The sequence below is a fragment of the Diadema antillarum genome, unplaced genomic scaffold (assembly GCF_040938485.1).
Source record: "Diadema antillarum isolate AM-2024a unplaced genomic scaffold, OU_Dant_1.0 seq00000821_RagTag, whole genome shotgun sequence".
Taxonomy (NCBI): Eukaryota; Metazoa; Echinodermata; class Echinoidea; order Diadematoida; family Diadematidae; genus Diadema; species Diadema antillarum.
The window spans coordinates 1477385-1611224 of NW_027271698.1; the positions used below are offsets into that span (position 1 = coordinate 1477385).

General features: G+C 39.0%; 3 protein-coding genes and 1 pseudogene across 3 annotated transcripts; 2 read left to right on the forward strand and 2 right to left on the reverse strand.

The window, feature by feature from the left end:
• Window positions 1-23895: 23895 nt before the first annotated feature.
• LOC139739924 (cilia- and flagella-associated protein 58-like) lies at window positions 23896-37809 on the reverse strand (the record flags this gene model as incomplete). The annotated part of the gene is made up of 16 exons (XM_071650524.1): window positions 23896-24019; window positions 25071-25204; window positions 25978-26097; window positions 26811-27027; window positions 27790-28013; window positions 28636-28804; window positions 29590-29708; window positions 30795-30956; window positions 32009-32188; window positions 32805-32899; window positions 33410-33569; window positions 34213-34350; window positions 35012-35206; window positions 35566-35722; window positions 36179-36327; window positions 37501-37809. Coding segments are annotated over 16 exons (2652 nt in total), but the record flags the coding sequence as incomplete, so codon positions are not given.
• A 1653-nt stretch (window positions 37810-39462) lies between these two features.
• Window positions 39463-45071, forward strand: LOC139739864 (grpE protein homolog 1, mitochondrial-like). Its single transcript, XM_071650468.1, has 4 exons — window positions 39463-39579; window positions 42203-42341; window positions 43070-43309; window positions 44004-45071. The coding sequence occupies exons 1-4, from the start codon at window positions 39479-39481 to the stop codon at window positions 44199-44201; spliced, it is 678 nt and encodes a 225-aa protein (XP_071506569.1). The 5' UTR covers window positions 39463-39478; the 3' UTR covers window positions 44202-45071.
• Window positions 45072-49771: 4700 nt separating this feature from the next.
• Window positions 49772-76094, reverse strand: LOC139739848 (eukaryotic translation initiation factor 3 subunit A-like). The gene is made up of 20 exons (XM_071650443.1): window positions 75948-76094; window positions 74253-74443; window positions 73650-73786; window positions 70412-70575; window positions 70127-70185; window positions 69427-69567; window positions 67890-68098; window positions 67186-67357; window positions 66588-66785; window positions 65630-65746; window positions 64467-64655; window positions 63677-63814; window positions 59901-60110; window positions 58966-59070; window positions 58422-58535; window positions 57318-57440; window positions 56666-56819; window positions 55952-56039; window positions 55154-55237; window positions 49772-52787 (listed from the first exon to the last, which is right to left on the reverse strand). Exons 1-20 carry the CDS (start codon window positions 75994-75996, stop codon window positions 51440-51442), a joined length of 3990 nt encoding a protein of 1329 aa, XP_071506544.1. The 5' UTR covers window positions 75997-76094; the 3' UTR covers window positions 49772-51439.
• A 14058-nt stretch (window positions 76095-90152) lies between these two features.
• On the forward strand, window positions 90153-124264 carry LOC139739925 (uncharacterized; annotated as a pseudogene).
• Window positions 124265-133840: the final 9576 nt, after the last annotated feature.

The following is a 133840-nucleotide window of genomic DNA, read 5'->3' on the forward strand; positions in this document are numbered from 1 at the left end:
GCAGCATGTCTAACTGAAATATAATAAACTAACAACTAGAAATTCAAACAAGTAGTTTAGGTCCAATGTACGACGTGATGATTTTACTATTTTCTTGTAGGTTTTCAACACAAACTAATTACTCCTTTATCTGGTAAGGCATTACTTGATGGGTTTTTTTTTCATTTCAGCTCGTGATGTCTCAGTGTGTACTTGTTCATTTGACTGGACAACGTATCACGAATACAACACTCTTACCCGTTTTGCTGTCGTGCCAATAGAAAAAATGAATAAATTCTTTTTACAGTTATCATTTATAAAAAGGTTGTTTATATACAGCTTATGGTTATAGCGTTCATCCTAAATACTCAGACACAACATTTACTGATACACACAATATTGTCATTATATGATTATCACAATTGTATATTCATGTTTGATATCACATAATACATATATATAAATACGTGTTTGTTTGTATAAATAAACAGATAAACATATATCATTTATATAAATATACATATAGGCCTATATATATATATATATGAATACCATAGATAGATATGATATCTAATATATATATATATATATATATATATACATACATATATATGTATCACAATACAAACATGAATATATATATATATATATATATATATATACATACATATATATGTATCACAATACAAACATGAATATATATATATATATATATATATATATATATATATATATACATACATACATACGTATATACAAACCGTCCTTCCATCCATTCACTGTTTGTATGATTTGCACGAGTGATGTCCCATGATAGTAGTAATGCACTTGTATATTGTAATATCGAGGTTAATCAATTCTTTCTTTGTCTAGTTGTCCTTTGCTGATATGAACATTTACGCAGCAAATGTGATTATCTCGTGCCAGTACAAAGGCAGGTTTACGGCACCGGGTGGATTAATGGGCACTTTTCGGCATTATTTACTGGAGGCGATGCTTGGTAATGAAATACGCTGGGCGGATCACCGGAATGTAATCTTCGCAGGTAGAGTGGATAAACCCGTCATTCACATTATGCGCGATTACACCCGAGTTGGAGAATTGCCGTCGCATGTAACTGGCTCTCGGGGTCTATGGTACAATTCTGAACGTCCCTGACCACTCCGCACACACATACATACATACACACACACACACACACACACACACACACACACAAACAAACAAACAAACAAACATGAATATAGATATGTGAATACCAATATCCTGCACTCTTAAAACATCCGAGTCAGAACTGACCCGGAACTGGGTCCGTTGGGGTCATACACCGTTCCGGGTCAGAAATGACAAGGAATGGAGTCAGATATGACCCATTCAGAGTCATGAAATGGGTCAGGGTGACCCCATTCGGGATCTTCATGACTAAATTCCAAGTCATTTTTGACCCGGAACGGTGTATGACCCCAACGGACCCAGTTCCGTGTCAGTTCTGACTCGGGTTTTTTTAGAGTGTGTGAAAACAAGACTAACAAAGAATGAATAAAAAATCATGAATAATCGTTGTGTTTAATTAACATCTAAAGAGAGAGAGAGAGAGAAAAGAAAAGAAGGGCTTCAAACCAATAATTAAAAGAATGAGCGAATACATCACCTCAGCATGTGATTTTTAAGTCCATCTTATTTAATAAATTAAAAAAAATAGGCCAAAAGAGTTTATTGAAAATCTACTCTAAGGGAAGGGGTTTAACTTAACTTTACAATTTGCAATTTATATCAAAGTAGTAGCCCAATATTAGTAGCAGTCATGGTGCAAAATAAATCATGTGATAATGTCGTGGCCTCGCAAGTATCCAACTAACCTATGAGCAAATCTTTATCTACTTTTCCCTTTTTAACCTGAAATAAAAAAAAAAAACGTCAAAGTTTTGTTGTGTGCCCATAACCTTGCAATGGACGTTGCTCTAGGAAAGGGATTACAAGTGGTATATAGCCGAGAAAGACAGAAATCATTATACGAATAATATATTTGTGCATAAACCGTTGATAGAATTGTGAATTTATGACGTCATAATCTAATCTGCATATATGTGGTTGCAACCACTACTATAAAGTCAATGAAGACACATTGCTGCTACTAAAATTAGTCATGTAAACAGAGAAGTTAGTGGCGAATCCAGCGAGGGGCGCGCTGGGCGCGCTCCTCATCCTCTATTTTTTTTTTTCATTTCATTTCATTTCATTTATTTCCACATTAAAAACAACAATCATTACATTTCAAAATCATAGTACAAACATATTCATTGTGGGGGACCAATTAAAGCCTTTCAGGCTTGTTGGGAATAGGCCCCAAAGTAAATACAAGACTTTCTCAACTTACAATAATATTATATAGGTACAAAATATATAGAACACAAATGGTGCACAATCAGAGCAGGATGAAGAAGGAAAAAAGAAAAGAGTAATATACTGGCAGAATATACAAAACCATGTTGCTATTACATACGGAAAGTGCGTCTAAAATTGTTTCTGAACTGCTGTAATGATTTGCAGTTTTTCAGTTCTTTTGGTAAAGTATTCCACAAAGTGGGACCTTGATAAAAAATTGTTGACTTGGCTAATTCGGTTCGGTAGAGGGGCGGATGAAAATTTTGTTGGTTTCTTGTATTATAAGAATGAATACTGCTGTTGAGATGAAAACATAGTTTTAAGGGGGCTGGCAATGCACCAAATAAATACTGTTTCATAAAAATTCCTGTTTGGAAGCAGATTATATCTTGAATTGGTAATATATTCATTTTTTGGAATAATGCAGAAGTTTGTGACAAATAATGTGAGTGAGTTAGAATACGAATAGCTTTCTTTTGCGACAAATGAATACGTTTCACATTCTTTTTAGTTGAATGGCCCCAGACGAGAGTACAATAACTCAAATGAGATGAAATGAAAGAATGATATAACAATTTCAACACATGCTTAGGCAAAATTTCAGTTTTCGCAATATACCAATATTTCTCGACAGTGTGTTGCAGAGCATATTAACATGACTATTCCAAGACAGTTTATCATCCAACATAACACCCAAAAACTTTATGATTGTTACACGTTTGATCATATCACTATTATAATATAAAACGAAATTATCAGTACACTCACGAGTCCCAAATATTATAAAATTAGTTTTTCCTGCATTCAAAATTAACTCATTTGCCTGCATCCATGCATCTCATTTCTTCAATTCTATATTCATATTGTCAAATAATAATGATAGATCATTGTTACGCATAGAAATATTTGTATCATCAGCAAACAATATATAATTTGACAATTGGGAACAGTTTGGTAAATTATTTATGTAAATCAAAAAGAGAAGAGGGCCAAGAATGGAACCTTGAGGGACTCCACATTTTACAACCTTATAATCCGATTTGAAACCATCTATTACAGTATATTGCTGTCGATTATGTAAATAACTTTCAAACCACTTTAAAGCCACACCCCGTATACCATAATGACTAAACTTATGCAATAGAATATCATGATCAATAGAGTCAAAGGCTTTTGACAGGTCAGTAAAGACAGATAAAGTAAATTCTGTGTTTTCAATCCCTTGGATGATATTTTGCATAAATTCTAATACTGCGGAAGAAGTGGAGTGCCCGTTTCTGAAACCATACTGAGTTGGAATGAGTGTATTGGAATCCTGAAGAAATGCGGTAACTCTATTGTAAATACATCTTTCAAATATCTTAGCAAATGTATTAAGAATAGATATGGGACGATAATTACTCATAATAATTCTATCACCTTTTTTATATATTGGGATTACACGTGCAATTTTCATATCATTTGGGACTATACCAGTTGATAAACTTATATTGAAAATGTCACACAATGTTCTCACAATAAATGGTATAACTTATACTTATGAAATCAGATCCTGCACTAGTGTTATTTTTCATCTCAGAAACAATAGACAAAATTTCACCACATGTGATAGGCTTAAAGAATATTGATGAATACACAGGGGTTCTTAAGAAGGATATAAACTCACCATCATCTTTAAGACCTTGATTCATTGACAAATTATGACCAATGGTTGAAAAATAATCATTGAACACATTTGAGATTTCAGCTTTATCTGTGACCAACTCATTGTCTATTTTTATTCCGTGTGAACTTAAATTTCTATTCTCATTATTTTTTATGAGCCCATTTACGCATTGCCATATTTTCCGAATATCATTCTTCACAATACCAAATTTTCCAGAATAATATTTACATTTTGCATTTTTCAACTCATTCGTAACATAATTTCTGAATCAAATAAAAGAAATGAAATGAAAAAAAAAAGTGGGATGTTGATGTTTTTTAAAGAAAAGTATGTATGACTGATGACCAATATGAATATAAAGAAATCTCCCTACCGTGGGAGGGACAACTCCCTTGCCAGCCGACAGATTGTGTCATTTGTTGTTGAAGTGTTTGCTGTTGTTGTTTTTATTTTGTTTTGTTTTGTTTTGTTTTTTGCTTCTCTAGTTCTCAGCCAATTAACCCCGGAAGTGGTTTATCTATTTATTTTTTTATCTATTTTTTTTTTTTTTTTTTTTGCTTGTCAACTGATTTAACCCGGAATTGACACCAGAAATATAAACTGCTTTGTTCCCTCCCCCCTTACAAAATTCCTGGATTCGCTCCTGGGAAAGGGTCTTGTGAGAAGATCAATACACAGAGATAGACAGAGAGAGAGAGATGCAGGTCACGTGATAAAAGCCATGCTAGGTGTACACTAATTCACTGTCCATCAATACTAGTATGCCATGCACTCAGGTCTTGTAATGCTAACGAGACATATGGAACACAATAGCTCAGTTTGATACGTTTTGAATTCTTGCATATTATTTCTGAGTATTTCCCTCAATAGATAATCGGCGACAATCCAATATGACGTGGCTATAGAGGTCCGGCGCCAAGGAAACCATTATTACCAGTGGATGTGCATTCACTAGTAACTTGGACTATTGAACGGAAAAGGTGGACCACAAAGCTATAAGCACCTGGTATTTTGGAAGGAAATATCCATGAATTCATGTGATTACGTCATAAAACCGGTGTATCATTGTTTGATGTTAGAGGCACACGTTTGGACGGTAGTGAACGCAGACAATGGATGTTCAAGAGCTGGAGAACCACCTAGTTATTATTATTCAAACAGCTGTCAGTTTTCTAGATACGCAAAAAAAAAAAAAACCACACAGCTGTATTTGTGGCATAGATTATCAGGATTTGATGCCACCATCTTTCTGATAAATATGGGAATTCATTTTGAACTCTCGAAGATGCAGGGTATATTAGAGTTGTCTATTCATTAAATGAAGTCCAATTTCACCCAATGATAAAACATATAAACAAAAGCCACTCCCTTCCAAAAATTTGTGCGAAAGTATTATTCAGAGCTGTAATCCTGGATAACGTATAAGTTATGTGCACAAACATACGACCTTACGTTTGCATATGTATTTACGACCATTTTCATTCTTTCTTGAAAAGAAAACGAAGTTTTCCCAGTTCGGGGAATATGACTTACGAACTTTTTTCGATTCACCTAGCTTTCCGTTAACTATAATTCATCACCATAATGTTATTTCGCCGTCTCGAAAGTATCATAGAAATGCACCAGCGGGAACAAAATTAGATCTTACAGAATAATGAAAGGGATGTCAATGAATTTTGTGCTTCTCTCTCTTCCTTACCAGTAATTTTGATATCAAGAGAGAACAATTGTCAATGCAAGGAGAGTTTGAAATCAAAGATAACAGTGGTACATTTTCGACAGTTTCTTCTGTTTTTTCTTTCTGATCGAACGACATACTTGACGGGACAAAGCGTGTGATTTATCTTTTGATTTAGTCAGACTGTCTTTTTTTTACTACTCGAGGAAATACTTAACATTCTGCTATTACGTAATTGCTTGTCATTTTCACCCATATGTACTCCCCTCTTTCCATACATTCCGCTGCCACGTCTGTGTGCACGTGTAATGTGTAAATAGACACCTGAAGTAGACACCTGAAGACGCAGGAAAGACTCGGTAGGTTCGTTTGTACAGTGTTTAACCCCCGGGTTGACCCGTATGTATACTGTCCAAGCTGTACTTACTAGTAAAACGGTGTTTCTATAATTATGTTGCTTTAGAGCTCTTCTTCGTGTTAGTTGTGGTTGTGAACTTACTAATTCAGAATGCAAAGCGCCTGTTGAAACAAACAACGAAAAACGGCTGGCAAGACCAATACGTATTACCTATTGCTGACGAAAGAAGGAATTTTTGCCTGTCGGGTAACTCAAATTTTGTGACCTCTGCCTCTGGCACTGGCCTTAGAGCGTCTCCTTCAGCAGACATTTTGTAAGTAAAATAAGTAATTTTAATCCGATTTTCTTATCCGGTGTGATTATAGTTTGAATTATGAAGTTCATAATCCGAAAAAAAAAAGTGTCTACATATTAATTTTGGAAATGTATCGATACAGGTTAATGAATAATGTTAGCATGCAGTCGCAGGATTTCTACAATCCGCGGCTTCGGATCAGAATGACTATTGTTCTAGTAAACTCTAGACCTACACTAGATACGTCTTTCTTTGGTTACATGCAAGGAGAAATTGGTTAGAACCCTGCTCGTAAGATAGTTGATAGACTGCTGTAATACTCCCTGATTTAGTTAGACTAGACTAGACTATGTGATTATAAAGCAAAAAGTTGGTACTTTTTCTCTTTTTCTTCGTAGATGAACAAACAATCACTTTTTTTTAATGTAAGGACGAACGTTACCTTTTTACAACGATACGAGAACCGCAGTTCCTTGGTTCAAATAATAAACACCATAATCTGCATTGTTTGAGACACAAGGACTTCGAACAGATGTCGCCATGTTGCTAAAGCGTTGTCTTGTGATTTAAATACTCAAAAGATGTTGAGACGGCCTAAATAACCACTCTTGAGTCTAATCTACACAGGAATGCTTTCCCTCTGAAAAAAAAAGTTTTATATTTGTTTTTTTTTTATTATTTGTAACACAAATATTTAAAGAGAGGGAAAGAAAAGAAAATGATTTGGACGCTTGAGAGGATACAAGTTGGAGCTTCCGACTCTCGGCGAATTTCTTGAAACAGAATAGCGAAAGGTAGATTAGTTTGTTTGTGAATGTAAATTCCCACGTATCATATGACACAAACTTCCTGAAACGTTTTAACTTGATTATCAAATATTTTAACAAACAGTAATTGTCGTACCGTGGACTATTCTTGTATTTGATGCAGGATATTTTGAAAGCGAGTTCTTAATTTACTCGTTCATTGTACGTAGCTATACACTCGAGGCTAGTCTTGCCGCTCAGTCGCCTTTAATGTCACGATGTCCGAGCACCGGAAGCTGTTGGATGCTGCCCGGTCAGCTGTGGACCTCCTCAACACAGTGTTGGGTCAAGCGGTGGATGACCTGGACGTCACCAGCTCATCTTCTGCAGGTAAATTTGATTTTACTATCCGGCTGGGTTAATTTGTCCCCTTTGTTTATCATTTTCGTTTGTTTGACAACTGCACTGATTTTACCTTTAATATGAAATTGTTCTAATGATTTATGTAAGCATACATGTTCCCCTAGCGTTACATTAATTTGTTTGATGGCGTATTATATTTCAAAAAATTTCAAAATCCGTGTACTTAACCCTATACATCGTTTAATGCGTGGACGAATAGACATGCATTTCTTTCGACAGGTCCAACAAGTAAAGTGCCCAATGAATGTTTATTGCAACTGATTGACAAATCGCCCTTCATGGACGTAAACAAGTACCGATATTTTACTGTTTTTTTATATAGTAGCCATGCATGATTTAAAAAGAAAAGAAAAATCACGGGCAACATACTTGACGCAAAAATTCATTACTTCGAACAGCAAGTGTTTGCTTGTTTATTTGTTTGTAACGATGCAATACATATAAAGATGTCAGACGTCAATATGCTTTATGGAAAATAAAAGAGCCATGAATATCAAACGAGTTGTAATACCGACCACCAATAACTTTGCTGCACTTTTTTGATACACATTCTTGTCATTACCAGTTGACATTTTCACATCATTTTACATGTTTAGGAAAGAGTTCCTTATGTCCCCCCCCCCCCCCAACTAAATTACTATTTTTTTTTACTAATAATAAACTAAATAAAGGTTATGCCATTTATGGGAAGACTTGGGGGGGGGGGGGGACATAAGGAACTCTTTCCGATATCCGCATTTTTCCTTCATTCCTCCCACAATTTTACATTTTGATGTTTTGCTGCCGTCGTGTTAGATATCAATACTTGCATGTGGACAGGTGAATGCATACGCACGTATGATTATGCAATAGGCAAACACACATTCACACTTAAGAAGGAAGCGGAACGGTTTTTTTTTTTTTTTTTTTTGGGGGGGGGGGGGAGGGTTTAGTGTGCGTGTGTGTGGGGGGGGAGGGGGGCGGGCTGCGGGCCGATGGTGTTGTCAAGGGTCAATGGTACCCCCCCCCCCCCCCCGCCTCCTTCGTCGGGAAGAACCCTCGAGGGGTCATGGGTTTTGTTGCCATTTTTTATTTTTCTTTTATATTCTTTTTATTATTTTAAGAAACAAAACCTTACAGATAGGCCGAGCTGATAGAATTAGATAGCAGGAAGCCACATGCGTATTCGCACATATAGCCAAAATGTCAATTGATGAATAATCATGTTGTTATTTTGGGGTTTTTTTCAGAAATCAGTTGTTTTGGGGGGTTTTGTCAACATCTTTAGTGTATTAAACCTTCTGGCGGCTCTGCATGTTTTCATTTACAATAGTCATTGCTTTTTCTCATTCGTCATGTGCTATGTCTACTTAGTGTCTCAGAGTGATCTGATCTCATCGGCAACTGAGGAATTCACCCCAGCCAGAAGTACCCAGTTGTCGTCTGCTAGGCGGGAACCTGCCGCCACGGAATCAGTGCTCCGTTGTCATGGTAACCATCCCATCCATCAGCAGACAGAGGAAGGGTCAGCTATATCAACGAAGAGGTATACTTTTAACCAGATAGACGTTCATCTCGTACCTCGCCACCATCAACTATTATTAAAGCTCGAGTGCACTATGGTTAGAAGGTATAAACAATGTTGTCTTTGATGTTCTTTACAAGCGCCAAACATTCTCGTTTACCCAGTTTAAAAGTGTTGTAAACAGAATAAATACCTGTTTGCCACTTCAATTCGTTGACGGCCACTAGTAGAACGACTAAATCGAAACAAAGCCGTTTATTTTTTTGTATGTATATCATTTTATGAACCTTTTTTCTTCTAGAACGCGAAAACGTTCATAACTGTAAAAAGATGGTCATATTGATATGGCCGGGCTCGTGTTTGTTATGCAATTGAAATTAAAATCTATTGTCGTTATACGTTGGCGGAACATGCGTCCTTTTAGCCATTCTGTCGAACCGGCACGGTGTTCACGACTAGGCATGGAAATGTCGGAGGCTAATCGTCACATCCTTGGAAACAATCCTCTAAATTGGCGTATTCATTGTCATGTCTTCTATATCTCAGTAATCCATGAACGTAAGGTCGGTGGTCTGTCAGATGTCGCTGTATACAAGATTAACTTACGGTGTGTTTGACGTGCATGAATAGAGTGCTGTTGCTTAGTGTTGATTAGGCTTTGCATCGGGCTGAATACACATGACGGTCCCTGAATGCACTGCTTTTAACTTAACTAAATTAACTTAGTTTTAGGGGGATGCGCAACGTGCTGTGATTGGTCCTAGAGAAACTGTGCGACGAGAGCTAGCTCCAGAGGACTAGTTGACGGAAACCGGCAATTTGACTCGTGTAGGACGAAAAGATATAACCTCATGTTTAATTTCGTCACGTTTCTTTTAATCAAGGACAGCAGATTACATTCGGAATGACATTCAAGAGTCACTCGATCGATTTCTCAGAGAAAGTCAAATGTTAGAATTGGTGGCAGTTCACCTTTCGTATAGTTTGTGCGCCCAAATTAATCTTCATGGATTTCTCCTACTTAAGGGCTTAAACATGTTAAATGCTAGTACGAATTAGATGCCGCTTTTATATTTCAGTTGACCTTGTCAGAATTGACTGCACGTAGGCCATACGTCATGATTTTGTTACATAAATATCTCGATGACCTTAGTATTCCTTAGTATTGAATAAAGCAGCAATGGAACCTTCGATTTGACACGACGTGTAGCGGCTACTGCATCCAAACACACCCTCAAACAGCACAAACACGCATGTACAACACGTTATTCTTGTGCGTTTGAATAATACGCTCACTGATATAACGCCACTAAAGACAAAATGTATATATTATCATCGCTCGATCATTTTTCTTATTTCCGCCAGCCGTAGATATTTGTGTCTTCCGCATGGAAGCGCGAGTCATCTAGAATATGACTCGACCTCGTGGAAGCAGGAGGTACAATCAATCAAAACTGCTCTGGGAGGACATTACTGGTAACGATTTGGTGAATCACAGCCTCCTGGCTTCCTCAATTGGATGTCTTTTTACCGTATAATACATTCGTTGCATAGGAGTCAAAAGATATCATACAGTTATATAGGAAATGTAGATGACAAGCTCTATTTTATAAGGCAATTTCACACCTTTCCGGGCAAGTCTTGCGTGTGACTTGCGGGGAAAAATTGTTGCTACCCGGAGGTCCCCGCAAATTGAACGCACATGACAGAATACATAGCATCTATCTCTCCCGTAGATACAAAATAAATACCTCCATATAGGACCACAAGCTATTTTAGTGTTAAAAAAAAAAACCCGTTGAAATGTTTTTGATCACGATATCTATGAAATCGTCAAAGAAAGAAACACACATGGAGCGATCGACCTCTTGCTACTGACTGTCATAGAACATTTGGTGAACGTATATGAGTACATTTCTCTTTCACGTTTGCCGTGTTAGAATGTTTAATTTCAAGTGAGTGAAAAACATAAAATAAACCAAAAAGACTTGATTTGTAATCCAGACTCGTTCGTATGACATTATTATCTCACTTCATGGCAGAGTAAATTCTTGCAGGAAAGGAGAACGTCATTTCCCATCGTATCAAAGCCGGCTTGGTGAAAGTGTCAATAATGAATGCTCACCGGAGCTGAATCTTCATGTCCGGCAGCTGATCACCGCGGCTGATCACCGACGCTCTGGGGAGGCGCTGCCTTCGAGAGCTCCGTCACAAGGTATGTTGACGCTTTATGGTTAGCGGTGACGGGCCTAGGAAAAAAAAAATGCAGGAAGAGATGGGGGAGGGCTTCAAAGCCACACCCATGCCCATTTTTAAGGGGACATTCCATGAAAAAAAAAAAACCCATACGGCCCACGAGTTCGACACCAGGCAAAAAAAGGCCCATGAGACCAAAATTACATCACAGGGATAATGTGTCGGTCTCATGGGTCTTTTTTGCTAACAGTGTTGGGTTCGTGGACGTTGTTTGCCTGGCGTCGGACTCATAGGCCTTATTTGCGTATAGGGTGAAGCTCGCGGGCTGTATGACTCGTGGGCTATATGACTCGTTAGATGTATGACTCGTGGGTTATATGACTCGTGGGCTATGTGACTTGTGGGTGTCGAATTCGTGACGTACACCCATTTTAATCACGTCTTGATAAAAAAATGCACTGTGCTTAACCATGCATCGTCCTCGCATAATGTCGATGTGTACAGTAGGTCTGCTACTCATGAACCCCCCCTTTTTTTTTCAAACCGACCACCTTCACGCACAAAGGATTTCTTGCATACAAATAAGCACACAAGCCGACAACAGGAGAAATGAGAAGGGCACAGTTGAGAAGGTAGCAGAATCTAAGAAAATCTTCATTAGTTCATACACGTCGATGTTAATACCATTTTGACATTCTTTTCACTGGTCGTGCTGGTAGACGTGTTTCATTAATAGAAGGCAGGCAGTGGGTTTAAATAAAGGGCTTCCACAGTCGCAAAATTAAAAACGTCACTTGCGATTGTCGCTGAGATTTCTGTTCGTAAAACTGTACAAGTCAACAAACTGGCTGAGATGGGAATCTGCCGCACTTTCTGCCCAAGTGAGGAGAAATTAAAGGGACATTTCAGACGATTTTTTTTGGAATAAATTCACATTATGTAGTATTCCTATACATAAATCGATGGTGCCATGTATAAATTTAGAGGATTTATTGTGGTCCTTATAGAGCTGATAAACCAATACTCTGACAGAAAAACATCCCAAAATACCTGAACAAGGATGATGACATCGAGGTTCACATTTTGTTTTCCAATCATGTAACCAGGTAAATCCATTTCAATATCACTTGCTTAACAGCTTCACATGTGTAGAAATAATGCATGCTTTCTTCTTTTATTCTACTTCCTTGAGCGCCCAGTTATGCCTTCGAAGCTACTATGCCATCATCCTCGTCCATTGTGATTTGTAATAAATTTTGAATACAGTCGCATTCCTCATTCTAATCACTGTAAACTCTTAATTTCTGTACTCCGTAGAACCAATTTATAGATGTTCAAGTCTAAAAACCGTCCGAAATTCTCCTTTAAAGAAAAGCTAATGAATATTTTCTGAGATGCGATGTAATTAATCAAAAGGCTGTCGACGAGTAGCCATAGGTACCAACTACACTGTCGAACAAAGCGAAAAATATGAATACATAAATGTACATGAATATTGTATACGCGTATACAAACACATGCAAACACACAAGCATTTGTAATTACAATATACACAAAGCTCTGTATAGCAAGATGGTAGATCCACCATAACGTCGTAGTGTGGTTTCTTATGGTAACATGAATACCCAGTGCAAACCTCACTTCTATGTCTATTAGGAGGAAAAATATTATTGTTTTGTCGGTGTAAACTTTTTGTTTGCCCGCAGTTCTGTGTTAGAATATGACGCAATGGCTCTTAGTAACCTTTTACAGTTATGATATAAAATCAGTAAGTGCAATGCATCATCATTATGCGCGATGCTTTAATTATCTTATTTCCCTGTTTGTATGTTCGTTAGTGTGCGTCCGTGTGTGTTATGAAGGCTGTGGGGTTATTAATACATTGTAATTTGAGCGGGATTTTCGTGTAGTTTTGTTCATTCTTTTGTAAATCATTAGTATCGCAAATTAAGGACCGAGGTCGTGGTTGGTGCTATTGTAAAGTGGAAGCATCCCACGAAATTTATTTGATAAATAGATGAGTTTACACATAGATATATTGAATTAATCCTGCTCCTCACTAAGTAGATTGAGAAATAATAGATTATTCCTCACTTCTTTGGTCGATAGCCATCTCATATAAATGACATTAATTTCCATCGATGTGGTTGGGTTGGATGGGATTAAATGAATTTAAATCTTGTCACATATAACTGACAACCAGTTGAAATACAAAACGTCATAGAGCTAAGTGATTAGGCCTCGAAGAGAGTGAGAGAGTGATGTTTGTTGTTGTTGTTGGTGGTGGTGGTGGTCCTGTGATGCTATCCAGAGAACCTCAAAAAGTCTGATGACGATACTACGCGATGTTTCTCCAATAAATTTCTCTTCAAAATGGTTCCTTTAAAGACACCGTCTCCATCGCTTGAAGACACAGCTGTTTAATTCACGTTGTGGTGGCATATCTTTATGAATACTGAATGAACTTACTGTCTAAGGTGTCATATTCAAATACATGAAAAAAGAAGGGAATGTTCATTATTCCTAAAGTTCGTTTTTCCGAAACACACAAATTTCCAAAACCTAGATGTTTGTCAATCTTAAAATTAACAGGGTTCATTAGTGCGAAGGACCGTTGATCCGAAAATGAAATAGGGTTCATTAGTTTTGTTGTTGTTGTTGTTGTTTTTTTTTTATCCGAAAATGGAGAGAATACGACTCCGGCCCCTTTCTTTTCCATTTTCGGATCAACGAACCTTCGGAACAAGGAACCTCGTATCATTTTCAGATTAACGAACCTTCTCAATAACGAATCTAATTTCATTTTCTGATCAACAAAACTTCGGAATAACGAACTAAAAACAAAACAAAACAAAACAAAACAAAATGAAAATCCCCCAACACACAAAATGTTTTGAGAATTATGCTATCATTTTCAAGATATTTATGAACAAGAGATTTACGTACGAAAGTCATCATGTTAAAGGAGACCTCCGGATGATTTTCAAATTTTTACATTGGAACATACATAAATTAGTTATACTGAGTACAGCGTTTCAGGATTTATAATGATTGGGATGAAAAATAAGAATGTTTTCGAAATTTCTAACAAGTTGCAATGAACAAGGATGATGACATGGCAGCCTCACCATAAGAATGCATGAGATGTGGCTCAAAGAAGCAGAACAAAAGAAGGAGGCATGCATAGATTATACGCAGGTGAGCTTGCAAGCACGCGGTATTGTAATGGAATGACACTGCTACATTTCTGAGATATGTGAGGCTTCTATGTCATCATCTTTGTTCAGTGTAATTTGTTTAAGGTTTTTGAAAGTACTGTTTCTCTGCTTAAAAACCACAATAAATTCTACAAATCTATACATGAAGCTGTTGATTTATGTACTACATGATGTGAAATTATGAAAATCGTCCGGAATGCCCCTTTAATAAACCATTGACTAAATGACTCATTGTAACACAATTAGGATATATCGTGTGTGGTAAATCTGGTCTCTCATGAAAGTTTACCTTTTGAAACAGTTGTTTTCTGTAAATTCTTTATAGGTATATGATAGCTTCATATTTACTCTGTTTCTGAGACTATCATAGAATCGTCTATAAATGTATAGTTCAGGTTTTGTTTTTCTTTTCAGATTGGAAACATATCTAAACAGTGCCCTTTTGATATACCTGCTCAATACCACTTTTTTAATTATCTATATGTTTTATTGATTTACTCCAGTAGCGAAAGTTTCGCCACAGCGCTCCGTTGCCGCGGAGCATAGCAATGATGACGTCATGGACCGTATCATTGCTCAGACGGGGCGAAGAGAGGAATGTGAACATGCGCTGTATGGCAACATTGCGATGGAGCAGGCGCTGGCAAGTAGCGTCCTCGTCCTAGAAAATGCCAAGGTCAGACTTTATTTCATTAATTTCATCTATGGTGTCATGTCCGAAAGAAAGGGAAAAAAAATCTCTAAAGATTCGGCGTCATTACGCAAATTTGCAGCTTCATGCAAAATATGCGATTAGAAGAATGCCGTCAAGCCAATTATATCATTGAAAAGTTGATGATTCAACTGTCCAATACGGCAAGCATATTAATGAATTCGCTGTCCGAAAGGACTAAACGAACGTCACACTCTGAACAACATGTAGCTCCATTTGGTCGATGGCTAAGCTCAGGATATTAATGGCTCTAGGTTTTCTAATTGGGATTTAGGAGACAAAGTGTATATCCGAGTCTACTCTTTAATATGCAATTTTTAAAATGAAGTAACAGCGGCAAGAGTTACATCAACAAATGTCACTGTTTATGACGCGAAATTGCAAAATGGGGGAAACGCTGAAATGTCGGGTCCTCAACTAGTGAGAGAGGATCACAGTGATGGATGAACAAATTTGGACACTTCTAAATATTTATTGGGCAGATGAAGCTTGAAAGGCACATAATATACGTGATGTCAATATATTATTCTCGCAAAAATCATCAAGTATTCATTGTGTGCGCATGGACATAAAACGATAGCGAGCATGTCCTTTATCCATCCAGGATTTTAGAATACCGAAATATATAAGATAAGAATAGTTTATGAACCATCGCTACTGGTGTTCTGAATGTTTGTATATTAGTCAATTAATTCTTTTTCATGTTCTCTGATGTAAATCTGAGATGCAAGTTGTGCAAGGTGTTGGTAGACCGTGACATAGTTATATGCATAATTACTCTTCAGAACTATGTTGTATAAGTTGTATTGAAGCTCTCATTTGTCATCGACTTGACTTTATTCAAAAATGTAATCTAGCTATAGAGCGAGCATTAGATTTGAGACTACAGGCCTATACGATACGTATACGGTATGCCCTAGCTACTTCGATACACGGCATGTCTTCTTTTTTTTTGTTTTTACGTAACAGCTGAGAGACGAGCTTTCCGATGCAAGAGCTGAGATCGCCACGCTTCACGTTGAGGTGGCACTGTTGGTAAGACATTTTAATATCAGACCATTAATTTTTTAGTATCATGTTCTTTCTCTGTTCTCTCATATTTTCAACCATTAAGCCCATGGCATGTGGATCGTTTCATGAAATAACAACTTTCTAATCAGACACCATCTTGGCTTTCTAAAGTAGGATTAAGGATCAAATAATTTTCGTCCTGTTATCTTCTTAAATACATTGCATATTGCCCCCATATAAGCATCGGATTATCTCTTCCTCTGTATGCCCCCTAAAAAAAAGAGAGAAAAAAATTGTTAGTATATGCCCTTTCAGATCTTAAAATCTCTACGCAAAACGACATGTTCGATTCTCTTTTCTTTGATGAGAATCTAAAAAATGACATGGCCATTCGCCCCGAATCACAGATGTGTAACAGACTGATAGCGTCACGCACATCGGGTTCGGAGCTCAAAACATTTATTTCCGGATACATCGGATCACCTAATTTGTCAAAATGGACAAATTTCCAAATCTAGTTTTTTAATATCATGTTCTTTCCCTATTCCTTCACCTCATATAGACCATGATGAGGGACCTAAACAAACGTAATGCAATCTCAAACCGTCACGACCAGGGAGATGCACATTCACCTCCCTGGTTATAATTTGATATGGCAAAATTAATCTAGGTTTTGTTTATTTCGTTTGTTTGCTATTTCCACATCACGCCGATTGTGTGACTAAACCTATTATCTCTATGACTTCATTTCGCCCTTGTCCGTGCGCCTAGCTGAGGAACGGTGCATTTTGATTGGTCAGAGGAAATTGTCTTTGCATATGGACAATGATAGTCACGTGGACAGGGAAATAACATACTACTCAGTAGTACATTACAATAATGAAATAGGACGCACAGTTGTATTGCGCGGATTATATTGAAGCTCCGATGACACGACGGAAAACTTGGTCAAGCAAGGCCTGCGATCAGTAATATTTCCTCCCCCATCCCCATAATAATGGTTCAGTTAACGTATCGAATGTGATGATTAATTCTCATGTTCCCGAGTTTGTTTACGGCTGCATAGCATGGGCAGCATGCATTTATTATGGATGTCAAAGAAGTTTCCTGCACTATGATTTCGGCATAGCCGACGGATTTTCATAATTATGAAAACAAAATTAATAATTGATAATTTACTATCATATAGGTCTCTGTAGAGTTTTTACTCAGTCGTTTTCACGACTCTCCTCTTCCTCTTTTCCCCCATATTGTGCATAGTCCAACTTCTCTTCGACTTCTATACCTCCTTTTTTTCTATTTTGTACTTTCCTCATAACCGAACGGTTTTGTTTTCAAAAAAATTTGACCACTTTACGCCACTTTACAAAAGTTGTTTTTACATGGACTAATTTCTCAGTTCTTCTCTTCCTTTCATGACTATTTTTCTTTTACTTTGTACATTCCTTGCTCCACGGAAGTGGACTTTTATTCATTATCATTGTTTCTCCCCCATAGCTCTTTCCCACAGGCCAAACCCCCTTATTTCCACTACTTTTCGTAGTTATTAATTCCGCGTTCTATATGCAATGTATAGTCCGTGTTCTCAATCGCTTACCGACCACTATATAGTACGTTTTTTTTTTCCTCGCTTCGTTCTGTAATACATGTAGGATTGCACATCTTCATCACTTCTCTCTCTCTTGTCTCCATGATTATCTAAACATCTCCTTTTCCCTCTCCTTCAGCCCTCCTTTCTGATTCATCTTTCTCTTCCCACCGACTTCCGAACCTAATTCTCCCTCTCATTCTTAAAAGCTTAAAAAAGTATACCTGTGTCTCCTATTCTTCCGTCTCCATTAGTGCAACCTCAACTTCCAGCTCAGCGCTCATTACCCTTCAATTGTTACCGTTTACCTCCCTTACACTCTCCCGCCCTCGCTTCATTCCTTCGCTCTCCTCTTTCTAAGGTCTTCTTTCGCCAAACAGCAGTCCTCTCAGGGACTACAATAGGGAGCTTTAGATTCGCAGCGCGGACGCTTAACTTAAGACGACGCTTGAGCTGGACGTTCTCCTCTCCCCTACGTCGTGCTGAAAAATAGCTTTAGATTACGCTGGGATGCAACGTGTTAACAATAAAATGGCGCCCCATAACTATGATCGGTGCATGAAGTACTAGTATTTCGCTACGTCGCAAATTGTGCGGACGTAAAATTAGCCCAGAACGCAAAGTGAAAAACTCAGACGACGCAAGCTAAAAATAGATCGACTTGACGCGCGCTTCTGCGCATGCTCAGAACATTTTTTTTTTCCTCTGAACGTCCCCGTCGCAAAAATCTAAAGCTCCCTAATGGTGTTACCGCAAACCTCTTTTCCTCATTTATGTCAGGACACAAACAGCACACAAAATTACTAATGTATACGTGTACAGTCTTCGCTTGAGTGAGAGGGAATGTATGGTTTATTCTCGTATATTCCACCTGTTTGAGATTTTTTTTTTTCCCTTTGCATTCGATATAAATTTATCTGTTTGTTATTTCACACACACACACTTGTAAACAGAAAAAGCTGCGAGCACCAACGCGGGAAGCCGCAGCGCAGACGTGCGCCCGACGGTTGGGAGATTACATCTATCAGCAAGAGATATCATCCGGGGACGATTCAACAGACTACCTGTAAGCACAGATGACACTCATGCACATCATGTCCTCAACCAATTAAGATGTCCAATGTACTGCCTTGATGACGATCAATCAAAAAAAAAATAAAATTCTTACAATAAAGATAAAGTTATCTTATAAGCCTAATAAATGTTTGTATCTTTCATGATAATAATCATGGATGTTCTCTGTCTCTTGTGATAAAATACATGTATTAATTTCATCCCACTCTTGTCGATCATATCTCTTCAACTGTACGTTATTTGTGTGACTTAGATCAGTTTTGACTTTGCTACGTCTGGCAAACCACTAAATCACTACCAACAACTCTGGGCCCTGTGGTGAAGATTGCCAGTCAATGGCAAGTAGGACTTACAATTTATGTACATTTTCAATTGGAGAATTCGAGCCAAATCATACTCACGTACTGAAAATCGAACAAACACACACACACATACACAAAAACAAACAATAAAAACAAACCACACAAACAAACAAACAAAAAACAAACGAATGCCTTTGATCGAGAAATTTTGTGAAACACATTCTACAGAACCACGTACAGCAACTCCTCTCCCGAGAGACGGCCCTTCGTGCCCCGGCGGCAAGGCACGGAAGAGCATTCCACGGACGCACATCACCGTAAGAGCGATATCTACTTCTACACCCCTGCCTCAACTATTTCCACCCCCGGCACGCTCGGCCGAAACTCAACCGTATCGTCCTCTGGCGGACCCGCTAGGAGGAAACTGGAGCTGCCGAAATCTCTCAAGAACGGTAAGATTTCACGTCACGGGGATTGGTATATAGTTTCGCGCACAACTTCCCTTGAATTTTAACAAATACATTGTAGTCGTCATCCACTGGAAGTGCACCACCTTTTATCATTCCAATCAAACCCTCTTTCGCCCACATTTTCCACAGCTTTTCAAAGTGGAATATACCCCAATTATATATTATGTGGAGTCGGTGAATCCAGAAATATTAGTAAAAGACACACAAAATCGGACGATCCGTTTGGTTATAAATCATGTGTAAGTTATTACTGGATAAAAAGGCTACATCTGTTTATACCTCAGAATAGTAAAATATGGTATAAAGAAAATGAAAAAAAGAATTCCTCATATTTTCATTTTTCTAGCATAATGAAAGAGCACTGGACTTATCTCCTTCAGAAGCCAGAAGAATATGTTTTATCCTGGATGGATATAACATGAATTGATGTGAATTCTGTTGAGGGATTTTTGTGGTCCCTTTGCATATATACGTATCAGGGCAATTATCGGCCCCCGAGGACAATTACTCCTGGCTGAATACTGGTTAGTGATACCGTTAGAGTGAAGATTAGGGTTAGGGTAAGCTAGGGTTAGAGTTTGGTTTAGGGATAGGATTAGGTTCAGGATAAGGATTAGGGTTAGGGTCAGGGGAAGGGTCGGGGGTAATTGTCCAGGGAGTAATTGCCCTAGACCTTGATATATCACCGAGGTGAGGTTGACTTTATGTATAATTGCTTTCAACACAGAATGAAATGAGATGTGTTCTCATTCACCTATATCCCGCACCCACTCTCACCCTCCCCCTCTCCCTCCATGTATATCTCCCCCTCTCTCTCTCCCCATCTCTCTCCATCTCTCCCTCCCTCCATGACCTCTCACCCTCTCCCTCTTTTATCATCTCTTCCCCTCCCAAACTCTGCCTCCCTCCGCCTCGATCTATCTCTCCATTTCTTGGTAATCCACTGTAGGAGCTGCGTACCTCAGCATCACCACCTACGAAGATTCCGACGAAGTGTCCACATCTTCCCCCTCGTGTGGATGCTGTCCCTTCACCTGCCCGAAATTCAAACTGCGTTCCCCGAAGGCTTCTCGTCCCTGAGGCACAATCCAGAGTTTCTACAATCCATATTTGTTTTTCCTCTCATTACTATTGTATTCAGGTTCAGCGAGGCATAGTACAGTGACTGATGTAGATGACATACGAGCATTCTGAATGGTATTGAGAGAGAAAAAAATATTGTTCCTCAAGAGCCACTCCAATGAACATAATGGTTTGATGGATAATTTGTTACATGTATTACACAATCGATCAAATATCAAAATCTCTGGTTTTGTAATCATAACTGGATGAAATGATTGGATGACGCTAGGTACCACTCAACTGTAAAACTTGTCTTATAGAATTGACTGTATGATTTCACAAAGCAGTTTTATTTTACAATTTAATCATTGTGTATCTAAAACGGTATTGTAGGCGTTGATGGCCATGTACCTTGTAATATTCATACCTTGTAATGCCATTGTTTTCTGAATATACAAAAGAAAGAGTAGCTACTTGTTGCTGTACTGGCGGTAGAAGTACTTTGTAGGTGTATCTTTGCTTCTTTTTAATCTTAAATCTGGTATGCTCACTTCTACCACAGTCCATGAATTTGGAAAATAAAAATCCCATAACTTGATTTCTCTTTAACTTCTTAAGTATTGAAAAGCAATGAGTTTCTACAGGTAGATGTAATAACTCGTTACTAGATCATGAATTTGAAAATAATAGTAACCAAGCCTATGTGTTGTAAGATATGGTGTAAACAGACCAATCATCTTTGAATAGGGATGCACTTGAGGATCTCAATATTAGTGATATGCCACCTTAGTTACATCTGCATTTCTTTGGATATTTTTACCTCAACAAGTTATTCAATGTGGCTAGACTCGTTAATCACAGTTTAACCCATGGAATTTAGTGTGTTTGTCTCAGTTGGTTGCTGCTATTTTTTGGCAAGCTTCAAATTGGTTTTCTGGCTGTTAGGAACATCTCATGAGCACTATTTGTTGTTAATTACAGTCAGACCGCAGCACCCGATAATTCGCTCGTATTTATTCAACTCGTATGCAAGCCCGCTCGAGGCTTGCATACTAATGAGCTGAGTAAGGGGATTTTGTCCTTTGGCTTTCGGCAACAAAAATACACCTTATATTCACAAATTTGGTATCAAATTCAAGGAAAATATGTAAACTATCGTCACATGTTACTCAAATTATTGTAAATGAAAAATATCATAGCGTAATTTGAGCTTGAAAAATGATGAAAAAAGTAATTCCTGCAGTACACGTTCAAGACGTCAAAAGAATACCAAATTCACTTTGCATCTCAATGAAAATGCATTATTTGGTAGTCTATCTCTCAATCTTTCTATCCATGTAAATATCTTGACAATTTGTTGCTTAAACCGGTCAGGAACCAGTAAAATATACATCGATGTCAGTGCTGATCAGCTTGAAACCGTGCAATCTCAAGAGTAAGCTCTCTCATTGGACAGCGCTTGCATTCAGCGCTTGCATTACGTCATTACGCTGCTACATAACGGTTTGATGCCACTTGCGGTTTCTTGGCACGCGTGTAGTTCAAGCCAAGTTCAAGTGCTGGATGCAAGCACTGTCCAATGAGAGAGCTCTTTCGCGCCACTGTACACTTTGTGTGGAGCATACTTCCGGCTTAGGAGTGAATTTTGCAGACATTTCAAAACAGAAAAACTAGTAAAAATCATGTTTGCATCTCCTTGACTCCAATATATGATGGGTATCTAAGTTTCCTCTCTATGAAAAAGCCAAAATCAGAAACAACAGTTTCTTAAACCGGTCAGGAACCAAAAACGAACTTGAGACGACAAAATCTTCTGTGAAAAGCAGGTAAAATTTATGCAAATTCAACTGATTATATCGTCATGATAAGATCCGATATTATACGCAAATTTAGTATCAGAATAAAGATCAAAGTCTGGAAAACAATTTACCGTGACTTGTAGCTATGACGAATGTATGTACAAGTCGGTACACTGTGAAAACCATAGCCCTGTCAAACTCTCGCAAAATCTCACACGACGAGACACCTTTCGAACGCAAAGATCGTCAATGAGAGTGCTGAATAAATCTTGCCGGATCGGCTCATTAGCATACGTGCTGTGGTCTGACTGATTGATATTCTATGAATGCACTAAGTGTTGAATACAAGTAAACACCTGAATATAAGAAAGACTCAAGTCCATTAGAGAAAAGAAAAAAAGAATGTCCAAATAGTTGTGATTGTTCAGTTATGGGAATGTTCTGTAATTGAAATGTAAAACAGTCATTTCAATGACCATCTATTTGCATTACTTTGCAAGGGGTTTTCAAAGACGGTACCCAAACTTGGACTTGGGCCATTCTTGCATTCATGCATTCAATTGCAAACCAAACTATTCCAGCTATTTGATGGAAATAGTGTATTTGGGGATTATAGCAAATCTTGAATTAGCAAATAATGGTTACGATAGCCAACAGTGCTTCCAATAAATAAGTGCACGACTAAACAGTATCAAAGTTTGATGACAGTAAATATTTTATTTGAATTCTGATGTCAAAATTTTGAATACAAAGACAAGGTGAGACATATTTGTAAATGGATGGCACATAGGTGTATACTGCAAAGTTTGTAGTATTAGTATAGGTACAAGATACCAAACAGAATACATGGGTTGCAGTAGTTTTAGATAATCCGTGTTTCACCACTGCTTTGGTGCCTGGTAATGAATGATTAAAGAGAACGTTACCATGAACAAATATAAAGTAAAACAGAATGGGGCCAACAGCAACATGTTGTCTGGTAATTGTTTTAGCTATCCGATATTGGATGGTGTATAAATCCTTTTCATTCAGTATTCATTAAATGAATGATATCAACTGTCTGCAGAACACTGGTGTATTCTACACTTGTATATCACATGAATTTACTAGAGACTTATCTGATTTTGAATGAGCATATCAACTTGTCGATACCCCCCCCCCCCCCCCCCAAATCTCACTTGGCTGTTTCAATCTTCTCCACAATTAAATGAAACCCCAGCACAGGTTCTGCTGAATGTAAGCAAAACCACAAAGTCTGCTGAATGTCTGATCTTTTCATTATGTTCGCACAAATATACAGTGATATCCATTTATGTAATCACTAGGTAAAATCCACTGAAAAATATTTTTGAGAAGACAAGCACAAAGGAGTATAACAAGTATGGATGATGGCATGGTCAACTTTGGTAGAATGTATCGTCTGGGGTTTTCAGCTAGCGCCCACTTTCCCGGTCTGCTTCAGGTTGAACCCCCCGCCCGTAAAACGAGGCCCGTCGGTCCGTTGTGGTTGGATAGGGGGCGCTCCAGCTTGTGCCAGGGCTCTCTCTCTTTCTCTGCAAATAGATAATGGGTGCAAATTTATGTTAAACATAAAATATTTGTTTTGCAGATCAGAACAATCAGGGTGCTACATAAGCACTTGCCCAATTGCCCGGGGCAAGTGTTTTTGAACAATGAGAACAAATGCTTGCCCGAATTGGGCAAGCAAAAAGATTTGAAGCCACCTTTTTTTCACTTTTTGATATCCCCCCAACAAACCCATAGGCCCTAATGTCAACCATACAGAAGCCCAAAGATAATGGCTGTATGTAACACTCTTTATATTTCATTTCAGCAACTTTCCAACACTTATATTGTGCATGAAGAAGTCCCAATGTAATGCAATGGCAACACTTGATCAGACCGAGTTTAACTCCATTGTGTTTAGGTGTGTGAATCAGTGTGTGGAGTTTTATTTGCCCGACCAGGCAAGTGATAAATCAAAGTTATGTAGCACCCTGACAATGGCAAATTGTAATCTATTTCCTCAGTATCTTTCATTCAAGTCCACTAATTTTGAAAATGTTACACCTGGGCCCCATTTCCTAAAGTTGCTATGACGGCAACTCTTGCTGGAATGACAATTGTCATGGGAACAAGAATCCAGCTTCCTGACTGGCTATTGCCATGGGAAGTTATTATTCTAGCAAGAGTTGCTATGCTAATATCTACGTGAAACGGGGGCCCAGATGCTGATTTGAAGTGTTAGAGAAGGGCAAATACCACATGCGTTTGCAGATACAAAAAGGGCATTTGTAAATATTTATGTAATCAATCTACTGGGAAAAAGTTTGTTTGTTTTTTTTTTTGTTTTTTTTTTTTTACAGCTTAGTTGTATAAATGGACAATGATGCATGCACCAAAACAACATATAAAATATAAGAGTTTTGTACAATCACCTTCATTAGTCCAGATATGATGAATGATAACAGATGAATTAGCAAGCTAGACTATAAACTTACAAAGGATTACAGAGTACATGAGTGAACGCAACCCTTCACCTCTTAACATCTTGAAAGTAGGATCACGACCAAGTTTATACTGATCAAGTCTCCTGTATCTCACCTTGCTTGCTGCTCCTTGCGTTTCTGTGCATAGTATTTCTTCTTAGCATCCTGCAGCTCCTTAGCCAGTCTTTCGATTTCATACTTGTACTCCTGCACTTGAGATTCGTACATGTTCAGCTCTGATGCCATGCCCTGCACAAAAGAAAACAAAAATACATATACACTTTATAAGTCATCAGATTACCATACATGAAAACATGGCTATCTAATATCAAGAACTAAATTCTTGTATTGTGATATCATCATCTGGCTTACCAGCATGTTTTGATTATGCACATTACAGCACTTGTAATTGCTACTGAAGAATCACAAATGGACGTGTACATACACTGGATGACACACATTGCTCCCAAGTGAAAGGTTGTATGCAAATCTGTATACTAAGGCTCATATATGTTCGAATACTCAAACTATGCAGTGAGACTTGAAAATCTTGACCTACATCAACTTCTTCCGGCAATATCGTCTCCAACTATAAGGCCAAAACTTTTTTTGTCTTCTTGATATTTCTATGTAACTTACATAATGAGGTGGAAATGCAGGATGTCCTCCAACAGTATGAGAGTGAAATTGCTTGAGAGTGCTCTAGGAAGAAATTCACTCCGTGACTTGTTTTACTACAAAAGCGGATAATTTTTCTTGCTGAGGTGGGTAGGATGAATTTTGAGATTTTTTAATTCTGCGGAATCAAGGCATGTAAAAGTGGCACATATAACAGACAAAAAAATATTTGTGTGCATTTATTTTCTCGCTAGTTTCTGGTCTTGCAAAATGCGGGAAAATTTCAACATGACAATAAATTGCACTTTTATAGTACTCAAAAACTGGTACCAGAATACAGCAAAGGAGAATGAGACTGGGGAGAGGGGAAAAGAAGGAAGGCGATTATTCTATGGATCCCCTACCTTGAGCTGCTTGGTTTTGTCCTTCAGGGTCTGCTGGTAGATCTGGAGCTGTTCGGCCACCTCAGGCCCCGGCTGTCTGGCCAGGATGTGCTTCAGCTCCACATAGAGCTTCTCCTTCTCCTGCATGACGGAGAAATAAAGAAAGAAAGAGATACTGGTTACACACATGGCTGTGGATTGTCATCACAATGAAAATCCATTTTAAATATAATGAAATGAGTGCTCATCAACATCCATGCAAATGAGGAGTCATTGATAATAATAATAAGTTCTTATACAGCATATTTCAGACTTTAAAAGAATTTGTATGTGCTCACATCACAATTGCTCATATCAAATTAAATACAGCTGTACAACCAAACTTGAGGAGACATTTATACAAAGAGCAATCACGAAATGTTCAGATACTAAATCATCACAGTGTGCTAATGAGACCTGAACAGACGAACACATCGAGACATTAATCTCACATGCAAAGCATGATGACACCAACAGATATAAATAAAGCTCAATGAATTGAGGTAGATCTACAACCTAAAAAAGCATTGCGCCAGAAATGAAATGCAAAATCTACAAAGTACAATACTAATTCCACACAAGTTCCACATAAAGAATAAAGAGTTTTGGGATGGAAATGTAAAGACATTAGAGCATCATGTCCATGGTAAGAACAGAAATAAACATATCATACATGTATTTGTAAAAAAATCAGTAGCATTTGTAAATGCATCTCACCATCATTATAAAATATGATAGATAACATAGACAATCTCCTAAGACCATATGTATAAAAGCTACAAATGATTAATTCTTTCAAATTCTGAGATGCGTACCTGAATGAGGAGCTCCTTTTCCACCACTTCTTCAGTCTTCTGGATGAGCCTTTTCTGCAGCGTCTGAATCTTCTGGATCATCTCGTAGGTGCTGGGGTCAGAGCCCTCCAGCTTGCGCCAGCGGTGGATGTTCATGGGGTTCTCCAGCTCCTCCTCCAGGGCCTTGCATCGGGTGCGCTCCCGGAGCAGCTCACGCTGGAGATGGTAGACCTCACGCCTGCCAGGAGGAAGGATGGCCAAAAAATAATAATTTCAAGTGGAAAGTTACTGTAAAAGTGAAAATTTTCGCGCAATTTTCACAACATGAAACTAGCAAAAAAATAACAGCCTTGAATCTTTTGCTTGTCGTATGCGGCACATTAATATTCTGATTCTGCAGAATTAAATACATGCAAAATTTATCCTACCACACCTAGCCTGAAACATTACTCATGTAAAACTTTCCACTTTTGCAGTAACAGAGGAACCAATGAAGATTGTTTTTATCTAGTTTAATATCACATCTAGACTGAAGGAACTGTACCTAAAATAGTGTTAAAATTTTTAGTTGTTTTATCTGTTTTCTGATTTTATCTGAGCTATTCATTCATTCATTCATTTACTTTTTCATCCAGTCCAGCACAAACAGTAACATGAATATATCAAAAGTCAAAATACAAGAAATATGTAAAATAACATACATATTATAAGAAAACAAGTTTGAAACAAAAATTATACAAAGGTTTGATTTCACATCACCCCATAATTTGATGCTAGTCATGATAGGACATATGTATCACCGTCTTCACTGGACACAAAAGGCTCTGTTTTATAAACTTGAAGTTCTTCACAACCCTTCAAACTCACAACAAATACAGGTACTGAGGCAGCAGCAATGTTTGCATTGAATTTGTTGCATGGCAACTGAACTTTGAGTAACTAACAAATACATAACTTTTCTACAAAGGCATTATGAGTCATCAGTTAATAATGTTCTTACCTAAGGTCATCGACATTGGCGACATTCTTGTTGAGGATATTCTTCTCCCGGCGTAGTTTCTTGATCTCCAGCTTGAGGAGGCGGATGTCCTCCAAGCGTTGGCGGTACTGCAGCTCTCCCTTGCCCAGGGTGGAGTGCTGGATCTTGATCTTCTCGTAGAGCAGCGCCAGCTCGTCATTACGTCGCACCAGCTGCGTGCCCAGGATGTCACGCTCGCTGATCACCTGTTTGCGCAGACGAGCAAATTTGTAAAAAGTTTGAGGAGACTGGTATGGCTGATGCCTATGCATGCTTACATCGTGGGTGGGTGTGGTTCAAATGCATGCCACACCTGACCCTGGCTGGCATCTCAAGATTGACCTTACAGTGATGGCATCTGTGACAGCCACGTGGATGCCTGGTTAGAAGTTTGTGTGGCTAATGTAATATCCCCATAAGTAAACCTAGAAAGGTATTCATTTCATTGATAAATACTTTCCTGATGAATCATAAACACAGGACATTGGAAAAAAGAAAAGATGTACCTTTCCATCATGCATTAAATACAGTACAATAAAGTAAATATTGACTTCAGCCCGGCAGGGTGATGGACTAATCCCATTTTATGAAGTAATTTTGCAAATCATATAGAGTTGACAACACAGCATTTGTAGTGCATCCAGATTCATGCAACAAGATGACCAGTTTTGTTTATTATTGTAGTTATTATTTACTTATTAATCTATCTATCTATCTATCTATCTATCTATCTATCTATCTATCTATCTATCTATCTATCTATCTATCTATCTATCTATCTATTTGTTTATCTATTTATTTTGGGGGCATGGTGAACACATTCCCTACCTGATCCAGTTCCTTCTTCTGCCTGAGGCGCTCAGCATCGGCCTCAGAGATGATCTTGAGGAGCTTCCTCTCCTCAGCCTCCTGGGCCTCAATGTAGGCCTTGCTCTCTGCTGCCTGCTGCTTCATGCGCTGCAACTCAGCCTTGAGGGCCTCCTTCTCCTTCTCAACTCTGACATTGGGAGAGGAAGGTAGGTTAAAGATTACCGATGATGGGATGCAGTCTAAGTGTTTCAATTTTAAAGCTACACAAACACACAACAGAAAAGACAATTTCCCATTCAAGAAAAGGCACAATCATAGCAAGAATTGTATTTACCATGGTGATAACTATTAAAATGCTTATAGTGAATAAATAGCTGCCTATTGCTGGCATTGCAGCAAATGCTGTGATTGAAAGTTGTATGCAAGTGTTGTGCTCTCTGATATTATACTAGGCTAGAACACTGCAATGTCAGTTTTCTTAATTCAATTTATATCATGAGAAAAAAAAAACCACATAAATTGAAAGTTTTGTTTGACAAAGTTCCACATAACAAACTAATCAAAGTTTGCCGAAATAAATGCTTTTAGTCAGATAGTAAATAGCATAAGCAAAGTGACATCAGCCTTAGAGTTAATAGGCAAGAGGCAATTTCCAGAATTACTCATATTTGCATTTATCTTAGTTTTAAAGCTACATGAAAACTTTCATTATATTTCATTTCATTTGTTTTCCAATTCCAACAAAAGATTATGCACAACCAGAAACACTATGTAATTGTCTGAATACAAAATACTTCCTTTGAAAATGGAAGAGGAAGTTTAGCTGAGGAAAAAGTGTAAGATAATCTGACTGCAGCTTTCTTTATCATCACACAAGATATGTCTTAGAAGAATGCATTACGTGTCAATCTGCAATCAAGTGCCACAAATGACCCTAGTAGTACATAGTCACAATATGTCCAGTGTTCATACCTCTGGTGGTCAAGATGTTCCTTGACCAGTGCAGCCTCCTTGGCCGTAATCTCCTCCTTCAGCTGGTCAATCTGGTGGTTCATGATCTTCAGCTTGCGCTTCATCTCAGTGATCTCATCCTAGAGAAGACCACACAAAACTTCATCTTTAGGAAAGTGCTTCAACACCAACACAAGGTCTTCCCTCCAATGGGAGCAGTGTGACAACTCTAAAGTCAAAGACATCACTATACTGTTTTACGGTCATTAGACAAGAAAGAGCTCCAAACTGGCCACTACAGTGAAAAATTAGTGTCAAGCCCTGACCCTGATATCCACATTGCTGTCTCCACATTAAATATGTTCAGGTGTGTTTGCTCTTTATTTATTAATGAAGGCAATAGTATCTACTGGTATGGTCCAATTAAAGATACAGCACACAATAAATGTCAAAATCAAGATTTCAGAGCTAATCCACTAATCAAAACTGTCATTATAAAGATGAAGCAACTGTGGATCACAATATTGTCTGACTACTGTATACGCTATAATTTTCGCGTACATAAATTTTCGCGTATTGCCGCTGTCACACATTTTCTCAAGTGGTTAAATTCACGATTGGGGGACCAGAGAAAATATGAAGTGGCAAAGAAAGTGTGAATTTTCAACTTACTAGCAAATAAGAATGATACTAGTTATACACTGCATGAAAAAGACTTGCCAAACTCTGTGAACTAGTAAGTTAGAATTCAACATTTTTGAAGCGGTTAAGTCCATCGCGCTAGATTTCTGACGAGTGGTCCCCTGGATTTCTGACGAGTGGTCCCGCCTTGCGATAATGGATTGGCTTTCTACAGTATTCATAAGTAGACGTGGACGTGCGTAAACAAGCTTAGCCAGTATGGTCTGTTTGGTAAGCCGTGACATGGTATACTAGTACTGAAATGTTCGTATCATCAAGGCAAGGGATTCATTTTGGAAGGTAATATTTTCGCGTGTTGTTAATTTCGCGAATAGCTCCCGACTCGCGAAATTCGCGAAAATAAAACCCCCGCTAAATATATAGCGTACACAGTATATGAGAACAGAAATGGGGACATTTTTGTTCCTTCTCTTGGACACATAAAATTGCAATTCCATGCACACTCAGGAAAGGTATCTAAACATCGTGAAATGGTTTTTACAGCTAACAAAAGCAAGCAGCAGAAGGTCAACACGAAAACCTACCTGAGACTCAATGAGGTTCTTGCTGTACAAGTTGCGGTCACTGCGGACAGCCTCGTACAGGTTCTGCTGCTGCTTCAGCTTGGTCTCAGCCTCAGCAATCTTCTTCTTGTAGTCAAAGATCTGCATCTCACGCACCTTCACATCCTCCATGTGTTGCAGAACCTGCCAGGGTCAAAGGTCAATATTCCACCATTATACATGTCACAGTCTATTGACAATATTCCACAAGCAGCAGTTGCTGTTATCTGGATGGTGACACTAATTCATCTTTCTGAATTGCAAAGATCATGTTCTTCTTCCTGCTTTTTAGCCATTGACATATGTGTGCTATAAAGATCAAAATGGAGTCAAAAGGGGCATGAGCTTTCAATCCTAGCAGAATCTTTGTCTGCCTCTGATGAAGATTCTGCTAGGATCGACAGCTCAGGCCACTTTTTACTCCATTTCACTACATTGGCTTGCCACTATTGGATACCCAGTTTTCAGCAGCTTTTACTTCTACTTTTAAGATTAAATTACATTTTTTGTACATTGAATATTCTGTGTTGTCAACAAAACCTATGTCTGCCACAGTTGGTAAGTAATGCACGGTACATTATTGTAATTGTGCTATGCATGCTTCATACAGAACTCCAGATATTAAAACAGAACATGCCATATCACCCAAAACAATATCATGATAGAGAAAGATCTTCATTTCTATCAAATACAGTTACATATTTTGAAATAAGCATCCACAAGTCAAACATAACATCTGACAGAGTTATTTTCACAAATCTAAGAGATCTCTCCTATTTTCAGTGATCTTAATTTATCATTATCTAACTTGATATTACTAAAATAATGACATGAAATATATCATCTGCTGGTCCAAGCAACTTGTTGTACAAACAGACGTGTAGATCAGTTCAAATTCCCATTTCCCATTGGTGCTTACATATCATTTCATGTATGAAGTCATCCAGTTACTAGAACTGGGGTTTCCCAACCTTACACATGACTTCTGACCAGTATTTCTTTTTAAATTCCCTTCCACTTGGACCCTATCACTTGGATATAAGTACCAGATACATTAAATGAAGATGACCCTCTCTGTCAAGCATAAACATGTCCACCACCACAGTCAAGGGATGCTCAACTGAGAAAGCTCAAACACTTATCATATTTTGTCAGTAGGAGCAGTCGGATGTTGGTGGAATCACACCGAGACATACCTTCTGGGTGAGGTCACTGGCCTCATTGATGTAGCGGTCCCGCTCCTTCTCCAGCTGGTAGATGATCTTGCGCTGCTTCTGGGCCTCCTCCTTGTAGTTGGCAATCTCCTGCTCCAGGTTCTTCTTGGACTGCTCGTGGAGCTTGACAAGGTTCAGCTGCTTCTGGGTGGCACTCGCAGCCTGCACGTTGGGGAAAAGGTTGGCAACGTCAGCATCATCATAATACATTGCATTATACATACTCACACAGACAGGGCATGGGCTGCAGTATTTGTATTGTGCAGAGAAACCCTGACACTTAGGTTGGAAAGTAAAGAGCACACATGAAAAGATACACAAATGGACTTGGGCAAAGTATGCATCATGTCATGCTGTGGTAATCCGTGTCCAACTACCAAACTGCTCTAGAGACTGATCATTTATGCATTTTCATAAAAGAATATAGTTTTCCCAGAGTGTGAGTTGGGATGTATTAGGCTACTATTTTCAAAGCCTTTCCATGAATACCACGGAAGTGGAAGTCTGTTGACAGAATGTCACAACCACAAGACAGAATGTACTCAGTAACTATCCAAAGCATTACAAGCAACAATATATGCCCACATATAGGACACATGTTTTTTACTCATCACGATACATAAGGTATTGGCATCATACCAAATAAATGTTCATTGCATTTGCTGTTTCAAATGCATGACGTTTCTAGGGAGAGTATATTACTTAACTGTTCTTCATGTTGGCAATTAGTTTGGAACAGAGTTTCGAAAAGACCTTCTCCAGGACACAACTATCATACCTTGAGCAAGTTCTTGTTGAGGATGTCTCTCTCTCGCACCAAGTCATCGATGGCCTTGCGATCCATTTCAGTCTGTCTCTTGTTGGCCTCAATTTCTGTGTTTCAGTTGAGTGAGGGGAGAAAATGCATTTGAGATTAAATCATTCAACTATTTACATTTCTGAAAAAAAAAAATGTTTTGCCCAGAAGCAACTATTCAATACAAATCAAATCAAAACAAAGTAATTAGGAAAGATACTACGTATTGTTGTAAGGAATGATATCTGAAGTGATAATGAGCCTTATATATATTGCTTCAGAACATAAGCAAAGAGCATGTAATACAAGATCAAATGAGTCTACTCTGCTAGATTAGAAATTTCTGGAAGACGAAACTGCAACAGAGACCTGACACTTCTTCTCACCAATATGATATGACGAAAATTAATTTGGGCTAAAGTAGGCTTGTTTGTCAGATGTGCCTGTCTCAATTTCAAAGGATTCAGTCAAGGTTGATGGCGGAATATCATACACTATGCTCTGAAAATATCAGCAGTTTGTGTGTCGCTGAAAGCAAGCCATGCAGAGACTGCTTGTGAGAGTCAAACAAATGCTGAGACATTCACCTCTCTCCAGGGCGACAATTTGGGACTTGAGTGTCTCCTTGGCCTGCTCAGTCTCTCCCTTCTGCTCCTCAACAGTGCGCAGCTTGCGTTGGATGGTCTCCCGCATCTTGCTCAGCCGGACGGTATCATTCTTCAGGGATCCAATCTCCTCCTCCTTTGCCTGATTGCCATAGTAACCAGCAGGGGAAAAAGATGTTACTCAGGCAACATTTCACAAGAAATGTACACACTTGTAGCTTTACACATAAAAAGTATTCTTGCTGTATTTCAATATATACTTTTTTAATGAAGGAATTTGTTGGTTTGAGTGTACAAATCAAGCATCAAGTGTGAAGCAATTAGACACACACAAGGTCGATCTTCCACATTATCCAAATTCATCCAATTTCACGATAGGATTGAGCCTTCAATAATAACAAATTACTTTTCCAACAGAAACTCTCTTTTCTCTAATATACACACCATGAGTGTCAGAACATTTCCTACCTAGAAATTCCAAAAATACGATGTGGCATAACAATACAATTATGTTGCCTGGAATCTAGCATATTAATTGCATAGTGTAAACACAGTAGATTCCATACAACATGCAAGCATCATTATCACACGTCAGATTCAGCTGACAAGCTCAAATACACAAAATGTACACAAAAGTTGTAGCTAGAGATATAACACATGTCTTTCCATGCAATGAGAAATCTGCTACTGTGGATCCTAGTTATACACCTTCACCCGAAAGCAATTTACATGTATGCCATTGTCAAGATCCAGGAATGTAGACAGAGATGCTAGCTTTATTGTACCTTCAGTTCATTGACCCTGTGTTGGTTTTCTTGAGCCAGGCCATCGCAGTTAAGCAGCTGGGTCTCGTAGTCCTGCTGGAGTTTGGTGAACCTGGCGTTCAGGATGTCAGTATCCTTTTGGGTGCGCTCAAAGAGAATCTATGGTGACAAAAAACAGTGTATAAAATGAGACATCCTAACCCACAAGCATTTGAGAGTGCAGTGAAGACGTGGAATATTTCACATGATTATTTCATGCAGTCCATGCTCTGCATGTGCGTTCATGTCACAGTTTCAAAGCTTTCTAGCAAGTTATTCTCTAGGAGGGGTTGTGTCTGAAGTTCAGCATTCATACCAACCATCTTTACAGACCAGCACAAAAAACAATTAAGACATTTACAGTCTTCTCATACTGGATGCCTTTCAAATTGTAAATGCAGTAAAATAGAAACGATTGTTAATCTGTGGCATCTCACAATTTCTAAAATTTGTATTTGCAGTAATTTACAAGCCTTCTTAAAAATGGAATCAGGTCTTATTCATTTCTGCCCTAACACACAACAATCATAGAACTGCCTGCAAGTTATCTCAAAATATCGGACTACATCCAAAGTATCTTTAGTTGAGAAATGAGCCGAACTGTGGCTCATAATGCTATCATTTGACATTAATTCATTCTCCAGTTTTATCTTCTTTAAGAATCCAAAGCATTTACCCCACAACATAATGTTCTCACGTATCCCTTCAAATGTGATATTCATTAGTACAACAGAGAATGCATCCCTTAATGTTGGTCAGACTGAAGCTGATAGGAACCAACCTTCTGCTCCTTCAGTTGTGTCTCCAGGCGACTGATGTCGTCACGGTAACGCTGGCCCTGCTGCTGCATGCCTTTGATCTCATTGGTCTTCTGCTCCAGTTCCACCTTGGACTGCTTCAGCTCACGGTCCAGCTTCTCTTTCCGGCGCTGCTCTCGCTGGGCCTCATTGCTGCGAACCTGGATGTCTTGGTTGAGCTGAAGGAAATACAAAAAACAAAAATTGATAATGATAAAGATAAAAGAAGGGACTTACAGCAAGGTCACTCATGCAGAATGGAAAAGATTTTATATATAAAAAAAAAAATGTTAGTTGCAAAGGCATTTAATCTATTACAGTATCTTACTCTGGTAAAGTAAGAATCTTTGTCAAAATACACATTAGACAGCTATGGAAGGTTCAGTTTCAGAAGTACTGTAAGGAAAAGAATTTTCTCGTGTTGGCAAATGTGACTCGTAAACATGATGCTAATGTTACTGAAATGTGGAAAAAAGAAATATGCAAGCTAATGTTGCATAACACAAAGATTTCAGACTAAGGTGGCTCGGGCACTTACCTCAGCAATCTTATTTTCTGCCTCAGTCCGGTCTGTCTCGGCCTTCTGCTGCTTTTTGCTGGCCTCTGCCAGTGAGTCTCGCAGCTTGACGATTTCCCCCAGCTGCTCGTCACGCTCCTTGGTGAGATCTTCCTTGACCTTCAGCAGCTCGTTCACACTGCAGAGAACAATCATCACAACGTGCTTGATACTTACATCAAATAATGCTGCTATGCTTGATTCAAGCACAAGGTTTACAAAGAGGAAATAACCACCAATGTGAGGATTCGAAAATGAACAAACTTTTTGCATTCTGATCATGATTGAATATCTGTTTCCTGTTTGAAATCTTTTCTTTGTCTGTGTCCAAAAACAGAGTTTAGGTTTCAACAGTGAGAATATGTTTGAATCAGAAAACAAAGTATATGTCCAAAATCTCTGCTTTATACATGAAGGTGGATGCTGAATCTACCAACACAGAGTGCTTGCTTCAAGATGGCAAAACTTTGTTTTTAAGTTGAGTGCGATTGTTGCTAAAAACTCATCAAATGCTATTCAATTCAAAATGCGTGGAATGTCTACTTGAAAACCCCTCCCCATACATCTCTGGGGCTGCCACTGCACCAGATCTCACCTGTGTTCCTGGCCCATGGTCAGTCCTGCTCCTTGCTCCACCAGCCGGCTGAGGTTGGTGATCTCCAGCTTGAGGGACTGAATGGTCTCCCTCGCTCTCTGCTCCTTCTCCTGGGAGGCATCCACCATCTTCCAGGCTTTCTCGATTTCCTGGCAATCAACAAATCATTGGAAACGTTTAATGTATGAAGCTAAAAGTGAGTGATTCTTACTTTACCGGCATACACAGATCTTCTACCATTACTTAAACCGTCACAAACACAATCACTAATTAAGTTTGGCAGTTTAATACAACAACCACAAGAGCGATAACCAGAACATATACTGTAAAACAAGGAATATTCGTGTGCATTCTAATTTCGTGAATTTCGCAAGAGCCAAGATTCACAAAACTAGAATGCTGGCAAAAGTTCTTGTCTACACTATTTCTATGCATTGAATGTTAGAGGTAACTCACAAAAATTTTATGCCACGAAAAAGGGTGTCGACTTCAATTCAAGAAAATTTCATGCTGCAAAAATATGTTTTACAGTAATGATACAATGTACATGTATCTTTTACTCAGTTGTGAGGAGATGAACAAACAACTCTATGTCAAAACTTCATTGCTTCTACATTGGTTTCTTTTCCTCACCTACTGGATTGTATGAATGTTGAGATTATATTTTAAGTAGTATATTTTTCACATTTTCTGTTCGGTGTATACAGTACTCTCCGCATAATTGGGTAGGCTCGGGCAGAGCGTTTCTTACCCGATTAAGCGGAGTACCCGATTAACAGAAGAACCCGGCTCAATCACAATGGACACACACAATGTGTATGTACATGTACATGCATTGTACACTGCACTAAACACCTGTCTGTCTATGCAATTGTGAGTGCCAGTTACAGTGTACATGTGTAATGTTCGTTTACGTGTGACAAGTCGGTACATGTACATGTGCTTTCATGTTTAATCACTCCCCAAATGATCGATCTGCTTTGCAAATTAAGCAGAGAATGCGATTAGCCGTGGAAAATTTGACGTTCGTGAATTCTTAAAGTGTTATATATATGCGATGAAATGTGGGTAGAAATGAGATAAGAATAAAATTATTTACCCATTTATGCGGAGAGGCAACCCGATTATCAGGTAATTTTAATGTGCATTGGAACTGATTCTGACATTACTACCCAATTAAACAGAGTACCCGTTTAAGCGATACCCGATTACACGGAGAGTACTGTACTAAAATTTACAGTGTACTCATTGATATTTAAAAACAACAAAATACCATTAATGCCCAAGTATCCCATTTTCAAATGTCACAATATCGTGCCTACTTTTTTCAGTTGTGCAATGGTTGTTTGGTCTTCTTGGGACAGCTTCAGGGCAGTGGCCACCTTGGCCGAGTTGGCCACAATCTCCGCATTCAGCTCCCGACATTTCTGCATCAAGCGCTTCTCGCTCTCGTGAGATTTCTTCAGGGCGCGGTGGAGCTTCTCGTACTCTGAGCGAAACTTCTCCAGGCTCCGGTCGCCCATCAACTCATTGAGAACCTCCTGGAAATCCTTCTCCAGTGCCTCAAAGGCACTGTCCTCAATTGCCGGTTTGTCCTTCCCCGCACTGTCATCTCGCTTCTTTTCCTGACAAATCAAGATTGAGAAGCAGTTATGTTTAAGAAGGAAGGAAACAAGTTCAAACAACCACAACAAAAATCAACAAATTTGTCTATTATGTAAATCCGCAAATGGTAGCAAGTGTTGCACTCTCATCAATGTAGAATTCTTCTGGAATGAAACAAAAAACAGTTTCTTTACAATCCGTCAATAGATTCTACAGCTGTACGTTAACTTGTTAATGTTAGTTTCTCAAATTCTATTCCATCTCGATTCCTTATTCCTAAAGAAGTAACAATATCATTAAAAATCAAATACGTAACAGTGTTAGAGGTTCTCGAAAAATCATGAATTGAAAGCAACCTATTATTAGTATTATTAACGTTAGCATAGATGCCAAGTTCTAAAAAAATCTATGAGTGAGATTTTCATGACTCGGCATCTCGGCGCGCGCGCATGTGCGTGAGCGATGGCGCCAAGCGACTGAGCAAGGGGAGGGTGTGGGAGGGAGGTGTCCGCCCTCCTTCAGTTGGGAGCTTTTTTTAGTGTTTAGCTCTTAATTATGGTGCATGCTGGTGCGTACTTAAGTGACTATTTTTTACTTATTTTGAAAGACAAAAGGGAAATATGCCTTCAATTGCAACTCTTACTTTAATCCTTTAAAAGCTACATGTATGCTCCCAATGCGTGAGAAAAATGGGTGTCATGCGTGAGATCGTGAGACAGACCCTAAATGCTTGAGTCTCACTCACAATGCGTGAGACTTGGTAGCTCTGCGTTAGTTAGACACAGAAATGTCAACACTAACGTTACTCTGCTCACATCGCACATAGATCTATTTCTCAAAAGTTACTTCATTAAATTATTTCATTATATTTCTCAAAAGTGATTCCATTCAATTTCCAACAAAATGAGCGATAATGACAATATTAAAGGTTAGTTTATGTCTAACAGACCGAACCTGAGTATACCAACTAACCCGTTAGAAACCTAATTTAACTTCGTTTAATTTAACGTTAATTAACGTGTCGTTAGTCGTTAGAACTCGACTGTCGACGAGATGCGAGAATTGGATAAGCTTCTTTTCCGCTGGTAAATACTATATTTTCTGTCTCACTTACCTCTGTCATAATCGCTTCACAAGCTGGAGTTTGTTGGATCAAAATTCGGCGTATTGCTCGCAAAATGCTGTCTTACTGTCCCGATTCCTGGTGCTAGATCATGTAGATTCTACACAGACATCGGTAGACGTGCCTTGAAAGTGTTGATACCCGATTGTTGTTTGGGTGGGTCTGTGTATAAATCAAGGCTTCAGTGTATGCACGCGACGCTGTAGGATCTGTAGCACACACAGTACACACAGGGTTGCCGTGCAAGCTCGGCTGGATGTTGATACGTTTCCATGCCGCTTCACATATTGTGGATTGACAATAGCACAACGCGAATTGAATATAGTTTAGAATCTGTGAATCATTTCTTCCATCATTCAAACAAAAAACCTCAATAAATTCTAATTACAACTGATAAAAATCTGTTTATGCACAGATATATTCCGTATTAATCACTTTTAGAATAACTTTAAGCAGAATTTTGTGAGTGTGTGACTGTTCACTGGAACATTATCATTCCGCACGAACGGATGTCGCGTCGATCGAATTGACCGTGCATTATGGGAAGGCTCTTGACGCAATCATTTTACAAAATGGCAGCCACCATGGTCTCGCGACTACAGAGGATACGTCTTTGCAGTGTTCAGTTTTCTAATCTAAATACCACGTTGGGAAGAAGACTAAGTTGTTCTAGGTAATTATGTCAACGTGATTTGCCCGTGTTGTTACACTAGATATTCATTTTTGTCTTGTAATTTTACTAGTCGTGCAAAATTAGAGCGGTTAGTTTAGGCAGATGATGTAATCGGTGACGAGGAGTGCTGTAACAAGCGTATCACACAATTCCACCTCGCCTGCGCATCCCGTGCATGTGGTGAGGCAAGATCGTACGTGGTCTCCCCCGCTGCTGCTGCTGCGAGAACACACACGCTATCGTATCGCACGCATGGTGATGCAACGCCGCCGCCGCGCCGGTTGCTGCCACTGCCAGTGCTGTACTCAAAAATATACAATTTTACATCATGTAGTAGATACTAATGCAAGAGATTCCATTTATTTGAGACTGAATGTCCAAGTGGCAGCAGAAGTATGCAAAGTTAGGGCAAAGCCAATCATAGAAATAAAAGGGGAAATTACAGAATACCGGTTTTGCGCCATATAAATTAGCATATTGGTGCGTATAAGAGCCCCCGGAGGCGGGGCCTCCGGCCCCGCCTCCGGCGGCTCTCCCTTAGAGATGAATTTCAGCCCGAAGGGCTGAAATTCATCTTTCCCGTCGTCTGGGGCCCCCAAAAAGCCCGGGAACGGAACGGCCGTCAAAAAGTAGGTTGACCACACAATTTTTATGAAAATTGAGTGGTTTCAGAGGAAAACTGCTCTAAATCAAGATAACTCGAGTAAATCGTCGATAAAGAAAATCGAGCCGATTTTGACGGAACTACTTTAAACTTGATGACGTCATCACAGCTGACATCCTCCTTCCTTCATCATTCTCTTTTCGACACAAGTCATTCACGATCAATCGCTCTATAGACACTAGTTTGGCAAGGCAGCGCGTATACGCGTATTGTCAAGAGACATGTGCGCACTCAACTGCTATACGTATTGTACACTGTACTAGTAAACATGCGCGCGTTCTGCAGACTCAATACGCGCTACCACTGCACACGTACGCATCATAAGCTGTTGTGTGTAGGTACTGTTGTTGTACGACTGCATAGAGTCAACATGGTGGGCTGTCAAGAGCACCCACACAGTGCGTAAGCTCTACTGTAAGCTAGCACCAGCAATTAGATAAGTGATTGTTTTCTAGTCTCACCTAAATTGCTATCGATTTCTAAGATATGGACTATCCTCGACTCCTGACCCAAAACGTGATTATACAAATGTACATCGTAAATTCGGGTAAATTTTAACGGCTAGTCTAGACTAGCATCGTCAGGATCTAGAACTACATTATTCGGGGGACACCCCCGAAACCCCCGAGAACAACGTAAGATACCACACTTCTCACCGCACAGATCAAAGAAAACACACGTAAACAAATGCAATCGTCGACAGCCGAATCACGGACCGTATCGCAGATCGGATTAATATTTCAGATGGTTGCTATCGGCAAGCGTAATTACGCTCTTTTCAGAGCGATTTGCGCTCTCCGTGATTGGCTGCCGGTATTCTGTAATTTACCCAAATAAAAGGATAAATATTATTTCCTCATGTTCACTTGATGCAATGAAAATGTCAGTCTGAAGAATTTTTGAACTTATCGGGCCAACCGGTATGTTATGAGTAAAGATCGGTCTGTAGACACTATGGTCGTCGGGGATATGTTTTGTGGAGACTGCGTCTGGCTTCATTCATGGATCTTTACTCTACGGAGGAAAGCCGATAAAGTCTAAAAATGATAAGACTCCTCTGGTGGACAGACAGATTTTTCTGTCTATAAAGAATGAAATGACCCCTGCTGCAAATATGTAGGCACCCTGTAGCTGTACAAAGCCTCCCACAAACATGATGTTTTAGTCTAGACTTCTTTACTAAAATATATAAATGTAAAACTGCAGTCAGCAATCCAACATGCAGGGCCAAGGGTTAATGAATTTCAAGTTAACGCTAAAAGAAACACTAACAGATTTCAAGCAACGCTTTCCAAATCCTCTCACTGCTGCTGTGGGGAACACATGCAAATTGCAATACATGTATTTAAGTTTATACAAACAATCAAGCATTTTGAACGTCACAATTTTTGTTTGTTTGTGTGTTTGTTTTTACTAATCCTTTCTTTTAGATGGAGGGAGCATTTTGAATGTCACAATTTTTGTTTGTTTGCACATGTTTGTTTTACTAATCCTTTCTTTTAAATGGAGGGATCTGGTTGGTATGTACACTTTTGTAGGTCTTCTTTTCTTCTTTTCCAGTAGGCCTAGATCAAGATTGTAAACATCAATTTCAAAACCTGAAGTATTTTAGTGCCAAGATTTTAGCTTGAAAGTTAGTGCAAATTCTTTCTGTTTGCTTACATACATTACACATGAAATCTTAACAAGAACAAAATTTCACTGGTCTACATTTATATACGTTAACTACAGGGTACATGTTCCTGAGATTAGGAAAATATCTTGAGCCTGGACACACTACCCAGAGTATTTGCTGATATGATTGAAATTTCTTGAAGATCTGCACAGTTTCATCAAAATCCTGTGTGCAATTACAGTGTAGGGGGTAGGCCCTACCTGACATCAACCAATGCTTATTTTAATGCCACACATGGACAATGTATGTGCAGTAACATGTTCACATGAACGTTACAATTGCAGCAAGCTACTTGTCGAAACCAAAGAAGCCAGTAGTGCAGATCCCAAAGACAGAGCTGCAGAAGAGCCAAAGTTATCGGAGGCGGAGCAGAAGCTGATTGAGGAAAAAGAAAAGCTTGTGGCTCAAGTTGCAGACTATACAGTAAGTTCTGAGTTCTGAGGCACCTTGGTGTTCATGAAGCAATCTGTCCGTAGCTGATGTGCCATAAGATACAGCTCTATTTATGCAGCCTGGCTAGAATACTGTTGATTCATAATTGGAAACGTATCTATGATGAATTATACACTGTATTTGGCCATCGGGGAGTGAATGACTGAGAAAAGAATCATGTCCAATATACAGGTACAATGTATAAAGAGAATTTGTGATTATTGTCATTTTTTAGGTAAAATTCAAAACAACAAAGCAAATGAAAAATAAGTGTAAAAGGTACATGTAGGAGCTACAACTGTAGGTCATATTGCATTATACTATACGGTTCTGTCTACATTTTTTTAAACTTGATTTGACATCATAGATAATCAGTAGAGCAAACAGTTGAGTATTGTTATGGTAGGATTTTTTTTGTTTCTTTTTTTTTTTAGGGGAGGGAGTTCACTCTCCATGGAAAGAAATGCAATAAACAGGTGATTGATTTTGGGGAAAGCAGTGTGGTATAAAGGTACATGTATGAAGGATAAGTGTCGAATTTGAAATGGAAGATAGCTGATGCTATCATTCCCAAAAGTTCAAGAAACTTTTTTCCTCTAGTTGTGAAAGCTGGTGGGTCCCTCTAATATTTTCTCTTTTGTAACTCCCTACCACTGACAATGTTGGTCAGAAATCTGTGATAATCCATCTTCAAATGTACATACACATATATCCTCCAGGACAAATACAAGCGTGCTCTTGCCGAGACCGAAAATGTGCGGATGCGATTCACAAAGCAACTTGGTGACGCCAAACTGTATGCAATCTCGGGATTCTGCAAAGACCTGCTAGAAGTTGCCGACATCCTGGGAAAGGCTACCTCTAGTGTACCTCAGGAAGCAATAGACGGCCCAGACGCTAACATCCACCTCAAAGGTCTCTTTAAAGGTCTGCAGATGACAGAGACACAACTTCAGAAGGTAAGGTCCTTTCTCTGGTTTTGGTGTATGTCATATTCGTTTGTCATCAGCTACTCTTCCAAACTTGAGTTTGAAGAAAGCTATATATATGTATTGTACCTGTACAGAAATAAAGGGAAAATGTATTCCACTTGCCTTATCCCAATGAAGTTCAAAACTTCAAAAAAGCTCACAATCTTCTAGGAGACTGCCTTGAGAATGTCAAATGCCGAGAGAAATTTTCCAAATGGTAGTACAAGATTGTATGTTCATGTGTTCAAAGATTGATTGTAGTGTGAGGTAGGGTTTCTCATTTACTGTTATGTCTTGGCTTGTTAAGTCAGTGAACATAATGCAGATTGATATAATGCAATGCATGTACAATGCCAAGTATGAAAGGACAATAAGGAACATATACAGCATATTACAAAATAATTTGGTTTACGTAGTAAATCAAAACAATGAATGCAGTTTACTGCTTGTTGCTAAACAAATAGCAGTTTGATTTTATCAGGGTATTCTGTTTGGATCATTTTAAAATGTAATTTATTTGCAAGCATATCTTTGACTCTGAAAACATTTGTAATGTGGATAGTGAGTAAGCATCCACCTCAGCATCCCCTCTTGCTTTAATGTATTGGAATAAGTGTCTGCATATTGCTACATGTATCACAAACTCTTCTCACACTTTCCGTCTCTCATGTGGCTGTGACAGGTCTTCAGTAAGCACAATCTAACTCTGATAAATCCCATCAACAACGAGCCCTTCGATCCCAACCTCCACGAGGCGCTCTTCGAGCTGCCAGTGCCGGACAAGGAGCCGGGGAGCGTCGCCGTGGTCTCCAAGGTGGGTTACAAGCTGCACGAGAGGACTCTAAGACCTGCCCTCGTCGGTGTTGCCAAGGCCCCCTAGCAACCGGGACAGCATCCAGGATGTGCTGTGTCTCCTGATGATGATTGATGGACTGTCCAAGAACCTCACGAAAAGAGTATTCGGTAGATGGTCGTGCCGATGGACTGGAGATTTGCATTGCTAGGAAGCATCGTCTCCGTGTTTCTGTCTCATCAGATTTCATCAGACTCCATAAAGAGCACGAGGCACTCGAATTGATGCTGACGTAATCTACATTCAGGCATCGGCAGGTGGTTGGTGAAGTGTCTATGTACCATGTTCTGTGACCACAGCAATGAATTTGCACCTCCATTTGCTGCAGTGAACAGTGAATCCTCGTAGAACCTATGGGCATGCATACAGTAATTGATTAATGTTTCTCAAGATCATGGTATATGAGGAGAAGGATTCTGAAATGAAGGTAGTAAGTACAATCTACCTGGTAATACTAGATATCCTTTTGTATGGAAATTTCTCAACATAGCGATACATTTACCAAGGGAATTATGGTGTCATACAAAGTCAATAGTAATTGGTCTTTATTAAGGCCACCGCACACTACACAATCAGACTGGTCTTAAAGTCTTAAGCCAAGCTGGGTCTTAAGACCAGTCGTACGACCGGAAACCGCACACTATACGACCCGACTGTAAAGCGCGCGCAGTGCGCACTGCGTGCGCTTGCATTTTACTGCATTGTGAGTGGCTGAAAGGCTACGACCAGTCGTAGAAATTCAACATGTCAAATCTCTACGACTGGCGCTAAGACCCAGTCGTACGACTAGAAAATGGCAAGACTGTGACGTCACACTTCTGGTCTTAAGGTCTTAAGACCGGTGAATCGGGGCAAAATCGTGTAGTGTGCGGCGGGCTTTAGTTTTGATTAGTCTGGTTTAAGTGGATCCCCTCTTCTATCTTTAATAAAATTTCACTTCTAAGTAGAATTCTTGGAGTACTGAACACAGAAAAGATGGTACATGTGAGATTTGTAATACAGTTAGTATCAGTTCTGTAGCTGTCATTGATTTTTTTTTTTCAAATGAAAGAACTCATTCCCCTGATTCTCATGATGTTTATCATACAGTAGATGGCATGTACGTGTACATGTATTAACGGTAGTTGTTTTTTTTTTTTCAAGTGGTAAGTTAGCAGTGTCCCCTCCCCCCTCCCGAGCAATACATTGTACTTTCATGTTACTTTTGCGAGGACCAGTCGACTTGCAAAATTAACTGTGTATACAGTGTTTAATACTTCACCATAAAGCTTAAATCAGGCAAGTTGTAATACATATGTTGAAAGAAAATATGACTTTTTGTGACAATGATTATGAGCTATGTTTGCATGCAGACTTTTTTATTCCATTGTACACATACATGTAGTCAAGTAAGCAAAAGGGATATCCTGGTTTTTTTTTTAAAGCAAATGCTCAAGTGTATTTGTGACACATGTTTCATGATTGTTAATAGGTGAGGGTATGTTCAGTTCCGAGAACAGCAGGATCATGGATTATGCTACAGTTTACAAGAAAATAACTAGGGGGGTGTTTCATCAACGTTTGTCAGCGCTGACACTTTCAGCAAAATCCTTGGTTTTGATTGGCTGAGATGCTCTGGTCACTGACTGTTACTATGGTGATTGTAAGCGCTGACAACTTTTCAGCGCTGACAAACGTTGATAAAACACCCCCCTGATATATTTTCACAAACTGGATGCCTGTTGTGCAAATGAGATAATGCACACTATTCGGGGGTTTTAGTTCATATTAGACAAATTGAGTCACTGGAGGATGTAGCATTCCCTGAAAGATATGAGTAATCTCATCATAAAAGATTACCAGGGATGTACAATTTAAATGCATTGCCATCTCTCTGTCTCATTCCATATGCAATTTACAGGTACATATTTCTTTTGGATCCTTGTGTGGAGATTTCTGTCCTCATAACATACTAAAACAATTTTAAAAATCAAAAATTTTCACTTATCACCATTATCATCATCAACACTATCACCCTCATCATAATCATTATCATCATCATCATCATGAACATCATCTGTATTTGGGGATGGGAGAGAAGGCCCTAAACAAGTTCCGTTGATAAATATATGTACAATTGTGTGAACGGTTTGTACATGTTATCGAGCCAGAGTTAACAATTCTCAAGTGTTTGTGCAAAAGGTAAACTTTCATAATGTTCTGTGCATTGCAAATGTAATTGGATGGATAATTAAATACACATGATGTCTGTCAGATTATATCATGTGGTGAAAGAGAATTTTGTGTGGTGTTTGCAACACACTCTTCTAAGTATTACATTGTAATATCAGCAAAAATCAAGTGATATTGAAGAGAAAGGGTTAGTTGAGAGCACATGTACAATGTATTGTGAATTCAAATTTACATGTAACTGTCTGCAAACACAATGGCAAAAGTTCTAATGTGACTTTTCACATGTACAGTGCACTCCTGTTGTAACAAACAGTTAAAAACAAAATTTCTTTTACAACAAAGTAAAATTGCAGGTCCCCAAATTATCAGTGTACAGGTGTATATCTTTCTATATCTCATTGGTTCAGTTATAAAGAAATTTTGATGTAACAGACCTACTGGCCCAAAGGAAGTCTGTGCAGCTGTAATGGGAGAAGCCTGTACTGTTGACAAGCACTACGCAAATTGGATGTTGATGTCATAGGCTAAACCCAAGCGTGTATGTGTGTGTGTGTGAGTGCGTGTGTAATTCCAACCTCATTACAAGAAGGTTCCACAAGTCTGCATTAAAGACAAGTCCACCTTCATAGACATGTGAATAAGCCAGTTCGTAATTAGCTCATGTGCACGTTGGTGCAAATGACCTTTCTATTTTCTTAGTTGGTTAGGCACTTCACTCATATTCAAAGCAACATAATGCGTACCGGTAAGTTTGCCCGGCGTAACAATTTATGGAATTCGTGTTAAACAAATGATGATCTTGCACAGCGAGACTGTGACCAGAATGGTCCGTCAAACAACCCTCGGGGGAAGCATCCATTTCTTTGTTTTGTATTGAATGCATTAAAACATGTTTATATTCGTAATGCCAAATACCAGGGGTGGTATTCTGAGACCGTTTTATCTCTGTTGTAAGTCTGTTGTAACAAATCGGTATTCTGAACACCGTTTTATCTCTGTTGTAACTTCTGTTGTAACTTCTGTTGTAACTTGTGTTTTATCTTGCGCACTCTTTGCCTGCGCATACCATTGTCTTAGGGTATGCGCACGCGCGTAACAGTGGGCGCAAACCTGAACACCCATTAGATTACACGGTATTCTGAAAACTGTTTTATCTTCTGTTGTAAGTCACGCCCCGTGCAAATTTATGCTTCTGAGATAAAACAGGGTGGAAGGTGTTTTAACTCCGTTGTAACTTTCGTTTTAACGTATGTTAGATAGTGAGATAATTCATCAATTCAATATTGTGGTATGCGAGTTCAAAATAAAAAAGATATACAAAAAATAAAAACAATGTATGTACAGAAAGGCAAATGATATAGCAGTTTGACAAAATGTAAGCTCATTCCACAATACAAAATTTGGTAACAGTAACATTGCAAGTACATACGCGCAGCATAATTATGCACATAGATAAAAACACAAACACATGAACAGAAAGGTTACCGGCACCGTCGGCAGTAACTTGTTTTAAGCACTATTCATTTTAAAAATATCTTACAAAATATTAAATTTTTTTTTATATGATTTCACTATTCAATTCAATTCAATTCAATTCATTTATTTTCTTTTTTCTTCTTTTTTCTTTTTCAACAAAAACATAACACAAGATCGATCAAGTTTTACATCATAAACAAAGAACATTTGTCTTAATTAATAAATGGTATCAATAAACATTGGAGCGCATACTGGCAAAAAAATAATAATAATACAAAGTCATGCTTCAGCTTCACCAATAAGAATTCATTATCAGTATCTTTGGGTGTTCCAAAAATATTTATTGCTGGGGATGGCGCGAATCCTGAGAAAAGTATTAGAAGTCTAAGGTTCCATGATGGAACTTGACGTGATAATGATTTCCAAGAGATATCTTGTGAAGATAGTGACAACAACAACAACAATAATAATAATGATAATAATAACATGGCATTGCAAGGGCTTAACTTAATTTAGAAGCGTCTAGTTCCCCATAAACCATGAAATTTGGTTTTCTCTTATGAAGGCCAGATATCTTCTTATTTTTTAAACAAAATTTCAGATAAAAAGACTCAATCTGAGATAGCTTTGCGAATCCCCTACTGCACCAACTATACGTCAAAACCGGTAAGAAGGCATAATGATCAAGCTTCTGTTGTAACTTTATTTCATCTCCGGCTCTCTTCACCTGCGCATACCATTGTCCTATTTGTGCGCACGCCAGAGAATGAGCGCTTGTTAAAACGCGCAGAGTTAAGCAAGGCGCATTTGCCCAAGGGAGCAATCTTATTGGTTGAAATGTCTTAGATGCTACTTCTAACAATACTTCCTATTGGATATGATTATTGCGATGGGCGTGGTTATCATGACTTACAACACCGTTAAAACAGTTTTCAGAATACCGATTTACAACTGTTTTAGCGGTGTTGTAACTCACAGAATTACAACACAAGTTACAACACAAGTTACAACAGAGATAAAACGGTGTTCAGAATACCACCCCAGGTTTGCAGTCAGGTGGATGTAATGGCAAGTATCATGTACAAGGATTGCATGAATAATCATTATATAACAGATGCTTATCTCCATGAATTTAAAAACCATCATGCGTTTTGGTACCAATGACCTTTCTCTGTTCATGCGCAAAGTAGAACTACGAACTGGCTTATTGAGTGAACACAGCAATATTGGTAGAACACACCAGTGAGAGTTTGAGGAAAATTGGACAATCCATTCAAAAGTTATGAATTCTCACGTTTCTGCTCAGTCACTGCGGGATGAGAAGACTACTACAGCTTGTGATGTCACATGTGTACAACTATATAAAGAAAATTCAACATATTTTCACTGTTTCCGCATTATAAAAGAACACTTGACTTGCCTCTTTCAGAAGGCAGGGGGAATAGAAATTACCCTAAAGATACATTAGTAACATCTCAAGGAAATACATGTACGCATTTTTTTCAAAAAATAATATTTTGTGAAATTCTCTTTATATTTTCCTTATATCGTTCTACACATATGTGACATCATACAATGTAGTAGTCTTCTCATCCAGCCATGACTATGCAGATACTTTAAAAATTCATCCGATTTCCCCCAAACTTTCACTGATGTATTTTACTAATATTGCTGCATTTACTCAATCCACATGTATATGAAGATGGACTTGTCCTTTAATATCACAACACATGTATGTACAGGGTACAACAAACAACACACATTTATTCAAACATTATGCATACATCAGGGCTCAACACTTCCTTTTTTCTCCAGTGGTCATACGGGCCTCTAAAATCTTTAAATCTGAAATTTTGGTGGCCCTTCAAAAAAAATAGAGTGGAAGGGAAATATAAAGGAAATAAGAAAATTCATTTTGAATTTTAGATGCCCCATCTAGCCACCAAAAGAATGCCTCTCCGGAAATTTGGTGGCCCAAATCAATTTTTTGTGGTCCTGGGCCACTGGGCTTCCATTGAATACGTGTACACTAAGCCCTCAAATAGGCATGCACATACACACAATAAAGTGGTGACAACCTACATGTTGGTAGCATCCTCAGCCAGGTCTGAGAAGACATCACAGAAGATCACAAAAACAAAACTTACAGGAAGTTGGGTCATAAAGCCATTTATTCTCAATTTTTTTCAATTTCCAAATTCCATTCTCAGAACACCATTTTCTTCCTCTTTGTAAGTCAAATGAAACTTTTTTTATTTTTTACTGTTCATGATAAATGAAAATGTCTACTTTTTATTCAGAGTCATCATCTACTATGACATCTTCATAGAAATAAAATCCATTCTGTCAGTAATGTTAGTAAATATAATCAATGCATGAGCTTTCATTCCTTGAATGAAGTTATATGATCTGCCGATGGTGGCGAGAGAGATATACATACGTGTACGAGTATTTCATCTTACACAACTACAATGTATGTCAGATGAGCAAGAGTTTATTCAGCATACAAATGGTGATTAGCACTACAATACATTACATGGGAACCACTGTACTCAAAGAAGGTGTTTCACAAAGAAATTGTAATTTATGTTGATCTTTTAAAAATTAATTATTAAACTTATGGAACCTGTTTGTCTTATCTATGAAATAGTAACTTTCAAATGATAGTGAAAATGAAAATTCTGGAGACCTCTACATGCAGCCATTAATATATAAAAACAAAACCAGAATAAGGGACAAAGGAGTTTTTCTGTGAATTTTGATGATATGATGTGGATTCTGGAAACAATTAAAACTGAACAGAAAAACCAATGGCAACGCAAAATTTGAACTTGATCTTAACTTTTAATGTTGACTTAAATTCTTTGTGAAACAACCCCTGAAGTTATATATACAACACAACATCTCTCTTAATACACTAAGTATCTGTCCCGCCCTACTCTACATGTACTTTACTGCATGTCAATTGGTGGGAAAATTATTTCATTATAACTAGCTGTAATGTGAATTTCGGAACAGTGAGCACACTCTCGATTACAAATGATGAGTATTAATAACTTTATTCATGTTTTAACTGAAGAACTGGCACAGTAGCACGTGTTACAGTATTATACTGATACACAACCGAGCCTGTGTGAAATTGAATTATTTTTATGGCAAAAGAATACTGTGGATTTAGATTGGAAAACATGCTAGTGGAGACAAATAGGTTTGAATGATATCACTTATCTTCGAAAATCAATCATATTTGCATAATTGCAACATATCATATGCAACAATTCTAAAATATCGTGATATTTTTTTTTTTTGGTATCTAGATGTTCAAGTTATCATCAAATATCATACCATGTTTCTTGTAATATTTGCCAATATTCTTTATAACTGAACAAAAATTATAAATTTATTGTCAGTCCTTCCAAACCACATGAGCAAAAATATATGAATGTGGTAGCATAGAGCTGAATAAACACACTTAAAGATATTTGATGTGGTAGTAACACTATTACATCTAACTAGCATACAGATTTCTACATGAAGGATCTAAGTGAGAGAAAACAAGAGATAGAAAAACACAGTATGCATCCTTGAAAAGTGAAGAGGTCTTCCTCGCTGTAACCCTAGCGACGCACGGTGGTCCATCCATCATCTTCCTGCTCGGCAGGAGGTCTCCTACTCTGCTTGGGCGCTGCTCTCCACTGCTCCCCTCCCCTTCCATCGCGATCACCTCCGTGATCTCCTCCGAGATCTCCGCCCCTCTCGCCTCGATCACCACCTCGATCGCCGCCACGACGCCATGAACCCTGATCATCCATATTTCTTGGCGGGCCATCTCTCCTCCTGTCATCTCGCGGGCCGCGATCATCTCTTGGAGGACCACGCCCCTCCCGAAGGGGAGGGCCTCGGAAATCGCGACCACCACGATCATCACCCCCGCGACGCCATCCTCCACCATCCCGATCACCACCTCGATCTCCGCCTCGACTTCTCCAATCTCCTTCTTCACGAGGAGGTCGATCTCCATCTCTCATGGGACGATCTCCATCCCTCATTGGACGATCACGTGGACGATCCATGCGCTTGAAGTCATCTCTAGGACCACTGGATCGCCAACTCCTGCCGTCATCAGCATCCCGACCACCATCTCTGCCCCAGCCTCCGCGGTCGTCACGACGTCCCATGTCGCGGGGACCGTCATCTCTCCTTCGACCAAAGCCTCCACGAGGACCATCATCTCTTGGACCTTCATCACGGCGCCCAAAATCACGAGGGCCACCATATGACCTAGGACCATCTTCACGCCGACCAAAGTCACGTCGATCATAACCTCTGGGACCATCGTCCCTTCTCCATCCAGACCTGTCATCCCTTGGACCTCTGTCTTCTCTGGGGCCTCTGTCATCCCTCGGGCCACGGTCATCCCTTGGGCCACGGTCGTCCCTCGGGCCACGGTCATCCCTCGGGCCACGGTCGTCCCTCGGGCCACGGTCGTCCCTTGGGCCACGGTCATCTCGGGGACCCATGTCATCTCTGCCACCACGGAATGGACGGCGATCAGCATCATCACGGAAACCGTCAGGTTCGTCGAGACGTATATCTCTGCTGGCTGGGCGGCGGATCTCTCCATCATCAAAGCGAGTTTCCTTAGGAGGAGGAGCACGGCGTTCCTCCTGCTCCACTTCCCTCGGACGCTCCCTCTCAGGAGGTGCCTGGTAGAATTCTCCACCCTCCTCAAAGCGGATGTCGCGACTTGCAAAGCGACTCCTCTCCACCCTCCTCTCCTCCCTCTCTGGAGGAGGTGCCTCTTCTGGTGGAGGGCCTGCATCCTGCTGGTCTTGGGCTGGTCCTCGCAACTCTTCACCGTCAGGTTCTGGGTGTGGTTCTGGGCGACGGAACTCGTCTCTGCCCCTTTCACGCCATCCTCCTTCTTGAGCATCCCGAAAGCCTGGGCGGTGTAATTCCCGCAATCTATTTTGAAAAGAAATTGGATGAAATGCTTTTTACAAAAAAAATCATTCTCGGAACAACAGTAACAATTTGGAATAGAATATAAAGTGATTACAGTGCACTCCCGTTACAATAAACACGGTTATAACGAAATTTCGTTATAACGAAGTAAACAGGGTTCCCATAGAAATTTGAAAACAGAATTCCATGACTTTTCAATGACTTTTCCATGTCTAAATTGCTGCTTTTCATGACTTCCTTTCTGGCACGGTTTCCAAAATCAGACACGTTATGATGGCCTCCACCTCCCCTAACAGCCATCCGTTCCACCCATTATCTTACTCTAACATGTACATCTATTATCATTAGTATATGTCCCGGGAGTTATGTCACAAAACTGGGAAAAATGGAAATCATGAACACCAATTATAATAGCAGAGTATGATCACAGAGTATGAGGGTTGCGAGACACAACAAACTGGAGAGCTGCCATAGCCAAGAGGTAAATGCAATTCCATGACTTTTCACAAATTTTCCAATCTGCCCTCCTCTGGTTTTAGCATAGCCAAAAAAGCCCGGCCTGATTAGGGTTAACTCAACTAGGCCGGGCTATTTAGGTAGTTGATAGAGCCGGGGGGCCTCCCAGGCCCCCCTCCCATCTCGGCCGTCGCCACGCGATCGTGACGCAAATTGGCACACACATTGCCTATGATGTAATCTAAAATACCATGAAGTTAATTTTTCAAAAAATTATCATTTATGCTAAATTATGCTAATTTACGCATAAAGATAATAAAAAGTTTTGGTACCTCAAAAGTTTCCTTGAATTTCCTTGTCTTAGTTTGTGTTTCAGGTTAAAGTACCTTTCATATAACTAACACTGTGAGACTTACTCGCCCCAAAGTGCTCTCATGTCTTAGTAATCATGCAATTAACTGCGACCAGCAGCCCCATATGCATAGCGACCAGCAGTCCCATACGCATAGCGTAATCGGGCTTCGCATTACAACATTCAGGATCATGACAGATTTAGTATCGCAGGATAAATGTTAACTTAAAATCCCAAAAATTCTTCAATTTGAAGACTTACCAATTAAGGTGAAGTATTGAAAACCGGCTTCGGGCAGCATTTGGTTCTGCCTATAGTCCCTTTCTGTTCGAATTGATGACTGAATGTGACTCCGCCGAGAGGACCTTGGGAGAGCTACATACACTGAATACTACAGCCAGTGCATGCGAACACATCACATGCGCACAAATTTCAAAGCCATCAACAAATAAGATGTTTGTGTGCGCATGCGCTGGCCGTAGTAGTCAGTGTATGTAGCTCTCCCAAGGTCCTCTCGACCGAGTCACATTCAGTCATCAATTCGAAAAGAAAGGGACTATTGGCAGAACCAAACGTTGTTCGAAGCCTGTTTTCAATACTTCAACTTAATTGGTAAGTCTTCAAATCGAAGAAATTTTTGGATTTTAAGTTGACATTTACCCGCGATACTTACTGTCATGATCCTGAATGCTACAATGCAAAGCCCCATTACGCTATGCGTATGGGGCTGCTGGTCGCAGTTAGCTATGCGTACCATGGGCTGCACGCTGCTGGTCGCAGTCAGTGGTTTCGTACAATATTTATCGACGCTGTACGGCGACGGCTCTGGTGCGAAACCATTATTGCATGATTACTAAGACATGAGAGCACTTTGGGGCGAGTAATTCTCACAGACAACGTACTTTAACGTGAAACACAAACCAAGACAAGGAAATTCAGGGAAACTTTTGAGGTACCAAAACTTTTTATTATCTTTAATGACGCATGAAATCAGACTATTTGGTATAAATCACAAAATAAAGCTCAAAACATGCATATTTTTTGTGTAAATATTCTTTTTAGTGTCCTTAGCAGATGTAATAAAAAAATTGTGATCTCAGAAAAAATTCTAAAGTATCTTATTGTTTTTTGAATTTCTTATGTATTTCTTTGTTTTTCGACTTTATGTTTTTCATTGTTTCTTCGATGAAATTTGTCCGCGACATCGCTCCGAACAAAAAAATATGTTATTCATTGATTTTAATCAACAAAACACCAAAATAATCATGCTTTTATGAAATTTGCCTGTAAGCACAGTTTGCATTGAAATTGTACACGAATTCACGTTTTTGAGCAATTTTTGGTCTGACATGCATGTACATATTTATATGTAACTTCGGAACCATGCGCCCGGGCGTGTGTCAGGGCGTGTGTTTGGTGTCAAAGATGCGGGAGACTCGAAAGAAAAAAATCATGAAACGTCGCGGCGATAGCTTTTTGCGATTGCGATACATAGCGCGGAACATCGAGGGGGGGCCACGGAGGCCCCCCCCTCGGCCTAGTTAGGGTTAAGGCATACCTTGGTTTCTCATTCCTCCATGAAGGCTCCTCGGGTTGCATCGAATCATCCTTCATTCTCTGCTTCTCCTCAATCTCCCTCATCCTGTTTGAAATCACAGCAAAGAACATCACAATAGTGAGCTGCTTGGGATCACCGACAGTTATTTGTCATATCAGAGATAAAACAACAACAAAACAAAAAAATACCGTACCATATGTCCCAAAACAAATTACAACAGGACCCTCTGCAATGATATCTTTAAAAATATTGCATCAATCCAAATACAAATTCAGGGTATGAAACTATAACTCATTGCCCACATCTTAAGAAAACCCCATTCGATTTGCTTCAATGGTCAAAGAGAAATGAGGAATTTTGTAGAGGATGTCGGGAATCTCTTCCGTCTAAGTTCTGTCTATTGTATTCACACACAAGATCATCAAAGTGCTAAACTTGGAAGAATCAGACTCATGATATGCTTTACAACAATCCACATTTCTCTGTGACCGCTTAACCAAATTGAATGGGGTTTTCTGCAAAATAGAGCTAAAATGTTATATTTTAAGACCCTGAAGTAGCATTTAGACAATTTAATCATATTAGGTGTTATCAATGCGAAAATCTGATTGTAATTTTTTGGGGGACATACTGTATAAGCTATTATTTTTGCAAGGGTTTAATTTTCGCGCATTTCGGGAATCACAGTTGGACTGCGAATTTAACATGCGAAAATGTCACCATATGCTAAGGTAGTAGCGCACTTATGAAGGCCCCTGTGTCAATTTGCAAAAACAACATCTCACGAAAATGTCTTACTTTGCCATGCGCTTCGCCTCTTGCTCCTCCAGTTTCTTCAAGTGCTCCTGGTACTCTGCCTCAGCCTGCTGCTGTTCCAAGTCTCTCGCTGTCAAAACAGAAAATGAAAATTTCACTTGAATGCGGTCACTCACAAAGCAGAACCCAAGGCATAAAGCTTCACAAGTGGCACAACCGTCAAGACACCACACTTTGAGGCATTTGTCAAATTCAACCCTGCTCTTTGCAAACCACCCCTTGAATATGTTCTCATGACCTCTGGGGTCTCAGTACAAATCTTTGAAGAGAAAAAAAAAAATCCTCACAAAATTCAATAAGCAAGGTACACTTTGGTTAACATGCTGCTTTACGAATGTTTATGTTGATAATTTCAAGTTCATAGGTATTTTTAAGTTCATATATTATTTATCCATTGAGGATCTAGCACTACGACCTTGTAAGTGACTCAAAGCACCTAATATAAGCATGATCAATATAACTGAATACGTAGGATTCAGCATGCTGTGTTAGGCAAGTCTTGGGCAAACTTTATGGTAAAAAGTCTGTTAAAAAGGCATGCATAGAATGTGAATACACATGTCAATGATAAACAGGCTTATTTCAACCCGCTGAGGACAGGCTGATTTTACTGTAAAAAGCATTTCGCATCTACAGACACCAGCCAGAGTAGACTCGCTCTCAATGGGTTAAATCTGTTACTTCAAAAAAGCAAACCTCTTTTGGCCTCCTCATCCTTGCGCCTCTGTTCCTCTTCCTCCTTCTCCTTGTACCACTTGGAGCGACGATCCTCCTTGCGCCGCACCTTGCGCTCCATCAGCCGCTTGGCACGCTCCTCCTTCAGCGTCTCCTCGTACTTGGCCAGCTTCTCCTGTTACCATGGAAACCAAATGCCACAAAGATAGTCAGTCATCACTCGACAGTGAACTGGGAGAGTTTGGTTGTAAGCTATCTGTGAGAAAGCTGAAATGTGACCATGGCTACCCTTTACAATGCTCATTTCTAGAGTCTCAACAATTACCATCACAGCAACTAGACAACAATGTATCAGCTCTGAGGCTTGAAGTCAATGCAATGGTAACAGCAATTAGTGTCACATCCAATCATTGCAAACCTCTTTCTACCATATATCCCACATCTGATCAAGTTCTTGAGAGTATGCCAACAATCAAAAAAAAATAAATGAATAAAAAATTGCATTATGGTCTCTTCCTCACAAGACTTACATACAATTCACACAGACTAGAAGTAGCTGGGTAAAAAAAGTATTCAGAAAATAAGTAACTTCGAGCCGGCACACATTTTTAATTAATTACAATGCAAAGATACGATGGAAAGATTAGCCAACCCATGCAGTGACCTATGGTACCTGATAGAGGTTATGACGTGTCTGTCGTAGCATATTGAGGAAGTCTTCGCGGTCGTCGTTGATGCGCATCAGTCGCTGCTTGGTGACCAGGGCAACCTCCCTGTCTTTTTTCAGCTGATGGACCTGCCGAGGAGAAATAGAACAAAATATGTAAGACAAACTAAACAAATATATGTGCTATTGCATCATAAAAGCCTAAAGACTATGAACCACATCCAGTCAAGCTAGGGCTTGTGAAGGCACAAGTGATTATGTCTTTGCAACCAGCCAACTGACATATCACACGGACGTCATCAAAAGGAGAGAATTCACCACCATAGCATGGCATAAACTGCATCTTAACATTCCCTCAAGTTCTGAAAAGGCCACTGTTTTTGTTTCATACTGTGAAACCAGAATTGCTATACCAGTTTTGCACTCGAGCAATTCATTTGTCAAGTATGGTTTAGCTATTTAGGCTAGGACATCAAATCTCTCCTCCCGCCAAATATTACTTTAAAGGCATTATTTACCATTTGCAGATGAAACAATTACCTAGCTTTAGTGCTTCAAAATAGTTCTAAAAGGTGAGTTAGGGATAGAAACAACCAATGTCGACATTTCAGGCAGTATAATCATTGTATTAAGCATTGTGAAATATACAAAATGTGAACAAAATTTACAATAAAAATTTTTCTAGACTAAACCGTCTAGATTTATGGTTTAGTGGGAAAAACAGTGATATCTCCTTAAATTTTAGGCTTTTACAAAATTTGTATATGATAGAATGTTTTGTGATACACCTGACCTACACATATGCATCAAATGTGATACTGTATAAGCTGTTATTTTCGCAAATTTCGCGAATTACAGTTTGACTGCAAAATTAACAACACGCGAAAATGTCGCCATGTGCTAGGTTAATACTGCATTAATGATGGCGCCGGTGTCAATTCGCGAAAATGACTGTGACCTCCCCATTCGCAAAGATATCTGTACGTGAAAATAATAAGCTTATTCAGTATCTTGAACGTCTTAAAAATCACTGCTTCCAATGGTAAACTGTACATGTACCTTTAACTGTAATTCTTTAAAAACAACAAAGAAAAACATAAACCTCCATACCCTTTCTTCCTCCAGCAGCTCCCAGATTTCCTGATCCTTGGTGGCCATCTTCTGCGCCTCTTCTTCCAACTGCGGGATCTCCTCCAGACGACGGGCTCTGGCAAAGTAATCCACCTGTTGTCATGACAACCACGACAGGGCGGTAGCAAGATAAGGTGTGGCATCACTCAATACACATATTCATCAGCGTAATTGTGCACCTGTGCACATATAAAGAGGCTTATGGTGAGAGGAAACGCATTAAATGATGAGTTTAATTGTAAAACGAGTTAACTCCATTCTTGTAAACTTGTGGTATTTGCGATTAACGGTGCAAAAAACAAAGAAGGCAATACAAATTTGGGATATTCTTAATCATTACCTCATGAATATTCCTTGTTATGTAACAAGCGAGGTGTTACTGAAAAGGTTTCATTTTGCTCTATCTGATGACGGACTTCTTTGAAAATGTTTAAAAATGGCACTCAATCCATTTTTGCGGTCAAACTCTCTGAATATGGATCAAATATTTTGGCAGCCAGAATGAGGAAGACTATGTACTGACCTTCTTCTCCTGTGACTTCAGCTTGACTTGGAGCTCCTTCTTCTCCGCTTCCAGCTGCTCCACGTGGCGAGCCATGATCTGATCAGCGTCAAGCTTCTCCAGCTCCTGATTGGGCGACAAGTCAGAGAGGAAAAAAATCATCTCTAGAGATGAGGAGAAGCTTTAGAGATACCCTCACTTCATATCTTTTGCCTTTAGTAATGATACGCAGTGTGTGATTTCGTCACTTTTAAGTTGGTGCTAACAGTCTGACCTAAAATAAGTTGCTTCCATTGCAACTGATTCACAAATTACCCCCTGCTTCAGGTTGCAATATGACTAGTCAATTGATATGTACGAGTTTAAAGTTGTACACGGTTGAAAGCAGGGTGATTTCAATCACATGAGAAACAAGTAATACTACGGTAACTGAATTGTCTATGGAAAAGTTTCATACATCTGAAAAAAAAAAATCAAGCAAAGATGTGAGCTGTCCCAAACTGCATGCAACAGACTGCTCTTAGAGATACTGCTTTCTAAAGTTTTGTTAAGATACTCCCTGTTTGAATACACTCGACTGACTCCCCAAACATCAATCTTACTTGCATTTACAAGTTTTGTGTCAAGGCAATCCCCCAGTTAGACAATGACTTTCAACACTCTGTGGCCCAAATTCACGAAGGTGGTACAATTAAAACCATGGTTTAAACCATGGGCAATTTGTATGGAGCGGCAAGTGTCACATGGCCTATTTTGTTACGAAATCAGTCTTTCATTGACAAAACGGTCATTTCATCGGTCATTTCGTCGACGAAATGGTGACTTCGTAACGAAATAAGCCAAGCAACACTTGGCGCTCTATACAAATTGTCCATGGTTTAAACCATGATTTCAATTTGACCACCTTCGTGAATTTGGGCCAAGGAGATCAGGCCATGATGGGTCTCTGTGCTCACCTCTTCCTCGTACATGGAGAAGACTCTGGCGGCGATGCTGGAGCTCTTGATGGCGTTGATGCGCTCCTTGGCGTGCTTCTTGCGGATCTCCTCCATGTCTTCCTGCTGCTTGCGTCGATGCCGCTCCTGGGCCTCGCGCTCCAGTCGTTGCTGCTCGGCCTCCCGCTGGGCACGCTGCTGCTCCTCCAGCATGTCCTGTTCTGCACGCTCCTGCCGACGAAATATGAAGGACATCAATCATAGATTTCTTTGGGGCATTTGGAATACAGTGGACTCCTATTATAACGAAGTTCTTAGGACTGGTAATTTTCTTATATCGAAATTTTGTTATAACAGAAAAAATAAACAATATAAGACATAGGACGGATGATGCTGTGGCCTGGATTTTTACTTCGTTGTAACTGGAATTTTGTTATGACAGCATTCGTTGTAAAGGGAGTGCACTGTATACAGTTAAATCTGTCTGTAGCAGTCAGCCACAGGAGCCAAAAAGAGTAGTCACTATAGACAGGTGGTTGCTATACACAGGTTCTCGAAATATCATGTGTGTCACTCACATACATGTATTTGTATTAGCATTTATTCACCTTATTTGTTCATTTCCATTCACAGGGTGGATAGCCCTTTCACTACAGGACTAATTTTCAAAGGGGTCCACGTAAAAATACAATGGTATACACGGTAAAACAACAAATATAAATTACATAAATAACTATGCACAACAAAAACAAGAACAAAGGTACTGAACACAATAAATACATGCATACTTGTTCATTGCAGACACCTATGGGCAATTCCACGGTAACTGACGTTACGCATAAGGATTTTCATGAAATTGTTTATGTTGTAGTTTTGTGAATGAAAGCACCTGGGGCTTGTAATTGGCATTGATGAATGAGTTCATGAGAATGAAGAAATGGGTGGAAAGTTTTTCTCTCAAACTGCATTTCCTATCACATAGCAAGTGAAAATGTGTCGGTAACTGACGTTACGGAAAAAGGACATGGGAAATTATGGTGTAGATTTAAATGGAAATATCTCATGTCCCTGACTTCTAAACTTTCTGTGCTTTATATGGCAATATACCTAGGTTCTTAGGAACAGGTGTGCAAAATAATGTACACTTTAGATATTTCCTTTTAGCACCATGCCAATTTCAGTGAAGGCATGACGGTAACTGACGTTACGTAACTGACGTTACGCTTACATTTGCCATAGGGTTTACACATGGAAAATCATGATTAGGAATAGTTTTGTGATATTTTATAATTCTGACCTTTCAGAGTGATTTGTTTGATATGGAATCATACCTTGGTTCATCAATTACAAATACCCAAATGAAATGAAACATTAGTCCATATTCTTTGTGTTTAATGAAAGCTTAAACGGAAACATGTCAGTAACTGACGTTACGTAACTGACGTTACACATACTTTTGCTATGGGGTTTACAAAGAACTAACTTATTTAACAGGTTATTATACTGCTGCAGTATACCAGTAACAATCTCAGGCATTTACTTAGCAACAAATTAAAACAAAATCTAAAGACACAAATGATATTGGGTGGGCCCTTAGGGGGCACCCCCCATGCCATAGCACAGTTGGGCAAAAATATTGTAAATGCACAAGAGGATATTTCTTGACATTTGTCTGAAGATTTAATTTTTATTCAACATTTATGATTACACAGAGCCATTAATAGATTAAGCAGTTCCAAGTATAAATATATTGACATGACTAAGGGCTTTTTTGTTTGTTTGTTTGTTTGTTTATTTGTTTTTTAATGAACAGGAAAGTTTCAATCTACATAGAGTGCTCCACCCATAATACCTTGTAGTACTACACAAAACATGGATATTTTTGTGCTTGAAAAAAATATCAAAATATCTTCCAGGTCATGGGGAAAAAAACATGTATCAACTCATAAATACGCATAAATATGTATGAAATCTACTGTGATATATTTCTCCTTCTTTTCTTTATTTTACTCCTGATGATCTCCATCATCAATTGATTTAAATGAAAAGTGTCGCACTTTTAATATTTCTCTGTGAAGAAGAAAAATAAATGCTTTTTGGTCAAAAGAGCATTATTGTTTTATTCCTAGCTTGAAGTAATTTAACTGTTTTTCTTTTCCTTTTCACTGATATATCACGGCTTGCAAATACATTCGAGATACCACGAAATCGGACTTTGCAATGAAAGAATACTAAAATCAATATTAAAAACTCTTCCTGTTCATAATTATCATGTGTTGTATTACAAAATGTCCCTGCATGAATAGAATAAAGTAATCAACAAATACACACTGTATGAACAACTTTTTTTAAAACCCTATAGAATCCTCTCTCACTTTGAGCAACATCAGTGTTAAGTTTCAAACAATAATGAGTACATGCCTTATGTACCATATAATACAAGATGAGCCATGTTACAATGTAACTACACCACACATTTAAAGTGCAAGAGAAGAAATATCTGTTTGTGCATTTGCCTTGAGGTAGAAACTTGACTAAGCTTCCTGAAAAAAAAAAAATGCCAGCGAAAGCAAACATTGGTGAAGATTGTTAAACTGTTGGTATACAGCTGTGCAGAAGTTTGTTTTTTTTTAATATAGAAAATGTGGTTTTACATGCAATCATGTCACTGATTAGGCCTACAAACTTTGGTAGCTTTATCATCCCGTAGGACTGGGAATGTACTAATTTGAGTGCATATACTGCATGTGGCAAACTAAACTTCCAGATGATTTACAACTGTAACCTTAAACTTGTGCTGAATCAAAAATCGAAAGCTCAAGCCCCCCCCCCCCCCAAAAAAAAAAGATAATCATGGTAAGTGAATGAATAAATGAATTTAGAAATAAAATAAAATAAAATAAAAATATCCATGGACATACCATGGTAATGACATCACTTCCTATGAAAGGGATTGCTGCTCTTTGTTGTAAGTCGACTTCCCAGATGTATTGAAATGGCCAAAAGTCAAAAAATTTGCCTCAGTTATAATTACTGTCATGGTAACTGACGTTACATACTCGTGTATGACGTTTCGGTAACTGACGTTACACATTTTGTAGTGTTCATTTTGACTCTCCAGTATGCCAAGTATCCTTATTTCTGGTATTGAAATAAAGGCATATGGGCATACATTAGAAATCCCAAGTTACATCATACAGCTCACTTCCTTTGATGAATAAACTTCAAAATTCCTTGTTTTTGGTAACTGACGTTACATCCATCATTATCAAAGTAATTAACAGTTTTTATCAAATTCTTTAAAGCTAACAGCTTTTTTTTCTATCGTGTGGTAAAAGACTTCTCTGGTAACTGCATACATATGAAAGATTGTTGTTTAGAGTACTAATAAAGTGGATATACAGAGAGTAAGTCAGGCGACAATACACTCTTTTCACCATTGAGTTATAGGCATATTTTGGCAGCCATTTTGAAAATCAAAATGGCCGCTTTTATTGAAAAACATAATGATTCTTAAAACTTGAACTCAAGTACTGTCTGAAAATGTATGGTGTTTGAAACAAATATCATTTTGAATTTTTGGCAACTGTGTCCTAGTTACCGTGGAATTGCCCCTATGTGTATATGTATGGATTTACATGTGTAATGTGTATAGTAGGCACATGTTTCATGTATTGAGCAATGCCACTATTGATCATGTTACTGCGGGAAAATTCTGTCATCATCATCATCCTCCAAGAATTTCCTCTTTGAAGATATCTAGAATCACTCGTAGAATTCAGTTCTTGTCAACTCACCCTCTGCACAGTGAGGTTCTCCAGCCGCTCCTTGCGATCCTCGATGATCTGCCGTCGGACCTGGATGGCACTGTGGTCTTTGTGGGCGGTGCGGTGGTAGTTTGTGATCACCTTCTCCTTTTGAGTCTTTCTCTCCTCCTTTAGAAATGAATAAATACGTATACAATTCACCAAAATTGCATTTTCTCCAATTCATTCTCATCCTAGAAGTGTCTATCAGAACAATTCTATCTCAAGAAAATAAATTCTGGCAACTGTTAAAGAGATCATAGGTTTGTTTTGTTTTGTTTTTTTCTTGACACTACTCAAAATTACTTCAGTAATTAGGTAGATGAGCAGTGTGCTATAAGCCATGTGTAAATGCAGACAGTGTGTCATTAGCTGAAGGGCGGCAAAAAATACCGTTGTAAACTATAAGCAGATGTCTTCAGCCAAATGGTGTGCATAATAAAGGCTACAACAAGAACACTTATGTTTGGAAAGAAAACTTACACTGATGTGGTTCAGGCACTTCAAACAAAATTACAGCAAAAAGGCAAATTGTTGCAAATAACACAAAACTATTTCCATCAACCTGCTTACTGTATTTAACACTTGAGACAGGAAGAAAAGATTTTTGTTTTGTTTCTTGGTTTTTTTTTTCTCACAAATATGCTCTTTTCTTCTGACCAGCAATTGTATATGAAATCAATAAAGAAATAATGCATATTGTGTATGAGCACTAACATGTACCTACTTTTGTAGGAACACACTCATAAAGCTGCAGGGATTTCACAAACTTTTTTCATACCTCGATGGTCTGCGGGTCAATCAGTCGCATGGCCTTGTGGAGGGCACTGGACATCTGGGTGAGCTGGTGGCGAATCTGTTGAGATGGCATGTCCTGGATGTGGGGGCCCTCCGGTGCCTGCAACTCGTACTGAGAAGACGAGAGGTCGGAACCAAACACCAGGCACTGGCGGGCGTGGTCCATGCGCACCTGTTGGTGGAAGAGAGTTGGGGACACCCAAAAGGGATCAAAGAGTTGGACCTTAACTGGTGAGATGTATGTCAGACTATGTGGGCTTCTACTGTGACTGGAGTCATATCACCGGAGATACAGCTAGTCTACGGCATGTCTGCACAATGCTAACACAGGGGACTCCCATTGAAATGCAGTCCTTGGGACTGACAGTTTTCTTTCCTTATAATGAAATTTCATTACAGCCAAACAAGAAAGTATCATAAGATATAAAGACATACTGTAAAACACGATATATTCGCGGCATGAAAATTTCGCGAATAAAAGCCGACGGCCTTTCTCGCAGCATGAAATTTTCGCGACTTGCCACTGGCATCCAATGCATATTGTATAGGCAAGAACTTTTGCATGCATTTTAATTTCGCGAATGTTGCCGCTCGCGAAATTCGCGAAATTATAATGCACATGAAATTTCCTCATTTTACAGTAATTCGGGGACCTGAGTTTTTACTTCATTGTACTGAGAATTTCACTATAGCCATGATCATTATAACTGGAGTGCACTGCAACAACATTTATGCACAAGAGTGCATGATTCTTCCCCTAATTTCATGTTCCTGCGTAGTTCTTATATGCGTGGATGTTAAATCCAAGTGGAACTAGGTGTGGGGCCACTTTGATCATCTCCTAAACACAACGGCAATTTTCTCCAGACTTAAAATTTATAATTGGTCAACCTTTTCCTTATATCAAAAAAACAAACAAACAAACAAATAGACATGAAGAAGGCTATGTGACAAAACATATGAACTTCCTGTATTACAAAACAGACTCTAAAATGCAAAATTCAACTGGTAATAAACAAAAGTCCATGTTAGTCATCAAGTCATCTTGCTTTGAACGAACAGCTCACTCAAGTCACCCTCTTAATTCATAACACAGCACAGTGAGGTGAAAAAATCCATCTTTCAACACTTCACATCATCACTTACCTGGACCACTCCATTTCTAGCGGCATCCACCACCATCCTCTCCAGGTGGAAATGAGAAGAAAACTTGACAAGAGAGTAGAGGCGAGACATCTTGATGGTCTCATACACCTCGGACACCTGCAAAAGAAGAATTTCAGCGTGCTTTAGTTATGTCTGTTTGTTTTGCAAGTTTTCCTCGATCAGCTTTAACAGTAACGACAAAGACCATCCATCTATAACATGTACTTATGTACATACTTACAATGTGCTTAACTGCATTAGAGAGCAATTGGCATCTTTACAAATGTTTATAACATTTCGTATCACCTTCAAAATATAGTCAAAAGGATAAGACTCACAATTTCACAATTTGTACAGGTATGCCAACCTGGTTAACAGTATTACAGTATTCAGAGGGCTGAAATGGCACATTCTTTTTCTTTATTTTTGTGGAAATACAGTATTTCTAACCTTTCCTGCAATAGACAAGTAAAGATAATACAATTTGGGAAAAGTATTTTCTAAGAAAGCTGCAGTATTTCCGGTAAAAAAAAATAGTACAAGAAACTGAAAAATAACAGTTGGTATCTCTCTTTATAAAGTTTTAATAATGGCTATATTGCTAAACAAAGCTTCGCACTAACATATCGAAAATGCTGTTGTGTTTATGGACTTCAGTTGTTATCATTAATCTTACAGTTGTAAATCTCCTGGCAAACAATCCCAAACTTCACTGCTATACATGGGCATACACCCTGCACCAGTTGCAGTCAACTTTCTTCAAAATCAAATTTCGTAATACCATGTATGGTGCCTTCTCAAACATAACCAAGACCTTTCCACTGTACTACACCTCAGTTCTCATCAGTTGTGGCCCTTTACAGTATGCACAGAAAGTCAGAAACGTTACAGACACAAGAAACTGAAGCATCATCACCATGGCAACTACAATGTGACAGTTTGAGCCGACGGGACTGACCTGTTTCAGGAGGCGCATGATGGCATTGTCCTGCAGGGCGGGCACGTACTGGGACATCTCCACCTCCTTGCTCTCCCGCAGGTAGTCCAGGATGCCGGAGACCCGGTCCGAGAGGTGCAGCGGGTGGAACTCTTCCTCCAGCCAGCGGAAGAGGTCTCGCAACTGGGGCAGCACGAAAGGCACCACGTTGTACTTCACCTACGGAGGAGGGGGGAAGAGGAAAGAGTGGCAAAGCACTGAGCGATGATGACGATGCATGACAGTGTATACAATACATTTTCCAAAGCAAAATATCTTGAAAAAAATATATATATCTTGCAAATCGGGGCTCGTAAAATCCGAAGCAGCAAAATAGAGCAAAGGGTGTAATGAACTATCACTGTGGCAGAGTGGAATTCATTGGCATTTCTGAAAGACCCCCATATTTTCAAACATTACCTCATTAGTCCAATTTGCTCAAAAAAGTTTTGGCTGCCCCAAGCGAGCTGGCAAGTACACTGAAATCAAAGCACCATGCTTTATCCGAACGGGTTCCTAAGCATTAACTTTGGTGACTTCAGTGCCTTGCTGGCATTCACACTACTACAGGGTGTCTCACCAATTCTTTCACGAGCTGCTGCCTGGTGGGGGAAGTCTGCAGGCCCAGGAGGTTGGCCAGTTTGCGCTGGTTCTCGGCTGCCGTGTTGCCCATGTCCAGCATGTCACCGATGTCATTGCGAGGAGGAGAGATGGGTACGGCCAAGGTCGCCAGGAGGACTCGGGATGCCATCCTACAACAAACAATCATTACGTCTACACTTAGAAAACAGGAATCTTTCCCATTTCAAACAATCTCCTCAGCAAAAGCCCATTTTTAAAGTTCATTTTGATGTAATTGTTCTTTTAATCTTTTGGGGTATAATTTTATTTATAGCCTGGAAATACTTAGCACATCTGCAGTCTTCTTTGGCTTATATTATATCAATAAATCTCTGAAACATTTGTGCAATCATTGATTTTTTTTTTCTTTTGGGGGGGGGGGAAGAATTACGAAAGACTAGATCACAGAGGTACTTCATGACAGATTCAGACAATGAGGAAATGTAAAACTGCTCAACTAAACACTTAAATCCATTTTGATTCAATGACTAATGCACTTGGGGGAAATTTATGATCCATCTTTTTTATCAACAGTAAATCTACATGCCATATTCAGATAAATACAGTTGAAATCAACATCATGGAAGATAATTTTCATTTCATCATATGCTCATCTCGATGAGGGTGTATTTGGTCCCCACAATGCAATCATTGGTGACTCACTTCTGAATCTCCTCGGAGGTGAGGTTCTTGCGGTGCTCACGGGACAGCTGCAGGAGGCGGTGAAGGGCACAGGCGTGGAAGAGGCCATTGCCGGACTTCCAGAAGACCAGGCCCAGCTTGTGGTAGTAGTTGGCCATCATCTGGGGCTTGGGGGACTTCTTGGACCGCCCCATCAGGTTGTGGATGTCTTCTACTGCCTTGTATGCCTCCTGTAGGGGTGAAAGGGGATTGCTCAGTAGCATGAGGAAACATGGGTGGTCCAACTGAATCAATTTTAATTCATTACCTACCGAGGTATATTCGAAAACAACAAAAAAGCGCCTGTCAGCAATGTGTCAGCCAATATGTGCATCAAAGCATACACGCAAAGTGGTAACAGTCGACTCTCAAGTTTCTGCTCCTGTGTGTGCACTTACATAGAGATTAGTGATAAAGCTGTACACAATCTGTATCAAGGATTCTTTAAGACAAGCCGGGCCAGCCTTCCCCTTCAGGTATCCCCACACTACCGCGTCTTTCAAGGCATCGGTGTGTGCGCATGTGCCTATTCATATATCCCAGTATACAAATGGAATGCTAAGATAGAGCTTTGCTGGCTTGTGATACAGACACTGGGTATCAATTTTCATCAACACAAAAGGAGCTTTGCAAAGCCTTGCTAGCAGAAATTTCAAACTCTGTCCAGAATCTGCCATGTAGAATCAAAACAGATGTGTAAAAATGTGATTTGAGCTTCATCTCTAACATCACAAGATTGTATTTTTCTCCTTCCAAACATCTGGTACACTGTATTAGCGACAATACAATAACAGTGGCATCTAATTCTCAAATGGAGCTTTTTTTTGAAAAAAACAAAAGGTACAGAGGAACCTCGTTAAAACAAGATACCTGATATGAATTAATTATGCAGGTTCCACCCCTTTTACATTTTAATTTCATCCCTGATATACCGAGGAAATTTCAGGAATTCCATGCAGCTATTCATAACGAGGTTTCCCTGAACAGTATGTCCCCCAAAAATTACAATCGGATTTTCGCATTGATAACTTCCAATATGATTTAACCGTCTACATGCAACTTCAGGGTCTTAAAATATAACATCTTAGCTATATCATGCATAAAAAACCCCATTCAATTTGGTTGAGTGGTCACAGAGATATGTGGATCATTGTAACGCATGTCATCTGCCAAGGTTAGGCACTTGGATGCTCTTGGAACTGAATAATGTGTGAACACAATGGACAAAACTTGGAGGGAAGGGATTCCTGACATGCCCTACAAACTCCTCATTTCTCTTTCGACCACTGAAGCAAATCAGATGGGGTTTTCTGTAAGATGTGGGTAATAAGTTATAGTTTCATACCCTGAAATTGTATTTGGATTGATTCACTATTTTTAGAGTTATCATTGTGGAGGATCCCGTTGTAATTTTTTGGGAGACATACGGTATAGTGCATGATGAAGAGAATCATATCTATAGGTAGCTTCTCCTTCCCAGGGGGAGAGCGTTGCAATGAGATAAAGATGACCTCCTCACCTGCCACAGCTCCATGGCGATAGCCGTGTCCAGCTGGAAGAGACGGGTGTCCAGGTGCAGCTGCTGGCTTTCAAGGTTGTTCAGGTTGATGGACGTCGACTGGTTCTGGTGCTTCTCGATCAGGTTCAGGTGATTGCGCAACTGCATTGTCAGAACAGAGAAGAATTCGGTGAAAGGGTTAGTGATAGTATTTTCACATACAGATGAAGCAAAAATACATAAGCAAACAACATAATAAGAACATAGAACCTTGAAGTATATCTGCAGGTTACAAAATTAGTTTACTTTATGCATGTATCGGTAGTGTACTACTGTTCAATCTCTGCAAAGAGTGTGTACAAAGCTTTCCATGTGAAGATATCACAGTGGATTAAGTCCAGTTCTAAAATCTACAAAATACATCTGAGTCTCGAAATAGGATTGCTAAGCAAAATTAACTGACAGCAATACAGTCATATTATATCAAGTAGATTTACATTTCTCTTTTTGCATTAGCTGTTGTTTTCTGTGGTCCATACACTCACAAACGTACATTCTGATGGGAGACTCGGCAAATAAAAAGGATTTGATAACAATTACAATGGACTGATACAAGTCTCTGGTAACCTAAAGTATTGTTATATAACTCTTCCACGGCAGTCTCCTATAGATTATTCATGATGCAATTACATGAATATTCTCAAGTGGCTGATTTACTCACATTGTCGCATAATTTGCGGAACTCAGTCTTCCTTTGGTACTTCTGGCAGAACCTGAACGCTGTGGGAAGAACAGACAAGAAGGATTTGTCATTACCACATATGTCTATCCTCAGTCTACGGTTCAAAGCACTTTCGAGAATAGACATATGAGATATATGCGACGAATCAACTGTTTGAATAGTCTTTGTGCAATCACAGAACCTGACAAACTTGCTGCTCTGTTCCAACAATTGCTACCAGGCAGTAGAAAAGGTAGCAGGAGCTACAGAGAAGCAGGACCGTACCATTCTGGGCCACGTCTTGGTAGAGCTTCTCCAAGCGGTTGTTGTTCCGCAGCAGGTCCAGGCACTGCCGATAGGACTCCCAGAGGAACTTGACCCAGGGGATCAGCACGACGCGGTCAGTCCTGGCCTGAGTGTCCTCTCCACTGACTGCACTCAGGAGAAGGCTATGTTTGTAAAGAACAAAGACTGATTAGAACATGGCTGTTACAGATTATTTTTGCAATGAATACTTTGAGGTACGCATACCAACAAATCTCACGAACCTCTATCATGATATACTTTGACAGAAGGAGACATCCATTCTTGTACATAATCCTTAGACATGAAAATCCCTTTGAAACCAATCTCTACAACAAATGAACATGTCCAGAGCTGCCAACCTTTGGAAGCACAAATCCGGACTCAGCAGCTCCAAAATCCGTATTTTTCCACCGGAATCCGTAATTTCTCCATCTCCCTCTTTTTGCTATTCTGAATTAAACTCGTCGACATATGAGGCCTACAGGCTCTAAACAAAACATTACGACACATGCCGAAGTATCGAGCTGGACGCCAGCACGATAAAGAATCCAAACTACGCAATGTTCAGCGTTGATTGATTGCTTTCTCGCGCAATGCATGTATACAAGTGCATGTATGTACCTCCAGAAACTTGCTGGGCTGGTTATGGAAGCTTCCACTATCTAGCAGGGGAGGGGGGATGCTTTCATCTTCTCAAGAAAGCTTCTGTGTGAGCGAATGCAAAACTCTCTTCGGTGTTTCCAACTATTGTTTACTATAAAACATAATCATGCGTTGTTTTCAGGCTTTTTCATTTTACTGGATTTTAAACATCAGTATTTTCCGAAGTATTCCAATTTCTTTTACCCTGACTGGAATCGGAAACTCTGCTATAGATGATCGCAAAAATGCCGCGCTGTGTGTGGTTGCGCCAATGTGCAAACACGTGGTTTCACTTTCAAGTTTAAAGGAAAGACCCATGTGCTCCTGCCTAAGAGGTTACTGCAAGTTCGATGGATCGAATGCGCCATAGCTGAGCTGAATGGCTTGTTTACGGTAAACATGGAGTTTAAATTCGATACGAAAAAGTCATTACGTCTTTCACGAGGAAAAACATACAAAACAAACAAACAAAAAACACCAACGAACGAATGTTGATAGCCAAAACTTTGAAAAGTAATAAGCAGTTATGATAAGCGTGAACTGAAATTAATCATGATTTTGCTGTCCAACGAGGTGATGACTGCATCTCATTTGACCTAATCGTAGTGAATTTGTCTGGGCATACGAGACCTTCCAAGTATTTCCGTGATTGCATTTTTAATTGACTGATTAATCGATCCTTTTTTATTGTTCAGGGAACATAAGATATTCGATTAAGTACAATATATTCGACTGTTTGATGTTTCCTACCATGCGCCAAAAGAAAGGATATAGAATCACGATATCTTTGCAATGATTCCTTTAATTCAACTAATGAGCTGGTTCTTCGATCTATATTTCCAGGATACTAACACGCTGTTTATTCCAGTGCGCGCATTCTTTCGTCTGGCACGCACCTGGGTGTGGCACCTGTTTTTGTGGAAATTTCCACAAGGGGAGAGGCCGGGTGGGTGTTAAGTTTCTTCGAGCCGAAGAGACTGCGTGTATTCAGTATTTCACAATCTCTTCGCTCTAATTTATTGTCATTCGTGCTTTCCCCTTATTCTTTGCTGATATTGAACATTTAGATTTAACTTTACGAAGGTTGGTAGATCGTGGATCTTTTTGTTGTGAGGTGTATGTAATTTCTTTTTTTTTTATCATTCTTTGGAGGGGAAAGAAGAGTAAGGGGGAAAGAAGAATAAGAGGGAAAGTGAAATAAAACGAACGGCACGTACGCTCAGCATTCACAGTAAGACGTCTTTTTGTACCAGCATACGGTTTTCATCATCACCATCAGACATCACTCATATCATTTTAGCCTTTTCCTATTAACATTAAGAAACACGCATAGTCCCTGGAGGTAAACACCGAGGAAAATAAATAAGTATAACAAATACAAAGTATCAACACCTCCCAACAACACAAATATTTAGAAAAGACAACACGTCGCTTCGATTCGAAAAAGTATTGCACGAAAGCGGAGAAATCGCCGTTACGAAAATAACAGTGCGAGACACTTGAAAGAATTACGCTTAAATATTTCAAAGCATAAAGAGAACGGATAAAGTGATATAAAATGGAAGAAATCGTACCAAACGAGTTGTGAGAAACAACAGAAATAGAACGATAAGTTTTGTAGTAAGATTAGGCCCTAGCAAAAGTTTGCAGCACCGAAAGCTACGCGAAAATCAAATAGGTCTAGATCTACACATTGGAAATTCGGTATTACGACGAGATCCTTGAGATCGTCAATAAACGATACAAAACAAGGGAAATTAATTCACTTTGACCTGAAAATAGTTTGTTATAAGTATTTTGTTACATGAGATCTCCTTTTATAGGCCTAGAAATACATCGAGTTTCCACGATACTCGGGAAAGAAAGTTCGAACGCTTTTCACCTGCACATACTGCAGTGCACATCATCAGTACACGAACAGGAACTCACCTCTTCCTTGCAGAAAAATGATGCAATAACGTTACAAAAAACACACACAACACTCTAAAAATCATTTCGTACTTGGGAGGCAAGGGAAAAACGGAAGAAGTAGAGAAAAAGAAGCAGACATTGCACAACGGAGCGCTTCTACCCGACTCAAAACGAAATAGGGTACTGTCTATAGTGGCAGCTGGCTACAGTGTGTAGCTAAGCTACTACATGTACTCACGCTCCGATCCCGGCCCCAGCCGGCCGGCCACACATGGGGATCCCATGGCGATCGATGGAAACATCCAGGGTCCGTAGGCGACAGGGATTCACGCGCGCGAATTTCCGTTCGGTGTACACAGTACGCAAGCAGCGAATTGCGTGTGCGCATACTTTTCTATAATGGAAGCTACGAACACACACGTCGAGTACACAGACACACACAAATGCGGGCAACCAGGCAACGCGGGCCGGCTGGAGAATGAAACATATGTACAGTGTGTAGTCTGCTAGTATATTGCAATTGCTGCATAGGCGATAGGGCATTATCGGAATTTCCAAAAACCGTAATTTTGAGGCGACATTCCGTACTCCCGTAATCGTGATCATTTCCCGTAACAATTACGGGAAATCCGTAATAGTTGGCAGCTCTGCATGTCGCACGAACCTTTCAGGAGATGTTACGTTGTCAAGATCATCGACGTCGACGACCACCATCTCTGATTCCTTCCTGGCTTCCTCCGTCTTGTCCTCGGCCAGTTTGAGGTACTTCCTCACTACATCCTCAAGAGATTTCACGTTGACCTGGAGAGGAATGGCATCAGACGTCAGCATACTTTGCCTCAAAGTTTGGTAAAGCCAAGTACTCGCTTCAAGTACTTCCTTAGACAGTCTGTTGCTTTATTTCAGACTCTCACAAAACTTTTCCAATTCAAACCTACATATGCTACAAGAACATCAGCTAGGACTACTCACTTTTTGTGAACACAATACTTCCATCCACAGAAAGTTTCTGAACCTTCTAAAACCAAGAGTTAGCAAAGAATGGAGAGTGCATTCTATGAGCACAGAAATATGCTACCTCCTACTTATGGCTAGCGCCACTTCATAATAGATAGTTTTTTACCGATATGCAGTGATTTCTGAAGTATAGTCTACACTGAATCAGATGAAGTAATAATAGCATATCCAATATCTAATCCACGGACAGTAAGCACAAAGGAAAATGTTCACAGCTCTTGAATTGTATCGCCATGACGACCCCACCCACCTGTTGGCAGATGATCTTGTACTGGTAGAGGCCTTCCTTGGCGATGTGGCTCTTGCGTAGATCCACACAAAGCTCCAGGTACTTCTCCATGATCGGCTCATGGATCTTCTGCCAGGTCCGATGCCTCTTGCTCTTGATGACATCATAGAGGGCATCCAGGGCTGGCTGCTTCTTGCCCACATCGATGAACTCTGTGTGTCAGAACAGCATGGAATAGGAAATTGCAATGTGAATCAAATCATATACATCACTTCTCTTTTTTGCTTAGCTGCAACCCACGACATTGAAGACTTGGAAAGTTCAGCTTACAAATACAATTTGTTTTTCTTCTCTACTTCAATTCCCATGTCGAATCAACGTCTAGTGCACTGAAGTTTCGAGAGTGGTACTCTATATTGTTTCAACTAAGGCCAAGGGGGGAAAAAATGTAGTGGCGTAACGCGACCGACCCTAAAAATGTCCCCGACCTTAGAGATTTCAACAACAAAAAAATCTTCACTATCACGATCACGATAGCACAATATTTCGATAGCAACAGTGCAATTGTTATCGCTTCAGCGCAGTCGCCATCTTTCTCATATGAGTTTCACATCTTTCATCTTTTTTTTTGCGATTTATCCGCTTGTTTTTATTTAATCCACATGTGTAGTAGCATTATATATTTTTTAAGAATATTCGGTTGTTTTCACAAGATTTTTGGGTTTTTTTTTTGTACTTCACCATATGGAGTCATACAGTGTTCGATCACTGCAATGTGCACCGGTAAAAAAGAAAAAGAAAAGAAAATTACCTACTGACCCTATTTCCATATGGCCCTTACAAGTATGTACGCCAATAAATTTTACTCTTTTTTTTTTTTTGCCTAAAATGTTCTGCAGAACAGCAATCAGAGTTAAGCTCAATGTAGTACAAGGAAGATGCCATCAAAAAAAAAATCATTTCTGATAATTGCAAATGGGCGTATAAATTCACACCAGCTAAACAAATGCGTAATTACTGCACTAACAGTTAGACAGAGTAGCTTTCCAAAAGACTTGTAATGTTGGATATACTTGGCACGTCACTCAACCCCAAGCTGCGCTTGACTACTTCCGTACTTGACATGACTTTACTTGTTTACCACGGTACCAGTTTAACATTAATGATATGGGCCTGAATACATTCGGGTAGAGATCTAAACGTATATCATAATATCATATAAAGACAGACCTCGTAAATTTCTCCCACAATCTGTGTTATCACTTTCTTTGGTTCTGCTTTTAATGTGTTGTTACCACAAAAAAAGAAGAAGACAAAATGCACTTCTGTAACTTGGAAGTCAATGAAAAACCCTCATTTTCTAGCTTACTCTACTTTAAATTACGGAATATTCATTAAAGAAAGAGATACTTTGCATCTTGCAAAGTGAATCTTTTCTTAATTCATTCCATACACGCAAAGTCAAGACCTTTTGGCTGCCATATCAGGCATATGTGATGTGCTACCATCCAACACTACGTTGCACACATCGTCAGTCACTCACTACACTCTACCCCACGACTGGCACGAGTGTCGGCCACCCATATGCTGGCCGTTCACATGCACTTTCGGCCCACACGCACAGTGAAGGTTGCGTAGCCCATTCATTGGAATAAATGACAAGAATCTATATCGACGACGCGCGAAATCAAGCATTTTCATGCAAGTTTAACTCACCATTTGCTCTTTTCAGAGCATTTTCAGGTCTCTGAAAATATGTAGGCATCTTGATGCCTACTAATGGACGTTCCTTTCAACGCGTTCTTCTCACTATGAAGAGAAAAGAGCGATTTTCCGCTGCGAACGTCGCAGAATCTGTCTTGATCCCAGTTCTGCAATATGGCGGGTGTGCAACCCATGTGGGCACAGTGACGTCACGATACGATGTATAGGGTGTCAAACAAAAACCTGAGTTTTTGTGTTTACCGACCGCATGATAAGTATCTAAGCCTACTCTCTTAGCTCCAATGAATCAATGCAATCTACATGCTGTATGCTAAGTATGTTGTAGTACCCATATGAAAAACTTGGGAAACTTAACTTGAATCACGTTTTTGTAGAAGAAAATAAATTGTTTGGATGCCAAAGTCTGGTTTTGGGCCTACCTTTTCCTTTACCGTCCACCCGATGGTTGTTGATGGTTTTTAACCTACTCAGTATTTCGAAGGTGCTAAATGCCTAAATCCAAATCTGGATGATGCAACTCTAGCATCCTTGATGGTTTTGAGATATTCAAGATGGCCACTAATACGGCCGCCACAATCTGAGATTCCTATATATTTGTATAATTATTGAAGAGGAAAATATGTGATTTTATAAATTACCTATTTCGAGGGTGCTGAATCCGAATCTGCGATGGATAATGCAACTCTTGCCTCCTTTAAGATAGAAAGTCCCATTTATTTCCTTATAAATTATGAAAAATTGAAAAGATGATTTTACCTTATTATCGAGGGTGCTGAATCTGAATCTGGGTGCCATGTAACTATCTTTCACCCAAGAGGTTTAATGATTAGGCCTATCCAAAATGGCAGGCAAAAATTAAGATTTTGATTATCAAGTTTCCTTACCAAAAATAGACTGATGGTCTTATTGTATTTCGAGAGTGCTGAATTCGAATCTGGTTGAAACAACTCTTGCATCCCTGAGGGCCAGTTTTGCAGAGATATCCAGTTAAGATGGCTACCAAATTTGAAGTTCAATATAGGCCTACAGGTATACTATAGGCTAAGTAATTCTTACATGGTGAATAGATTTAAAATAGGCTGATGGTTTTGCCCTATTTGTGTGTGTGTGTGTGTGTGTGTGTGTGAGTATGTGGGTGTGTGTTTGTATGTGTGATTGTTTTTTCTGCTTTCATCTTGTCATTTTGTTTTGACGAGGTTACTGTCGCAGGTATCAAGGCCAATATACTCTGTTGAGGAGAATTCTTCGCTTTAGGTATATAAACACAGAACTATAAAAAACGTTACTTCGCACCTCACTCGTTTCGTGGGTGGAGGGATGAGGTGGGATGTAAATGCAGGCCCCATTACTTGTGGCAAAAAAAAAAGAGACATATCTTCTACACAAAATGAAAGAAAATAAATCTAATACCTGCTGTTGATATGGAAAAAGAAAAACTTTATACAAACCCATTGTATATATCAAGCCATTGCGCGGTGTAATCAAGAGTGATCTCAAGGTCTTGGATCTTGGATCTTGGATCTTGGATGAGTAGACCTCCCAAACATCTCCTGTGGAGTTCAAAGTCGACCATCAGGGGCGGATCCAGGAATTCCGTAAAGGGGGCCGGGGAGGCGGAAAAAAAATATATGTGTATATATATATATATATATATATATATATATATATACATGTATATATATTTTGGTGCCACTTCCGGGTTTAATTAGTTGACAAGCAACAAAAAAAAAAAGGGGGGGGGGGTTAACCGGTATTTGCCACTTCCAGGTTCATCAGCTAACAAGCACCACTGACCATCCCGGGTGAAAGGTATTGGGCACTGATGATAACTGAGTCATGATAGGACTGACCCTTTATACAAAATAATGTGTGCTTTTAAAAGGGAAAATATGCATATAATTATAGGGTCTACTGCTGTCCGTGGTCGTGTTTGGTCGCCCCAAATCCTTTCCAACTAATACATGGGTAATGGAGCTCCTTAAACCCTTTCTGTGCCAGGGACGTTGGACAGTCATGATTGTCGACAAAGCTATAATATGAGGGTTTTCTATGTCAATCGGCACTAAGTGCACATTTTAGTGTTAAATGGATAGAACTGTATTGGTGGAGATGAGAATTGGGGCTTTTAACTTTTTGCGAGATACCAAGAGAACGCTTACGAAATAGTACAGAGCAAACCATTTTAAGAGGAATTCAAAGTTTATTTGCTGAAAATCTGGTTTGGAATGACTGAAACATCCAAAAACAAAGTAAAACTAAGTGATCGTAATATAAAAGTGTGGGTCCCATGCTTATTAGAATCGCTCTGTTTTGGATATCTCAGCCATTTCAAAACCAATTTTCATCAAATGAACATTGAATTCTTCATGGAATTACATGCTCTTTCATTTCATAAGAGGTTTCTCATTATCTCACCAAAAAAATGTTAGAAACCTGAAATTACACTGTAAAAACATCGGTGTTAGATTTAACACCGCGGGTGTTAAATCTAACACCGATCAAACTTCAATAAAGGACAACATCCACAGGTGTTAAAAATGCAAGGTGATGGTGTTGAAAAGTGTTCACCTGACACTTCGTGGTGTTAATTTGACACTGTACCTGGTGTTATTTTGACACTGTACTGGTGTTAATTCAAAAATGACACCACATGGTGTTGATTTGATATTTGTTGGTGTTAATATCAATGGTTCACCCGTCCAGCTTCAATAAGAGACCACACCAGCTGGTGTTACTTTGGTGTAAATTTATTTTCACATTTTTTCAAAAATCTAGTATCTTAATGTAAAATTCTTGATCGTCTTGTTTAAATTAAAAATCAACAAGAAGTGCAGTTACTAAGAAACTCTTCAAAAAAACAGTTTAAAATTTGGAAATGACACCCGGAGGTGTTAATTTAACACCATAAATGAGCACCGAAAATTTAACACCAGCTCGGTGTTCACTATTTAACACCGGACTTTTTGCAGTGTAGGTCTCAACCAAAACTATACACGATCCCTTTTAACCAGCAAACTTGATGGCCTTTTGATGATCCTTATCTCTGGGAGGGGAGGGCGTTGTCACGCCAAGTATATCTGAACAAAAGAAGGAATAAAAAAGAAAATGTATAACTCCTTGCTTAAGTTTGCTCTTCCAAACCCCTCTTTACCAAAGTTTTTAAAGTTGTTGCATGGTCTCATGGTCTCTCTCTATAAGATTCTGCTCCTTCGTTCCGATCCTAATAGCCATAACATCTTTACTTCATAGAACAAGGAGTTCCTAAACTCAAGTTGCTCCATTATTATCCCCTGAAGTTGGAGGCAACGTAAATGGAGCACAGTTAACCATCCATTTCCTATATATATTCATGGCCAAACAGTAAGTGTTGAATCGCACAACGACAGTCGAGAAAAGACGAAAAAGTAGTCCTTTCACACTCACGGCTGACTCATCTTAACCATGAGGAAGAACTCTTCCGTGTTTGATTTTTAAGGAAATAAATTACAGCGAATTAAAAAAAAGGAAACAAAAAGAATGTGCCAAATGTGTCTAATGTGCCTTGTGGGAATTAATTTCAGCAACTGAGTTCAGCCTGAAAAAACTCCAATTAACCAAATTTACAACAGTAGCGTCGCACGCAGGTTGTATGCTGCATGGTTATAATTACATCCGTTTTGGAATCTAGATTGGATTTGGACATGGTTCCGTGCCCTTGACTCTCCCCTGCGAGTTGTTCTCGGCCACACATCAATAGACAGCGTTTAATTTCACGTTTTTCTGCTTGACCTAATCTCTGGGTGTCTGATCATTGATCACAATCTAAATGCTGAGGTTATTGTCGTTAAAGTGACATGCTACATGTTTCAAAATTTGAGAACTTACAACTTCGGACATTGACAAGATAATAAACTGCACGCCTATTAGTTACAATGCTTAATGTTGCCAATTCCCAAAACGTTAGTAAGGTAAGATTTTTCATGAGAGAGTTGTGTTATATTTTGTCAATCAACCGATGAATCTAAAATTTCCAAGTTTATTCATTCACATGATATTCAGACTAGACTGCCCAGCAATGCGTAGCGGGAAACGAAATTTTGATAATAGCAGTGCGCGGCACATGTCGAGCAAATCACAATGTTCGTCAAAGAACAAGAATATGCCGTTGGTCCATTTTGCACTCATTACACTCCTGGACGTAGGCGTTTTTGTCTTACTAATCGAATTAACCCCAATTTTTTATAGTCAGAAAAAAAGTTCCATACGGGCATCGGTGTACTCATGTTGAAGGATTTTCCCTCAGCTTTCCCCTTCCTTTGATCTGTAAAGGAGCAGAAAAAGGGGGGAGATATAATAAATTAATTGACTTTTCCTACATCCGTATCATTTCCGGAGAATTGAAATACACTGTATGTAATAATCATAGGTACGAAATTTTTCTTCTGCATACAGCATATTAGGGAGAAAATTGACTTGGAAGCCAAACTGGATTATTTCGGATTATACTTCGGTAACCGAAATGCACATAAGATATAAAAATGAAATATGATTACACACATCCCTTGAAATGGTAACATTGTATACTTTACGTTTATATACCTATGTGTTATAAAAAGCATATATTATACATATCGTCGGCTGAGAATGATAAGGGCGTTAAGTTGCCACTAAACCCATAATGTTCATGACCACTTATCAGCGCCCTTCTCATTCTCAACAGACGATATGTACTTAATAAATGCATTGTATCTCTGATACAATCACATGATTCCGTAGGTATATTGCAGCGAGAAACTGTTCTGGAATATAGTCTCAATTAATGTTTATCAAACGAATCATTATTAGGTATTTAATAGTAAACACCCCTATAGGTAACACTTGACACAGATAATAGATTCAAAGACAGAGAAACAGTATGGAGAGAATAATCCTTTATCATCCATTATCAGAGGACAACAGAGACACCAGCTTTCAGATCTAGGGAGTGACAGTGTGCATTTTAAAGGAAAAGTTCACCTTCATAAATATAAGGATTGAGAGAATGTAGCAATATAGAACACATCATTGAAAGTTTGAGGAAAATCGGACAATCCGTTCAAAAGTTATGAATTTTTGAAGTTTTTGTGCAGTAACCGCTGGATGAGAAGACTACTGCAGTGTATGAATAACTTAGATGTCACATGCGTACAACAATATAAGGAAAATATAAAGAGAATTTCACAAAATGTCATCTTTTGAAAAAAAAAAGTACACATTCCCTTGACTCGTTACCGACATATCTTAGGGGTAATATTATTCCCCCTGCCTTTAGAAAGAGGCAGGTCAAGTGCTCCTTTATTATGCGAAAAAAGTGAAAATATGTTGAATTTTCTTTACATTTTCTTTATACTGTTGTACGCATATGACTCACAAGCTGTAGTAGTCTCCTCATCCAGCGGTTCCAACACAAAAATTTTAAAAATGCATAACTTTTGCATCGATTGTCCAATTTTCCTCAAACTTGCACTGATGTGTTCTACTAATATTGCCGCATTCTCTCAATCCTTATGTTTATGAAGGTGAACTTGTCCTTTAATTGTGTATGTATAACATTATACATTTTGTCTGGGTTAGCTCTTAGATGGTTGTTGGCATAGTAGGGAATGAGTAAGTCCAGTGCACTGGAGAGGGAGTCCTCTACTTCTTCGAAGGTGTCCTTTTGAGATGCAATGCAAAGGTCATCAGCATAGAGGAAGCGTCTAGTGTCTGGTTGAGTAGGTTGATCGTTTGTGTGGATGTTAAACAACAAAGGGGCAAGCACACTCCCTTGAGGAAGTCCGTTCTTCTGTGTCCTCCATCTACTCTTTCTACCACCGAGGTCTACGAAGAATCTGCGGTTTGATAGCATGTTGCAGATCAACTTTGTGAGTCTACCATCTGAGGTCATCTTATACAGTTTCTTGGCAAGGATACGGTGATTGACTGTGTCGTATGCTGCAGAAAGATCGACAAAGGCAGCACCAGTGATTTTTCTGTTCTCAAAACCATCCTCGATGTACTGCGTGAGGTTCAGTAGTTGTCCTGTACATGATTTTCCCGGTCTGAAACCCGCCTGCTCCGGGATAAGGTGATCATCAACGAACAATGCTATGCGGTTCAGGAGGAGGCGTTCAAACAGCTTGTACATGTGGCAGAGTAGGGATATCGGCCTATAGGGGAGTGACAGTGACAGTGACAGTGACAACCATCTAAGAGCTAACCCAGACAAAACACAAATCAGTGTGTTTCATCTTAAGAATAGGGAAGCCAGCCGTCAACTACGGATTAGTTGGTATGGGAAACGCCTGCAACATGTATCCAAGCCAGTCTACCTGGGGGTGACACTTGACAGGTCCCTCACTTTCAAGGATCACATCATTAAGACCAAGGCAAAGGTGGCATCAAGGAATAGTATCCTCCGAAAGCTCACTTATACGAAGTGGGGTGCTGATGCGAAGACGATACGTACAACAGCACTGGCTTTATGCTACCCTACAGCTGAGTATGCGTCACCTGTCTGGAGTAGATCAGCTCATGCCACTAAGATTGACACTGTTCTAAACTCTTCATGTCGTGCTATTACTGGTTGCCTAAAGCCCACAAAGGTTGAAGACCTCTACCTACTGAGTGGGATTGCTCCTCCAAGCATCCGTAGGACCGTTGCATCCCAGAAGGAAAAGCTGAAGCAAGAAAATGACCCTCGCCACCCTCTCTTCAATCATGATCATTCAAGAAAGAGGCTAAAATCCAGGCGCATGAGCTTCATGCATTCTGTAAAGGCCCTGAACAAAAGCCCTGACAAGCAGCGTGTATCCATGTGGATTGAACGTCTTACCCATACACCACATACAGTGTCTACTACCGGCCCTAAGGAAACTACACCATCAGGTGCCAGTGAGGCATGGCCTTTCTGGTCTTGCTGCAATCGCCTAAGAAGTGCTGTCGGCCGCTGCAAATCTAACCTAGCAAAGTGGGGGTATAGTGAGAATGATGACACCACCTGCCTGTGTGGAGAGGAGCAGACTATGCAACATCTCCTGGTCTGTCCACTTCTACCAGAGCCTTGCACAAAGGAGGATCTGGCAGCTCTAACGCCCTGTGCCAGGCAGTGCATCCAACATTGGACTGGACGAATCTAACGTTCCTTTCTGCGTAGTGACTCGAGAAGAAGAAGAAGAACATTATACATAAAATTGATCTCAACACAAGATACCCAACAAGAAAAATTATTTCCAAAATTTCCTGAAAGTTTGTTTTCAGATTTCATGAGAAACAACCATGTCCGAAATTCCAAAAATAACATTTTCTCAAAAGTTTTTATTTTCTTATCTCTCGGGATTTGGGTGAAAGGTATTCCAACCGACGCAGACTACTTTTCACCTATTTTTTACTCTACAGTCATGTGCACATTATCATAACTTCATGATATATATTCTATACATGATATATATTTTATACATTATGTATATATACTTTAAATTGGTTGTCTATGCTGCTGTTTTCGTTTTGCTTTCTCAGCTCTCATTTATTATGATTAGGCTTTATTGCATAAATTAGATTCACAGCCAGATTCCGAGACCCCATTGTGAAATTAAAAAAAAAAAGACTGAGAGAATCATATTTTAAAAAGAACTGTAGTCTGGTAGCCTGTTATATTAGGAATATTCCAATCAACGGGGCTTAAACATCATGTAAAATAAGGATGCTGAAAATACCACATTCTCTGGTTTATGAATATGTCTGTTTAGGTATTCGTGAATGATCTAGGAAAGCATTTTCACTAAAAGTGTATCAGAAGGCTTATTGCTTTTATGCCACAGGGATTTTTTTTTCCATAAAGCTGCTAAAGTATTTCAATTTGCTTTTCTCACGATAATCAACGGCATTCTGTTTTCACAGGCAGGCCCAAGGACCTGACTGTTGTATATACCCAGGGACCGATTATAGGTTTTAATTATAATCTTTTCTGACTTGGCCGCCTAAAAATCATTCTTGCATTGTGGCATTCTTGTTCTACAAGGTGCTTTAAACATGTGTTGTATGTGTATACAAGGTAACGATTTTCAACAGGTGCAATGCCCTTCAATTGTATATTATGTAGCCCTACTCGCCAGCTGTTATCCCAGAAATCTGCTAAAGGCTATCCGGTATTATGTCTACTTGTGTATAACGGGCTCGAATGATTTCCTAGATTTTCAATGTATCATTTCATTTTTATGCTATAAGTCTATAATCAATTCTTTGTGAGCAGAACTGAAGGGGATTTTCTTTGTGTGTGTGTGTGTGTGTGTGCGGGAGGGGGGTACAATCATGTTATGCCTGCTACATTGTGGTCATGTGACCGGTAAACATGAATAATAATGCTATGAAAGTTTCCAAGGTAATTCCAATCCATAAAAAAGGGGAAAGGGCAAAAGTGTTTGTAATATCATTATAATACCACTATCCCTGCTAATCTTTATTTCGAAACCATTATAGAAAGCTATTTACTAAATACTATAGAAGTTTTTAGATGTTCATAAAATCATTTCTGATTTTCAATTAATTGGGTTTTTGGCAAAATCACCACATCTCATGGAATCTTTATATCTTCCTTGATAATGTCTCAAAAGCAAGTGATACAGTTTATCGTATAGGGCCTATTGCTATCTGCAATGCACGCTATCTGCGGTGTAATACTTACAGTAAACGTCTGTAAAGCTTGTCAAGATATTATATACTTAACAAGTGTAAAATGCGCTATATAAAAACTAGCTTTGATTATTTTCTGCTATTATTATTATTTTTTTTTGGCCCTAGATTTTGGAATTCTCTTGATAACAGTATACAGTAGAAAAGTATAGCTTTAAGTTTTACTTTTCACTTTATTTTTTTTAGAAGTTCCTTTATGAGCAGAATGATTTATATTCTATCTGTAAGCACAAATTTCAAGTCCTTTTTATCATAGCAGTTTATTGTCTTTAAATACAATCTCCTTTATATACCTCGGTGAACTCATGCATCTCATGCCTCGCGTTTGTTGGTTTTGACCCTTCAACTCCACTTCATTCGCCCCTTTCCCTGTCCACTTTAATCTCTTCTATCATTCCTTCCACGCTCATCGTTTTTTTTTTCTCACAAGAGAGCTGAGTTGGTCCTGTTTTTTTGTTTGTTTGTTTTTTGTTTGTTGTTTTTTTGTGTGTGTGTGCCTTCTTAAGGCAGTTTTCCCTAGCTTTGTAAGTTCAGAATTAGTTATCACTGGTTATTAGCTATTGTTTATGAGGAGACAACAAACTACCTGCTCTGCTTTTATAGCAGTCGACACTGATCGCTTCACATTTCAGATTCGGTATATTCGTCATTAAAGGACAAGTTCACCTTCATAAACATAAGGATTGAGAAAATGCAACAATATTAGTAGAACACATCAGTGAAAGTTTGAGGAAAATTGGACAATCGATGCAAAAGTTATGAATTTTTTAAATTTTTGTGTTGGAACCGCTGGATGAGGAGACTACTACAGCTTGTGAGTCATATGCGTACAACAGTATAAAGAAAATGTAAAAGAAAATTCAACATATTTTCACTTTTTTTCGCATAATAAAAGAGCACTTGACTTGCCTCTTTCTAAAGGCAGGGGGAATAATATTACCCATAACATTTGTCGGTAACGAGTCAGGGGAATGTGTACTTTTTTCAAAAGATGGAATTTTGTGAAATTCTCTTTATATTTTCCTTATATTGTTGTACGCATGTGACATCTAAGTTATTCATACACTGCAGTAGTCTTCTCATCCAGCGGGTACTGCACAAAAACTTCAAAAATTCATAACTTTTGAACGGATTGTCTGATTTTCCTCAAACTTTCAATGATGTGTTCTACTAATATTGCTACATTCTCTCAATCCTTATGTTTATGAAGGTGAACTTGTCCTTTAAAGCAACATCTATACTGTATTTTAGTTCACAGTATTTCCCTTGATTACTTGTTAGCACAATTTTGTATCGATTTTTGTGTAATAATGCGTATTCAAATGTCTATTTGAAATTTCATTTTTGTTTGAAATGAAATATATGAATTGAAGTATCATTGAACAAGGTACCATTAATTGTACAGATAGAAGTGTGTGTGTCTGTCTGTCTGTCTGTCTGTCTGTCTGTCTGTCTGTATGTGTCTCTGTGTGTGTACGTGTGTACGTGTGTATGTGTGGATTTCATTTTTGGTCAAAACGAGTCATCATGAAAGATTGACATATTTCTGTACAATGTTTGTGTATAATGCATTTTGTCTTTGTAAAAATTTGTTTTGTGGCATTGAACGAAATTCGAATAAAGAATTTAAAAAAATGTGTGGTGTATGTATGCAGTGTGGTTGTGTGTGTGTGTGTGTGTGTGTGTGTGTGTGTGTGTGTGTGTGTGTACGAATGGTTACGTGTGTATTTGCAAACACATTTTATGCATATGTGATTATGACTGTGCTTGATATAGCACAAGGAAGCAAGTCTTACACGTTCAAGAGCTGCATGCAAAAAGTTTCCAACAAGATTTTAGAATAATCTAAACGTGAGACGACTGCTCTGGTGGCCTAAACAAAATCATCAATATCTTTAAAAGCAAAAGTTCATGGCATTTGGTCACTGAGTTAGAATTTTGTGAAACTTGTAGCAAGTGGGACATGATCTTTCTCTCTCTCCCTTCCTCGCTGTCCCTTTCCCAAGCTCTCTATCACCCTCTCCCTTCAATTCCTCTCTGAAAGCTGCGTTGATACATGAGCGCTAAACAAACTATCTCGCAAAATATGTTTGTCAAGGGAAGTACTTAGGTTGCTGCCTGGAGTTAAACAGCTTTAATCGAGGCCAACACGGGAGATGCACGTTCAGCAATGCGTCAAAAGAGACAAGGTGAACTCCTTTAAAAAGGGTAGGATGACAGTTCATCTTTCTCTCCTCTTTTTCCTGGCGGCACGACACTCGCAGCATTTGTATCAGCATTGTGTCGTCTGCACTGAAGAAATCCAAACGCGGCAACGATCACTGGAATATTAACTCTCCTGGCGCCACCATCTCAAAACGTTATTTGAATTATTTAGCCTATACAAGCAAGTTTGTACTGGTAGTGACAGTGCTAACATTGATTTCTGTTACTAATGGTGTGAGATTGGGTGATTATAGAAGGGAGATGTGACCCTTAAGTTATATCCCATCTCAAAGTAACTGCCATCATTAAAGTCAATTAAAAAAGTTATACACTTGTCCCCACCGATCACTATGTAACACATTCTCTCTGTCATCTGTATGTGCCTGTCTGTCTCACTAGCTCTGTATAAGATTATGCATACACGTGTATGTGTTTGCATGAGTGTCAACATTTTATCGACCTGCAATCTCATATCATTTATAACAATACGAAAACGAATAATCACATAACATGTAAATGGATCTATTTAACTGACCGTGTAACAAGCTCTGCCATCCATCTTGACATACTCAATGCAATTCTATACATTGAATCCAGGATGTATCGGGTAAGCCCCAGGCACGCTTTTTTGGTTGTTAGGAACAACCTTTCTTCCAATGGGTTACAGTTTGTTATTCAGAAGATTCGTTATTTCGAAGGTTCGTTAATCAGAAAATGAAATAAGGTCAATGAATAAGGTTTGTTATTCCGAAGGTTTGTTAATCCGAAAAGTGAATAACGGTTTGTTCGTTGATCTAAAAATGAAATATGGTTCGATATTCCGAAGGATCGTTAATCCGAATATAAAATAAAGTTCATTTAGTGACACTATTTGGTACTTTTAAAATTGGAGGATATTACGCAATGGAAAATGGAATAAAGACACCACTCACATACACTCAATTATAAACTAAAGTAACACCAACACACACAATATACATACTTGTGGATTGACCAACTGGAATACAATCGTAATTCATGATTGGGTTATTGATGAAATAAAAGTATTTTCTCCTTCTCCCGTATATTATGCCTCCCTTCTCCCCGTTTTACATCTTCATCAGGATGAGCTATTCTTCGCCAATGTTGTTTTTTTTTCAATTTTGGGAACAACGAACCTGATTTCATTTTTGGATTAACAAACCTTCGGAATATCACCTCTCCTAGAGATATGCATATAATTTGAATGTTATGTAGTCGTGTGGAATAATGTTACATGAATCGTATGATAAACAACAATACCAGCTTTTGATCTTATATTGAAAAAAAACCCCACAAAATAAAGTTGAGGACGTGAAAATTGAAAATCGACAGGTGTATCTTCCTAATAAACACCACGGGAATCAAAATGTGTTCTGCTTAGAGTTGCCTTTAGCAACCCGATACAGATATTTCAGAATCAGAAGCAAAACAACAACAACAACAAGGAAACACACAAACAAAAATCATACAAAACACCGTAAGAATGAAAATGAAGATATTACATTGTGACTTTATTCCTATCGTTAATCTTTAAACCCGACTTTAGAAAATAGAAATAAATACAAAAGAGTTTTTACTGCCCGTCTTTACAGGCAACTTTACAGGCAAAAAGCAATAATTATTAGTGGTTTTCGGCATAATAATAATGCTCACTTCTATCCAACTTCATGTCTCTGAAATCAACATTCTGATAGCTCTGGAAGAGATCGGTCCTTTTGATTTTTCAAAACGTTTGAAAGTCTGGTTTCCTCGAGGTAAGTCAAAGTAAAGGGTCATGTCACAGGGTATTCAACAAGCTTTGAAATGACATAAAACTTCATCGTAGCAATTAAAGCATGTTTTCCATGAAGGGGATCGATGTTGTCAAAGTCTCATTAAAAAATCTCGAAATGAATGATTGTAATTACAAATTTTTACAGATTATTTTACCCGTCTGTTGAGAATCTGTATGTTAGATTGATGTGAAATAAAAATTGACAATTAGAAAACACAGGCAGACTTGACTCTTGAATGTGACATGGGACTAAATCGTGAATGGAACCGGAAAACATTAAACTGGCAAAATAAAAGTACGCGTGTGTCGCATAGAGCGTTAACTAAAAACGTGCACGCAGCGCATGGTCATCTCAGCTGCACGGGAGGAGAGCGATGGCCAAGAATCAATCATTTACTGGGAACCTAGCAACGGAGACCACACGATGAAGCAACGCCGCTCTTACTCCTTCTCTCATCACCGTCTAGTCCTCCGAACAACCAGTGTGTCAAGTGCGTTTACTCAGCCAGTCGAGGGATCCTCCTCTTCTTTCCAAACCAACAGAGGAAAAGGGGAAGCTGTTGCAAAACTAATCTGATTTCAGGGGGGTTGAAATTGATGCCGAGTGTGGGAAGTGTCAATAACATTTCTTGTGTTTAACTTCTGAATGCTTGTGCGTGAGGGAGATAACGAATGAGTTCACGTCGTCTTCTGGAGATAAAAGCGCGAAGCCGGAGCGTCCTGCGGGGCATTTTAGCCGACTTTCTATTCAGATCGTGTTGTGATCGTGGCCGGAAAATGTCCATCTCTTACCTCTCCAGTGTAGTGGTTGCATAGACTCTTTTCTACTTATATATCTGACCAAGAGTTTCTGGAACATCCCTCTCGCTACAACTCGATATTCGTTCCATCTCAGCGGGTGGTGGCATGATAACACAGTTGACTTGATAGTCTGTCGAGAGTAATTCTTTTGAATTGACTTTGTCCCGCTGTGTGGTCAAAATCATCTTTATGAAAACAACTATTTAAGAAGAGCACGTTTCTTTTAGGAGGTTTAAGATTTTATTACATCCATTGCAATCCCCTTTTCCCAATATCTAAGCACACTTATTCAATTTTATGTGATATCTATCCAAGCGCCAGATTGATTTGTCCAAATTTTCGTGAAGCAAAATGTTAATGTGACGTGATTTTGAGTGAGGTTCCCTACATGCAACAGTCACATTTGACTCTCAAGTGACTGCAGCTTTCTGGCTTTCTTAATTATCCACTTCGTTTTTATAATCTCCAATCTATTATCCAAGCATCAAAATCAACCTTGGATAGCATATGAATATTTCTTTTCATTTGAGAACTTGATAAACAGTCAGCATGGAGATAGCGACCAATGCATTGTTCTCCTTTGATGCATTCCCAAAATGACAAAATTCGTAACCTCTAATAATCCAAAGTGCTACTTACATCCACCGACAAGTCGTCCTACCTGCTTCACTCACTTCAATCCTGTCGTCAAACTTTAACGAGCAAGCATGTCGTATGTGGACAGTTTGCCTTACCTCGCGAGCAACGACACGAACTCGTCGCTGTATCTCTGCGAATCCGTGTCCCTCGACCCGGCGTCTCTGGCCGTCACCGTCATCACCTACTCCACCATCTTCTTCCTGGGCGTGACCGGCAACATCCTCGTTGCCTTGGTGATTTGGCGCCACCAGGACATGCGTAGCTCCACCAATTACTTCCTCCTGAATCTCAGTGTGGCGGACATGCTGGTCCTGCTCATCTGTGTCCCGGCCGGTATGGTAGAGGCTTACTTTCCCATAGATGGTTACCCGCTCGGAAAATTCATGTGTAAGTATAAACGGCATTATTTTTAAAAGATATTATAAACTGTAAACCAAGTTAACAGTCTGAAACTACCATAGCAAAGAGATAAAAGCAGGAAGTCTGAATCGCTGCAATTTTCACACTTGCATTTTTTTTTTGAATGATCAGAAAAGTTTCTTTTCTTGCTGTTTTCTTTGTCCGGGTAGTAATGGGTCAAAAAATGTGCAAGCATCTGCATTTTAGGTCTTCTCAAACAGACGACGTCTACGATCCATCTTATTCACCATAGTCATGATAGTAACTTTAAAGCATTGTGAATGTGATACGGTGGTTGATAAAATATGAACTTTCTCTTGTGGTGATTTATGATGTGCACTCCATGTGACTGTGGTAAGGGCTTTAGGTGAATCCACGTGATTGATTATGATAGATATGCCTGTTTCGTAATTCTTTTGCTGGTGGGTCGCTGTTTATCTTTACATGTTTATCTTTACCTGAATGAACAATATAACAACATTAAACAATTCAAACACATCTAGAACTAGAGAGGGGCCGTCAAAGGCGGCAGACCCACGCCTAAGTACAAAGTCGGGGTAAACATAATGTGCATTCGGTCATCTACCAGAATTCGGCCACTTAATTGCCAGTGTGCTTTATCACCAGCCAGTGAGTTCTACCAAAGATCGTACACTGAAGTGTACGATCTTTGGTTCTACAGTCACATCACACGCAAATCACATAATTACACATACGGTATTAACACTCATTCACGTACAGGAAAGTCCTTAAGTCTCCTCCAAAAATCCATCGAAAATCCCAAATTCCACCGTCAAAAGTGCAGAATCGGAACTTTTCCAAGCGCGCGCGAATTAAGTCCAGTTTTAAGAGTATTGTCTACGCGACGGGTCGCGGAAAAAGCGCTAAAAATCGAGAAATACGCCGTTTTCTTGCGGGATATTTTGATTATAGCAAGCCGAGAGTGTGATGATATCAAAGGTCGTATGAGTGTACGATCTTTGATGGTATCCACAAAAGCAAAAAAGAAAAACAAAATTTACGTACCCCCTAGGCAATTACCCCTATGATTAGTGTCTACGGGAATTATTCAATGCAAGGGTTGAATGCAAATGTCTACTGCACCAGTATTCGGCCACCAACGAGCGCCGCAACGTCCCCGGTGCAATTTTGCACCAACAGTGTAGAGCGCGATGCATTTTCAGCGGCCTTGCACACGCATTGACATTGAGCACGCATATCGTGCAGTGTGACTGCGACCGAGCAAAATGCTCCTCCAACGAAAAAAACAATCAATGTTAATTTGAAAAATCATCAAATATCAAAGGTCGTATGAGTGTACGATCTTTGATGGTATCCACAAAAGCAAAAAAGAAAAACAAAATTTACGTACCCCCTAGGCAATTACCCCTATGATTAGTGTCTACGGGAATTATTCAATGCAAGGGTTGAATGCAAATGTCTACTGCACCAGTATTCGGCCACCAACGAGCGCCGCAACGTCCCCGGTGCAATTTTGCACCAACAGTGTAGAGCGCGATGCATTTTCAGCGGCCTTGCACACGCATTGACATTGAGCACGCTTATCGTGCAGTGTGACTGCGACCGAGCAAAATGCTCCTCCAACGAAAAAAGCAATCAATGTTAATTTGAAAAATCATCAAATATCAAAGGTCGTATGAGTGTACGATCTTTGATGGTATCCACAAAAGCAAAAAAGAAAAACAAAATTTACGTACCCCCTAGGCAATTACCCCTATGATTAGTGTCTACGGGAATTATTCAATGCAAGGGTTGAATGCAAATGTCTACTGCACCAGTATTCGGCCACCAACGAGCGCCGCAACGTCCCCGGTGCAATTTTGCACCAACAGTGTAGAGCGCGATGCATTTTCAGCGGCCTTGCACACGCATTGACATTGAGCACGCATATCGTGCAGTGTGACTGCGACCGAGCAAAATGCTCCTCCAACGAAAAAAACAATCAATGTTAATTTGAAAAATCATCAAAATACGGGCCAGTTTGTGATGACGGAGAACGAACTTTCATAAATCTAGAAGGACATAGTCCCTCAAATAGGCCTAAACGTAAATTTCGGAATTCTTACGAACATTTGAGCAGCGAAGTCGGATCGTTGGGGAGTTTATGTCTTCGTATGGTAGCGGAAAATCGCAAAGTGAGAAACGGGAAATTTTCGGAATGGTCACTATACCATGGGGTCAAAACTTCAAGGTCACACAGAATTTGCAAGGGTCAACCGATTATCACCAAAATCTAATCGATTCTTTCCTGTCATTATCCAAACATTCCCTGAACATTTCGTGCAAATCCGTTTACCCGTTCTCTTGTTATCTTGTACACAAACAAACAAACAAACAAACAAACAAACAAACAAACATACAAACAAACAAACAAACAAACAAACAAAAAAAAACAAACAAACAAACAAACAAACAAACAAACAAACAAACAAACATACGGAACCCTTTACATAACCCCCTGCCGATTTTCATCGGCGTGGGTAATGAAGACTCCTATGATGCGTTTAAAAAGATTATTTCAAGACTGCACAGCAAACATCGTTGTGGGATGGGAAAACTAACGTGGAAATCAAGTTACCGACTGATTGAAATAACAATACTGCTGAACAAGGAAAAATGATCTGGTGCACTCTAAAGAAAAATCCGAGTCAGAACTGACCCGGAATTGGGTCCGTTGGGGTCACACACCGTTCCGGGTCAAAAATGATTTGGAATTTGGTCATGCAGATCCCGAATTGGGTCACCCTGACCCAATTCATGACTCTGAATGGGTCATATCTGACCCCATTCCTTGTCATTTCTGACCCGGAACGGTGTGTGACCCCAACGGACCCAGTTTCTGGGTCAGTTCTGACTCGGATGTTTTAAGAGTGTGACAGAAAATGTGTTTAATGCCACTTTAGCATCAAATTGACGTGAATAGGTAGAATGAAATGAAATAGTGTTAGAAATTTCACTGAAGTCAGACATGATATGACAAAGTTTCGAAATTTTGAAGTTCCATCGGTTTTCATGAGAGTGATGTTTTTAGTAATCACTTGAGTAGTGACAGCAGCACCTCGCAACACTCCCGTGGGTTGAGAAGGAAGTTTTATCATAAAAATCAACATTGTGCAATAATCAAGTTACCCTAATGGGCAATTCCGCAGTTAGGTGGACATGACATGGATAAAAGAAATGTACCTCTTTATCTTACTCTTTAATTTAGGTACCAACTAATACCATGGATGTTCACCAATCATTAAGGTCTTTCAAGTTCAGTAGATTTTATTTTTTGTATTCATTGGTTTTGCGAGATCTAAAACCATCATTTCAAATGTACGTGTGGGACTGGGGATGCTGAAATTCACTTAAATGCAAATTACAGTGGATTCCTTTGAAAAAAAATCCTCAAAGTTTTGCTATAGGGCAAAAGATGAATACATTTAAATACTCTAAAAGTCATGTGACATTTTGTCAATTACAAAAGGGTGAAATGACCTGCGGAATTACTCCGGACAAATGTAACGTTACTAACCATGCTTTTCGGGGTCTAGCTAATGAATTAATGGTCAAACTGCTAAAGATATTTGCATGAACATTTGTCATGATGCAATAATCGAAATAAATGCAACACTTTGCTTGAAGTAACTTGAATTTTTGCACACTTTTTGTTACAAGACATTGATTTTTTCGTCATGTCCTTTTTTCGTAACGTTACCCAGCCCTTTTAGTTGCCACAGCAATTCTAATGTTTATTTGATTGTATTCATCGTGTTCATTCTTTTCTATATCATAAACCTGCGAAGGATGAACATGTTTTTTGACATGATTTTGACTTGAAATGAATAAATGGTGATTTAGTAGTAAAAATAAATATCTAAATTTGTTTAAATGTAACGTTACTAACCGCGGAATTGCCCTAATGCGTTATATCACAAACCCCATCATTCATTTCAGTTCAATTGAAATTCAATCTAAACTTTATTTTACTTCTTTCAACAGGGCACATGTCAAATGAACATGTACGGCATATGCAAATCATTTTAAAATTCATTCTAGTAAGGTTATCCATATCCTCCAATATCTTGATCTAGATGGGATTTATGATATCTTTTGAAGGAAAAGACAAAGAAGTTTAGAGAATTTGATGCCGGGCTTTAGGAGAATATAGAATCATATTAAAGCTTCTGTCATTCAGTCTCTCTTTTTTTAATCGTTTTTCACAAGTCCAACTCAAACATGGAGTGGAAATGATTATATTTTACGCTCAAGATCGGCGTGCTGAAGTGCGTGGAGTAAGGTCGAGAGCCTGGTTTAAAGGAATAAAATGATTATGTTGGTTTGGTTTCGTTATACTCGTTTCTTCAGCAACTCCTGAGTATCCTATACGTATTTATAACTTGGTGATAAGACTCCCCTTCAAAGAGCTCATGTTGTTGGATTTCAGTGATAAGCAAAGACCTCCTGCTGTAAAATGTCTCAAGTTTTATTTTTGTTTTAGTTATGTGTGTGTGTGTGTGTGTGTGTGTGTGTGTTTGTTTTTGTTTTTTTTTTTTGGGGGGGGGGGGTATAGGGGTTGGAAAGTATTCAGAACTTTGACCAGGCATAACAATAATTATGATTAACATTAAAGACTCTTGTCTTCTAATAATCATGTATTCTTTTTTACTTCTGTAGAGGACAATTTAAAATCGGTTAGATGGGTTAGTATGCAGATGAATGTTGGAACCACTTAGCGATTACATACACCAAGATAATACATTTCACATAATAGAGGATAATTTAGAAACTTTATTCATAAGAAATTCTATTTGACACCAGCGCTGTTCTCAAGATCAGAATTTTCGAGCTCGCAGCTCCCTCTTCAGCATGTTGGTGTTTAAATGATAACTGCCTTCAACTCTTAATGATTTTTTTTCAACATAAGTTGATGGAGCTTTAACGTCGAGACATATGCACTTTTTCTCTTTTCGTGTCACTTGACACTTGTAGGCCTCTTCGTTATCAGGCTTAATTGAGGGCTGTTTAGGAATGTTAATTGATAACCTATGGCTTCATTATGTCTAATGGGGAGGGGTGGATTGGCATGAATCTGACATATACATCATGCCTTCGTTATTGAAGCTATGAAGCAAGTTAAGCTCTGTCGGGAACACCAATAGGCCTATTGCCCAGATCCAATGTAGAAAAGGCCTCGAAACATGGGGGTTGATATTTCATACACAGTAGTTATATTGAAGTCTGCCCTGCAAAAATACGAATGCATCCATAGGCTATAGTCTCGTCTCTGACGATATTGACGAAAAAAAACCTTTTACGGAGTGTTGTGTGCCCTCGTCCCTATACCATTGTTGCCTATACAAAGATGCTCGCGCGAGAAAGAAGCATAGAACGGAGTAAGTGTTAAAGCTTCCGGCATTGCGTGAAGTATTGAATTATCTCACTTTTGGCTGGGTGTACTCCCAAAGGAACGCCGAGAACTAGGATAATAATTCCAACTATTTCTTGCAAACAGCACTTGATGTAAAAAAGGTGAAAGGAACTGACGATTTTGTGTGTACCTACTGGCCTGCCCTTGTCTTCTCTTGTAACGCACAAGACACGAATATACACACACACACACACACGCACACACACACACACTTGCCCCCGATGCAATTATTTTACATGTGTATCTTACATTAATGTGTGTGTGTGCGAGCATGCGTGTGGTTGTGTATGTGTATACATACATACATACGTACGTGAGATATAGCACTGTCTCATTACGGAGTTATAATGTGTTAAAGTTCAGACGACGGAACATCGCTTGCACGTCCACACACAAAAGTACTTTGGTTAAAAGTTTTAGAGCGGATTAGTGGACGAAGATAAATTCTATTTTAAAAAAAACCCCTTCATTTCGGGAACTTTTCACACAGATGGTAATGGCTATGGGAAATGTTGGGCTTTGCATTCGATAAGATGGCAAATATAGGTCTTTGTTTTGCTTGCCATATTGTTGATCTGTTAGTCTGCCGACTATACCTATTCATTGTTTCTGGGTTAATCTATCCTCATAAAGTTGTTCATCATACGCAGAAGACGAACCCATTAAGATTTAACGATTTTCCGGCTCCAGAATGCATTACTTTCCGTTAAGGTTGCTATAAGCCTTTGTTATATCTGCTATAATAATCTGTGGTCCTCAAGTTTTCTCCATTCTTGTGTCTGTGACGACAGAATTGCGGAAAGCGTCATGCTTTATATATATCTCGTGGGATTTTTCAGGTTTTTTAGCGGACTTGACATCCCGCTGGCAATGCATTTTACGTGGTCTGTGAAAATGCTGCGAAATTTGACTTGCATGCATTTTTGTATACGGTATGCAACTGCGAAAAGGGTTATTGACCTACATGTGATGAAAACTATTTTAAAAAAAAGAAGACAGTACTTTTATTTGCTCTCAGCACGTCCTGCATATAGGACAGAACAGAGTACTAGCATGAACATTTAAAAATGGTTTGAACAATTATTGTTAAGTTATTCCTGAATCTAAATAATATAAAAGTTGTTGACTTTTTAATGAGGAGCGTAAAGGTAGGGATACAGTGGTATGTTGAAGAGAGTATCATTTTAAAAACTCCCATAAAGTATTGAAAGTGGAAGGTAACATTTAGTACATTTTTATTGACCATTAGATTCTGAATTGAATTTTGGTCTGGCTCACTGTAAATTCCAGTACATTACTAGGCTATTGCAGACCCATGCACTGCATGTGTGTCCATCATGTATATTTTGTGAAGAAAGTTAATCAAAACTTACAAACATTTCTATATACATTCTTGCCACACAAAATGTTATTACATCAGCTCTTATACTTTTAGATTTGTGTTTATAGATAAAAAATACAGAAGACTGCAAAAAAGGCTTAAGTGGCTGACACACAGAACTACTGAGTAGTTAAGAGTTTTGTGCATTATTCAAATTGTAGATAACTGTTGACTTCCAAATTTCTAAGCAGTGGCCTAAACAAGTCCCCTGAGGTTCATATTTAATGTTTTGCTGCATTTTGGGAGGTCTGTAAAAGGTATCCCCTACCTTTAAGTCCCTGCACTATGATTAGAGTGTAGACGCATGGTTCTGTCCAAAATCAGTTACGAACTACTATCTGACGCCACAAATCAAAACCGGACGTACTGGATTTATGCAATGCAAGTGCATATAATTTTGACTTATGTTGATTTGTAATACCCTGATCATCACTTACTTGGTCACAAGAATGTGTAAATATACGTGCCAGGTCGATCATAATAATTCTTTTTTCAGCTTTTTCTTTTTTTTTCTCTCAATTACTACACTATGATTAACAAACGACATGGGAACGCACCTTCTAAACTCGGCATAGCTTGAAAGTTTGCATATTTTCCAAGGTGACTGGGCAGTACTATTTCGTATAATAATTATATTCTCACTTGTGAGTATCTATGTCTATTCAAAGAAACCAAAATGCAACTGTTTTCACATTTAATCTAGTCCAAATCTATCGCATGCACTTTGTTAGACGGGTTACGCTTCATTTTCGTTGTTGTTGTTGTTGTTGTTGTTGTTTTCGTTATTCAAAGAGTTTACTATTCCGAAGGTTCGTTTGTCCCATAACGGAGGGATGATCCTTTAATCCAAAAATGATAGAGGATATACGTCAGACCGGAGAAGACTGAATAGGCTATTTTCGCTGTATGATGGGCATAAACATTGTTAGGATGTTGGAATATGACCTAACTTTTAAAACATCGTTCTTTCCGCCATGCTTGGAAAAGAGACCATGCACCTTCGTGATTTATATTTGAAGACAAGTGTTAAGAATATATAAGAAGACAAACTATGTCAGGACAATAATAATTGACCATGCGAAGATCCGGCCCTGAGTGTGTTCAGAAATATATCATAAACTATTATGTATATTCTTTAACTTAATTTCCATCAAAAAGCGATAAAAATTCGATTATTCGATTTTTAAGGTCACAGAAATTCCTACGAGACCTGATTATCGTTGTGAGTCAGGTTTTAACCTTTTCGAGATGCGAACCGAGGCGACCATTTCCTGTGCTACTGTGACATAATAATACGCGAAGAGGATTTTCATGTAAATCGGAGACAAGCCAGTTTGGGCTGCTGCGTGAGGACTGTGTGTGATACCCTGCTGGCCCCATCTTTTATTTCTTGTTGATGGTTTTGCCTGTATTGCTTCATGTTAAATGTCTTTGAGGTGGACTTCTTCCATGCCAGGGAGAGGGGGAGGAAGGATGGTCTAGCGACAAAAGATAAAATGTGATAGAATAGATGCGATTAGAGCTCATTGCAACCTCACGATCGGATGAGAAGTCACGGCTGTAAACTTGGTGGAACATTTCCATTACTATGTGAATATAATTATGTATATATACCCTTTTTAATACCTTTTTTTTTAGATTCCTGCAGGACAGGAAAATATTACATATGAATTTGACGAAAGACAGACCTGTGCTGAGAAACAGCAACAACATTTACAAAATGTGGTTCTAATGTCAGTTAACTGGTGATGACAGACGTTGATGTGGGTTCACAAGTGATGATGAGTAATAAACCACGCGTAAACAGCAAAAGTCCTAATGAACCTATAACAGAAAATGATCATAAAACTAAATTACTGTTGCAATATCGATAGTTTTGTTAACATAATAATAATGATAATAATAACCAATATTTATATAGCGCTTTTTCTAAACAGACGCAAAGCCCTTCAACAATTTTAACAAAGTACAAGAAATCAATGTATATTTACCAAACAAAACAAAACAGAGAAAGGACAAAGCAAAACAAATAAACAATGACTTTAAACTTGTCAGATCACTATCAGCAGTGGAATTAAGTAAGTGCTATAAAGAGGGCTTACTCCCTTTATCAATGATGATGGAGGTGATGATGCTGATAGTTATGAAAAATCATCTTTTCTGTGGTACATGTTGATAATTTCATTTATAGATGGAATTTGTCCATTCCAATGATAAATGCCTGTGTCATTGTCATCGTTATCACAATATAGTTCATGTCATATTATCGCGTTCGTATTTGGTGTGCTACAATAGTCACAGTTGAAGCTGGTTGATAAAATCACTCGCCAGTGATTGGAAGAATTTCCGTTGTTGTGTGTCTTCCGATTGCATCCGATTTCACATCCCGCTCTGCATCCAGAGCACTACCAATGCTTCCCCCAGAACCCCCCCATCTCCCTTTCCCGTGTTCACGTTGACTTTCACATTGCGGACTTTGGCCACGAAGGGAGTGAACCACGTGTTTAACGACTGGCGGACAGACATTTATAGAGCTGATGTTTGGGTGTAGCTAAGAACCTGTCACTTGGAAATCACGTGACAGGGTCCAAAGAACCCATCAGCAAAGAACTGAGATGGGGGTGATGAATTGCCAGAAGAACATAGAGAAAAGCTATTTGATTATCATGAGCGTTAAGTGATGATTTTGTTAAAGTTATTGTCATATCAATTCCTAAAATAGTGACTTTGGGTTAACAAATAAAATTTTCCTTTCTCTCTCTCTCTCTCTCTCTCTTTCTCACGCGCGCGCGCGCAAACACACACACACACACACACACACATACACACAAACACGCTCCCTCCCTTTCTTTCTCTCTCTCTTTCTCACACATAATAATTATTCCTCCTCTTTATCCAACTGTGTGTTGAATACAGGGGATTCGCCAATTTACGTTATGCGTCAATAAATGGGAATTTTTAGATCATAAATGTGCATAGTCACGTGCCAACCGCGTGAGAATTCTCATATTCAAGATCCTCGATCACACAATCTTGAAAGCAGCATTCTTGCTAATGAAACTCGTGTTTGAAGTGTATAGGTATCCTTGGAAACGCCACAATTTGAGGCAAGATATACTAAAGCCTCAATCTTATGACAGAAATCTTGACAACTGATGATTTTGACATTCAGTAGGACGGAGTGACAATCTTCAAGCCAAAGAATATTTCTAAAACTTATTTTTTTTTTAAAGCAAGAGAATAGCTGGCAGCTAGAATAAAGACACAGGGTGACAAATAGACAGTGATAACCCAGTAAAAGCTTGATTGATGCGTGTGCGTGTGTGTGTGAGTGTGTGTCATTTAGCAGCACAAGAGAGAAGAATACAGCTATATATAAGCTGATATTTATTCATATTAATTTCATTGTTAACATGGACTTGATATCGAATGAAATTAAAATAAAGAATATCATAAAATAAAAAAGTGTGTGTGTGTGTCTGTGTGTCTGTGATGTCTCCTCGTTGAGTCTTTCCCCCAAATAATACGGTGGTTTGACATCAACACCCAGTCTTCTTCTAAGATTGATCAAAGTTTAATGAGCGTAAATCCATTATGGTTTCCGAAAAGACGTCCTGTCTTCGAGACACACCCTCGAAGCGACCTTTCCCCTCCCTTTGTAAAGTTTGAAAACTTAGGAGATCGTCACCACAGGCAACACTTGTTATGAAACATTTTCATTGACAGCATGCCCGTAACCATGGAAACGGCTCGCAAACTCACCACAACACGCCGAATTAATTGAATATTCATATAGGTCAGGGAAGGACGGCGAGTAATCCTTTAAAAGCATGATCTGCGCTCCCTTCCGATGCTTTTGACTGTATTTGACTGCATGTACTTTAAACAAGTTGAAATCCTATTAAATATACTCTCAATGAATTTTTGACACAAATACTTCCCCTTCCCTTGCACCATGCCTCCATATACGTTATACGTTCTCCGAGAAAAAAAAAGTCACATCTACTATCATTTGTTACTTGCACTTGTTGTGGTTAACACCCACAGGGATGCATTTTTTGTTGTTGTTGCTTTGTCCTGAATGTTTTGACTTTGTCTCTGATTTGTTCACCATGTCAATTTCGTCATAGGACGAGAAACATTTTGCCGCAGTGAACCCAAAAATACCTACTAACCTATAACCTTTTTATCTATTAATCTAATAATCTATTTAGCTACTGACAATAGGATTATGATCACAGATCAAGTGGCTATTGACTGATTTCATGATGATATTCTCCCTTGTACCAGTATAGATTCCTCCGTACACAGACGTCACCGCCTCGCCTATAATATTTTCATATGGACCCTCCTTGTAAACAGACCAGGCGCTGGCATTCTGCTCAAATATCATCCCCTGCAGCTGCATAGAATAAGAATAAATACAACAGGTGGAAGTCAGATTACAACTACTCATGAAAGACAAGACCACTCAGCGATAAGTTCATGTTCACAAACTTATCACACATCAGGCAGTTGGAAGTCACTACATAAAAGCACGTTCAACAGAGTTTGAGTCTTCTAAACTTTTCAAGGTATGTACATCTCAATTATTAAATAACTCTTGGCAGAAGAAGTTCAACGGGACTTTAAAGTGAAATTTTACCACCAATGAGAATATGTGTCAGCGCATGGGCCTGCCTCCGCGCGTCGCCATTTATGGATACATCCATTTCGAACACTATTTGTGGAAGCATCTACATTATACATCTTCCAGGGTTGCCTTTATTGAATTCTTCCTTCCCGATGCAGGGAAATCATCGATTTTGGCTACAAGTTAGTGCGGGAATCTATAATGAAAGGTATGACAGCCCTTTGACGTAGTAAGTCATGTCGTCTGGGGTCCCCAAGGGAGAAGGAGTTGACTAGGTGACCTGAATTTTGGCAACCAACTATTTTTGTTACTGAAGTTGACTCTACTTTACATTCTCAAGTGGCAACGGATGACTCTAAATGTTTAACTACGAAGGTAGTTATATATATATATATATATATATATATATATATTCCTGATCTCTTTCTATTTTCTCATTCTAGTTTGGAAATGGACAACGGATGTTCAAGAAAGGGAACTATTGATCCGCATTTCAAGTTATCATCATCTTCTTGCAAAAGTGCATATGGCATGTATGGGAAGTCGATGTGGCGGAATTGACTACCGAAGGGTCTATGTCACTTGAAGAAGTAGTGGTAACAGAAGTTACAAAGTTGGAATTCGATTTGCAAAGCTATTTTCATAAAAAAAAAGAAATTATTTAGATATTTCAAATTTCACACTTTAATGTGCTTGTAAGAATTCACTGCATTGACAGCACCGTTCAAAAATGGGGTTATCCCACGAGACTGACGTATACGAGTCATACGGCCCGAGAGTTCCACATTGAAAAAAAAAAAAAAAAAAAGGTCCATGATATGCTCATACAGCCCACGAGTCATAGAACCTGTGGAGTCAACACTATAGGCAAATAAGGTCCATGAGTCCGACACTAGACTAAAAAGGCCCATGAGTCTGACAACAGGCAAAAAAAGGCCCACGAGATCAATATGATTACATCACGGGGCTTGACGTGCATCCATGAATTAGGACTGATTCACATGACGACGCGGCTCATACGCTCAAAAAAAAAAAACACACACACAAAAAAAACCCAATACGAATATTCTATCGTGGCAAGAGTATGACGTCCCTTTGCCATACTCTGAAGTATCTGGGGCGTAATTACTATCCGGAAAACAGCTCCATCGAAAATGGCGACGAAAACACCCAGAAAGGACCTCTTGCGCACCATAACGTCAGAGCTAGAAAGTCAGTTGTGGAATTCAGCACGAATTAGATGGTGACTCAGGTTTCAGGCGTTTATTTTTTTTGACAGATCTATGACAGGAAGCAGTGGTTGAACTCGGCTCACTGTGAATTAGCTGGCACAGTAGTCATTTTAAAAGTGATAATTTAGCGGAAAAAACTTTGTTTCTCTTCCTACAGTCATATTGCTAAAGTTCATTGAACTATCCGGGACAAAAATTAGTTGTTATCGTTGATGTAGATGTTTTGGAGTGCTTGCTTTGACATAATGACGAGCACATCACAAGTTTTGTGGAATACACACACACACACACGCAGATATAAATATATATCGTAATATATAATGTATACACACAATGGCCTTCTTGTTTACCACGTTCTTGTAAATTTCACAGTAATCAAACACTGGAAATGTCTACCGCATGTGAAGCGATATGTTGTCCGGCTTGCACAAGGAGGCCAAGTTGAAAGGCCGAGGTATTGGGTGCCTCAATTAGTGAGGCGTGGATACTGAATAATTCCATACAAAAAAAGTAGTGGAAACTGCAATTCATCTGTCATGGAATGCCTGTGGGAGACTGACGAGAATCTACGGTCATTGTCAGTCCAGATCAAGATGGGAGAATGAATCGGGGCACTAATCTAGAGCAAAAAGAATTTATGATTATCTTTTTTTTTTCACAGGAACTGTATGTCAGAAAATTTGATGGCCGAGCTAGATTGGCTTTGAAATCGATTCTACGGACTGAAATGATTTTTCGGTAGGAGTGAGAAACCTTCTACATTTCTGCCTATCCTCTCTTCATCCTTCATCCTCCTCTTCCTCCTCTTCCTCCTCCTCCTCCTCCTCTTCTCTTCCTCATTTTTTCCTCTTTTCATTCTTTCTTCTTCCCGCCTTTCCTTTCTATCCCCAATTTATTTCTCTCCTCACCTTCCCCAATCGCCATTTTCATCACCTGTTTTGTGTGGGAGCTAATGAATTCCTTTAATTAGCAATTCACGATTTACTTGAACATCTTTAATGTAAAGGACGTCGTATCTGCGACCCTACGGAGCAACATGATATTCAAATCAATATGGCCTAACCCGATTATTGGTGTATCAATATACTTTACGCACTTGTCAATTCTTGCTGATGGGGCAAAAGGAATTGAATGAAATACGTGAGAATACAAATTGAAAACAAAAATCAATTGTGATTTCTAGTGAATAATTTCATTTTGAAAATCGTACTTTCATTTAATTTTGCTGTTTGTAACTGTGTTGAAATATGGGCCTCTCTGTATACGTGCACATGTTTGCATTTTATGTTTTCTTTGTTCTGAATTTTGTTTTTGCCTTTACCTGGTTTTTGTTTTTACTTTGTATTGTTTTTGTTTTTACTTTGTTTTGTTTTTGTTTTTGCATTTGTTCGTATTTTTCAAGCGTACGGATTTACCTGGGTGTGCGATTTTAACCATCAGAAAAAAAAGAAGAAACCTGACTAAAATCTGTATGGAGAGTAGAAAATCAGCAACAAGTGCGGTGAAGCATCTCCGCGAGTCTCCAATTGACCTTTCATTATTTGCAATGGCTGAGGTATTTCATCAAAGCCGGACTGTTCTTCGGTAATCCGATATTCTTATCCCTACACACTCATGAGCGCAGTGGTCGGGGAGATGTCCTTTCTTCTGGCGTCCTCTACTGCGCATGCTCGCCTGCATTTCTTAGCAGAGGGAGATTAGGAAACTAATGAATTGATGTAAAGAGAAAGTAAAGTGGTTGGGATGTGGTTGGATTCTTCCAATGACAACCCGCGTTCTTAACTTCCTCTATGAATCTTTAAGGGAAAATGGAAGACTATAGCAATAATGCACCGTTGCTTCATTGACCTGTATCATAGCTTGCTTTATTGCGCGTAAGATAATATGCAACGAAATCGAGTAAATCATATCTTTGTCATGTACCACTGAACATTAATGGGTACACATACGCGTTCAGGACGGAATAGGCGCGGCCATGCACAAGGGGGATTAGTGCAAGCTGAAGGCTCTGTGACGAAAATAACAAACCAATTAACGAATTAACATCATTAATTATTACATATACATATACGTGTATGTGTGTGCGTCTGATACAAAAACAAAAACAACAAACTTACAGAGTGATAGAAAAGGAACGGCGTTTTAGTCACTTCACTTTTAAGCAAATACCAAAGGGCGATCTTTTACTCTGTTAAGACAGCACAAAACGCACTGACACTATAAACCCAACGGCCTATTTTGTATTGTATTATGCCTTTATCTCATCGAAACAACTTTGGTTCTTATATGCGATCAAAATGCGAGTCGTTTGTTTGTTTGATTATGATAATACTGCAGTTTCTGTCAGAAAAACACTTGTGACATGCACCTGGAGAAGATTACGATATGCCCTTTAAAACCTGCAAAAAAGCGGAGGTCATCTTGAACACATGCCAGTGGAGGTGTCTTGTTCTCAAAAAACACCACCAGCCCGTAAAATTGGAGTAGGGCCTATGTTGATACTCAATATATCAAGAATAAATCCAATCCCATTGATTCAGTACATCTGTCTCTGCTGGCCATGTACTCTTCACGAGGACTTCTAAGAGATAGGGATTAGCATTTTCTTTTCTTCGATAAAGCACATCAGAAGTGGGTCGCCATTAAAGTGGTCATCGCTTGCAGGAAATGGCGCGTGATGAATGGCGTAGCGTACCCAACGAACCTAATCCAGGCCCCTGGAAAAACGGGCAAATTATCCGATACTTCTTGCTTATATACTTCACTACACGTCATAATCGTCGCATTCTCTGTCGTATAAATCTATTATTGACACTAAAGGTGATACAATAATTTCTAATGCACTGATTTATGTTTTATTTCTTATACAGTATTATCTGCACCTTGTGTATACAAGAAGTACGAAGAAGTGTCAACTTGATATTTTGTATTTCACTTCCTGATGTGCCAACTTTCCATCGCAGTCATATTGTATTTCTTATCGGTACGTCCTTTTACATTGGAATGACTTTGATTAAAATTTGTTGTCTTTACCTTGAAGCAGTATTCTATGATGTGGAAATCTTTCTATGCCTGCCTACTTTGTTATTTGTCGCGAATACATTGTATAGAGTCTTACGTACTTTGTGGCTTGTGTATATTGTTCAGGCAAAACTGTTGGAATAATGATCGAATGTAGTCAAAGCTAAGTTAGCATGAAAAGGGCTCTCTCGTCTGCTCACCATCGAGCACCATTCAGACCGATCTGAATTCAAAGGCAGACGATCCGGGCAGACGACTCCCATGCCGGAGACTCTTTAGCGCGCAATCTCATTCCCCGCGGGAAAAGAAGAAGGGCAATATCGGGTTGCCACATATCCTGCGATGTTAAGTGGGGACAACGAGGGAAAATTACAACGGGATAGATGTTACCGAAAAGGAGCTGTTGAATGCGGTGAGAAAATGAGTCAGGTTGAAAAAGCACGCTGGTCCATGCCAGCAGGCCACCACTTAGCCGATCTACTGAAGATGTTGAAGTTTCGTCATTTTGTTCGGCATCGTGGATCAAATGACGTAGATAGTCATTCGTAGAACTTAAAACAAAAAGTGCATATTATAGATGGATGAATGAATTCAATACACTGATTGTAAATGAGAAGAAGCAGTGGCTTCTTATATGTCTTGTAAATCTTTTCTCTAATTTGATATCAGATACAAAATGTCTACCCCCCCCCCCCCCCGCAGCAAAACGGGAAGACTGCTGCCTAATGGATTGGCATATGATCTTGTTTTGATTTATATGGCCACGGAAAAGGTACTCGGATGTCCTTGACAAAGGTACCACGAAATCGACGTCTTTAAGTCTCCTCCGAAGGACTATGTTATTCAATGAGAATAAAGCGCCTTGCTTATTAAAGGACACCATCGCTACTGCCAGAGGGTTCGAACCATTGACCTCACTGCTGAGAGCCCGTGTTTCATCCACTAAGCAACAACAGCTCCTCAGTTAATTCCATGAAATCCATATTATCATGGGAGTTGTGGTCCCAATCTACCTACTAGTATAAGCTCGCACTGTCCACTGCATAATGCATCTCTCCCACATGTTTTTCTACCGATGATATTGACCTCTTTTTTTTAACCGGTTCCGTCTGCACTCTTGAGAGTTGAACAGTCATAGTAAGTACTGGCTGGAGAGGATTTGAATCGGAAGATGGCGGACGCGCGTGTTTGTTTTTCCCCTCCGTGCGTGGAGAAGAGATGTAGTTAGGTCAATTCTGTCTGCTCGTATATGGGTATCATCTTGACTGACAAAGTACTAGTAACATCTCCTTTGACGAGATCGAGCATTCAAACAAACGACAACATTATGCACACCGTGGAACAACGGTCTTGCAACAAAATTCTTTAGTGGTTTTGACCCATCTCCCATCAGTGTTATACTTGGAAACTTTCCTAATTCATGATCTTCATAAACAGAAATTCAAAAAAAAAAGTGTATTACACAATGTTGAATATAAGATTTGTGTTTAAACATACCAAAAAGTAGAATTTGTCTGTTTGTATCGTTGTTTTGTTGTTGGTCTTGTAAAGCTGTAGAAGTGATTAAAATTGTCTTCATTAAAAGCTCCGCCGTGATCTAGCAGGGATTTTATGCGAAGCAAGACAGTACGATTTTGTATTCATGGTCGTGTCATCGCTGTGGTTTTCTGCACCAAGAAGATTATAGTGAGTCCTATCAGAACGTTGATACCGCGTGTATGCATGAGAATTAGCTTGAATGATGCATTCAGCGATAAAACCTCTGGCGTCGAGACTCTGTCAGACGCGTACGTTCGTAGATCACGTGATAAGCTGAAGATGATTTCTGTGCAGTGCGTGGGTGTTATTTTCCCGCCATTATGATGATTATATTAAGGCTCTTATTCTGAGAGCAGTGATGTAGTGGCAGAAAGAGAGAAAAAGAGAAAAACAAGAGTAAGAGTAGATATATTCTCGACCAAAACATGTCCAGCTGCTATAATGAGGTCTTTGCCTTGTAGAAGTGAGGGTAAGCAAAATTAGACGGCCGTCGGAGAGCATTGATTTCTTAGTATATCTTTACTGCAGAGCCAACAATTTTGTCTGTTCTTATTTTCCTATGCGGTGTACTTCTTCTTTATATTTGTCCTTTAATCGACAACAAAATCAATCAATCACTGAAGAAGCTGTCTCCTCAACACACCAAATTCCTTCCTTTACCACTATCATGACTTTTGTGACAATAAGATTTATTGACTTTCTTGTCCCTAACTATTTTTTCTTGATATCTACGCTTTAGTTTGACTTGGCTAACAAAACAGTATGTATTGAAATCTCTCCACGCAGTTGATAAAATGTCTGTATCGCAATTCTTGACGTTGACCTCTTACCTTTTGAATATAAATTAGAGCTGACTTTTTTTTCAAGTTTTACAAAAAGTTTATCGTGTGCTTCTTGCTTCGTGAAACCGTTGTTCAGTGCCGCAAACTGATTGTACCCCATTTCTTATTAGCCTTTCTCGTATTGATGATAGAGGGTTTATCAGTTCAAATACTTGGATTGTTGGCAATCTTGTGAAATAAATAGCAAAGGAATTACGACCCACAGTCAAACTTGAGTTGGTCAACAGATTCCTCCAGATAGGGGAACACGCACAAGAAATCTTTATTATGCCCTGAACGCAGAAGAAAATAAAATGATATGGGGGTGGGGAAGCACACTCGCCCGGAATCTAACCCCGTCAGGTTATCTCTGTGCCCATCGCTGATCCTTCGCAGAGTTCCCGAAAATGACACTCATTAAATTTATGCCCCTCTCTTTTTTACCCACCAATTCTAAACTTTATCACACATTCTCCCGTGTCCTTCTTGCCTGTCTGCCACCAGTAAATGTCATCGAATAGAGTCGTCAAACTTCGATGCGATCGAATTCAGGGAATTTACTGCCGGGCTAGACACGCAAATAGATAAAAACGGAAATATGGAGAACGTGAAAGTATCAACCTTAAAGGGCTGGGACGGAAAAAAAAGCAGTTTAAACGCATAATAATCTTCATGCGACAATAACCTCAGTGATGCTTGCATATGTCACTGTTGTGAACGAAGCACTCTGAGGAGTTTATGACAAAACAAATTGATCTGCACGAGGATATCTTTATCGCGATGTTGTCGGGAATACAGTACTTTAAAGTTGTTTCCATGACAACGAAACTCAGAAAGGGATGATGGTGTGAAGCTGCCAAAGATGTAAAGAAAGGTTACGGGTAATATATCTCTGCATCTCCAAACAAGCATTTCTATGAATTCATTAGGTCTCGTTTCCTCTATAATTTATTCCTCCATCTCATGCATCACGAATATACACTCCTTATGACATTAATGGTCTGTTTCTATTTGACCATCTGCTATAGCCTCCCTCAGACACTGTCTTATTCCGTAGTAGTTACATAGCTTTATGAAGTCTTGCTACTGTTATAAAAAATAGAAAATGAAACTGATTACTACGATTTCTGTATGAAGGTCATTGATGTCTTCTCTTAACTTTAATGAGCTTTGAAAAAAAAGGCTATTTAGTAATTTATAGTTGAAAAGTAGGACTACTTCGGAATGCATTCTTTCTTTCATGTCTCATTTTGTTTTCATTTATCTTCATTCTTTTCTTCTGGTTTTTTTTTTTTGGGGGGGGGAGCTATGGGGGACGAACGAATCCTTATGATCTAACTCAAGGAATCTTTATTCCTAAAGATTTAACAAATGCTCTAATTTGTGTATTGAGAAAGGCAATGATTTAGTCAGAAAGAATTCCTTTCTAAAATGTTACATATCAAAAAGGAACAATTATAATTATGTAGACTCCCAACCTCCGTCTTTTTTATTCTAACGAAATCATCCTGAAAAAAAGTGCACAATGATTATGCAAAAGTTAAGTCAGAACAAAGGAACAATAATCTTGTCCGTCTTTAACACGGCTCGAGCGCGTGACGATATGAAATCGAAATTGAATATAAATGTCAGCATCATTTCCAGTCTCTTTTTAGACTTGACGGATTTGATCCATGTAGCCCGGCGTAAAAAAAGACGAAAAAAAAAGACGTTCGCTAGGGCATCGTAAAAATTAACCCGCAAACCACCAACATCTCCATCAGTCGTTGGCATAATGCGTGAACAGGTTGCTATGGTGATGACAGTGTTCATTCTCAAGCATTGTTATCGGGGAATCCTTCATATATTTCTCTTGTACTCATGTAAGTGATCGTATTATAGAATATTTATGGCCCCTGTGTCTGAAATCGAGTCGGCATTGATGACCCAATTTTCTAGACGCCTAGACACCCTCTGATTTATGATTACACTATTCCTTTCAAATGTATCTCTAATGATACTGCTCTAAAGCATCACTACTATGGTTTGTTTTGATTCCACACGATAACTTATCTCTCACGACCTGGCCTTCCACGTGTGAAATTCAGTCCACTGTCACTCTCACTTCTTTGTGTCGATATTCACTTGTCTCCCGCCTATAGTCTAGAAAAAAAAAACACACACACACACATATATATATATATATATATATATATATATATATATATATATGTATATATATATGTATATATATATATATATGTATATAAATATTTATATATATATACATATATATATATATATATATATATATATATATGTATGTATATATATATATATATATATATATATATATATATATATATATATATATAGTGTGAAAGGTGTGTTTTCAGTTGTTAAACCCCTGGGCCGTCGCATCTTAGTAGAGTGTAGGTGAGAGAAAGGATGAGACGATAGACGTAGCTTGAATCCTCACAGTTTGATTTTTATTCTCAAGCTTTCGGGCCCTGCCCTTTATCAAGACTAAGGATCAAAGAAATCGGACAAAATAATGATGATGGATACAGAACATGATATAGATATTGTATACAAAAAATAATAACGATCAAGATAATAGTGAAAATAATAACGATAATGATAGAGGTAGAAATAGCAGAAAATAACAAAATTAATAGGAGTGTATATATGTCATTTCAATTTGTAAATAACTGAACGAAATTCAACGTAAGATGGCTGCTGGTCACATGATCTAATGTAATCAGTAGAATGTCTAATTACTCACGTTTCGCCTTAACTGTAGTTTCTTGTTTGGTATCGTAAAATACAAAAGGAAAGAGAAAGAGGTGAAGATATAAAGAGAGAGAGAGAGCGAGCGGGTGAGCAAGAGAGAGAGAGAGAGGAAGATTATTGAAAAAGTAAATCTTGGCCCTGGATTGGATTCATTCGACCTGAATATTGATGGACCATCACGCTCTCGTATTCATTCAGTTCGTTTTTAACAGCGAAGGTTTCATTTTTGCGAAGGCGATCGTTGAAAAGATGGATGTTATCTAAATAATTGACGACGGACTTTCAATAAGAGCATCCAGGTCCGAGAGAGACCTAAAGCTTTTACAGGTGAATTTCACCAACAAACCTTGGATCCTTCCTAGATATAGAACCATGACATGGTTAAAAAGTTAATTTTGTAATGTAGGTAATGGAATTGAATTACACACAGGATAAAACAAGAGTGAAGTGTCCCCTATAACTCTTAATTTAAACGAAATCATTTTCGTTTATTTATCATATGATTCCTCTTCCTCTTTCTCTTGTACCCTCCACATCAGTGATCTTATGGAATAGACGAGGTCTGAAGCCTTTCCGTGTTAAATCATCTTCCACGGCAAATGCCGTAGTGTAAAACCGTGGTGTTCTCAACACTATTGTACAGCTTGATTTCTTTTTTTTTTCTTCGGGATTATGTTTAAGTTCTCTTCTTACTAATAAATCTATCTTGCTGAATCAGAGGGAAGGAAAATTTTATCTTCCCATGGTAACTTTATTTTCTTTCATGAAAATGTGATATTAACTCTGTCAAATGTTATCGATTCCCATCTCCAGAAAATCACGCCAGCTTCCTATATTGTCCTTTTTTTTAATCGTACACAAATTATTCCTTTATTCGTTTCTTTATCACTTCCGTGTAAAAAAAAAGAAAAAGAAATGTTGGTTAGGATTTCAATGCGATTGTAGTTTTGAGAGAATGGCGGTGATGTTATATTTATACCAAATAATACATCACTCAATCTGATTATAATATTTATATTTATTTTTTCATAGATTGAATGATAATTATCGTTGTAATTGCCTTTATCTGTCGTCATCATTATCACATTAGACCTGATATATTACTTATTACATCGAGACAAGGAGATGAGAACTTTTCAATGCGTTCTGTCTTCTGTTTGGAATGATGTTTGGAAAAAGTGATAATGTAATACAGACCTGTATATATCGGCGCCCCATGACCCTAGCTCATTTCTATTTCAAAAAAAAACAAAAAACTCCAGTATATTCCTTACAACTGAATCAAATATTCATCATGTTCATTTCTCTTCCAATGAAATTGTTCAATTGTTGACGGTGGTCAGCTTCCGTCAGCATACGTCAGTAATTTGATTGAGAACATATCAAACAGGGCCAGTCAATGCAGACGTTGCCTTATTGGTATGCGATATACCAGTCGTTTAATTTACTATGACTGTTTTAGCAATGCGCCGTGTTAACAGGACTTTGGAGCTCGATACACACTTTGAATAATTAACGAAAATTTCTTTCGCGAACATTTACCGAAATGTCAACCGATATTCTGCGCCAAGTTATAAGGCGCGTTGAAGCTAAAAATCAACTATTTATCAATAATGAACTGTGAACTTAAAAAGAAAACGAAATGTGAATTGTACAGTCATGAAAGCACAAATTGTGTTTGCTCACGTCAAACGAGACAGATTAATGTGGATATTAGTCGAGACAGCCTGTAAAAAAGTTTTGCTCCTGGCATATCGGGCTGAAGCCAACGCGGAAATGTTCAGAAAATGGTGATTGATTTTTTGCCGTCATGTTCTTTAATTTATGACAGAATGCTCGCTGATCTGCATTATTAATTTCTCAATTTTTGATTAATCAATTTTTGGGCATATACATCGAAACGTTTGCTGAAAAGAGTAAAAAAAAATCAACCAGAGAGAATTGGAAGGGAAGCACAGTCAGCATAAAAAAGCAACAACAACAACACACACACACACACACACACACACACACACACACACACACACACGTTTCTTGTCTTCCACGAAGCTGTTCTCAGCGAAATGTTGCATGTTCACGTTTTATGTATCATAGGAAGTTGTCCTAGTGTTTGTGAATATTTTTCCAATCATTTTTTACGATATTTTGATAAAAGCGGAAAAGAGGAAATCAAGTCCAAATATGAATTAGTCTGGTAAAAAAGAGTAAAATCTTACGAGTTCGAGGGTAAAAATTTGACTGAAATCGGATGAAAAATAAGGAGTTATGATATTTTGAAGTTATGATATTTTGAAGTTTTGCTAATTTCTGCAAAACAGTTTTTGTACAGTGGATATGAATTCAAATGAGTGAGCTGACTATGTCATAACATCACAATGTTCCTTTGACCGTGTACAAAAATGACAAAAATTCAATGTTTCTGTCACTGAAGTCTTAAACACGATATTATTCCTGGTTGAATAACTTCAGAATAGTGATCAGTTAGATACATCAGAATTTGAGCCTCGGGCATAATTGCGTTTGGATGAAAAACTGGAAATTTCAAAATTTTATGTACAAACTATATGGCAAGTTGTGAGGGGATGACATGCTCACTTTGCCATTGATTTTGTATATTCATATTGACCGTTCAAGAACCGTTTGCTCAAAAATTAGCGAAACTTCAAAATGTCATAACTTCATTATTTTTCACCCGATTTCGATCAAAATTTTACCGTTGAACTCGTAATATTTTACTCTTTCTCATCAGACTAACTCATATTTGCTTAGTCTTGTGTGTAAAGCTTAGTTGCTGTTTTGTCCGACTTTTTCCCTCCTTCCTAACTCCACGAGTGTGAAATCAGAGGACGGTGTAAAGTCATAAAAACAACGTGAAACAGTTGGTTGCGACAATGAAAGAAATAGTAATGAAATTTCAATTCCGTATTACTAGGTCATCCTTGTCGGCTGTGGTGAAGAAGTGGAAAGGACAACATAAATTGACAAAGTGAACTTTCTGGGAAAACGTGGAAAAACGTCATCCCTCAATCAATACCTAAGCACCAATTTCCTCTTGCACAACAAATGATTATTTCGAATAATACGGCCAGGCAATAAATGTATACATCATTTTATTTTTAGCTCCTTGTTTACCCCATACTATAATCATTGCCTGTAGCCAAATATGTCTGCCGACTTTTTCTTGCATTTCCCCAGAGCTGATCAACTCCTTTAATATCAACATGAGAGTCAATACCATGGAATCGATGTTGAAGACCCCCACACCTACTAGATCACATACTTCATGTTGCTTTATTCGTTTGCCCTCTCATTAGACTTTCGTCTCTTGGCGACATTGCATCTCACGTGATACACAGTCCTTGTGTGTACCATCTGGTGACGGAATTGCGAGATGATGGAATTTATGTACATTACATTCAAAATGCTGACTAATTTATTCCCCCTTTTTTCTTGATGGGAGGGGGTTAGGGGTGGGGACAAGGGGAGGAGAGAAGAAAGGGGATTGAGAAAAGAAAGGGGCAGGAAAAGAGGATGGGATTGGAAGAGAGAGGGGGATCGAGTGAAGGGGAGAGGGAGGTGGGGTGAGAAGGGAGGAGATGGAGACAATAGTGAGAGGGATTGGAGAGGTTGGAGAGGAAATAGAAGGGATGGGGGAAGAAATGTGGCGATTGAAGGGAGGATGGGGAAAGGGGATAGCGGCGAAGGGATATAGGGGAGGGTTGAGCGGAAGAGCATTTTGAAAGAGAAGACAAAAAGAGGGGAGGGGCTGAGGGAAAAGAATGGAGGAAAGCGAGGTGGATGTGAGGAAATGGGTGATGGTAGAAGGTGATGCAGAACAATTATTGAAGAGTGGAGGACGAAGGTTCGGTTTAGTGTATCTACTTCAGTGTAGACGAGGAAGGATAATGTCACTTGGGTCGCTCCCTTTCCGTGTCTTTTCGGTGTGACCAGCTGAAGTCATCAGCAAGAACGTGCTTAGCTAGCATTGTCTATATCCAGTCGTACTGTTTGTGTTTATTGCCTCGGAGGTGGGTAGTATTGATAGTTCTCCAACTGAAGTAGCAACACCATCATTGTGCGTACATTTCAAGCCGCCTCTCGTGGAAATCATTTTTGGCGATATCGTCGATAAGGATTCTAGTAGAGTCTACAAAACAACCATTCGCGATTTTATACGGTATAATCTCGTCATTTTTGGCTGAACCATCATCGTCCAGTGAATATCATCTGGTGAGCGTCTTTGCCAGATTTCGTACTATATAGTTAACCTGAAATTGGTCAGTGTATGGGGGTCATCCCACAGGAGCTCAACACCCACGAGTCATAGGGACCGCGAGCTCGACATTGGGTCTTGTCTACCTATAGCGTCGATCCCATGTGCCTTATTTGCCTTATTAGCTCGTGGACCGTAAAGGTCGTACATGGGCCTATTTTAGTTGATGTCGAGCCCGTGGGCCTTGTTCATAATAGTGTCAAGCTCGTGGGTTGTATGATTCGTGGGCTGTACTATGACTATTTGGTGTCGAGTTCGTGACTTTGTATGCCATCTTTGGAAAGGGACAAGCAAGAGCATGGCAGCTCTGATGCAAAAAGTGAAACAATCGAGGCAATACATAGGGAAGAAAAAAACACCCAACATTGAACATGTCCAATTTTATTATGCCCACTTGACCATATGGACGCGCAGTCAGCAGTAGAACTCTCGTTAACGATTGACCATCTAGACGTCATTGACTGAGCCTTTGATGTAGGACACCTACTTAAAAAGATGGGTTAATACTGAAGCACAAGACTTGTCGTTTTATGATTTCACTTCTCGCAATGTCTTGAGTGCGTTGTTTGAACCATCTGTTGGCTTTATCTACTTGCTGCCCACGCTATATGCACCCACACTCACGCTGTCCAGATATAAGTGACCACTGACCATCGTCAGTTCGCATCGTAGTTTAAATAGTATCTATGGAAGATGGGGGCTCACTCGAGACATCAGTAATGATATTTCATTTCATTTCATTTTATTTCATTGCATTTCCAAAAATACAAAACATTTGCATACACATAATGACACAATATCGATACGATGTACTGTATAGTAACGAAGAAAAATATTGTGAATTAACAATACAGCGCATCACTTTCTGTTGATTTCGAATTAAAATCAAAATGGGTGGACATGGAGGGAACACGCTTCTATCTACACAGAGTATATCCTATTAAGTGTAAGTACTGCTCTCCAAGAGGGCTCTAGCTGCTGGCGTTATTACCAAGCATTACCACGTTCCACATTCAGGCACAATATTGTATGATAATGGGATTGTGGATACAAAGCATCTTGGGTCAGTTAGGTGAGGTTTGCATTGAACATAAGCTGAAAAAGGTCAAAAGCATACATCATTATAGTCAATAAACTTTAGAGCAGCAAGAAAGTCAGTAAATATTATCATCGCACATATACTTTATACAACCACCTTGATTTAAGAAGTCCCTTGTTCTGGCAAGATTCGAACCTAACATACTAGTATCTCATGCTGAAGTGTCCACAGAGCATTATCCTTACACTTTACGAAAATGTTAATAAACCTTTAACTTATTTTATTGTATTCTTTTTTTTCCGGGGGCGTATCCTAAGCGAGCTATCCTTTAGTAGTCTGACGCCAATGTTCGCGCCCTTTGACGCTCTCTTCCATAACAAATACAAAGCCCACTGCAAGTTGCGAGTGCAGTTGCCATGGTAACAGTTTGGTAACAACCATTTACCTATTAAAGAGAGTTTTGAAGTTAGCTTCATCATGCTTAGCTCGAGCAATAGTAGGTCACGGACTTCCTTTAATTAAAGAATTTTACGCAAGACTACGTCAGTGCTTGCTCTTAGGCCTTTCGTGTATGTCTTTTATAGTGCTATACTTTCGGTATATCATCATGGGCGACTATTATTAACACCTAGATTTATCATGAAAAGGGTGGACATTTGACATTAATATCGCGCTTACCACCCGATTTGGAAAGTCTATACTGTACATCGCATCACGATGAGTAAATATGCGTTCCATCCCATGACAGCACTTCTGCCATTCCTTGTCAATGTTTATCACACGCCGGATTCACTGACGATGCATTATGACGTCGAGAAGATTTTGGTTTAAATACACTAATGCTCAGCAGTCGAGATCTCTGACTTCAAGCCTCTATCGCTCCTAAATATGCTCGCAAACTTTTCAAGAAACTTCTCTCGTCAAAAGAATTTTAATGTACGTTAAGATGTAAAAACGAAACACATACACACACACACACACACACACGCACAATCTTTGTCATCTTAGTCGTCATCATAGTAAAAAAAAATCCTGAGCAACTCCGATAATGTACGAGATCTACCAGCGAGAAATCGCCTGTACAGGTGAAATAAATCTTGGTGTCTCTGTGTGTGTGGGGGGGGGGGGGGGAGGGAGGGAGGGGGAGGGTGTAATCAAATACTGCACTGCAAGTTGACCGGATATTTGCACTGCAAATGCATTATAAAAATAATTCTGGTGTCAGATGAATTCCGCAGAGAATATCAAATTAAAAGAAGATGACAAGAATGCGTCAGCCTCTTCAATAGCAAGGAAATGTCACAATCGTGTGACTCGATCACTAGATGAAAAAGATGTTTTGAAACTTACACCCGGACATCGATATCATCCGTACAAACAAGACGATTGTGCACGGTCATTTGACCGGGGGAACCATGAAATAAGTCTCCGAACAGGTTGCGATATTCGAGCACGGTGATAATACAAAGTGATTCTGGTCGTAATTTAGACGTGTATGTAAAATATATAATCATGTAATGTTTATATATATATATATATATATATATATATGTATAAGATGATGAAGTAGGGTGGTAATGCATTTCAGTCCAACAGTGCTGTTTATTCAGACCAAATTTTCGACGAATACATACGTATTCCTCAGGGTCGACAATGACAATTATGAAAGTAAACAAGATGACTCTATTATCTAATATGATAATATATAAGTGGTAGTCAATATCTATATGATATTGACTGGCCTCGAGGGAGATACCAGAAAATATTGCCCATACTGAAAGAATATTGCCCGAGTCGAAGACGAGGGCAATATTCTTTTAGTGCGGGCAATATTTATCTGGTATCTCCCTCAAGGCCAGTCAATATCATAATTATTACCTATCCCCTAGGTAAATTAGGAAAATGTGTGAATACGGCTATACACTATGATATAGATCAAACTACATTTGACTACCTGTAGATCATCACCAACATGTCGAATAATTAAAAAAATTGGTCATCAGTGTATATCATTCAACTCCAACTTCCAAGATACATATGTAGTTGTAACAGGCGAACTTCAAACATCTGAACGTTTTTACAGTTTATTTTTGCTTGTGTTTCAATTTGGAGAGTTGTAACAACTGATGGTCACTGTGCAGTTATTGAGCACAAATGGACTAGTCATTGTTTGACGCGTAGTGCTGCTGGAAGTGGTCGACCTTGTATGAGTTGATTTATCGGCGTTCTTCTGCGGTGACACGCAGCGACGTCCTTGAATGTCTTCGCTTTGTGGTCGACCGGAATATTTACATGTAAAGTGATTGGCGAGACCCGGATGCTCGTGATATGCTCTAATGTCGCCCGCTGACCTCCACGATCCTGCAAAATACCAACTGCAATTGCCTCGCAAAACTACCTCGTATAGGTAATTATATGTTATATTAGAGAATAGAGTCATCAAGTATCATTATATATATATATATATATATATCCTCCGCAGATATCATCTTTCGGAGACAGTATGGGAAATGTGTACTCAGCAGTGAAGGACGTACTGCTTGAATGGGATATCAGGAGACACAAAGCTGCCTCCTTAAAGAGGAAATCCGCCCAAAAAAATGAAAAGAGAAAAATATTCCCTACAGAACTATTCAAAAATGACAAAAATCGGATGAGAAACAAGTAAGATATGACATTTGGAAATTTCATTTTTTTTTCGGAAAACATTTCTTGACCAGTCCTTATGAATAGTCAAATGAGCGAATTGATGATGTCATACCTTCCCAATTTTTCTTGTGTTTTATATAGGAAATTCTGAAAATGTGTTATTCTTAGCTAATACAAGTCAAAGCATGATCACATACCATGTTATATCAGATTTAACATTTGTTATTTTTCATTTTGGGTGGTTTCAAGGCAAGTTTTTTATTTATACAGCCTATTCATCCTTATTTTTTTCATCTGATTTTTGTTATTTTTGCATCGTTCTGTAGGGAATATTTGTGTCTTTCTTCTAAAGTTAAATCATTTTGGGGTGCATTTCCTCTTTAATCATCACGATATTATTTCCCTATAAAGGGATGTCCAAAGAAATCCACGGCCCTGTTGCACAAAAATTGAGATAAAACATAAGTCAGAAAATCAAACATTATTATCTAAGTCTGTGAATGCTCAATTCTGATCGGCTGATACCTGACTTATGGTTGATTTTCTGACTTATTATACTCAATTGCATCTTTCATGCAACAGAGCCCAGAACAATTTTACTGCCATGCGGTCGATTGGGCTGTCTGCACTTCTCACGCAATTATTATTACCTGCTGTAGATGATCAATGTATAATTATGGCCGTTCTTTCATTGATTCATTGATTGGGTGATTGATCTTGGCCGCTAATCATGGACTGATCTGCGATCCTCTTCGCACAAAGGAAATATTTTCCAATTATGTCAATCCTTTACACCAAACAGCATTATCACTGGACTTTCCTTATAGAATCCATGGCTTGAAAATAATATTTCGACTCAATTTTGGTGTCTTTGAACCCTGACCTTTGACATTCCATTCATGTCATTTGGGGCAACTAATTGGTTAGTCACTTCTAATTTTCTCATCGGATAGTATAACCACTGAATTCTTAGCTAAAGTTATGAGGGGGAAAAGCATTTTAGCCAAAGTGAAGTGATATTGACCTTAACACACACAAAACACACATACATAAACACACAACACACACACACACACGCACACACACACACACACACACACACACACAAAACACACGTATAACTTTAAATATTTATGTCAAGAATGGTAATGTTGTAAAGACAATCCTATTTCTATTTTGCGTTAAACATTTTCACCATTTTATCTTAAGGGGTAATATTCCAGATCAGTGGGAAATAGATAAAGTCATTATCTTTCATGTTCCATGCATTCCTGTCATTATATTGACCCTGATTTGCCATCACAGAATATTGTACACTGACAGACAGACATATAAACCAGAAACTATATATATATATGTTATATTCAACAGAATAGATTCAGCTTTCATAAACTCGATTCTTTGATCTACACTTTCCTGTTTCTTCTATAAATCCTAAATGGATTCATCCGTAGAGTAATGAAAGTAATGGAAGCCTGTTTACTTGACAAAATGCAGGGTGACAGAATAAATCAATCCATGAAAAATTTTCAAAAGTACTTACTGAACACAATAATCTCAGGCTAGGAAGAGAAGAATTATTCTTGCTTGTTTGCCATTAGATAATCCTTGGTCAGCCGGGTAGAGGTTATCAACATTTTGAATAAATAATATGTCAAGAGGTCTAACCCTGGCCATGAGACACATCGGCCACCAAGTTCAGTCGGTCACGGATAATGATTGCATGAAAAGGGGGAAATAGAAGCTCGAAACATGGCGGAAATTCCACTTCTGATATAGGTTCATGATTTATATGATTCGTCTGACAGACTGTATCTCGAGTTGAACTCGATTCGCCTCGAGGGGTGACAGATAAGGAGCAACCATAGCTGCAAAATGAATGTCGGGCACCTGGCGTTTACGACAAGAAATGGGAACATCATAATTACAACCCTAGCCCACTCTCAATACCACTAAAATCAGTGACATTTTACCGGATAATCTTCTTGCTGGTACTGAAGAAATGATCATGAGTTTCATCTCGACTTTAATTGCGCCATAAAATGTCCACTCATCTCTCTGATATTTTGCTGAGGTCACTGAAAGTTACAGTGAGAGTGCAATTTGCAATGTTGTTTATATCTTGGGATATGAAAATCGATCTCACACCTTGTGGGAAAATGTGTGTTTTCAGTCACAAAATGTTGAGAAATTCAAAACGGATTCAAGACACTTTGTGCATGATATGACCGGTTTCACTTGAAAATGGAAGTTCTTTTTATAAATCGAGTACTGTGATTATATTTCTCTTGAAGATTTTATGCTAAACCTCGAGCTTTACGTCAACTTATACATACATCTTATATCTTCGTCAAAACAAGCACAACAAAAACTTTCTAATGACTAAAACATCTCCATTTCGCGAGTGGGCAGATATTGTATAATCGACTCTCATCAACCATAACCATTATATCAAAGTAGCACCTCTCCAATTTCATAATGTAAATATACAACGTAATTTGCATTATTCCATCATCCTAAGCATGATCTTATATTGCGGTGAGGAGAAAGTCTGTTGTAATGATGGTAATGGTAATGGCACTTGTAAAGATGATGATCGTGATGATGGTAGCAATAGTGATAATAATAATAATAATAGCTGGTTTTTATATAGCGCATTTCACACATTTCAGGGTTTCAATGCGCTTTACAGACTATTATTACCCCGGTCACTGGATACATTATTTCCAACCAGCACTAACAGTGCTCATTCTCCACTCCCTGTGGAGCATTCCAGCCAGTCGCAGCCATTTTACAGGCGCGCACATGCTGATCAACCAACATAAGCTTTCTCATCCTACCGGGTACCCATTTATACTCCTGGGTGGAGAGCAGCAATGTGGATAAAGTGCCTTGCTGAAGGGCAAACGTGTCGGGCTTGGCATGGGCTCGAACCCACGAACCATACCACGCTCATGTCATTCACAGACGAGCGCTCTTATCCACTCGGCCACGACACCTCCACCTCCAGTGATGATGTTGTTGGTGATGTAGGTGATGACGGCAATGGTTATAAGAGTGATGACAATGGTGGTGATAGAGCTGTTGGTAATGATATGGGTGGTGGTGATGATGATGATGTTGGTGGTGTGGTGTGTCGACGTAGCTGATTGTTATGGTGACGACATTTTTATTTCTTTTTGCCTGTGGTAAGGATAGCAGTGGTGACGATGGCTGTGGTAGTGATGTTAATAGTGATTATCGTGACTCCGGAATAACGAAACCTTGGAATAACGATACAAAATGTTAGGATTAATAAACCCTATTTTATTTCCGATTCAACGAACCTAGGTAGGCCTATGCAGAACTAGTGTGCTTCGGAATGACGAACCTTATATCATTTCGGAAGTACGAACATCATCCGTTGGTGGTTATGGTAGTGGTTATAGTGGTTGTGGTTATGGCCAGGATTGTTGTGGTAGTGTTGGTGATGGTAGCGATGGTGATGATGACTTTGGTGGTAAGCGCGGTGGTCGTTGAAGTAGGGAACTGGAAGAGAAGATATTCAGTGTTGAAACATCGTCAACTCCTCCCCAAAGTGGCACAATGGCTGTGCCTCTAAGCTGATTATACAACAATCTAATGTACTTGGTCTTGTTTGTGGCAATCTCATTTCTACTTCAATTATGTTTCTTCCACAGGTTACTTCGTGATTTACAGCGAAAACCTCGCAAGCAGTGCGTCCATCCTCACTCTCCTAGCCATCGCCGTCGAACGCTATTACGTAATCTGCACCCCTTTCAAGGCACATTATATCTGCACACCTCGTCGGACTCTCTGATCTGCATGGCGGTTTGGCTCGTGGCCGCCCTTGTGAACGTCCCCTTGGTGATAAGTATCGAATACGCCCCGAGCTGCGTCCACGATGGCGTCACGAAGAACTATTGCGGTCAATCATGGACAATCTGTGGGAGAAAATCTACGAGACAATCCTCACGGTACTTCTCTTTATTGTGCCATGCTTCTTTCTGACCACCATTTACTGTGTCATCGGTATCACGCTGAGAATGCATAAGACGATGATGGCGAACATGCGCGAGAACGAGTCGGAAAGCGGCAGCGTCAGGACCAAACCCAACGTGGAGTCGACGAACCACAGACTTCGCGACAAGTCGAGCGGCAGGCAGAAGTCGTCCGCGGGAGATGCGCACCGGGTTTGTAGCCTTTTGAATCGGCTTGCCCGAATATGCCGGTCGAGGTTGTTGTGTTGCAAGGGCAGCAAACCCGAGGCTCAAACTGAGCACGAGGAATTCGACGACGGGACGCAAGAGCCGTTAACAGACTTGCACGTCATCGCTGAACAGGAAAATTTCTCGTGCGACGACAGCGGCGTCGTAATCAGCGCGCTCCAAAGTCAGGGCAGCAGTAGTAACGTACCACAATCGCCTCCTCTTCAACGCCAGGATACGCCGTCGACGTGGAAGCTACGTTCAGTGAAGGATAACCAGTCATGTCCATCTATGGATCCAAGATACAGCGCCACCACACGTCGACGTCACTCTCGTCGAAGTCGAGCCGGAGCTCGGATCCGCGGAGTTCCGTCAAGCGTGCCTCCGTGACGCCACCGAACACGACCAGTGCCATATCGCGACGCAGCCACCAGCGCGTCGTCCTCATGCTGGTGAACGTCGTTGCCATCTTCTTCGTCTGCTGGACGCCCATCCGCATCTTCAACCTCTGGGGCATCCTGGCGAGTCCCGAAGAGTACAATCGCCTCACTACGCGGCAGATCCTCGACATCGTCGTCGTATTCAGGGTCCTCGTCTATCTGAACTCGGCCATCAACCCTGTCCTCTACAATCTCATCTCGACCAAGTTTCGAGCTGCCTTCAAGTCGGTGTTGTCCTGTGCGTCCGGCCACGGCAGGAGGCGCTCGCTGTCCAGTCGGTCCTTATCCAGCACCTCAAGTTTCAGGTTCACAAAGAAATCTGTCGACCACGCCTGCTGATCCATGGATAGAAACATTTCTTTATCCTTGTTAGTTTCTTACTCTTGCCAAAATACATCTAATTTTTTATTAAAAAGAAAAATCACGTTTCTTTACTGAGCAGCAGATGATTTGGTTCTGTGGTTTGGAAGCATTTACGTTCTCGTGTAACGCGTAAAAGCATGAATATCATTGACAGTAAGTCGAACTCAGCTAGGAAATACGCTCGATAACTGCCTTGTGATATAATATCGTAACTAATTATTACGTAACAATGCTCTGCCTCTGTTAAGAACCAAAGACTTTTGTCCATGCGTCGTCAGTGATACACATGGCAGATTGACTCCGAAGATATGATAAAATCTAACAATAAGGTGGCAAAATAACGAGTGAAGACATCAACAACGCTATTGATCAAGATCTAAAAAAAAGAAGAAGATATTGTACATTTAATCGTAGGCTGAGCTAGTGTTGACTGCATCACCCTAATGACGGTTATCAGGGGCGGATCCAGGAATTCCGTAAAGAGGGGGCGCGTTTACAAAATTAAAGGGGGCGCACGCACCCCTCCCCCCCCCCCATTTTTTTCTTTTTATTTCTTTTGTTTCAACAAAAAATAAAGGGGGGGGGGGCGTGCGCCGGTTGCGGTCCTCCTTGGATCCGCCCCTGGTTATCACTGACAAAGGACACAATTAATGACCACAGTCTAAACCTTGAAACTATTCATGATGGAAGTTTGAAAGCTTGTATAGGAATTGTCAAGATTCAGAAATAAAGGTCGAGTTGGTTTTTTTGTTCCGTTGCACTCAAGGCGATATGGGGGAGTCCCACCATCATTATAGATCAGTGTGGTAAACCATTTACGGCTCTGCTGTTAACGTAATTCTCCTTTGAAGCTCGTGGCCCTCCTTGATAGCAAATCCTCCTATTTTCCCACCATATTTCAGCTGTTGATGACATTGGAACAGGATTTGAAAAACATTACTACCTGCTTTGTCAAAACTGCGTACGATTTTGGTAAAGAGAAAGCAACATGATTGACATACATCGTATGAATTCCTATGAATGCTTCAGGTGTCTTCCAAAATAAGTTTTTTTTTTTTTTTTAAAGACGCAACTGAACTACCATCTATATAAACATCCATCATGATTGTAGGGCTTCTAGTACAAAAGGTATTAGAATTTTCCATGATCCTATTGGTGAGAAAACAAGCCATGGTAATTACAGTAACGCTTGTATACTGCGCATCAAGACAGATCCTATATAGTTAATACTAAAAAGATTATTCTACACTATCAAATTTATGACCGCGTGTCGAACTCGCAAAATATTCGAATTAATTATACTCTCCAACCAAATAAAACAGAATGGATGAGTTTGCAGAACTATGCTTAAGGGGGAAAGAAGTTCGAATTTTGCTGCAGAAGAGAACAATTAAGTGTCTGAAACGATAGATTAATGCAAGAAGTAAATAGATTAGTATTTGTTTATCTATTTTTCATGATTCATTCCTTTATAATGACGGTATATAGTAGCTTGAGGGCGAAAACTATGTAAAATGAGAACAGGATGTATTCTGTGCTGCGAAAGTTCAGTCATTTTGAGATTACCAGTATGCATTATGTAGTGTTCTAAGTAGAAAAGTGGAAGGGATAATTGTTATTTTTCTAGAGGTGATAAACGTACGTCATGTGCTTACAGAATATGTGTTTGATAAATACGAAATTCCTTTCGAAACCACAATCTCATTTCTATGATGATTGCAATGTGTATAGTGTAGACATGAGCTGATAGGCCTACATGTACTTTATTAGTGTATGTTCGTATTTTGTAAGAAAACAAATCAGGGGTTGTGTATATATGATGTGATTTTAATCGTCTCAATACAGAATTTTGTAAAAATGTCTTGATCAAAAATGTGATTTTACAGTGATTTCAAACGAGGTCTGCTATGGAAATCATTCTCTACATCGTGCGCATGTGTAAAAGTTGTGTAACAAGTGGCTGTTGTTTGTTATCGTTGATGGCGTAGTTTGTGATTCCATGTTCATCCAAAGTTTTGGTAAGTCTAGTCGCGTGCTGCGCCGCCACCGGCGCAGCGCTTTCTTTCCCAATTTACCACCACCACATTTTTCAGAGCATGCCTTATGCAAAAGTTCGGAAGTCTGTCGCTTAGGGGCTACTAACAAACCCAAAGCTGACACAAAATTACAGGAAACCAAAACCCAAAGAGAAATTTGGATTGAGTGAAAGCACGCAACATTAGTAGAACACATCAGTGAAGGTTTTAAGGAAATCAGAAAATGAGGAAAAGAAAATATAAAGGGAATTCCACAAAAAAAAAACCGCTTTCAGAAAGCAGGGGAATAATTACTTCCCTTAACACTATGTTAGTATCAAGTTGATGTTGAAGTTGAAGTTGATGGAAAAGGACGGGGCTTTCCCTCATAGACTTAGAGACAAGGGAAAAATGCAGGACGTGATTAGTGACTTTTAGCAACGTCGGGCGGAAGACAAGAAATTTACGACTGGTGCACTGTCTCATAGTGTCGGCTAACAGCGTCCCATGAGTACCAGTCCTAGCTATAGGGTGGGTGATGTTCGTTTGAATATTCAGACGGTTCGTTAATCCGCAAGTGAAATCAAAGGTTCGTTAATCCGAAGGTTCGTTATTTCGAAACGCACAAAATATAAAGTCCCCATGCACAGAGGTTCGTTAATCCGAAATGAAAAACTTTACTGAGGTAAGAAAAGGTCTGAATTACCTACCTCTGTATACCAGGGATGGCTAGTAACTGATCAGTGGGAATCAGTGGGAATGCTGGGGGATGATTGTTCCGATTCTTGTGGGATTCATTTAAGAGTACATTGTATATCTATTGTTGTGTGAAAATTATTTGCTTTAGAACGGTCTCATATTCAAGTAATGTGCAGTTTAATGCCCCGTCACTGTCCAGGCACGCTAGCCTGGAAACATTAAACTGCACATTACTTGAATATGAGACCATTCTGAAGCAAATAATTTTCACACAACAATAGATATACAATTTACTCTTAAATGAATCCCACAAGGATTGGAACAATCATCCCCAGCATTCCCACTGATCAGTTACTAGCCATCCCCTTTAAGGAAGGAATCTAATATTCGGGGTTGCAAAAGGGTCACAAGAAATGTACACCTAAACGACTCAAGTCTATGAGAGCTTATGATATCTGCACTCTCCAACCCCATCCCCCATCTATCTTTTATCTCTTTCTCTCTTTGATTGAAAATGTAAATGAGAAAAGCAATGAAGACTGAAACAGCTCGAAATAAGTCTGTCTTTCCAAATACACTTATCTCCTGTCTGACTGTGCATCTATGCCTATCTCATAATTTTCTTCCCACACCTATCTGTATGTTTACAATCTGACCCATCTTTCTATGTACGTCTACTTTCGTGCCCATTCTATGTCCATCTATTTATCTATCCACCTATCTATAAATCTTTCTATCATTGTTCAACATTTACCTTCTAGTACATTTATTTTTCTATGCACTTAGTTAACATACGTTTTATTCCATTCGCTCCTTCATCCAACTACCTATAAACTATTCTAACCAGGGGAATGTATTCTTGCCTCAATGTAAATCGCAAAGCCGCAATTTTACTGTCAATTAATGAATGTGCCATGTTGTGTATCTTTTCAAAAACAATGTTGTCTGTCATTCATGAAAATGTTCATATGGTTTGTAATTTATCACGTGACTACAGTGCATTTTGTAAACTGTGAAGAGTAAATCAGCAAGTGCCAAAGAAATGAAGAATATAATTGTCTTTTTGTACTGTTCTCGAGTTGCTGAATTGCGTGAAAAAGCACATTAGTGAAAAACCCATTGTGTTGTTAATGGAAAAAAAATAATAAATGGGGCCCTATTGAAAATAATTTGCCCTTGGCAATGCTGATATCAGATCAAGATATATTCAAAACAGATCAAAGAATATCTTCATTTACATTACGCCACGAGGGAGCTCGATTAACACGAGTTCGTTTAGACATATTACATAAAGATACATTAAATAAAGATACTTAGTGGATTAATAAGAAAGTGTACAAATGATGTCAGTGTATATGTGTGTGTGCCTAGTGTGCGTGTATATATATATATATACAGTGTGTGTGTGTGTGTGTGTGTGTGTGTGCGTGTGCACCAGCAATTAATATATCAATACAAGTATGTAACGATGTTTGCCTTAACAACGTGGAATTAAAACATGTACAGCAGACCTATTCATGAGTTTCATTTTTTCCATTCATTTTAACAGGAAAAAGGTAAAATGAAAACTAGCACAAAAAAAAGTGGCTACAATAATTTGTAAATAAAATATAAGTAAGTGAGCAGATGGACAAATGGGGCAACTGCTTGCAGAAGATGTCATATAATCTATCTAGATGAGAACAGTTGGCTTGAAGGAATCAGGGAGGAGAATCTTTCCACGATCTCTTCTGGATGATGGTGAAATGGCAACAACTCAGTAGTATCGACAAAAATGTGCGAGAAATCAAAAAGAAAGTTAGGATCATTTGACTACATAACAGCAAGCCAAGAGATATGGCTAAAATGTCGCTTGCAAGTGACTCGGCATTTGATTTGAATAGAAAATGTCACCATCAATATCACCGTTTTTCTTAAGGAAAACAAAAGATAACGTCTTTCACCCTAGGACGTACGTCTGGGACAATACATTGTAGGGCTCACACGGGTAAATAATTCCCCATAGAGACGTGTGTAAAAATTCAAAAACTTCTCTAAAATAGCAGGGAGAAATGAGGTATTTCATCTTCACAAACCTGGATAAGTGAGATATACCCTTTCATCCATCAAATTCCCATGGCGGGTTCTTCTGCTCAAACTCTGTCCAAGGGTCCACAAAGCCAGACTACGAGTTCTTTTCACTCAAAAAAATCACCTATTTTCTGTACATGCACCCAATGAAAATATAGTCCCTTCAAATTCTATGAGAAAAGTTCTCATCTTCCAAACAAAATGCAGTTTTTAGAGGAATTCGTACTCAATATCTGCAGCTATTCAGTTTTTTGCCAAACTGCATTATTGATTTTTAATTTTTTTTTCATTTATTTTGGTATCTTTGGTACGAATTTGTGAAGGGGTCTGGGACATTCTATTTTATTTACACGTGTGAGCTCTGTATTGCTGCATCTTTTTACAGTACATGTGCATTCACGTTGGAGCTTACTTGGGACTTGTGCCCTAAATTAGGAGTTCTCTGCAAGAGAGGTCACTAGGACTGTTAAGCATCTATGAATTACACAGAGAATATTACTGTACAACTAGAAATATTCGAGGTATGACATTTTTTGCGAATTGGAACCGACGGCCTTTTTTAGTCTGAGATTTTCACTGGCATTCAATGCATATACGGTAGACAAGAACTCTCACATGTATTTGAATTTCACGAATTTTGGCTCTTCGCAAAATTTGCGAAAATTTCAAGGACATGAAAATTTTTAGTTTTACAGTATGTCAGAAGATATGCCATACTGATACAGGTAGTCACGACTTACTCATTATTGGTCTATTGCTATCAGTAAATAACTTCTTTAATCCATGCATGTACTGGAAGGAGATGAATGCACAATGTGATGCTGAGAATATGAAAACATGTACATTTATAAAACAAAACAAATCTAAGACCAGAAGGTCCATAAATCACACATAAGTGTTAGATTCAGTGTTATCATTTCATGGTTTATTCATAAATGAGCATTTCTTACTGGCATGGTACATGTATCAGCGATGTGCAAACTTAAGTAACATCTGACGATTATCATCACTGCTCCCTCTTATATTACATGATATACATGTACTTGACACAACAAATGATACATTGTACTTGTGGTGATGACAACAATAATGATAAAGAGAAATGAAATTGTAGGGATTTGTTCAGAACTTCTTTCAGAACAACATCCTGCCATCTGTACCTTTCTATATACCAATGTACCAGCCCCCACTCATATTCACATGCACACACACACACACACACACAAATGAACACACCAAGTTATCATGCACCCTACTCACATAATCTCCATCCCCAACTAAGGTCAAAAGACATAACTTTGCATTTTCCTGCTCTATTCCATTTCCCCTGACTAGTCTGTACTACATCAGGGGGGGTGTTTCATCAATTAAGTCAGTGCTGACAAGTTGTCAGTGCTGACAATTTCAGCAAAATCCTTGGTTTTGATTGGTTAAGATGCTCTGGTCACTGACTGTTACCATGGTGATTGTCAGAGACTGACAAATTGTCAGCGCTGACTAACTTGATGAAACACCCCCCAGAAATCTTCACAACTCGCCCAAGCTTACAAAATCATGAACTGCTCCTGCCTGAACCACATGTGCCGTACTAACGGTACCGAACTGAGCTATTTTGAATTTCTGACCTATGGCGAAAAGGGGGGGGGGGGGGGGGGGGGAGGGATGGACCATGAAGACTTCTATCTGTGTAGGAGCTAGAGCACATGATGTAATATACAAATAAATGCATATTGACAAACAGAATCATCATCCCTCATATTGGGAGCTGTTAAAAGTATAGAGAACTAAATTATGCGTTAAGATGAGGGCTGAAGGCAGGAGGGAGACACAGTACAAATTCCTTTATGACAAAAACTATTGCAAAAATATAGCAAAGGGATTATTTGCTTACTCCCATCTCCCCCCCCCCCCCTCCCCTTTTCAAGCATTACTAACAAACCCCTCCATACAAATATCAATGAAGAAATAAACTGAATATGTACGTTAATGACACTTGGCTCTCTTAATTACAGCTAATGCTTTCAAAATTCTACACTGAATATTTAAAACCATGTCACCATGTCAACACATTATTTGTTGTATAGGACCCCATTTTTTCTCTCTTTCTTCTTTCTTTAAAACACAACAACATGTCACCACCATATCAATGAAGGAGTCAACAAGTGAATGAAGAGTAGGACCATAGAGATGACAATGAGATTGTCAGTCGGCACATGGATGGTGTAACTGCTGTTTAAAATGAAATCTACATCAAATCATAATGCATTTGGCTTCCATAAATTATATCACCTCTGTAGATACTAGGGGAAAAAAAGAAAAAAATAATGCCTCCGGCACCCTTCGGGCGGAGACATAAAACCAAGGCAAGAAATAAGTAGCCTCTATCACTAATATTTCCTGCCAGCTGTTTTACCTTCACTTCCATCATGCTTGCCACATGCACAACTTGTTTGCAGCTTCAAAATTGAATACGGAATGGATACACATAGTGGTGAACTTTCATTAAGTACCCTACGGTTACATCATAGTTGTTTACATATATCAGAATAGTCTGCCAACTTGGCAATTATCCTCTGCATTCTTTGGTTTTGAAATGATGAAGCTTGTGGTTCAAAGGGTTAAGCATCACCCAGCTGCACCATATTACACCCTGCAGCAGAAACTGAGCAACATTTTTGTGCTTAACCCACAGACGACGTAAGTTTCACAATGATGTATCGGTAATACTTTATCGGAGTACTAGAAGACAGCATGGCTCCCTGCACATCCACATACAGTAACAAAACAGAGCTAGCACTCCTAGCTGAGAAACGAGCTTGAGCTATTTCAATGGTTTGTGCAGAACAGGAATCCTTTGCTCGGTGCAGAAGAATTTGCAAACATGAAGGCAATTAGTGCATTCCTTGAAAAAAAAAAACCCACATTATCGCTCATTTACTGAAGAATCAAATTTTCAAAAATAGCAAAAATATGATTATCTCAACATTATGCTTTGTATATGAATTGAATAAAGAGATTTTACATGAATATTTTCGATTCTTCCTCCCTCATTCCCCTCAGCTGCTGAGAGCATCTATCTCCACTTGTCTTTGACACTCGGAGTTTCTACACAAATGAAATTTGTGTTGCAAACACTGCTTCTTATCAGTTCTAGTTACTGCTAGATAATACAATTTTCCATGCCCATAACCATACTTGTTAAAATCTTCAAAACATCAGGGAATACATGGACAAATCTATGAAAAGCATAGGTAGATTACATGCATTTTCAAAGGGAAAATAGGTAACATATGGATATCGTGCAGGCGCAAAGATTTTCAAGATGGTCGGTTTCGGCAAACATTATTGCACATTTTCATTTCGATGGCCTCCATGTCTTCTTTGAGTATGAAGCAGCAGCTCTCTATTAAACAGCCTAAGACGATGATAGAACATATAAAATATATCATCCACATAATGCATGAGATTAATGGGAGCAGATATTCTGTGGCATGAGGGAAAATCCCATTCCACTGTTACTAATCATTGAGTATGACAAGTATGTTTCTATAGTTTGATGACACAAATGCATTGCTTCAACAAAAAAAAAGAACGGTGAAGTTACTAAAATACATAGCTGTTAATAGTAGAATGAAATACTTATACTGTATCCACAAAATCTTCCACTTGAGTATCAAGGTATGCAAATTGAATCACTGTAGCATAATACAGAAGTGGCATAAAAAATTTTAGAGAGTCCCCAAAACTGAAAAAGAAAACGAAAGATACAGAGGAACAAGTTGCGCTTTACTTGGCTCATATGCTGTATGGAATATTTTTGATACATACATTACACTGCAAGGAAGAAAAACTTTGAAAATTGGATACACAAACACCCTGTGTGCTACAGTAAGTCAATATAATGAATGTAGTATATTACAATGAAGCATATGTTTCTAGATAGACAAAGTGCATTCTTTAAAAGGAATGGAGTCATGCTAGTTATTTCAAAAATTCTGCCCACCTTCCCATGAAAAGGTAATGGCACAAGTTAATAGAAACAGCTCTCTGAAAGATTGAGTTTGGAATACCAAAAACCTTATCAGCAATGCTCAATACATGAGGATAACAAGAAAAGTAGCAAGACATACTACAACTGTGCAAGTACGATAAAATAAAAGCATGAACTGTGAACATCATATTTCAAGGTATTGGAAAGCCTACATTACTACAACATGGTTTGTGATTGGAGGAAAAAAACACACACCACAAACCAGCAATGGAGAAGTTGTGATTTTTGTTAAGCAGCTTTATACATCACCAATTTTCCAATCACCTTTTGCATTTAATGCAAGTTGTCTTTAAGAATCTAAAACATTAGACCTTTGCCAATATTTTGATGCAAACTGTACAATGTATTCTGATCAGTTCTTCTGATGACAGGAAAAAAAAAATACAATAAAAATGTGAAGTGCCCCAAACACCTTTAAGGGTGGAGGCATTATTAACATATGCCATTTCTGATATGTGCAAACTCAATTTACAAATTGCTGCACAGCAAACATCTTAAAAATAGAACTACATGCTTCAAGGAATGCCATCAATAGAGATGTTCTTTACAGTTTCAGAGATGAAATACCTCCATACATGTAGTTTACTGTGATATACAGCTGTAAAATTGTGTTCAATATTATTTCAATACTGACTTTTTTTCTCTCACCAACTCAGTGTTCTAAATCTATCAACTGGCCTGAAGTCTACCCCATCAGTTGAATGCCATGGCAAGATT

Bases quoted from the DNA above. Each gene is read 5' to 3' on its own strand.
- LOC139739864 (XM_071650468.1), top strand. From the start codon at position 39,479: ATGGCAGCCACCATGGTCTCGCGACTACAGAGGATACGTCTTTGCAGT. The intron at 42,342-43,069 runs GTAAGTTCTGAG...TATATCCTCCAG, and splicing joins CTCAAGTTGCAGACTATACA to GACAAATACAAGCGTGCTCT. The intron at 43,310-44,003 runs GTAAGGTCCTTT...TGGCTGTGACAG, and splicing joins CAGAGACACAACTTCAGAAG to GTCTTCAGTAAGCACAATCT.
- LOC139739848 (XM_071650443.1), bottom strand. From the start codon at position 75,996: ATGCCTACATATTTTCAGAGACCTGAAAATGCTCTGAAAAGAGCAAAT. The intron at 63,815-64,466 runs GTATGAAAAAAG...TCATTTCTAAAG, and splicing joins TTGACCCGCAGACCATCGAG to GAGGAGAGAAAGACTCAAAA. The intron at 55,238-55,951 runs GTAAGACATTTT...GATTTCAAACAG, and splicing joins GAGGCGAAGCGCATGGCAAA to GATGAGGGAGATTGAGGAGA.